At 45.6% G+C, this 142286-nt stretch overlaps 9 protein-coding genes and 2 pseudogenes across 12 annotated transcripts; 4 read left to right on the top strand and 7 right to left on the bottom strand.

The window, feature by feature from the left end:
- The first annotated feature begins 24486 nt into the window (after positions 1–24486).
- On the top strand, positions 24487–31062 carry LOC133913163 (probable phosphoribosylformylglycinamidine synthase, chloroplastic/mitochondrial). 2 transcript variants are annotated; one of them, XM_062356230.1, is made up of 4 exons: positions 24487–24738; positions 26031–26096; positions 26192–30387; positions 30836–31062. In XM_062356230.1, exons 2-3 carry the CDS (start codon positions 26031–26033, stop codon positions 30380–30382), a joined length of 4257 nt encoding a protein of 1418 aa, XP_062212214.1. In that variant the 5' UTR covers positions 24487–24738; the 3' UTR covers positions 30383–30387; positions 30836–31062. The 2 variants fall into 2 exon arrangements, with proteins under 2 accessions (XP_062212214.1, XP_062212213.1); XM_062356229.1 differs by having other exon boundaries at positions 25994–26096.
- An 818-nt stretch (positions 31063–31880) lies between these two features.
- LOC133913162 (GPN-loop GTPase 3-like) lies at positions 31881–36217 on the bottom strand. 3 transcript variants are annotated; one of them, XM_062356228.1, is made up of 10 exons: positions 35886–36217; positions 35337–35501; positions 35181–35262; positions 34631–34716; positions 34210–34313; positions 33999–34129; positions 33826–33919; positions 32834–32889; position 32785; positions 31881–32219 (listed from the first exon to the last, which is right to left on the bottom strand). In XM_062356228.1, exons 2-10 carry the CDS (start codon positions 35485–35487, stop codon positions 32094–32096), a joined length of 831 nt encoding a protein of 276 aa, XP_062212212.1. In that variant the 5' UTR covers positions 35488–35501; positions 35886–36217; the 3' UTR covers positions 31881–32093. The 3 variants fall into 3 exon arrangements, with proteins under 3 accessions (XP_062212212.1, XP_062212210.1, XP_062212211.1); XM_062356226.1 differs by lacking the exon at position 32785 and having other exon boundaries at positions 35886–36213; XM_062356227.1 differs by lacking the exon at position 32785 and having other exon boundaries at positions 35337–35428; positions 35886–36212.
- Positions 36218–38786: 2569 nt separating this feature from the next.
- Positions 38787–39303, bottom strand: LOC133911218 (uncharacterized). The gene has a single exon (XM_062353423.1). The coding sequence runs from the start codon at positions 39238–39240 to the stop codon at positions 38890–38892; it is 351 nt and encodes a 116-aa protein (XP_062209407.1). The 5' UTR covers positions 39241–39303; the 3' UTR covers positions 38787–38889.
- Positions 39304–47640: 8337 nt separating this feature from the next.
- On the bottom strand, positions 47641–51154 carry LOC133913161 (uncharacterized). The gene is made up of 7 exons (XM_062356225.1): positions 50973–51154; positions 50791–50847; positions 50031–50192; positions 49871–49942; positions 49592–49656; positions 48217–48310; positions 47641–47874 (listed from the first exon to the last, which is right to left on the bottom strand). Exons 1-7 carry the CDS (start codon positions 51099–51101, stop codon positions 47815–47817), a joined length of 639 nt encoding a protein of 212 aa, XP_062212209.1. The 5' UTR covers positions 51102–51154; the 3' UTR covers positions 47641–47814.
- A 12582-nt stretch (positions 51155–63736) lies between these two features.
- On the top strand, positions 63737–68122 carry LOC133913160 (binding partner of ACD11 1-like). The gene is made up of 5 exons (XM_062356223.1): positions 63737–63961; positions 66206–66309; positions 66396–66471; positions 66627–66710; positions 67342–68122. Exons 1-5 carry the CDS (start codon positions 63956–63958, stop codon positions 67921–67923), a joined length of 852 nt encoding a protein of 283 aa, XP_062212207.1. The 5' UTR covers positions 63737–63955; the 3' UTR covers positions 67924–68122.
- An 8319-nt stretch (positions 68123–76441) lies between these two features.
- On the top strand, positions 76442–82449 carry LOC133910737 (mitogen-activated protein kinase kinase 9-like; annotated as a pseudogene).
- A 5763-nt stretch (positions 82450–88212) lies between these two features.
- LOC133911217 (mitogen-activated protein kinase kinase 9-like) lies at positions 88213–89221 on the bottom strand. Its single transcript, XM_062353422.1, has one exon. It carries the CDS (start codon positions 89181–89183, stop codon positions 88215–88217), a length of 969 nt encoding a protein of 322 aa, XP_062209406.1. The 5' UTR covers positions 89184–89221; the 3' UTR covers positions 88213–88214.
- A 6326-nt stretch (positions 89222–95547) lies between these two features.
- Positions 95548–96535, bottom strand: LOC133911216 (mitogen-activated protein kinase kinase 9-like; annotated as a pseudogene).
- Positions 96536–103378: 6843 nt separating this feature from the next.
- Positions 103379–108708, top strand: LOC133913159 (NADH dehydrogenase [ubiquinone] iron-sulfur protein 1, mitochondrial-like). Its single transcript, XM_062356222.1, has 5 exons — positions 103379–103907; positions 104257–104503; positions 104817–105111; positions 105346–105720; positions 107563–108708. Exons 1-5 carry the CDS (start codon positions 103490–103492, stop codon positions 108460–108462), a joined length of 2235 nt encoding a protein of 744 aa, XP_062212206.1. The 5' UTR covers positions 103379–103489; the 3' UTR covers positions 108463–108708.
- Positions 108709–110086: 1378 nt separating this feature from the next.
- Positions 110087–117095, bottom strand: LOC133913158 (phragmoplastin DRP1C-like). Its single transcript, XM_062356221.1, has 16 exons — positions 116836–117095; positions 116663–116726; positions 116475–116579; positions 115601–115702; positions 114773–114823; positions 114618–114679; positions 114195–114285; positions 113975–114039; positions 113695–113889; positions 113485–113604; positions 113243–113313; positions 112852–113077; positions 111964–112014; positions 111606–111834; positions 110995–111134; positions 110087–110466 (listed from the first exon to the last, which is right to left on the bottom strand). Exons 1-16 carry the CDS (start codon positions 116968–116970, stop codon positions 110341–110343), a joined length of 1833 nt encoding a protein of 610 aa, XP_062212205.1. The 5' UTR covers positions 116971–117095; the 3' UTR covers positions 110087–110340.
- An 8965-nt stretch (positions 117096–126060) lies between these two features.
- Positions 126061–134621, bottom strand: LOC133913156 (threonine dehydratase 1 biosynthetic, chloroplastic-like). Its single transcript, XM_062356220.1, has 9 exons — positions 134128–134621; positions 132775–132954; positions 132410–132679; positions 131770–131976; positions 130992–131240; positions 130842–130915; positions 130536–130653; positions 130035–130169; positions 126061–126508 (listed from the first exon to the last, which is right to left on the bottom strand). Exons 1-9 carry the CDS (start codon positions 134560–134562, stop codon positions 126356–126358), a joined length of 1821 nt encoding a protein of 606 aa, XP_062212204.1. The 5' UTR covers positions 134563–134621; the 3' UTR covers positions 126061–126355.
- Between the last annotated feature and the right edge of the window lie 7665 nt (positions 134622–142286).

Below are 142286 nucleotides of genomic sequence, written 5' to 3'. Positions count from 1 at the left end.
GTCAAATAGTCCAGTGCCATTAGATGTTTATGGGATATTTTGGATACCTGAATTTAACAAAAACGAAAAGTTGAATACGGTGATTTTAATGGGAACTACGATATACACGGGCGTTGACATGTACGGTATACGATCATTATAACCTAAACAAGTATCACATCTAAACCTGATATGGCTTAGGGAATGTAAAGATTACAATATCTGATCTACTGAGTGCAATGTGGTTACTTTCCCTTCCTCGTCGCTTCTAGTCCTACGTCATGCGCCCTCTCGCGCTTCCTCTCCCTCTCTGCCTCACAGGCCTCTACCATTATGTGGTTTATGCTCCTCCATCATCTTCTGCTGCTCCTCCTGAATGCGCTTGCGCATAGCCTCCCTCTTTTCATCCGCTTCCATATCATGGAAGTGTCTCTAAGCGGTGTGGGGCTCAGTGTAAAGGAGGAACACATTTGCTTCTGACTGCTTAGTATCCAGCCATTATAAGAAGTCACATGGTAGTGGTGGCGACTGCAATGAAGATAAAAAAAGTTAAGTGATAAATCTTAGTTGTTTTTGGAGTAGTTTGGCCAGAAGTTATTCCTTGGGGCAGGAGCCAATATTGGTGCTTCCCTAAGATGGATCGTACTCGTAGTTGCGACATATGAAGAACCTCCTTCCGTAGGTGTAGGAGAACTCGAATGACTTCACCACCCTACAATGGTCTCCACACCAGCATATGGGCACTTTAACCCCATCAGGTGTAGTATCCGGCATGTATTTCTTGGGGAAAGGATCGGATGCCATTTTTGTCGGAGTTATCGAGGTTGAGGCCAGTGGTTTGGTTGTACATATGGCCAGGAGATCATTTATTTATACATCGGATTCGTGCTGGTGCATGGACTAAGTCCACATAAATTGGATGCTGAGTCCTGTTTCGAGGATACTGGCTATCGTGAGGTTTTCGTCATGGGGTACGACCTAGACGAGCCTGGTATGCTCCAAGCATAGGACACCGTGATGGAGTTTGAGGATTTGGAGACTGAACGTGAAGTCTGCACGATGGACCATGCAACGAGCGACAGTAGAGACGCTCGTGTCTTAGGAACCGGAGGTGAGCCCCAGGCCATTGGCCAAGAGGGAAACCAGCCTGGCACTAGGCATAGAGGTGGTCCTATACTGCCCTACGACTACAACGCCATCTGGAGGAGTTCCCGCTTCAGGTGGAGCCCTTGGCGGCGACATCTTCAAGGTCGTCATGCCACACCATGGACTCACGCAGAAAATGCAGACCGCGCGAGTACTTCTTAGCCACCCGCTGGTGGCGGTACCGGAGAGTTCACCGGTAGCGCCATGGCTGCAAGACCTCAGCCTCTTAGTAGAGACCGCTTGACGCTAGACCGTGGTAGCAGCCATCTCGTCCATCACAAGGAGTGATCGAGGTCGCGGTCGACAAGATTCGCAGTGGACCTCTTGGCGGGAGAGAACCCGTGCTCCCTCAGTAACAGGGAGTACACGGGGACCCCCACCATGCCAGGACAATCCACTCGCTAACCTGTGTGACTCTCTTCGCCACCGCAACCTCCGCGACGGAATCCAGGTCCAGAGGGCCACCCAAAAGCAGGAGTATCTCGCCCGGCGAGAGCAGAAAAAAGACAAGCGGGCCTGTCATTCGCCTTCCCCTCATAGAGAGACATCAGACTCCTCGATCCCATCACCAAGGCTGCGAGACTGTCAGCTCTCTCCTTGGATGCGCAAAGTTGTGCATCGATAAGAGGCTCCCCATTATAGGATGGAGTGCAATGCTTTCTCTTCTTGGCTGCGGGAGGGCGCTGGCCGAACAAGGTCCGACCAGAGGTCCAACCAGTTTTAGTCGAAAAGTACAATAGCTCGACCAACCCGGAGGAGTTCCTGTAGATCTACACCACCATGGTGCAAGCCACGAGCTGTGATGGGAAGGTCATGGTGAACTATTTCCCGACCGTCCTAACCGGTTCGCCTCGGTCCTGGCTCATGAACCTTCCCTGCGGGCCAGTCCATTCCTGAGAAGACTTGTGCAACCAGTTCATCACTGACTTCTAGGGAACGTATGCCCGATCAGGGGTCAAGGATGACATGTACTAGGTTAGGCACGGCATGGCGAGTCGCTGTGAGATTACATCTGGCATTTCACTGAATACCAAAATACCATTCCAAAGATCACAGGCGAGTCTATGGTCATAGCTTTCCGGAGGGGGGGGGTCAAAGACGAGAAGATGGTCAAAAAAACTAGTCACCGAAGAGGTTCGGAGCACCACCGAGCTCTTTGGGCGCACGGATAAGTGCCCAAGCCGCTGAGGCTCGAGAGCGCCAGATCGACATGAGGTAGTAGGCGACCTCCGACCAGGCCATCCCTTCCAAAGGGGCCGACTGGATGGAGAAAATGAAGAATAAGTGCAAGGCTGGACCACCCGATGTCGTGGTAGTCGAGTAGGCTGGCCAACCGCACCGATGCTACAAGAAGAAGGACCGAAAAAAGGGCTGAGGCTACTGCTCGATCCACTGTACCGACGCACATGACCTGACTGAATGCAAGGCCGTACGCGTTATAGATAAAGAGCTTGGGGGCCACAAACCTGGGCGCAACGACGCTGGTGAGGATGGGGCCAATCCCGACCAATCGGCTCTGGGTTTCTAGCAGCCCGAGCACATGTTCCACCATATCTTTGGGGGTGACGTGATGTATTCCTCAAATCAGGAGTACAAGTTGGTGGTCCGTGAGGTATGCACAACCATGCTGGGCCCAAGTTCGTGACTAAAGTGGTCGGAGGTACCCCTCAGATTTAGCCAGGAGGAACACTGCGCATGCATCCAGCACCCCAGATGTTACCCCGTCGTGGTCGAGCCCACCGTGCACAATATCCTAATGGGGCACGTGCTGGTACATGGAGGTAGTTCCATCAACCTCCCCTTCACTAAAGCATTAGATGCCCTGCAGATCCCGAGGAATGCATTGAAACCATCTCCTCCCTTCTTCGTGATCATCCCCAGCTATTCGCCCAAGCCTTTGGGCAAATCAAGCTGCCCGTCACTTTCAATTCGATGCAGCAAATTTCGGGACCACGTATAATGCTATCCTAGGGCGACTAGCAATGGCCCAGTTCATGGTCGTCTCCCACTATGCATACCAGTAGTCAAGATCTCTGGTCCCAAGTGAGCCATCACTATTTTGGGCAACCAAAAGATGGCCTTACACTGCAACAAGAGGAGCCTCGACATGGTCGAGATAACTCCCAGCTCATAGCCCAAGAACGCCGGGCTAAGCGGCTGTCTAGAGAAGGTTCACGTCATCGCCAATCCCGACGGCCGACTTTAGGCAATTTGCATAGACGACGCCGACCTATCCAGTACGGTCCAGATCGGGGCCGGCCTAGACCCAAAATAGGAACTTGCGCTCAACACTTTCCTCCGGGCAAACACGGAGGTCTTTTTTTAGAGTCCGTCTGATATGCCTGGGGTCCCTAGGGAGGTCATCGAGCACAAGTTGTCAGTGCGACACGACGCGCGACCTATAAAGCGAAAGGTGCGCTGGTTTGCACTTGACCGAAAGGAAGCACTTCGTGAGAAGATCGACAAGCTCTTGGAAGCAGGCTTCATCTGAGAGGTGCGGTACCCAGAGTGGTTGGTTAACCCGTCATGTTCCAAAAACCCAATGGTAAGTGGAGAATGTGCATCAACTTCACCGAACTCAACAAAGCGTGCCCAAAGGATCTCTTCCCTCTACCCCGGATCCACCAGCTTGTTGATTCGATTTTAGGAGGCGACTTGCTATGCTTCTTAGATGCCCATTCAGGGTACCATCAGATTAGGATGTATGGGGTAGATGAGGATAAAAGTGCTTTTGTAATGCCCTTCAGGGTCTTTTGCTATGTAATTATGCCTTTTGGCTTAGAAAGCACCGGTGCTACTTACCAACGATGCATTCAGCTCAACCTTCGACCACAGCTTAATAGAAATGTCAAGGCTTATGTTGATGACATAGTCATAAAAAGCATGACCGATGACATCGTGATCGCGAACCTCCAAGAGACGTTCGACAACCTTTGAAAGTACCGCACGAAGTTGAACCTGAAGAAGTGCACGTTCGGAGTCCTATTAGGGAAGTTGCTCGGTTTCCTCACGTCCATCTGGGGGATAGAAACAAACCCTGAAAAGATCAAAGCAATTGATCAGATGAGATCTCTGACTAGGTTGAAGGAACTCCAGAACTTGACGGGATGCATGGCAGCGCCGAGAAGGTTCATCTCGAGGAAGGGAGAGAAGGGGCTACTGCTTTTTAGGCTACTGAAGAAAAACAACAATTTCCTGTTGACGCCAGAAATGGAGGCGGCTTTTCAAGATCTCAAAAGGTACCTCTCTTCCCCTTCTATACTAATTGCTCCTCAGCCAGATGAGGAGCTCTTGCTCTATGTTGCAGCTATCCCACAAGTTGCAAGTGCGGTTCTGGTAGTTGAGCGTGAAGGTCTTCAATGACCAGTCTACTACATCAGTGAAGTTCTACACATACTGAAGGCTCGATACCCGCAAGCACAAAAGATGTTGTACGCCGTGCTAATGACCTTTTGTAAGCTCATGCACTATTACTTCTAGCCCCACAAAATCAAGCTAGCCTCCTCGCTCCCGATTAGGGAGATCCTCCACAACAAGGATGCAGCAAGGAGAACAACGAAGTGGGCAGTGGAGCTCGAGGAATTCAATATTCAGTTTGTCCCCCTGACAGCTATCAAGTCCCAGGCGTTGGTCGATTTTGTGGCTGAGTGGTCGTCCTTAGGGCCCTAGAAGGAATAACAATCAGAGGCAGAGGAGCACTGGACCACGCACTTCAATAGGTCATTCACACTAAAGGGAATAGGGGCTAGAGTGGCCTTAACCTCACCGACCGGTGACACCCTCAGTTACATAGTTCAATTATGTTTCCTGCCACTAACAATGTTGCAGAATATGATGGCATCTTGTCCGGAATGAGAGTAGCCTCTGCACTTAGTATAAAACGTCTGCTAGTGGAAGGGGACTCACTACTGGTCGTAAACCAAGTGCAAAAAGAGTTTCAATGCTCAGATCGGATAATTGTGGCGTACCTCACTTAAGTGAGAAAGCTGGAGCGACGTTTTATCAGTTTTGAGGTTAAACACATCTTGCGCAGGGACAACTTCCTCGCTGATGAGCTGGCCCGTGTCGCTTCTTCTTGCGTACTTGTCCCGGTCGGAGTCTTTGAAGAAAGACTCACACAACCATCCATCGCGGTCTCGGGCTAAGGTGAAGGGGATGCTCCGTTCAGAAACATAGCACCCGAGGTAATACCTTTGGAGGCAACGCCTCCTTTGGTGCAGTCCTCGGGTGTCCATAATGTGGTCGCCCAGCTTGATTCAGGCATGACCTGGATGGATCGGATCTTGGTATACCTTCATAATCAAGCGATCCCTGACGATGACGCGTCAGCAGAAAAGGTCACGCGACAAGCCTGCAGATACTCCGTAGTAGAAGGACACCTCTACCGTATGGGGAGCAATGGCCTTTTACTGGAATACATCACTAAGGAAGAGGGGAGTGCTTTGCTCTCTGATATCCACAGAGGCATATGTGGTATCCACACTTCATACCGCACTCTAGTCAGAAAAGCATTCTGACAAGGATTCTATTGGCCCACGACCCTCTAGGATGCTTGTGTGCTGGTGAAACGGTGTGATTCGTGTCAGAACCATGGCCGACAAACTAACCTACCAGCCCAAACACTGCAAACCATACCACTCTCTTAGTCTTTCACTGTTTGGGGGCTCGATATTGTGGGACCATTCTCTAAGGCTCCTCACAGTTTATAATTCCAGTTTGTGGTAGTCGACAAATTCACTAAGTGGATTGAGGCCGAGTCGGTCAGGAAGATCACCGCCACGACAGCAATTAAGTTCATACGGGGCTGGTAGTGCGGTTCAACCGCATAATTATAGACAACGGGGCACAGTTCATCAATAGCACTTTTAAAGACTACTGCGAAGAGATCGGGACCAAAGTATGCTACGCGTCAGTGGCACACGTCCAAAGCAATGGTCAGGTCGAAAGGGCAAATGGGATGATACTACAAGGGGTCAAAACTTGAGTCTTCGATCGGCTTCAGAGCTATTCGAGACGTTGGGTGGACGAACTCCCCATGGTACTTTGGTCGCTGCAAACGACGCCTATCAGAGCCACGGCCGAAACTCCATTCTTCTTGGTTTTTAGCAATGAAACAATGCTCACCTCCGAGATCGCCCTCCAATCTCCTAGAGTAATCCGCTACTCATATGAAGACAAGGTGGCTCCATGGGAAGATGACACGAACCTGATCCAAGAGTTCCACGATCGTGCTCTAATTCGAGTAGCTCGATACCAGCAAAGCCTCAGGCATTACCATGACCGCAGGGTGCAAGAGCGAACCCTGGTTGTAGGCGACCTCGTACTAAGGAAAAATTCATAATAAGGCAGGACGGAACAAGCTCTTCCCCAAGTGGGAAGGATCCTACACAGTGGTCGAGGTTACCTGACCTGGTGTGGTAAAACTAGCTATGGAGGACGACCGTGAATTACACAATTCATGGAACATAAATCAGTAGCGTAAGTTCAATGTGTAAGGCTGCTCAAGCATGAGCCCATTTTTTTCTATTTTGCAGGATCTCCCGGACAAGAGCGGATTGCACTCGGCTTGTAAGTTTTTCTGATTCAAAGGTTAAACTGCCTGATCAGCAACCCTCCCGCTGATCAGATGCTCTATTTTGCAAGATCTACCGGACAAGAGCGGACCGCCCTCGGCTTGTAAGTCTTTCTGATTCACCAGACGATCAGGGGCTAGAGTAATGTTAAATTTGTGTTCCTTTTATGCTCATAGATTATTTTACGCTCCTAGATTATGTTGCTTGTTCACACATATTGTGAGTACCAAGTCGCTTTGGGGGGAAAGAAAATTGTTGCTCGAGCACCGAAGGGCTTGTCATGCTAAAAGTTGTCCTAGGCAGCACAAACCTAACTATTGAGCGGTTCGAAAAACCTTGTCCCCAAAGCTACGAGTAACAAGCAATCAGAGCCTACTCACCACATGAGCGCAGGTAAAATCTATTTAGGAGCAAGTCCTTAGGTTACAAAATCATCTCCCGGGTAACGCCCGGGGGTTGGTTCTAACAATTCGTTTAGTGTCCTTAGGATCTAAAATGCTTCTCAGTGGTTCGAATCAAACGGTCCAAAGAAGAGAGTGAGACACGAATAGATATGAGTCAGCAAGTTTGTGAAGCTCCGCCGTGGTCTTCTGGGCACCGACGAAGCCTTTGGAGACTGTCAAAGCAAGGTCGAGGTTTGGGAAATGCACGCTGACGAAGGCAAGAGCAAGGCAGGTGCCATAGACTTTGACCTCAAAAAGGTGGTCGCCAACGGTGTCACAAAGCATCTACTCGAGTTCACCTGCCTCCTCGAATGCCGCCAAGAGCTAATCGATATGACCATTCACGGACCGAAGCAGCGAGTCGAAGGGAGAAAATATCCGACTAAGGCAATCGTAGAAATATGCCCGCGACTGGTTGTTTTCCCTCATCATCCGCTCTAGGTCCCTTTGCGCCTCCAACAGATCCTCCCGGTAATCTGGTCAAAGAAACATGTTGCAAAATACGCAGGAATCAATTGGTCGAGTCTTACTTAGCTAGCCTAAGACTACATGTGGCTTAGTCTGGGGCAAGGCTGGTGCACCTCGAAGATCGCTCTACAGGATCTCTTGTTCAACCACAAACCTAAGTTCACACTCGGCCACTGCTTCCTGACCGCGCTGGTCGATGGAGTTGTCGATGTAGCAGAGCGAGCAGGTGGGCTAGTCAACGCAAGAGCTCTTTGACCACAACAGTGACACAAGCTCATCAAAGAAATGGAAAAGTTCATTCAAATATGATACAAGCCTAAGTTATAGGGCGACATTTGCTCTTTGGTGGTCACCAACCAGAAGAGATACCCTACATACTCCACTGACCCTTGGCAGTCTGCCTACAGCCTCGCCTCGGCTTCAGGACCAGCGGTCACAACCTCCTCCCCAACAACCTCAAGGTTGAAGGTAGGGTCACAGCAGCAGTAGCACTGGAGAACGTACTCCGCCGTGGCTTTCACCGCCATCACCACATCCTTCGCCGTCCTCACCGCTAGGATGCTTGGGATATGGTTGAACTTCTCTGCCAAGACGTTGATGGCGTAGGACCAGACCTGTGCAGTTTCTTCCTTTGTACTGGTGACTTCCAGACTGACACTCCTCGCCCCCCCCCCCTCGCATTTCTAGGAAGGCATCCCTCATAAAGCTGCAGGTCATCCGCTCAGCCTCCAACTACTTGATGCTTCGGGCGACAAGCGTATCCTTCTCTTGCTGAAGCGCATGACCCGCTTCCTTCTTATCGGCCACCAACCTCTCCAGCTCATCACATCTATGGTCTGCTGCCTCTTTCTTAGCTATCAGTGTGCTGATGGAGGCAGAGAGGCTGGCGACCAGGGAGAGCAGGTCATAGGTAGGAGCAGGTGCCGTAGGAAATGCTACGGATGGCTCTATATCGGTGGAGGCCATGGAAAGTGATCCCAACGTCGGGGTTGCAGTTGTCCAGGGGCTAGAGCATCCTGTTCGAGTGGTGGAGGAGGAGTGTGTAACACCCCCAAACTTTCGATTTTTGCAATATTTTAAAATTTTACTAGAATTTAAATAGGAGTTGTAGATTTTGGTCAACATAGAAAGAAATTAATTTCTAAATTTAAATTTACCTTAGATTGTAGATAAGTTTGTTGCATTCATGCTGCAGTAGTTGCAATAGGTTTTTATACTTGAAAAATATTTTCAAAAGTTTGCTAGAAGTCACTCGTTTAAACCCCTTTTGAAAATATCTCAAAATCTTAAAAGAAAAGGAATTTCAAAATTGTAAAAGGATCTCAGGCCGATTCTTTCCCCTCCGGCCCAACTCCTCCCTCACCCTCTCTCCTTTTTTCCCCGTGTGGGGCACCTCCCTCTCCCGTGCTGGGCTTCGGGCCAGCTTTCCCCACGTCTGAGTCGGCCTGCCGTAGTCGCCCGAGCCGGCCCCCTTCCCCGCCTTCTCTCGCTGCCGCGTGGGCCCGGCTAGAGGCGTGGTTGAGTCACCGAGCCGCCAGCTCTGCTTCTTCCTCCTCCCGCCCGCCCTCACCACCCCCAAATCTCGCCGGTGCATTCAAATCCATGCCTCCCCGAGCCGCTTCGCGTCAATTAAACGCCACTACCACGATCCTCGCCCCTCAATCAAGCATCCCGCCATTTCCCCCTCCTTTACCCCTCTCTAATGTGGAAACCGCCGCATTTATCTCCATCAAGGCCGTCGGCCATTATCTTCGAATCCGGCCGATGCTCTTCCCCTCTCGCGCATATAAGCATCCCTCCTCTTTGCTTGCAATGTTCCACACCTTTTCCATTCACTCCCACCCATTTTCTTGCTTGGAAATCGTCCTTGGTGTCATTATCTTCTTCAACTCCGGTGAGCTCCGCCACCGCGTTGCTTCTCCACGCCCAAGCCACCATTGACCCCGATTCTTCCTTCGTTGGTGTCGAAGGGCCTCCGGTGGATCGTCCCGCCACTCCTCGGCTTCTCTCCACCGTCGGAACCCCACCCGTGCTGTGTCCGAGCTTCGCCTTCCGCTCCTCGCCATCGACGGTCTCCCACAGCCCCTCACCGGCGTTGAGAAGCCCGTGGTGAGAATCCTCATGCCCTCCTCCTTGTTTTGCTCCTTTTCCCGTCAAGTTTCATGGCCGGAAGCACGACTTTGCGCTTCCCCGGCGAGGTTGCGTCCATGCGCCGCTGTCAGTCGGCCGGCGGCCATGTCTGGCGCCGCCCAACCCGCCCCCTTCACCTCGAGCCATCCAGTCTTGATCGTGTGGCTCGGATCGCATACCCCTTCACTCTTTTGTAATCGGTCCACCGTGGACCATGGACCAGCCCTCAAGCCATGGTTCATGGGTCTATGGACCTTTTTCGTAGGTTTTTCTATGGAAAAATAATTCTTATTCCCTTTATGATGCCATATCAAGATTTCCAGTATAAAATATTTTCGGTTTATTCTATGAAATTAAGTAAAACTTGCAGAAAAGCCCCTAGAACTTCAAAGCTTATAATTTTTTGCTCGTAGCTCCGATTTGGGTGATTTTCACGCTCAAATATTTGTTGAGATGTGTAGAATTTTTTTATAGTATTTTTACCAAGTTTTAGTACTGTTTTGTGTACTGTTATTAGTAGTTTCCCTTGTGTGTGTTTTCCGGTTTGTTGATTAGGAGGTGATTAGTTTAGGAATCTGCAAGATCAAGTGTTTGAAGACTTCGAGCAACCCTTAGCTGAAGGCAAGTGTCATTGAACATCTTGCTCCCATTTTAGGATTCATGTGTAGCTATTTATTCCTTCATTGCATGCTTGTCTAAACTGGAATCCCATATTAGGATTTATTAGCTTTTGTATGCTTATTTCTTGTCGTCATTGATGAGTCATGGTTAATGAAGGGTAGATATGCTAGTGCTTTCGTAGTTGGTAAATATTAATCTTGACTAATAATTATGCAACAAGAATCGAGTATGGTAATTTTGTAGAAACATAGTATAGGGATCCCAACAGAATGTTTGTATGATGATGGTGCGGGAATGCACGTGTGCGGGTAATGCACAGTTGGTTTGTGATTGTGAAAGTGCATCTAGACCCCCTAAGTGGGTTTCGGCTTATTGATGACAAAACGATTAAGGGACTAATGAGTTTATTGAAGCTATGAATAGGTTTTTAGTCTCATTGGTGAAGATATACGACGTTGACGTCCCTCAAAAAGAAAAGAGAAGCGGTTTGTAGTACTCAATAGGATTTAATTTAATTTTATCTTTGAAATTGAGTCTAGGAAAGCCGTACTATCAAGATGGATGCAATTGTTAGTTTTGATGGTGTCTTAATGCTCAAAGTAACCTATTAGAACCAAATGTTGAGAGACACATTCACCCACGGACACCGGGAAATAGGCCAAGTGTTCTGAGTCCGGAGTCTCCAGTGTTCACCGGATACTCCGGTACTCAGTGTTTTAGGCCGGAGTCTCCGAGTGAGACTCCTCAGTTCCGAATTAATTTTAATTGTCCGGAGTCTCCGGTGTTTGGTGAATTTTGGCCGGTGTCTCCGAGAAAGTCTCCGGCAGAGAGCATCGGTTAGGATTTATTTTAAAAATGACCGGACTCTCCGGTGTTCACCGGATACTCCGGTAGTTGGAGTTTTCAACCGGAGTCTCCGAGTGAGACTCCGTCAGAGAGTCTCGGTTAGCATTTAATTTAAATGTCCGGAGTCTCTGATGCTCACCGGATACTCCGGTACCTTGAGAGGCCGGAGAGTCCGACAAGTCTCCGGGCTTTTTCTCTGTGGCGACTAAGTGTCACCCGGAGTCTCCGGTGTTCACCGGATACTCCGGATAGTTCAACAGAACCATAACGGCTAGTTCTGACACTTTTCTGAGCCCGTTTTGGATTTATGCCCGGAGACTCTGGTGTTCACCGGATACTCCGGGTTAGGTGAACCAAAACAGTAACGGCTAGTTTTTTAGGGTTAGCTATATATACCTTCACACCCCCTTGCATTGAATGCTTGCTGTTGCTGCTAAGCTACACTTTGAAAAAGCTTCCTGAGAGCATTCAAGAGCCCTCCAAACCACTCTAGTGCTTAGATTGCTCCAAAATTGAGAGTTTGAGTTTGGAAGAGTAATTTGAGTTGTTGAGCATTGAGTTCGTCATCAAGCATTCACTTGTGATTTTTCTCTTGGAGCCTCGTGCTCCTAGACAACAAGGCGTCGCCCATAGAGCACACAAGAATTGTGGAGTGTCACGGAAAGTTTGTAATCGTCATCGATTTGAGTAAGAAAATATAGCTTGATCTTTGTGGTTGCTAGGAGAGAATAGGGTTGAAAAAGACCTAGCTCTTTGTGAGCTCCTCAACGGAGACGTAGGCGCTTCTTTGTGAGGTGGCCGAACTTTGGGATAAAATCTTGTCTCCTTATTTTCGTGCAAGCTTTACTAATTGTTGTAGTTTTGGGATTTTTCCCAAATTCTATCATTCATGAGAATCTTACTGCATGGTATTGTTGTTTAAGTATTTTACTCATAGTAGAACCTGTGGTATCTCTTAGATTCTAGTAAACTGGCTTAGATTCATTTCGGTTTCGAAATCCTATATAACCCGGATAATCCGGACAAGGCCGGATAGTCTGTACTACCGGAGTATCCAACCTTCACTGGAGTATCCGGGCTCTGATTAATCTGTTGCTAAGTTTTAATTATCAGAAACGCCTATTCACCCTCCCTCTAGGCGACTTTAAGTACATTCAGGTTGTTCTTATGTGGGATCCTAAGGACCGGTTTTTGAAGCATGTAACCCGGCTAAACCGCACAACCACGAGGCTTAGATGGGTATGGCATGACCAACTAATTAGCCACCCCTCCAGTTCTGTGGGCACCAATGAACGATTGAGTGGCACAAGAGGGGGCTTCTACAGCGATGGAATCGTCTGTTGGCAATGAAACCTCAGTGGGTACCTACGGATCAGCGGGAGCTTTGTAAAGGCCATGTAGCGAGACACCGACTACACACCCCGGAAGTGTGAACAACACGGGAATCACAACTCATAGGGAAAGATGTGTAAACTCTGCGGGAGGATGAACTCATCAAGCAGGGATCCGGAGGGACCCCCTTTGAGATTCGGCCGGGGGGATGATTCTGAATCTACCTCGTACGTGAATTAAATGTGTGTATGAGGGATGCAGGCGGGACGAACGATCGGATGCTAGTGAGAGTAAATGCTCGAGGGATTTTAGACAAGTTCGGGCTGCACGGAGCGTAATACCCTAATCCTATATGTATGCTATAAATGCTCTAGGAATACCTTTGTCTGGATCTCTTGCGTTACAAGGATTTTTTTGTCTAAGTCTAGAGCTTCGGTCTTGCTTCAAGCTTCGTGTGTCCTGACTTTGTTAGCTTGTCTGCCGTCCGGGATCCTCCTTCTCCGGGGTGCGCTTCCCTTTTTATATCCCGTCAGGGCGGCTTGGCGTGCCCAAAAAAGAGGGCACGAGTCCCCATGAGCCATAAATGGAAAGTAACCATCATGGGGCTATAGTTTGATGTTACGGGGGTTGAAAATGCGTCCCCGACCGGTTCTGTTGTCATCATGCCACCTTTTAGCGGGTGCAGCAGGGGGGGCCCACCAGGCAGCCGCCGAACCACCCCGCATGCCCGCTCGGTTAGAGCGGGCCTGACACAGCAGGAGGGGCAGGCGATAAGCCTCGAGCCCAGCAACGATATCTCCAAGGCGCGCCAGATGACGCGCGATGGGACCCGCCTCATTAAATGTCCCCACGCCTCCCTGCCAGGCAGTGGCAGGGACTGACAGCAGGCGTGGGGGGAGTGGTTGGAAGTGACAGGCCATGCTCCCTCTTAAATGCAGCATCGGGCCTCTCACCAGTTGACACCTCACCGCTGAGCCTTTGTGGGGTCCACCGGTAAGGGGCTTCTCGGGTTCTCGGGGAACTCGGGTGCTCGGGGACCACTGTTAATGGCACCAAGCGCCTTCTCCCGGAACTGCCTTCTCAGGTCCTCGGGGAACTCGAGTACTCGGGGACCACTGTTCATGGCCCCGAGTCCTCTCCCGGAACTACCTTCTCGGGTCCTCGGGGAACTCGGATACTCGGGGCCACTATTCATGGCCCCGAGCACCCCTCCCAAAACTGCCTTCACGGGTCCTTGGGGAACTTGGGTACTCAAGGACCATTGTTCATGGCCCCGAGCACCCCTCCCGGAATTGGGTCTTCTCGGACCTCGGGGAGATAGTCCCCGAGGGAAAGCGCCATGTGGCATTCTGCTGTCCTCGCCTCGGGACTCGGGGACCCCTGGTTCCTATGTCACCGACAGCAGCCCCCGGGCCCATCGGCAGGTGATGACCCAAAGACTGCGGATGGGGCCCTACTTCTTATAGGCCGATCACAGCATTGGTGCCACGTGGCTTGTCGTCAGGCGCCAAAATCTTGCGGTCCTTTTGGCCCAGGCTCTTGTTACGGCCCAGGCGGGAAACCGAAAGGACGCACGTCCTTCCAACTTCTGAGGAGAGTGATAACGAGGCGGGAGGCGCGCGTGGCAACCACGCGGATCAAGGGTAGTGCGCCTGGCAACCGCGCTGATCGAGGGAGATGCGCCTGGCAACCGCGCAGATTGAGGGGAATGCGCCTCGCAGATTGCGCCGAGCAATTTGCCTTTTGAAATCCCAACGACATAAAAAGGGGAGGGGCAATGAACGGCTGCTCCCCACGCCATTCTTGTGATTGCTGTCTTCTGTCTTCTTCTTCCTTACGCACCGGGAGCTCTTTCTTTAGCCTGCAGCGCTCCTTTCTTCTCATCTCCTCCAGCACACTCCCCACCCTCAAAGAATGCCGAGGGCAGTCAACGGTCGTCGGGACGCATCGAGCTCCAACAGCGTCCTGTCGAAGTCCCACCTCAGGAACGAGGAGGGGGCTGAGAAGGTCCGCAGGTTGATGGTGCCCGCCGGCCAGCGGGAGGCGTCGGTGGTGACGCCGGCGAACTTTCCGCCTTTCACGCGCCGGTCGGAGCGGATCATGATCTTTGTGTCCTTCATCACCACCGGACTGGTGCCGCCATTCTCGACGTTCTTCCTCCAAGTGCTGGACACGTTCGACGTCCAGCTAGCCCACCTGAGTCCAAACTCGGTGGTGATCCTGGCGATCTTCGCCCACTTCCGTGAGATGTTCGTGGGAGTGCCGCCGTTGGTCACGCTATTCCAGCACTTCATCGTCCCCCGAGCTGGAGCGAGCTCAGACCGAGGCGGCTGCCCAACGCCAGGAGATCCCGACCGCGAGGAACCCCCTTTGAGATTCGGTCGGGGGGATGATTCTGAATCTACCTCGTACGTGAATTAAATGCGAGTATGAGGGATGCAGGCGAGACGGATGATCGGATGCTAGTGAGAGTAAATGCTCGAGGGATTTTAAATAGGTTCAGGCCGCACAGAGCGTAATACCCTACTCCTGTGTCTATGCTATAAATGCTCTGGGAATGACTTTGTCTAGATCTCTTGCGTTACAAGGATTTTTATCTAAGTCTAGAGCTTCGGTCTTGCTTCGAGCTTCGTGTGTCCTGACTTCGTTAGCTTGTCTGCCGTCCAGGGTCCTCCTTCTCCGGGGTGCGCTCCCCTTTTTATATCCCATCAGGGCGGCTTGGCGTGCCCAGAAAGGAGGGCACGAGTCCATATGAGCTATAAATGGAAAGCAACCATCATGGGGCTGCAGTTTGATGTTACAGGGGGTTGAAAATACGTCCTCTATCGGTCCTGTCGTCATCATGCCACCTTTTAGCGGGTACAACAGGGGAGCCATGGAGCAGCCGCCGAACCACCCCGCATGCCCGCTCGGTTATAGCGGGCCTGACACAGCACGGGGGCAGGCGATAAGCCTCGAGCCCAGCGACAATATTTCCAAGGCGCGCCGGATGACACGCGATGGGACCCACCGCATTAAATGTACCCACGCCTTCTCCTGCGCGACGACAGCCTCGTCGCATCTCTCCTCCAGCGCTTCCCGCTCCTCGGCCACCTCGCGCATTGACTTCTCGTAAGATGCGCGAGCCGAGGCGATACGGGACTCCAAGAGCTTCCGGGCCTCCTCCAGTCGGCCCCTCTCGGCAAGCAGGGTGACGCGCTGCTTCTTGAGTTCCACTTCGAGCCACCCGATGACCTCCCGGGCGCTTCCAAGCACCTCCAGGAGGGGTTCCGGGGCCTGACCAGAAGGCGGCCGGGGGCTGGGTCCCCTGCGAGCTCTCTCTGCAGAGGCGCTCGAGGTTCCCGATGGCTGCCACGCTGGCGCTGCCCTCCTCGCGACCACCTCTCCCGCGGGCACTCGCTCCGTCCTCGGAGGGCTCGGGGCATGTTCGGTCGGTGTTTGCTGCTCGGGACCGGCCGGGGCCCTCGGCTCTGGGCTGGCCGGTGCCCTCAGCTCTGGGTCTGCTGGCGCAGTTGGCTCTGGAACAAGCACGCTCGGCCCCAAAATAGGGGCTGGCCTCGGCTCCTCCGGTTGCCTTTGGCCTCCTGCGGGGTCCTTGGGCGGCCTGAAAACAAAAAAGGTTAGTGACAAGCCAACATCCAAGCAGATGTGCTCGAGACAGAAAGGGAGCTTACGTGGTCTTCGGCCCGCGATACTGCCATCGACACACCGGGATCCGGAAGTCAGGTCTCTGTGGCTTCGGTCCGGGCTCCGCCTTCCTCTTCTTCGGGGGAGGGCTCTGGCCCTCGGGCCGTTGTGGGCCGGCCCCAACAGCCGCCCCGGAGCCTGCCTCCGGCGGCTGGTCAGTCCGGCCGCCAGCCGGACCCTGGCCCTCGGGCTGCCGAGCCCTAGATCTGGCCTCCGTCCCGGACTCCACTCCCGAAGATTGGCCGCCTCGACCACCCTCCGTCGTGCCGCCAGCCGCCGGCCGTTGTCGCGGGGGTGACGGCGATGACGATGAAGACGGCTGAGGGACGTATGCCCGGGGACGCTTCCCCTTGTCTCATCGGGCCGTCGGCCTACTTCCTTCGGCGGCGGCGCCTCGCCCTCCGTTATCATCCACCCCGGGGATCTGTATGGTCCCGGGGTTCCGGCGCCCCGGACGATCCACCAGCCCTTGGGCGTCGAACTCCCGCATGGACGCTTGTAGTGCCGCCCGGCCCGGATCCATGCAGAGCGCCAGCTCCTCTCAGGGCAGGACCACCCGGGCGAGGTCGTCAACGCCGATCACCACCTTAAATAGGGTTGCCAGCGCCCCCTCGTCGAGGTCCCCGTCCGGGGCGATGTGGGTCCTCGTGATGTCGCCCGAGCCGTTGTACATCCGGGCAGCGCGAGCACGCTCCGGCAAGGGGGCCAGACGGGGGCGCAGGTAGTCGGTGACCACCATCAATGAAGTCAGCCCCGCCCGGCGTAGGTCATCGATGCGGTTCAGCACCGGGCGCAGGTGCTCATCCTTCGCGGGGGTTGCCTCCCAGGTCGGACTGTGGGGTTCCACCGGCGTTTGGGGCAGTGTGAGGCGGTCATGGGGGCTGACGTCGACGTAGACACAGTCCCGGCGCCAATCCTCCCATTTGCTGCGCAGCACTTGCGGGATGTAGAGTTCGCCGAGCCCCTCCCGCAGGCGGAAGTTGCAGCAGCCGACCACCTCCACCCCGTCGGATCCTTTCCTCTTCCCGGCCGCTCGGAGGACGAAGAAGTGCCGGAACAGAGCGACCGACGGTGACACTCCTACGAACATCTCGCAGAAATGCACGAAGATCACCAAAATCACCACCGAATTCGGACTCAGGTGGGTCAGCTGGATGCCGAATGTGTCCAGCACTTGGAGGAAGAAAGTCAAAAATGGCGGCACCAGTCCGGCGGTGACGAAGGACACGAAAATGATGATCCGCTCCGGCCGGCGCGTGGAGGGAGAAAAGTTCGCCGGCATCACCACCGACGCCTCCCGCTGGCCGACGGGCACCATCAGCTTGTGGACCTTCTCTGCCCCCTCCTCGTTCACAATGTGGGACTTCGGCAGAACGCTGTCGGAGCTCGACGTGTCCGCGCGGCTGCTTTCTGCACTCGGCATCTTTTGTGGGTGGGGAGTGTGCTGGAGGGGTTGAGAAGAAGGGTGCGCTACGGGTTGAAGAGGGCAAGAGCTCCCGGTGCGCAAGGAAGAAGAAGAAGACAGGAGGTGGCGATCGCAAGAATGGCGTGAGGGGCAACGGTTCGCTCCCCCTCTTATTTTTATATCCTAGGGATTTCAAACGGCACTTTCCACGGCGCATTCCCCTCTATCGGCGTGATTGCCAGGCGCACTACCCTCGATCAGCGCGGTTGCTACGCGCACCTCCCGTCTCGTTATCACCCTCCTCGGAAGTCGAAAGGACATGTGTCCTTTTGGTTCCCCGCCTGGGCCATACCAAAAGCCTGGGCCGAAAAGACTGTCAAGACCGCAAAATTCCAGCGCCCGAGAACAAGCCACGTGGCATCGATGCTGGGATCGGCCTCGAAGAAATAAGGGCCCCATTCGTAGTCTTTGGGTCATTGCCTGCTAATGGGCCCGAGGGCTGCTGTTGGTGACCTGGGAACCAGGGGTCCCCGAGTCCCGAGGCCAGGACAGCAGAGTGTCACGTGGCGCCTTCCCTCGGGGACTTTTCCCCGAGGTCCGAGAAGACTAAGTTCCGGGAGAGGGTGCTCGGGGCCATGAACAGTGGTCCCCGAGTACTCGAGTTCCCCGAGGACCCGAGAAGTACAAGTTCCAGGAGAGGGCGCTTGGGGCCATGAACAGTGGTCCCCGAGCACCTGAGTTCCCTGATGACCCTAGCAGACACAGTTCCGGGAGAGGGCGCTCGGGGCCATGAACAGTGGTTCCCGAGTGCCTGAGTTCCCCGAGGACAGAGAAATAGCATATCTGAGAGAGAGTGCTTGGGGCTATGAACAGTAGTCCTCGAGCACCTAGAGTTCCTCGACGACTTGAGAAGCCCCTTGTCGGTGGACCCTACAAAGGCTCAGCGGTGAGGTGTCAATTGGTGAGAGGCCCGATGTTGCATTTAAGAGGGAGTGTGGCCTGTCACTTCTAACCACTCCCCCCACGCCTGCTGTCAGTCCCTGCCACTGCTTGGCAGGGAGACGTGGGGACATTTAATGCGACGGGTCCCATCGCGCGTCATCCGGCGCGCCTCGAGATGTCGTCGCAGGGCTCGAGGCATATCGCTTGCCATTCTGCTGTGTCAGGCTCGCTCTGATCGGGCGGGCACGCGGGGTTGATCGGTGGCTACCCGTGGGCCCTCCCTGCTGCACCCGCTGAAAAGTGGGATGATGACGACAGGACCGGACGGGGGTGCGTTTTCAACCCCCCCCGGTAACGTCAAGCTACAGCCCATGATGGTTGCTTTTCATTTATGGCACCTTGAAACTCGCGTCCTCCTTTCTGGGCACGCTAGGTCGCCCCGATGGAGTATAAGAAGGAGCGGGCTCCCCGGAGGAGAGGAGGGCTGAGAGGTGCTTCAGGTCGACAGAGGTCGAACAGGTTCTCCAACACAGAAGTTCAAGAAGCTCAACATACGAAGAACAAGACACACAAAGCTTTAGACTTAGACAGAAACCCTTGTAACACAAGAGATCCTCAGAGAGGCATTTCCAGAGCATTTATAGCATACACACAGGAGTAGGGTATTATGCTCCGTATGGCCCGAACCTGTCTAAAATCCTCTAAGCATTTATTTCCACTAGTATCCGATCATCCATCCCACCTGCATCTCATTTACTCTATTTTAATTCACGTACGAGGTAGATTCAGAATCATCCCCTCGACCGAATCTCAAAGGGGGTCCCTCCGGATCCCCGCTTGTGGAGTTCATCCTCCGACAGCTTCCCATTAGCTTATTGGTAGGGATAAAAACGGATAGGAACAGTCGGAAAAACCCTCTAACCGTTTTCACTTTCATATTTTCTCAGCCGAACGGAAATAAAAATGGGATAGACAGGAACGAAAACAATCAGGACATAATCGGAGGGTTGAAAACGAACCAATCTGATAAGAAAAATACCGGTATCGATCGGGATTCGAAAAACACAACGAAAACAGGAACCCATAAAACCATCAAGACATGTCAACATGTATAAGTTTAACATGACTACAATAAATGCATCATCCATGCTTGGTGAGATAACATGTGATACAACATAACGACGACATGTATAAGTTTAACCACACAAGCAATAAGTCTCAAATAGATACATAAGTGAACGATAGTACAAATGTCCATACAACCACACAAAGTCTTAACATAATAACATTGAACCACTAGTCCACCACGACGTCAACATATGAAAATAATAGGATAAAAAAACATGAACATAAACATTCTTCAATCACTCTCGGTCTACAGCTGCTCATAATCATTCATCACATCTGGATCACTTGCTATTTCTTCTTCTTTCTCCTGCAATTTTGCAATGCATGAAAAGAGGACAGTTTAGATAGGATGTACATGAAGAAAAATAACTTGCAGCCTTGTACCATGAGAGGAGAGCGCCTGGCGGGCCGGCAGCTGGTGCGGACGTCGTGGAGCGCCTGGAGGGCCGGCGGCTGGAGCCTGTGCGCCGTGCGCTGCGGAGCAACTGGCGGGCGGCGACTGTGGAGCCTGGAGTGCGCCTGTGCACCATGCGCCGCGGAGCAACTGGCGGGCGGTGACTGCGGAGCGCCTGGCAGAGTGGCGGGCGGCGGCTGGAGACCTGGAGTGAGCCTGTGCGCCGTGCGCGGAGCTCTGGTGGCTGGGCGACACGGACAGGAAGCGGTCAAGCGGTAGCAAGCCAGCAGGCCGACGACACATGGGCCTTAGTGGGCTAGGGTTGCGGGAGATATATTTAGGCCTTATCCCGCGAAGGAAAAACGGGAGGAAAACGGAAATATCCCGCATAAAAACGGGAAAATGACAAAACGGACGAAAATAGCTCAAACCGTTTTTGGTACCGTTTTCGCCAGATCTATATCGTTTTCGTCTCGTTTCCGAATAAGATCCGAAAATACGAAAACGAACGAGAAAAAATGGGATACAGCACCAGGACAGGACGGGATTTTTCGTTCCATTTTCTTCCCTACTTATTGGATCAGCTTAGGAATGGTGGACAGCATACACTATCGCCCACGAGGATCCCCAAGAGATAACATGGGCAGAGTTTCGAATGAAGTTGACACCGACGAGAAGAAGCAGGACTGTTTCCTGGAGGGTCTTAACACAAGATTACAGTATGCCCTCTCGGCCATTGAGTACCCTAGTTTCCAGAAACTGGTGGATAAAGCCTTCATCATGGAGAAGAAATGACAAAATCTGGGAGAAGAATGCAAGCGCAGCCTGCAAGGTTAGTCTTCAGGCAGCAACACTCGTCCCCGTTTCAACTCCCCTACCACAGGTCCTATGTTCCGTCATGGAGGACAAAATCAGCAACAGAGGCTACCACAGAAGATGCCCAATCAGGTTACCGGTGCATATAAGCCGCCAATGCAGCAGCAGCAGCAACAGTCGTGCTCTAACTTCCAGCAGCAGTGACCCAACAACAACAACCAACCCTAGCAGCAGAATCACCCAGGTCAAGGATCAAGCAACATTGTCTCGTGTTTCAATTGTGGCAACTTCGGGCACCTCGCCAACAAGTGTCCCAAGAAGCAGCAAGACCAAGCACAGGCTCAGGGCAATAATCAACAGCAACAACCTAGGCAGAATGCTATGCATGGTTGAGTTAATTAAGTTGTGTGGATGAAGCCCATAATGCTCCTGACGTAGTGCTGGGTATGTTTTCTGTAAACTCTCACCCTACTACAGTTTTGTTCGATTATGGTGCTACGCATTCATTCATATCATTATAGTTTGTGAATACATATAAATTGCCAAGAGCATTAATGAAAAATCAGGTGCTAGTTAATTCTCTTGGAGGAGAAATGGAATCAAGGCATGTATGCCCTAAAATAAGTATATGCATAAGGGGGTAGACTTTCTTGCCAATCTTATCATTCTAGAATCCAAGTGAATTGATATCATATTGGGAATGGATTGGTTGACCAAGTACAATGGAATCATTGAATGTGCTACGAAGTCAGTACATTTGACACACACAGATGGTACTAAGGTGGAATTCCAAGCCACGATAGAGTCAGTTGTCAACGCCAGTCTCAACAAGGCCAGTGCAGTAGAAGATAGCAGAGTGGTTAGTGAATTTCCATAGGTCTTTCCAGAGGATTTGCCAGATATGCCATCCTGTCTGGATCTTTCCAGAGGATTTGCCAGATATGCCATCTTGTCTGGATCTTTTCAGAGGATTTGCCAGATATGACATCCTATCTGGATGCGTATGCTACCACATGATCTTCTTGCATGAGCACACAACCCAAACCTTGACGAGATGCATCACGATACACAGAAAACGGCTTATGAGTATCTAGCATGATCAATACTGGGGCTGAGGTTAATATTTTCTTTAACTCATTGAAACTAGCTTCTCGAGCGGCTGTCCACTTGAACTCTGCTCCTTTCTCTAGCAGTTCTGCCATTGGCTTTGCTATCTTGGAGAAACCTTTCATGAACCGGCAGTAATAACCCTCTAAACCCAAGAAATTGCGGATCTCCGAAATATTCTACGGTGGTTTTCAATTCAGAACATTCCTTACTTTGGATGGGTCCACAGACACACCTCCTACTAATATAATGTGACCAAGGAAGGGAACTTACTTCAACCAGAACACACATTTACTCAATTTAGTATACAACTAATTCTCTCTGAGCTTCTGTAATACCATCCTTAGATGTTCTTCATGCTTTTCTTTGTTCTTGGAGTAAACTAGGATGTCGTCAATAAATACCACGACAAACTTGTCCAAATACTTCATAAAAACCTTATTCATCAGATACATGAAGTAGGCTGGGGCATTGATCAACCCAAAAGACATTATTGTGTACTCGTATAGACCATATCGAGTAACAAATGTCGTCTTAGGAATATCCGAGGCGCGAATCTTCAGTTGATGATACCCAGACCGAAGATTGATCTTGGAGAACACGCATGCTCCTTTTAATTTGTCAAACAGATCTTCAATGAGGGGTAGATGATACTTGTTCTCGATTGTTACTTCATTTAGGGCTTGATAATCTATACACATCCTTTGGGTTCCATCCTTCTTCAGGACAAAGATAACTAAGGCTCCTTAGGATGAAGAACTAGGGCGGATAAACCTTTTGTCTATTAGCTCTTGGATTTGCTCCTTGAGCTCAGTCAACTGATTATGTGATTATGTGATGTGGTCTTGAATTCTCTTGCCTCTAAATAATCAACTTGGAGAGTTTCGTCGTTCAGTGTTCATCTTTTCTTGTTTCTTTGAAAGTTGTGATCTTTCGAGTGCTAAGACATATGGTTCATATACCATCCATGGAGTCGTGTTGCCTCGATTTTCTCTTGATAAAATTTCTCTCTATTTTTACTTCTGCTTAAGTTTTTAGGTACATTGGGTGATCCAAATAGTAGAAAGCCATCAATTTCGCAAGAAATTTGTTGAGGCGTCTATTCATCTCCTTCTAGTCGCTAATCTCGTTCCTATATCCAAAAATTATAAATATTCATGGGAGTTCGGATCCTAATACCATCTACAACTTCCTAGTTGTAACATTTTGCAAGAAAAGCTTCTAAGATAGCCTAACCCATGTTTGAACTCAACTGGACTTTTTGATAGATAAAATAAGATAGTCAAATTTGACAGATCATAACTGGAGTTTTACTCTACAAAAAATTGTGTTCTTTACCAATCTGGAAAGCTTGGAAAAACTCTACAACTTTCGTTACTATGGGTTTGGCAGATTTAGCCTATAAGTTGGTTGTAAACTGAATAGATGTATTACTATCCAGAACCTCAGCAGAATTCGACAGCCAAAATCAAAATTTCATATGGACTAAACTACTTGGCCAAAAATTATGAAATAGGACTTCGTGAAAAGGTTTTCAAGTCCTCTACAAGTTTCTCAGTTAGACCAAAAATTAATTTGGCTTCTAACTGGACGAAAATCTAAATCCTAGTCGAATTGCACAAACTACGTTAAACGGAACGGGCAGGAACGATCAATTTAATGATTCCTAACGAAACATTGCCACTAATCGACCATCACATGAACAATTAAACCATAGAACATAGCAAAACAGAGGAAAAACAAGGATTCAATACATAAAATATAGAAAAATAGAATTGAAATGGATCCTCCTCCCTCTACCTTATTTGTTTTCTCTTTTTCCCCTTCTTCTTCTCTTCCTCAGTCTCTTCATTTTCCCTTTGCAGTAGTAGCAACAGGAGGAAGGGGACACAGGGAGCAGAAGGAGGCGTGCACAGGGGGAGAGGTGGACGGGGTGGTGGCCAAGGGGAAAGTGAGCACAAGGGGGAGGAGATCCAAGGTGGAGTTGGGCAGGGGAGGTGATCGACTAGGATTTCAAAAATCATAACTCCGCGATCTGAACTCCAAACCGGGCATTTGAGTAGTTAAACAGATTCGTTTCGACGAGTCCTACACATACATGGTCTCCGATCATCCATCTAAGTGATGGATAAAAAATCAACTTTTTGCCCTCTTTCTCTTCCTGGTCAATTTTTTTTACGTATTCTTAAGTAGAAAGCACATTTTCTCCTTCGTACTGCTCCCGCAACTAGATCTTTTGTAAATTTTTATTATGAGAGGGTGGTAGACGTCTATTTTTATAAATCTTTATATCGGGAGTCTATTTATTTAATATTTTAAGTTAGAAAATATAAAAATAAAAAAACTCACGATTGGCGTGGCAGCAGCCGACGACGCTTTCGGCTCCACCCAACCGTGCGGCGGTGCGGCCATTCCGGTGAGGCCCGGCCCAACTGAGTGGCATTAGGGCGCGTGCACAAGGAAAGCCCCTCTCCTTTCCTTCCCTTTTATCCTCCCCCCTCCCCCTCGCGCTCGCGGCGGCGCGTGCGTCCTGTCCTCCCGGCTCCCCCGCACGTTTGTCTCAAAAGCATCGCGCCGTCAGCGAACACTCCCCGCCTCGGCCGGAGCGGAGCGCGCCGACCACCTCCAAGGAGTTCTCTCCTCGTGGCCGTCGTCTTTGTCTTCGTTCCCCGCTCGGCTTGGACTGTAGTGGGCGCGGGTTGGATTCTTCGTCTTTCGTTGGTAAGGAACCCTATCTTCCTTGGATGGGCTGTTCTTCCCAATACTTAGTTGTGGTCCGAGAGCAGTCAAATCTAAATCCAAAACTCCATTATCCGATCCATCCAATTCCTTTCGGATTCGTTTACTGCGTGATGGAGTGAGTTGTGAGTACTAGATTACCAGTAGCAGTAAGTCTATTTTGCAGTTTTTTCAAGGTTCAGCTACTGATCAAAGCTTCTTGGAGTGATAATTAGTGTCGACGTTAGTGTCCACTGGTTCCGACAGCTTGATATCTGAAACTGGGATATTTTGAGCCATGTGTCGCTGTCGTGAGGCCAACACTCCCGTCACTTGTGTGCAACTCGGCTGACCGATAATATATGTAGTATCTCTGGGAACATCTATTGATTGGCAACTTGCATGTGCACAGCTATACTAGTTGGTAAATTTTGTTCTTGGCTTTACAGGGCTGTTTACCATAGCAACTGCGTGTTACAAAAATTGCAAGATAAGTAGAAGCATCACATGAATAATCGCGAACATCACATGAATAATCGCGAACACCCCTGAAAATAATAACAATGGTGACCCACTTTCTTTTGATTGAATCAGCAGATTTTGTATCGCTGTTTTGAAGGAATAATCTGTGTTGGTAGCACTTTTTGTATTATAGTGCTCACATTTTCAAGAGAAGGGCATCTTAGTTTTTCAAGATCGAACTTACCTATAAAGCACAGTGAACTTGTAAAACGAGTTTATTCTTTATCATGTTTGTATTCTTTTTTTTATGCAAATGGCAGGAGCACTTCCTTTCATTAAGGAAAAACAAATTTAAGTTTACAGTCAGCTACGGTAGTAGCCAATTACAGAGAAAAACACTGTTACAAGCTGGTGCGTGAATGGAAACTACTAAAAAAAAAAATTTGAAAAACATGTTGTATAAGGCTTCGGTGCTGCAAATCGTGCAACTCCACTTGGTGCTACAGATGTAGTAATTTGTTTGTACATCTTACTTCACTTGAGAAACCAGTTTTGCATAAGTTTGTTGGCAGTACTACCTTCCTGACATTTGAAATAACAGCACCATAACCTTTGAGCTCACAAATAAAATTGATGAGCTGTAGATGAAACATTGAAAAAAATACTGTTATTTCACTATTTTTTTGTCTTCTTTGCTTCACCATGCTCAATTTCTGTGAACACATATATCTTTGCACTAATTTCTAAGTATACTATAGAATCAATGGAACACTGATTCCTGATCCATATGGTGCAGATTTTCCCTTTTATTGATATAAATACTCGGATTTCAGATGGCGTCACCTGGTGAAATGACGGCTAGCAATCTGTTACGCATCCAAGGTTTACCTGGGAATATGGTATGCAACCTATGAAATAGCGCAGCTGTGACTTGACTTTTCTATTTTTGCTGTCACTACTCACTATTGTGTTCTTATGTTTATTCTCTATATAGGGAAAAAGATATGGTTTCATTGCTGCCAGAAGTTTTAGATCGAGAAGGTTGCAAATGGCTCAACACTGCTTTCATCAACAGCATCTTTGTTGGCCAAGTATTCAAAGAGTTACAGTTCCTAATATCCCATTGCTGCCTGCTCCTTGTGCCATTGCATCCAAGGGGTTTGACAGTCCATTGGTTGAGAAATCTGATACTGAAATAGATGTTGGAATTATACACTTGTATCGTAAACCATTTCTTCAAGAAAGTGAGACCATGGAGTTGCTCAGGAAAGTGAAGGCAAAGGTTTCTGCTAATATTGTTGATATCATGACAGAGCAGTGCTTCAACATTCAATTGGACAATCTACTAACGCCTGAGAAGCTCACAACACTTCATTGGCTCTTAGCAGAAACTTATGAACCTGAGAAGTTACAAACAGGGAGCTTTTTGGAGGAGGAAGTCTCTAAAAGTTCTCATGCTGTCATTGTTGAGGTTGGTCCCCGGATGACGTTTTCAACAGCATTCTCGACCAATGCTGTCTCAATTTGCAAATCTCTCTCATTGGTGGAAGTGACTCGTCTGGAGAGGTCAAGAAGATACCTTTTGCGCCTTGAGCCTGGTAGCAACCCACTTGATGAAAGTCAACTCAGTGAGTTTGCTGCTTTGGTTCATGATAGAATGACGGAGTGTGTTTATCGCAACAAGCTCACATCATTTCAGTCAGATATAGTTCCTGAACCCGTCTGTGTTATACCGGTCATTGAAAGAGGGAAAGAAGCATTGGAGGAAATAAATGTGAAGATGGGGCTTGCTTTCGATGAACAAGATATTGACTACTATACCCACCTCTTCAGAGATGATATCAAACGCAACCCAACCACTGTGGAACTTTTTGATATTGCACAATCCAATAGTGAACATAGCAGGCATTGGTTTTTTAATGGAAAGCTTGTAGTAGGTGGAGAAGCCATGCCAAAAACTTTGTTCCAGTTAGTGAAGAGTCCCCTGAAGGCCAACCCCAATAACTCAGTCATTGGATTCAAGGATAACTCAAGTGCAATAAAAGGATTTCCAGTAAACCATCTACGTCCAACGATTCCGGGTTCCACTTCACCATTATCCATTATGATGCGTGAACTTGACATTTTATTCACAGCAGAAACCCATAATTTCCCATGTGCTGTGGCACCTTACCCAGGAGCCGAGACAGGTGCAGGTGGTCGTATAAGAGACACACATGCCACTGGAAAGGGTTCTTTTGTTGTTGCTTCCACTGCCGGTTATTGTGTTGGTAATCTTCGGATTGACCATTCCTATGCACCCTGGGAGGATCCATCCTTTTCATACCCTGTAAATTTGGCCCCTCCTTTGCAAATTCTTATTGATGCTAGTGACGGTGCGTCTGACTATGGGAACAAGTTTGGTGAGCCTCTAATTCAGGGATATACCAGAAATTTCGGCATGAGGTTGCTAAATGGGGAGCGGCGTGAATGGCTGAAACCAATAATGTTCAGTGGAGCAATTGGACAAATTGATCATGCACATATATCAAAGGGTGATCCAGAAATTGGCATGTTAGTAGTGAAGATTGGTGGTCCAGCATACAGAATCGGTATGGGTGGTGGTGCTGCTTCAAGTATGGTTAGTGGCCAGAATGATGCAGAGCTTGATTTCAATGCAGTGCAGCGTGGAGATGCTGAGATGGCACAGAAATTGTATCGCGTGGTTAGGGCATGTGCAGAAATGGGAGAGAGCAATCCCATAATCAGCATTCATGATCAGGGAGCAGGAGGAAATTGCAATGTTGTGAAAGAAATAATCTATCCTAAGGGTGCTGAAATTGATATCCGTTCGATTGTTGTTGGTGATCATACGCTGTCGGTCTTGGAGATATGGGGTGCTGAGTATCAGGAACAAGATGCTCTACTAGTGAAACCTGAGAGCAGAAGCCTGTTGGAGTCGCTTTGTGAAAGGGAAAGGGTTTCAATGGCTGTCATTGGGAAAATTGATGGCTGTGGAAAGATTGTTTTGATTGATAGTGCTGCTGTGGAGCATGCCAAGTTGAATGGCCTCCCTCCTCCAACCCCTGTTGAAGAACTTGAGCTTGAAAAAGTTCTAGGAGATATGCCTCAAAAGACCTTTGAATTCAAGCGAGTTTCTCAAGCCACCGAGCCTTTGGACATTGCACCTGGGGTAACACTAATGGATGCTCTAAAGCGAGTATTGAGGCTCCCCTCTGTATGTTCAAAGCGTTTCTTGACCACAAAGGTTGACAGGTGTGTGACAGGTCTTGTTGCACAACAGCAGACAGTTGGGCCTCTCCAACTTCCGCTTGCTGATGTGGCTGTGATTGCACAGACGTACACAGACCTAACAGGTGGTGCTTGCAGCATTGGAGAACAACCAATAAAGGGTTTGCTTAATCCTAAGGCCATGGCCAGACTTGCTGTTGGGGAGGCCCTGACTAATCTGGTTTGGGCTAAGGTTACATCGCTTGCTGATATCAAAGCAAGTGGGAATTGGATGTACGCAGCAAAGCTTGATGGAGAAGGTGCAGATATGTATGATGCAGCTGTTGCATTAGCTGATTGCATGATTGAACTTGGTATTGCAATAGATGGGGGAAAAGACAGTCTTTCCATGGCAGCTCAATGTGATGGTGAGGTTGTCAAGGCTCCCGGAAATCTGGTCATCAGTACTTACGTGACATGTCCTGATGTAACATTGACAGTAACCCCTGATTTGAAGCTCGGTAAGGATGGAGTTCTGCTGCACATTGACCTTGCTAAAGGAAAGCGCCGGCTTGGTGGTTCTGCTCTTGCTCAGGCATTTGATCAAATTGGAAATGACTGTCCGGACATTGATGATGTTTCCTACTTGAAGAAAATTTTTGAGGCCATTCAGGAATTGCTCAGCCAACGTCTTATTTCAGCAGGCCATGACATAAGTGATGGTGGTCTTATTGTGAGTGTTCTTGAGATGGCATTTGCTGGTAATTGTGGTATTAACCTGGACATAGACTTGGGAAATAGAAACCTTCTTGAAGCACTCTTTGCGGAGGAGCTTGGCCTTGTTATTGAAGTGCACTCGAAATATCTCAGTGTCGTGAAACAAAAGCTTGAAGCAGCTTGCATTTCCACTAATGTAATTGGAAAAGTTACTACATCACCAGAAATAGAAGTTCATGTTGATGGCAATCTGCATCTCAAGGAAAAAACCTCCGATCTCAGGGATCTCTGGGAGGAATTGAGCTTCCAGCTTGAGGAGCTACAACGTCTGAAGTCTTGTGTGAAACTTGAGAAAGAAGGACTGAAAAGCAGAACATCACCATCGTGGTCTCTGACTTTCACTCCAAAATTCACAGACGAGAAACTATTGATTGCATCCTCAAAACCGAAGGTTGCCATCATTCGTGAAGAAGGAAGCAATGGGGACAGGGAAATGGCTGCTGCATTCTATGCTGCTGGATTCGAACCATGGGATATCACAATGTCAGACCTCTTGGCAGGGAAGTCTTCTCTTGAGGAGTTCCGTGGGATTGCATTTGTTGGTGGTTTCAGCTATGCAGATGTGCTGGATTCAGCGAAAGGTTGGGCTGCATCAATCAGGTTCAACCAACCCCTCATACAACAATTCCAGGATTTCTACCATAGGCCAGACACATTCAGTCTTGGAGTATGCAATGGTTGTCAGCTCATGGCTCTTCTTGGATGGGTGCCAGGATCTGATGTTGGAGGTTCTCTTGGTACAGGTGGAGATATGTCCCAGCCGAGGTTTATTCACAATGAATCCGGCCGTTTCGAGTGCCGGTTTACCAGTGTGTCCATTGGGGATTCTCCTGCTATCATGTTCAATGGGATGGAAGGTTCTACCTTGGGTGTTTGGAGTGCTCATGGTGAGGGAAGAGCTTTCTTCCCAGATGAAAACGTTCTAGCTACTGTTGTGAAGTCTAATCTGGCTCCTGTGCGATATTGCGATGATGCTAATAACATTACTGAAACCTATCCCTTCAACCCCAATGGTTCTCCACTAGGCATTGCAGCCCTTTGCTCCCCTGATGGAAGGCACCTCGCTATGATGCCTCACCCTGAACGTTGCTTCATGATGTGGCAGTATCCATGGTATCCTAAGGAATGGCAGGTTGAGAAGAGTGGCCCCAGCCCTTGGCTACGGATGTTCCAGAATGCTCGAGAATGGTGCTCATAATACAGGTAGATCAAATTTATTTACTGCTTTCTGCTTCTGTTTGTGGCACTGTGAATTCAGTTTTCAACTTTACATATTTGTTTGCTGGTTAGTTTCATTTTAGTAGAACCGTGGCTTCCTAGAACACAGTACTCTGTTTGAACATTGGATTTATAAAGAAGCCGTGTGGTGGCAACTTTTCATCTAGATTTGCTGACTCAGTTGGTCTAGCTAACTGACAGCTACAAGTTAGCCAGACCATTAATTAGTTCAAAATGGATAACGCTGCTAGCTTTGTGTATGATCGGTAAAGTTTCTTGCACTTAGCACTTCAATTCTTGTTTATGATCTGCTATTTAACATTTTGTTCCAGCTGTTGGACTACAAACTTGCCTGTTTTGGTGCTCTATTTTTGCCTTTTGGCGCAGCGTGCCGGATCATGTTTACTAATTTCCAACTTTTATGATTGTGCAGGGCAGTTTCCGGCTGAGGGATTAGATAATCTCGGTGGGTACCAGCTCTTATTAATATGAATGTGGATGGTTTATGGCTGTATGACCCCATTCGGCAACTCGTGTGGCGGAATAATTGTATTCATCCTTCATATACATTGTCTAATAATCAAATGTTGAAAAGCTTAAATTTGAAGAATGGAAAACTGCCTGGTTTTCACAAGCCGGTCAAGGGCTGAGATTTGAATCCATGCCTTGCTGAGGGTTGCTGAATCCACAATGATTTTCATCGGTAGATTGAGTATCATACCATCATTTGTAGTCTTTGCATGCTAGAAGATTAAACGTATTTGTCTTGTGCCTTTTGAGTGATCACGCGCTAGATACCGCGCATGCGCTTCTAATCAAACGTATAGAATGCCTATTATGCTATCTGAATTCGTCGATGTTTATGCAATATAAGTCGTGATGCTGTCTGTCTGATGATGCATACATATGACCTCAAGTGCAACAAGTCATGATATGCATGTGACCTGGAAAATGTTGAATGCAGAAAGTATGTATGCATGAAATCTTGAGCAAAAATTATGTTGGTCGGTAGTTCGCTTATTTTCATGCTTTGCTAAGCTGCTTATCGTGAAAAAAGTGAACTATACTTTCTGGCTGGTTATTTCAGCTTTTTATATGACACGGCTGCAAGTATGAATAACATTCCAACAATTCAAGTGTGCGTGCCAGGTTATCAGAATCGCGAGTTCTAAACTACAGGTGCACGTCTGCTTACCTAGACCGATAAGCAAAGGGATCACTTCTTTGCGATTGTAGAACGGAATCGACTTGGGCACTTGGCATTAGACTCATCCCTTCTTAATCCTTTTAGACGAGACGCTTCCTAGTAATTGGTAGCAAATGAATCTAAGGCTTATTTGTGCAAGCCCAGTACGCAGCGTACGACTAAGGCTGTTCAGCAAATACTGCAACATTTAACTTGAATTTTGTTAACATTAGAGAAAGATATAGAATAAGACCATCAAGGCACACCTCATTCAGGTACTTCTCACATATGATGTCCCTCCCGGAAACTCCAGAATACGATATTCGAGTAGCAGCTAGTTGACAGCCACACAAGGAAAGCTAATTTACAGGAGCTTGAAGATAATAGTACTCTGCCTCGTTTGATCTACATATCAGGTAGGCATCATTGTCATCTCGCGATGCTTTTGCATGCGTGTACTTGAAAGCCTACCCCATAGACCAATGGGTTCGCTACAAGATACCAACTAGTTTGCACTTCCTATAGGATCAAATGACGAGTCGTCCTCCTCAGGATCTAAGTCCCTAACCTTCACATCCGCGTCTTCCCCATACTGGATGCAATTGTCGATGTATGATAGCACATATGTATACTGAAAAAAAAAGAACATGTGCTATTAGGAATACGGAAAGATAGTTCAAGAGACGTATGACATTTTGTATCTGAGGGTATCTTATATATCAAGCCATGCCATAGAAATGCACAAGAATCGGTAATACATTTCATTTCAAACGGGCCAAAAGCTTTTTTTAAATTTAATTAAAACCAGCCTATCCAACTTTCTGGCATTAGGATATGTTTAAGGCGTGGATGATAATCATAAGAGATTCCCACCATATCATAAGATTCGCGTTCTTGAAAATCGGCACTTCTCCAAATCCAGAAGACAGACAGGATTCTAGGATTATCCCTTTTTTTTAACTCATGCAGTGTCAAGTGTGCAACTACAACAGAAATTTTGAGGCGAGATGGAAATTTGTCTTCCACATAAATATGGTATATGAAATGTGCATCCATAGGCATGATCATAAAGTAGCATACCAAGGTGTCTCAGGAAAATTAAAGGGATAAAAGGTTCCATCAATCACTCAATTTATTAGAGTTTAATTGGCAATAAACTAAGAACCATAAAACTTAACCATGTAAATAGGCTTAACACTAAGATAATTACAAGGGCTAAGATTCTAGCAAAATAAACAGAATTACCTGCTCTCCTTTCTCAAGTCAAGTGGTATGAAATTCACCATGTTGTAATCATCAACCTACATGATGAAACTGAGGTTAACATTGCAGGCTGAGAACACCGAAAGAAAGTTGTAAAAAAAGCAAAGCAGAAAAGATTAAACATGGGATAAGTAGTATATTCATCTATAGTATAAGTAGCGCCACAAAATTTATTCAGACATGTACAAAGAAAACAAGAACTATAGTACATTCATCTATACAATATGTTGATGAGCATGCCAAGATGAATGTATCTGTCTCCTGTACCACTTTATATAAATGTTTCTGAGCCTTCTGCAAAGCCCCAAGAAACTGAACTACTTCGAATGGCTAATGCTATGCATTTTCTCAGATAATCATGAAGTTTCCATTGTAGTGCAGATGGACTTAATGAAAGCACTTAAAAATTCCACAGATAAAAAACTGAATTAGTATCGTTACTAGATAAAAAACCACAATCTGATTTTTTTCCCCCACACATCCCGATAATTCGTACAACGGTGTTTGCTGCCAGGTCTATCCACAAATTTGATCTACCTCAGCAGACCTCACAGCCAAACATCAATGTTGATAGAATGCTCCCCACTACCCTTTCATAAATTTAAATAAAACAAAGATGAGTAGCCCATGGTCCATTGCACCACAAATGAAATGCACCATATAACTAAAAGAAAAAGTTTAAGCATGTCAAAGCAGTTGTACAGTTGTAGTATGAAACGGCAAGATTCAAGCATAAACACCAAACAAGATTATCAGTGTCATGGCAATACATCATTAAACGAACATTAGAATCAAGCTGTACTACATCTGAGCAAATCTTAGCCTGGCAATCAATTCACATCAGGAGGATAAAATTCAATGAATGATTTAAATCGGGTTAATGACATCACTAAAGAACTCTAATTATATACCAACACATGCATGCTCCTACAGGATGGCATTTTACAGAATTTGTATGTTCATGGCGGGCATACCAGTTCAGCTAAACACTTGTTCAACTTGCCAAACTGAGGTGCCATCTGTCGATTCAGCTGTGACAGAAGAACCTGTGCATTTGGGTCCAGATACCTAGAAATATCAATATATTAATACAAAAAGCCAATTCAAGTTCTTGCAACTACGTAAAGAGGAAGGAAATAAAGCATACTCTTCTACATCTTTTTTGTTGGAGACCAGATCCATTTTTGAAAGAATGTTGATGTGAGGAAGTTCAAGCTGAATCATGGCAGAAAGAGAAGCCATGCAACCACTGGTATATTTTGTTACATCACTGACAAACTGGATCAAGAAAAACAACTCAAGTCAGGCTTGGGTTCAGTATCGTCTTTGTCAAGAAGAGTTCTATTAGTGATGCAAACCTGCGAATCAAGAAGGTATAAAGCGCAAACATTGAAATTTTTCCGTTTCAGATGTTCGACAAAGTTACGCAGAACTGGGACATGAGTGAAGAGTTCGATCTGGCCTGGAAAAACAGGAGACGGAACCTTGTTGACTTATTTCATGTGACGTTGACCACCTCTAAATATCTCAACTTTATCATGTATAGAATAGTATAAGAAAGAGGTAAAACTACACATTTGCATTGCTAAACACACTAGAGGTAACTCAAGGTGGTACTTTGTACACACTTAGTGAACAAGTATAATACACTAGCTATAATGATACTGATGATCGCTGGTTTTGTAAAGCCCATTTAAGTGGTAAGAATAGTATGTGAGATGAAACTGTGTAACTTGTAAAAAAACAATTAAAGCATGCAAACATGAATTGAGAATATACCAGGGCAATCGAAGACAAGATAGTCATCATCCAAATAGTTCTCTAACTGTTCATGCAACCAATCATCCAAACTGTCTTCAAGGTGTCTGAGCCTTTGTTAAGGAAACAACAACTGACAGTATAAGATCCTAACAAAATAAATTTCATGCCCATAAGAAATATTAATATCCTTCGCGAATTATATTGCCATGACTTAGGTAGTTTAATTCTTGGGCAATCCATCCCATAAAATTCATTGTCATATCAAGGAACATCCAATGATCACATGGCCACAATTTACATGCCTTTGAAGCCAGTATGTACTAAATCTTGAGCCTCAAGATAGTCATAGAACAATTTGCATTTGTAAAATGTACTACGAGACCAGTTTCTGCCCCCAACAGACAGATGTTGCATGCCCGACCTGGCGACCCACTAATCAGCAGTAATAAGGAATAAGATTGAACTGCAACAGCGACAAATTGCACATCATGTGCAGCAGGGGGTTAGTTCAGAACTACATAGCTTGGGAGACAACAATAAACAGATACAGTTTAAAACAACAGGATACTCCATACAATAGATAAGGCCACCATTTGGTCCCATCCCAAGCTCCTCCATAACATCATCCAATGATATGAGCTCCCTAATATCTACAAAGATGCCAAAAGGCCAATTAAGAACCATGTCTAAATTTGCACATGCAAAGCATAAAAAACATCGTTACCCGTATCTACAGGATAGTTGAAGCGCTCTGCAGCTGGATTGAGATTGACTAAATGAATTGTCCTGCCCATGGTCTCGCAATGGTCGTACAAACTGGAGCAGTATGTCGACGGCAGCATCAAGAACGGATTAGAACAAGCCACTCTCAGCATCTCCACAATGAAACCTTAACCAATGTGCAACAGGTATGAACACTTGCAGTAAACTTTTGCTAGTTCTCTTACATGTATATGTGTACCCATCCCACGAATCATGAAAAAAATTGAAAATGAACTAAACCACAGTAATAGAGCAGATGAAATCGCCCTACGTAGGAGATGACCCCCATTGGAGCAGCACTAAACTATATCCGATCAGAACATACAGAAATTAAAACGCAGTAGCACAAACAACACCGTCAGAGCCCCAATCGATCAGAGGAACGAACTAATTCGCACCGAACCCTAATCAGCGCCGACCGCCGGCGATCAAACCAAGCATCTCGCGACCACGGCAACCCCTCCGAGAAGTAGACGCAAAAGGAAGCAAGCGAGGAGTCGGGGACCCTCACCTTGCCGCTCCACGCGGGGCCGATAACGAGCTGCGCGTACCCCATGGCGGGGGAGCGAGCGACTCGGGGAGGGGTTTGGAGTAGGGTTTAGAGAGGGGGAGGCGGGGGTGCGGATCAGAGGAGGAGGGGATTGGGGGTGGTGGGGTTGGTTAGAAGGCGGAGGAGATGGCGGCGGCGAGGTAGGCGGCGCACCAGACGACGGCGGCGAGGATGGTGCTGATTAGGGCGGACAGAGCCATCGGCGTCTCGGCGGCTCGCTACATGAAATTACTAGGTTCGCGCGGTCGCTTTTGGTGGCTCTTGAGTCGGTTCTGATCGTTTAGTCGGGCTCGGCCCGTGTTGCTGGCTTGCGGCGTACGACTTTGCAAGTTGCTACGCGCCGCTTGTGTCAGTTTCTGGGTGCCCACTGCCCAGTGTACGAGGCAGGGATCACCCTTCTTTTCTTCTTCTCATCCATGGCCAAAGATTTCTCTTCAAAACTCAGATTTCTATCGTGAGAGATTTTTGTTTCTTTTAATATTTTAATAAATTTTTTTTTACGATTTCTGTTATGAAATGATTCTCAAAGTTACTATTTTTAGAACAGAAATATCTCTCCTTTCCTTTCGTAATTATGAGATTCTAAGTTTTTTTTTCTCACTCATTACGATACATATAAAATGTTCGTCTTTTTTATATTTTCTTCATATTTATAAGGGATACGTATCCTGACATTACCAGTGGAACCGGACACTCGAAAGAGGTCCTCCGATTGCCGGCCTACTGTTACTTCTATAAACAAATAAACATACGAAATAATTGTACAGGAACAACAGAAATATTTGAACCAAAGGGGGGTAACCAAAGGTCGAACGAGTCGAGTCGGACTATTCCCGCACCCAACCCGGTTATTAGCTGCGCTTCGGCGGCGGGGGGCAGACAGTGTGCGGGTTGTACGAGTGGCACGACGACCCGGCTCCGTCCGTGCCGGCCTCCTCCTTCGCAGCCAGAAACCGCCGCGCCAACTTTGAACGCAGCGGCGGCGCCCTCAACGCTCGCACCACCGCTCCGCTCCTCTGCCGCGACCGGGCGCCGTCCTCATCCCGTGAAGACGTCACTGCCGACGGCGGCGCCGCGCCATCTTCGGCGCTGCTTCTCGCGTCGTCCGCCATCTCCACGGATCGGTTTCCCGTCTCGGCGTCACTGCGGCGCGGCGCGGCCTCGTCGCGGTGAACCGTAGGCGGGGACGACGTCGGAACCCGCGGTTCCTCCGGCGATGGCCTCGAGCAGTCCGACACCTGAAAGAGGAGGTAGGCGGCGAGGAGCAACGGAAGGACCGCGTACGCGGGAAGTGCCATCTTTGCGTGCGCTGTTTGTCCTTGCGCGAAGTTTCAGCTGCCAACTCGAGCTGAGCTCTTGTCTGCAATGGCACCGTGTGAGCCCGCATCTAATAGAGCCGGGGAGCCGGCTGCATGGGAAGTTAAGAGAGCAACGCCATGGCAAGTGCGACGTAATTACGCCACGTGGAAATGTGCTCCATTGCAAAAACGGCGCAACTCGCGTGGACGGCGCCTTGGTACGGAAGTAAGTCCGAGTTAGCACTTACTAGCAGGTAACCTGGTGAGTGCCTGCCGATCCATGCAATTACGGCGGAAGGAAAAATTCCAATAGCTCTTACGGACGATGTGCTATTAGGACTATTTATTCGTGTTGAGATTTAGTTAAAGAGATAAATGAAAAAATTATGAGATAAATAAGAGAATCAATAAATTTATAAGTATTAGATAGAAAAGATAAACGAAATGAGATAATCCGTGTATCTACAGCTACATTGGAATTACCTTTCCCAATTTGGGTTCGGACTTTCAGGCATTCTTCCCCCCTTCTCGTCGCGTGACCAGCCTAAAGCTCCAGGCACCTCCGCTTCCTGGTAACTCCATGTGTCTGCTTTTTGTCGGTGGTTAATGCATGGATGGCTGCACGCCGTACATCATGTGCCAATCGCCAAACGTGTTGCCCAGCGTCAGTGCTGCATGAAAACTCCATGCAAAATCCGCTCGCGATATGGTAGTAATTGCCATGTACGTCTGCTCTTTAGAGAGCGATGTTTCCGTCTATCATCTGAGATGTGCACACATGGGGGTCCTTCAAACTGGTCAACCATGGCTGCAAATGTGGGTCCCTGATCAACTAGTGGATCAACCGGGGAGTGCTCTATAATTTGTCGTCGCTTGGTGCGGTCGTTTGTGGGCTTTGAGCCTTTGACACGCTCCCGGCCGTTTTCGTTGACATATGAGACGCTTTGCTGCGTGTGTGATGGTGCGAGTTCTGACTTGCGAGCTCCACAGCCAAAGCTACAATTTTTTTAAATCTCAGTACAACATGATACATGCATAAACTTATACCATAATACATATATACCTCACACAATACTTATGGAAAACCGGAGATGTAAAACTTGAAAATTGATAAAGGCATTACATGTGTCTCATTACCATCATCTATCAATGAAAGAAAATTTCGTTTTGGTAAAACACACCAGAAGCAAATAGGTAAGGGATAGATCATCTTCACTAACTGCACATACCAATGCTTGTTTCTCTCAGCCCACACTATTGACCAATGTACAAAGTTTGGTCCGATAGGATGAGGTGGTGTAATTTACATTTCTCTTTACGAATAAACGATTTTCAACACGGAAGCATTCAAGTTGCACGAAAACTTTTCATTCATCGTTCACTGTATATGATTTCATCATCTTTTTGCATAGTTTCTGATGCGATATCCTATAGATCCTAACAGGCGCAAACAGAACAGAACAGAACAGAAAGACTCGAACATGCCTATTCCAATCTGCCGCCTTACAGGTAGCTAGAGATAAATAGACAGATAAAACAATTGTACAGAAACTGGACCAGTAACGAAGGGAGTATCTGCATCAAACGATCACGAAAGAACCAATGAAACTGGACCAGAAAGAGACTACGACTGAGTATCAGACGTCCACATCCAGTCCGGTCAATCGTCAGTGCGGCGACGGCGGGGTGCAGTTGATGTGCACGTTGTTGGAGTGGCACGAGGGCCCGGCCGCCGAGTCCTCGCCGCCCTTGGTCCCCAGCAGAAGCCGCCGCGCAAGCTTCAACCGCGGCGCCGCTCCGCTCGCTGGCCCAACGCCATCGTTACCCACCGCCGCGCCATCGCCGTACGCTGCACGACCGGGAACCTCCTGCCCCCCCGTGATCGCCATGGTCTTCTTGTCGTGGCCGCGCGGTTCAGCGCCGTGCAGCGCCCAAGGCAACATCGCTGCGCGCTTGTAGACAAGGGCGACGCAGGCGAGAGCAAGCACGAGGAGCAACGCGTGCGTGCACCGTACCATCGGGTCAGGGTCGTTTCAGGTGAGGCGCCGCCCACGATAGATGATGTGAAGAATCTTATAATGCCAAAGAAAAAAAAAAGCTAGCTTAGCTTGTGATCGAGCTATACATGGACCTGTGAAAACGATGTAGGTGTCGCAGCTGGAACAGAACGAGGTGAGCTTTATAAGACGTAGACGTACACCAGTACACGTACGTACAAGGACGAAGTGACCGGGCAATGGCACGGAAAAGTGCTGCCATTTTCACCGAAGAGGCCCCCGGCGCCGATCGAGGCAGTGGAAAAAACTGAAATTCTCGCGCGAGGCAGTCCAAGCAAACTGCGACTTGGGCACCTGGAAATTGCGTACGTGCGTGTAGGCGTGTGGCATGTCTCACAGAGTAACATGTAACTTGTCGGTGGTTTGTTTATGTACGGCGCCTTCGATGGCATTCAGGCCGTCCATATATACGGATCTGTAGTGCCAATGTGCACTTTAGAGTGAAGATTCCCACGCGCCGAGTGAGTGGTTTGGTTGCTTCTATAGTTGGTGAACTGACTCGGATTGCCCTTGACTGCAGTACAGCCGCCGTATGAGTATGACTGCGACTTTCCGTGCTCATGCATGAAGCCAAACATGCAGTCCACCACTTCATGTACGGTAGTATTAGGGTATATTTAGTTCTTTTGTCCATTCTTGCCCACTAAATTTGCTTGGCAAGGTTAGCTAAGGTAAACCTTACTTAGAAGGAGAGTAAATTTAATTCTCTCGAAAGCAAAGAAAATCATTGTCAACCTTATCCAAATTCAAACCAAGTAAAATAACTAAATATAATCTGTTTCGTGCGAGCAACGATTGAAACGTCGAGAAATATGGGGAGAGCATCTGTGACTCTGTGTTAACCCATCTTCAGTCACTGACCTGGCAGAAAGAGGAGTGCGTTTTGATGGAGACAGAGAGCTTTTGTAGCCCAGCAACGCAGGCGTGGCAAAGGTCAGTTGGGAGCAGGCCTTACAAATTTGAATGTTTCCATGCTAGTAAGGCTTCGGAGTATGTAGATTTACCAACGTGTGAGTGGGTGTACACGTACACGTTGCGCGTGTGGTGGCGTGAGTATGGTGCAAAAGGGATTGTGCCCTCAAAATGTACTATCCCAAAAGAAAAACTTACAAGCAATTCGGAGAAAATTTCACAAATTGAGATCTGAAATTTCAATCAGAAATTCAAAGAGTTCTAGCATTAAAGAAAAACTTTCAACTCAACATTCTAGCCTTTCCCAACTTTCAAAAGTGAACCTTCACGTTATTTTTTTTATCGTGCTTGTACTGATGCATCTGCATGCTTATGGCTGCTTCCATTTGACACCTACTTTAAATCATTTTCCTCTTCAGGTTCGATCGTGTGGGCAAAACATCCTGCATTCCTGCCTGGACATATGTGACAAGATCGTTCAATTAATCATGAGGGCACATGAATAGTTAGGCACTGCCTAAAGTATGCGTGGAAGGTTAGCTTTGGCCTAGTTAAGCACTGATATGATGCTGTGAAATTAGTACCTAATATGTACTATATGTAAAGAAAAAGTAGTATTGTTTCGCTAAGCACCTGGATTGTACATGACTACATGCCCTAGGACGGTGACAATTAATTTAGAGCATATTTCATAAAATTACAACTATTTACATCTAACTATTACAAAACTATAATTTTTAGAACGAGATTCACAAAACTAAGTATCTATACCTCTAGTAACAAAAAACTATATTTTTTACACAAAATTATAACTATTTTACTCATTAATTTAACATTGATTTTTCAGATCTCTTAGGCCATAGATTCTTTTCTCTCTCTTTTTCAACTGAGCAGTTAAGAGATTCTAAAAGTACGAAACCACAACGCAGCCGTAGCATTTCGCCCTGCTCTTTATCACCAGCACCATTGCGTGCTTCAGTTTCACGGAATAGGCTAACACGGGAGAAAACAAATTTTATAGAATCTTACTATGAAATTTTTTTATAAGATCCTGATCTAATTATATATCTTTTGATTTAATAGTCAATTTGAAGAGGAGAAAGAGAAAAAATACATGTTATTATAGAGAAAGAGATATTTCGTAGAATCTAATCTTATAGTATTTACTCCCGGTGCAGGTGCCAAGCGATGCTGCCGCGTGGGGGTGCTTTCCGCGCTCGGGCTAGAAAAACCATAACGAACTCTGCATGGGTACGTGCAGAACACCAGCAGGACTGCTCCTGCAAAGCCTGACCCGACCAAGTGCCTGTCACCCCTCCTGCAGCGAAACCGCCCTGCCGGCCATGTGGCCAGACGTTTCACCGTTCAAATGTGCCGCGCTGCACCGTGTGCTCCGAACGTGTAAATGTGCTGCTTTGTTCTCAAAAGATGCATGTGAGTTCGGTGGATTTTTGTAAGCAGGCTCGGTGTGAAGAAAACAGATTCAAGGCTAAATGTACGTATAGCTTCGTGCCGAATCTTCCTGCGATTTGGAGCAAGATATAAATTGCAGTTTTCCTACTCTACAGACGGCTGAAATGTGCTCAACTTACCGTCGACGTCGGAGTCCAACTGCTTTAATAATGCCCGGTGCGGTTTAGGGTTTTAGGAGTAAGGGGTTAGGGATCTCGAGGTTCAAAAACAAGATGATGTAGAGGTGTATCATTACCAATCACTCGACTTGGCATTCTGTTAATAAGGTAGCAAGCTGAAGAATACTTAATCCCAAAACATGATTGGCATTTGGGATTGAACCAACAGGGTAATACCAGCCTCTACAACATGCCTATTTTTCCTGTAAGACCTCAAATCCGGAATCTTATATGCTTCATATATCAGTTTTTAGATCAAGTAGTTGATACATACAATATAACAGTTATAGTATTACTGTCAAACTTCGTACACAAATACTAAGATTTAGAGTATAAAAGGTTTATAAACTATACAGTATATTACAAACCTGGTCGAACGGTAAAAAAACACATTGTAAAGTAAGGACCCATAGCCTCAAGCAACTAGGGTACAATCGTGACTTCTACGACTACTCTTCATCCTCGCACCTCCGACGAAGTCGGCATCGGCTTCCTCATCCGAATGACAGCAAGAGTGAGTACGGAATGTACTCAGTAAGCCCTATACTACTTCAAAGTGTTGATATATGTATAAAAGGGTAATTTAAGGATGAGGCTTTATGATTTTAGTTAGAGTAAAGCAATTTTATGTAGGTATTTCATTGTATCATCTACTATTGATCTTAAAACAATTTGAATAGTTAAAAAACAAAGTAACAAGCTATATATGGGGTTTTTGGTCCTAGGAGGGGCTATACCTCGCTCCACGGTTCCTATTATCACATGGTGTACCTCTAGTACCACACAGCTCTTGGCAGATTGGGCCAGTAATCTTATCACATGGACATGTAATCCACACATTCACTCATCAAGGCACACACACCCAGTGTCTAGTCAAAACGGTTACTGCTGGCGCATATCCATGACTATGGATATGACTATTTGAATAGTTTTACACTCTATAAAGGTTGTATATTGTACCCACATGATATGCTTAGCCTCTAAACTATTGCGAGTGGAGGAGCGAATCATACTAAAACACTTCAATCACCTTTCATGCCGGGCTTTTCTACGAGATACCCTAAATGTGAGAGGCCTTGTACTGAATGCCAACCCCCATTTTAAGCCGTTGGCTGCTTCTCGAAACATTCACTCCTCGTTGCTCCCTAGCCTCCTAGTATGATGCCCAACCCAGTCCGGTGAAAGAAAAATCAAGTCCTGTCTATACAGAACAAAGGTTGAACGGGGGGTGGCTAAACATGACGACACAATGACTCGGTCCTTAAGCGGTTGGGCCAAACATCTTCATTGGTAATGAATACCACCAAGTAACTCAAGCCCCCAAGAGCATCCTCCTCGGAGGACCACTCAGCCTACCTGCACCAAAATAGTTTTCACCTTTTTTACACATCACCCTCCATATCCCACATGACATCAATGATTTCACAACCATCAAAGATTCATGGTATATGAGTTAACATTGATAATAGTAAATTGTTATCTCTGAAGAGATGTATTTTAAAAGCAACATCTCTAAGGAAACGTATTCAATCCTATGCATGCTAAATATCAAGACGTCATTCAATGTTAATATAGATAATGACAGATAAATCATATGGTGATATGTATTTTGAATGATGATATTTAATGCATGGCAAATATTTAATAGGAGTAACTACTATAAGTAGTTTGTAAAAGCGCAATACATAGTACATGTGATGATAAATTAAGTTTTAGTTGATCATCTAGATTATCTAAAAACATAGGTTCAATATGATCAAGGAAATAAGACTTGCCTTCTCCGAAGTGTTCTTCAAGATCTTGGTTGTAGTCAGAATTCTCCTTGCTGCTAATGATTCCTGCACATCACTCGCATAATTCTAGCGGTTATGCAATTGTGACTACAATCATTAACAGGCTATACCAGGGAAGAATTAATAACACCAAATGAAAAGCCAAATGTGCCATAATGAATATCACATTGTGATGGATAGATATATCTTGAATTTAGATGAATTTTGGTGAAAGAATCACCGAAATCAGAGTCAAACGGAGAAGTTATGACTCCCAGAAGATTTAATCTAAACTTAGACCGGAAAAATACAAAATTGCACTATTCATAAGTGGGACCCACTAAATAGTAACTAGGGTCCACGTGAACAGTACTCGATTGGGTCGAAATGGACTCAGATTGGACCTGATCCGGGCTTGGATGGGCTGGTCCGTGCTGTACAGTACCGGGCTGTACAGTGCCTAGCACGCTTGGGTTTGGGTCGGTTTATTTTGCGTGTTGTGGAGCTAGACCAACCCACTGAGGCGAGGCTCGTGGCGGCTGGGATGGCCTAGCAGGCCAGCGGCGTGTGGGCCGAGCCACGGCTTGCTCGGCATGGGCGTGTCCTCCGAGTCGGATTGCTCAACCTTCATCATGGCGGTCATCTCCTTCAACATTTTGATACATTGCTCAATCATCTCGACTCCGCCTTCTCTTCGTCGGACATGGCAGCCCACTCCTCCGAGCATGTGAACTTGGTGATGGTGGTGGCGGCGCCCGCGTTGGCTGCGGTGGTGGTGGGAGGCTCTAATGACCAATTGTTACAAACCTCCATCTCTATTCATCCACAAACTTAACCCCCGATGCACTATTGCTCACAAAAGAAGAGTATTCAATCCTGATACAAGACTAGAAAAAGTTAGAAGGTTCTAGAAGGAATGGAGAGGGCCCAGGAAGAAGAAGACCAGAGGAGTCGAGGTAGAAGAAGGGGACGATCCTATTCTGTTCTGTTCTCAATGCTTGTTTTTTCCCCCTCTTTGTTGCTGGCCTCTCATTCTTGTAATGCTCCCCACTAGAGGTTGAATTAGTCCAGTCCTCGGCATTTTCGTGCACTGGCTTCCATGCTACACGCTGGGTTATCACGGGATGGCACGGCACGAAGCAGCCCAGCATGCCTCTTGGTCATGCCGAGTTCGCGCGCGATACAACCGCCGGCTGTAGTCCAGATTGTCCGCGGGCACGCTGGGCTGCTTCCACAAGATATGCCGAGGGGCGCTTCGGGGCGATCAGAGCACGCGTACAGTGAACCTGCTCATCTGATATGCTCCTATCATGGGGAAAATTGATGAAATACAAATCAGTTAATTAGTGCTTCGATAAAATACCACATATCTTACTTGATATATAAGACCACTCGTGTCAATAACATGTAAGCTAGAATTGTATTCCATTGAAACACAATTTCTGCAATTCTCTCACTCTCACTACCATGAGCGGGCAAGTGTAACGTGTACGTGACTACGTCGGCCGTCGCAGCGTTAGAGGAGCACCAGCATGCTGCATGCAGGTAGCCTATAAACAGTAGCATAGCTACAGCTAAGTCGCGGATGTGGCTTAACATTGACTTCAGCACTCAGCAGCAGGAAACAAGGAGCGAGGAAGAAAAACAGAGCCATGTCAGAGCGAGGGAGAAAAACAGAGCAGCGTTGAGAAGCAAAAACTTAAATTTCCAATGGAGGATGATCACGATTGTGTAAATTTATTTTTATATTTGTTATGACGTTCTACCACTCCGCCGATCCGTTTAAGTCCAAAGAGACTGAACTTCGCTTGCCCGGTGCCGGGCTAGCAGCGGCTAGTCCCATGATGAATCGAGATAAGACTGTTTTTGTTTTTCAGAACACGCAAATATAGCAGCCAATTGGAAAGAGAAAAGAAGAGTCCTATCAAAAGGACTATGATGGTCAGGATGACTCAAGGATCATACAATCTATTATGAAAGAAAATTTTATAAAATCTAATCTTTCAAAAATCTACTTTATTCACGTGACACGTGTTCTTTACTATCTCCTGCACATATATTAGCTATGCAGATTAGAATCTCACGTAAGCCTTTCACACGAGAGTCTTATAAATTTTTTTCGCACCAGATGCGTCATGGCGTGCTGTGACCTGTGAGTAGTAGTCTAACATGGGCCACGGCTGATCACACACGTTGCGTAATATCCTTTTAACTAACACTCTGCTGATACACAATAAGTCCCACGAGAACAGCTTGACTAACTAAGCAACTGCCCCCTGTTTTGTAGAGATATCTCATTCAACCGGTTACCTTTGATGGAGAAACAAGTTCTGTTCTTACGACTGCATTTTAAAACTTCGATTCTTGATGTAGTTTTTAAAAAAAGCCAGTTTTCCTAGGTTCCTAATCCTCGTATTGTCCACTTTGATCCTTCGGCAACTAGTTTCGTTGACTTTTCTCCCCTACTTCAACCTGATGAATAGAAATTTGTGCACTGATACCGTTTTCATTATTACTCCCTCCTACGAAGAATACAAAGCGTATTTTATTGTGGCATGATCTTTAAAATATATTTGACCATTATTTCTTACACAATATATTATTTATAACTACAAAATAAATATAATGTGAACATATTTTGAAATATGAATCTAATTATATATTTTTATGCACTAGATATATTTATAAGTTGAGTGATTATTGACTAAAATATATGCATATTAACTTTTCTAAAATAAAACACGTGCAAGTGGACCGAAGGAGCAGAGCGTTGTACGCGGACAGGCAGTTGGCCCAGTAGCCTATATGGAGGAGTGAGTTGGTAGGGGTTTGATCCCCCACCTCGCACCTTAAAAGTACTTCAAAGAAGTTCGTGTAGTGAAGAAATGCTTGTAAAAAAATGTTGTATGGATATATTTTCTTTTTTCGAGAGCGTGCTGTGCACGTTTTTCATTTAGGGGAGAAAAGAGTTTACATTAATTAAGATATATACTTACAAAGTGCATACGAAGATTGAGAAACTTTTATTTTCTCTTAAGTTTTTGCACTTCTCACAAAGTGCATACAAAGATATATACTTGTGTGCACGTAATTAAGCAATGGGCGTGTGATGTGCCGGGTTGGCGGGCAGGGGACATTGTTGGACAGACAAAAAGGCCTGGACGACGTCACCGTCTCATCGACGCCCCGTCGCCCAGCAACGTACGCGCCGTCCTCACCCGCGCCGCCGACTCGAACGCCAGCGGCCGGCTGCCATCCTCCCTCCGCCGAGGGCCAACAGCAACACCAGCATCGCTTGGTGGAATCTCCCCGCTGTACCTGCCGGGAGGCATGCCATCTCCTGCGTCCGCGCGTGCATGCCTGCAGGGCCCCGGAACCGGAGCGCCTCGCCGTCGCCAAGCTGCTCGGCTGCTTCTTCACCTCGCACGTCCGGAGGAGGAAGCGCCCCTGTGCCTCCCGCAGAACAGTCGACCGGCCCATGCAGAAGGCGCGACGAAGCGACGATGAGAGCAGCAAACAGTAGCGCCTTGCAGCCGGAGACAGAGAACCCCATAGAGGACGGATTAACAAGAGCTGGAGCTTGAATGCTTGATGGAGCCGGTGGCCGGCGTTGTGTTGGTATTTATATGTTTGCCGCCACCCAGGTCTCTCTCACCCATGGGATTTACGCATGAAGTGTGCAGGAAATGTGGAGTGCAACTTCCATTGGAGCAGTAGGGAACTTCCAAGAAATCCTACACAAGTCAACACCGCCTCTGCATGTATTTCCACTCCTTTTCCTACTTGAATTCCACCACCTCTACATGTACTTCCACTCATTTTCCTACTTGAATTCCATAAGCGAGTGCTAGCTCAGTATCAGAACGTGCTGGCCTTATAATTTTTATTTTTTACGCATCAGAGTGTCGGCACACCTTCTTTTTCAGCAGTAGCATCTCCTTGCCTGATGCAGGTATATACTGTGCAATGCGCGTTTCTAAATTCAAACTGGATGCCGGAAATTGTCTGGAAGTAGCAATGGTACTTGTCGCAGAAGCTGAAGGGGCGTGTCAAAGAATATGCATTTCAACCAGCAAGAAGATGCATCAGAGACAGGTCGTGCTTTAGTATAGAGACCAAACAGCGTAAGTATACTGGTCACAGACAATTGTTATCACTGATGTTATAATCATAGGTCGTGTGCTTTGCAATCTACAATTAATCTTCTGAAGATGAGAACTTCATGGACTGGCTGGACTCACATCTGATTCGACTCTAACATCATCTGATCTCCGAGATCTCTACAAAATTGTAGATGAATGCATTAGAGGCAATAAAATAATCCATAAGTGAGAGCATAACAGACTGTTTTCCATTTCAACAAGCAAAACAGAAGGTGGAACCGAAGATCAGAGATTGAAGAACGTATAATTCTGCTGCCATATTTGGGCCAGGCGTTGCATAGGGGACTATTCTAAGTCAGGCATGCATTTTTTGCTTCCCTTTGCATACAACTCTAGGCTTGCCGTCAATACACACGTGTCCTTAGGCTTACTCCTTGTTAGGAACAGTAGGCCAGTAGTAATCAAGAGGCGCCACCACCCATATGGCTATCCAACGAGAATTCAATCTGGAGCTCTTACAAGGTGTTTTGGTAGTAGACTTGGTGGTGGAGGTGGCAGTTCCTCACTCTTCGTGTCATACTGAGACGCCAAATGGTTCCCCGAAGCTGGATGGCTATCAATAGAGAAAATAAGTTAGCCGACATACTTGTACAAGCTGGATGGCTATCAATAGAGAAAACAAGTTAGCTGACATACTTGTACCAGCAGAGCTACAATCTCTGATTAACCAAACATGCATGATATCAAAGCAAAACAAAAGTAATAAATTATCACGTCAACAGTATGTGGACCATGCATGCCAATTTGGAGCAGACGGTAACATTGCAAGTTAGATGGATCGCTTCAAGTCCCTTTTCAACCAGCAAATCAACGAAACTGAATTCTGGCAAACCTTATTGATTGTTTACAAAGATGTTAGAAATACAATTGTATGAGGCTACCTATGAGCAAGTAGAACCCCGTCAAGTCCTTTCTCAACCAACACCAGATCAATGAAAAGCAAATACCTCGATCCAGTATTATAGATTAGTTTCATAGATGTACTCATTAACTCCGGCTAACAAAACCAACGATATCCACAGTTGGCAATCTAAATGTTCCATACATCCTTATTCAGGTTACACATTTAACCCATGTCTGCCTTAATATTGGAGATTTAAGTATTTAACTATATTGGTTAATGGCCCCTTGCTAATTAATTTACAAAGGTACTGACCTAGAACTCATAACGTTAGCATAACAATCAGCTTATAGGCCAAAAATGGAAAGAATCCATGAATATCTGGACATATTTGTACATATTATCTAGACTTATGGTCTTATCGATAATCCACCTTGATGTATATGGTGCTTGGGAGCATGAAGCTTTTCTTTTAAAAAAAATCAGAAAGCGCCACCTTCAGTCTCTTTGTACCGTTATTACTTTATTATTTACTATTACTAGTACCTTTATTATCATTATTATTTTCTCATCATCTTTTTAGTTGGATCTTGTGGATTTCATCTCTAGCCTACCACAACTTGCTTGGGACAAAGGCTTTGTTTTTGTTGTTGTAGAAATTGCCACCTTTAACCCTATCATTTTACTATTTCATCTAGCAGAAAACTGAAATGTACATGCAAGATTTGTCACTTCAAATAGCAGGGGAGTAGTCCTGAAAATTTTCTCCTTGCATATCTGTCTATTTTAAATAGGACAATGTCCAAATAAAATCATATGGAATAACTTAAAAGACTATCAGCCTACTTGACCATATGGATCTTTAGGAGAAAACATACACAAGATTGTGGTCGTTGGTACAGTGTACACGCAACACAGTGTCTGTTTGTTAATAAGAACAATAAATATAAATGTTAGTCATGAGTTGATCAACACATGAGTTAAAAGTCTTACTTTGCTGCCTCCAAAAGATTCTCTAAATATGTGCTATCTTTTGTTTTGGGAAGTTTATCTGTAGCCTGCAGGGCCAACAACCCATAGTTAGAAATATAAATGCAGATACATGCACATAATAGGTGCAAGCTTAAATCATAATATGTTATATCAAGACTTTGCAATGAAACTTAACTACTGGATGTAACAAAAATAGTTAACAAAAATATGCTGATGACAAGAAGCATCTAGCTGGAATACTGTCAAAGAATAAAGTAGATAAGCTTTTAGACAACTAACTTTTGAAGGATAATCACAGTTCTCCTCAGAGAAAAACTGGAAGAGTTCAAGGGTGCCTTCTAGCCCATATTCCTGTCAAATAATGTTTCTATAAGCAGAGCTGAACGTATTAAGTCCAAAATCTGATGGCTCTAGAGTCAAGAGGTGTACTGATACTTACTCTGTTGAATTCTCCGTTTACAGTAATATTTGCTATCGGCAACCCACCATTGTCGTGAAACAGTGGTCTGAAGTCTTCTTGTTTAGTACAACATGAAGGATGCTGTGCTGGTGATACAATTGTGAGTGGTTCCTCTGACTGAGATAAAGCTTTGATCTTAGCCTAGAAGTACTCAACAAAACAAAAACAGTTCAAACTAGTCAGTCAAATGAAGTTCACACGAGACCAAATGATAAAAATAAAAACAATCCCATGCACAATCAATGAAAACAGCTCGGATTAGCTTCCTTCTTATTAAAGATTTAAAATCTCAATGCATTACTTATGGCACTTCACAGGAAGTGTCAAAGATGCATCTTAACTTACAGTACATGAAGCACTGAAGCAGCTCATGACAAAAAGGTACAATGCCAGAAGCCTAAATCACACGCAATAGAATCTCAGAATTGAAATGGGATACGACAGAGTACATGACAGACCTAACTATGTAGAAGTAATCCCCAATGGGTTATCCAGCCAAGTCGCACACATACATATATGCAACAAAATTCTTTTAATTATCAACTACGTAGCGATTACCCGAATATTACAACTTCCACATTGGAGCATTTTGATGTATTGTGCTGGCCAGTGATCAGTTTAAACCAGGCAGCGGAATTTACAGCCACGATACTAGTCTAGTACTAGTAGTTCAGAATCTCAGAGACTCGGAACGATTTGGTCCATTTGGATACTCGGGACGGGACAACTAGTAGCTTACTTTGGCATCTTTGATCCTCCTGGAAATGGCCGATAGCTTCTCACGCTCCTCGGCGGTCTGGGAGCAACAAAACCGCATAATCCAATGTCAGGAAAATCGAGAATCAGGGCGCACCGAAGGAGTACAGGCGGTCTGGGGTTTGAGCGACGGGGTAGGGGAGGGAGGGGCGTGGCGGCACGTACTCGCTTGGAGACGGCGTCGAAGACCTGGTCAGCGGCGGCCTGCAGGTCGAGGAGGGCGCGGCCGAGCTCGCCGTACCCGGCGGCGTGGGCCTCCCGGCGCCGGCCCCCGTCCTCCGACACCCGCAGCATCTGCCTCTCTTTCTCTAGTCTCTGCCGGTCTACCGTCTACGACGAGAAAGGGTTCCACGGAGAACCGGTGAAAAAACGGGCTCAAGTCCACACTCGAGCAGATACGTACGGCCCAGCATATGGCCCGATGAGCGAGCCGCGCCTAGCCGAAGCCTCGCGCGGCCCAATCTAGCAGGCGGGGCGGCCCAGTGCTAGGCCGGGCAGGCTGGCATGAACGTTGTTGCACGCATGACCATTGTTGCAAGACTTTTTTAAAATATTTTTAATATTTTTAAATTTTATAATTTTAGGCATCCGTTTGAAAAAAATGGCACTATAAATTCATTGTTGCACAAGGCCGACACGCGAAGGCTCCATCTGGTGGTTATAGACTGGACCGTTCGGTTTGCATGCTGGGAACGGATGTTACCGCGGTAACCAACGCACCGTTGGGTGGCCCTGGCCGGCTTGCTTTTGAATTTTTTTTAGTCTATTTAATATTAATATTTTAATAATAACCCGTCGGGATCTATATTTTCAGAAACTAGGCTCTTTTGTCACGATACAGGCTTTGGTGTGACTCACCACTTAGTCACACCAAGGAGCCTGGCATGACTGCGGTGCCACGTCGGCGGGCGGCCAGCCCCGTGCCACGTGGGCGTGCCGACGTGGCAGCCCTGAGTCGCGTCAGGGCGCACCATGCACTATGGCGCGACAGAGCACCATACAGGCGCGGCCGGCTGTCGCCTGTGTCACGCCAAGGGCGCTGGCGCGACTGGAGTCACGCCAACCCCTTTGGCGTGACACAGGCATATATAGGCCGGGCGCTGGCCCTTCTCTCCCGCACGCAGTCGTTTCTTCCTCAAGCAGCAAGGACTCCAAAACCCCGCTGGTGCCCCTTCTCTACATTCCCACCGATTTCGGGCCCGATTCGAAAGGGATTTGAGGGGAAAGAGTCGAAAGAAGGTATCTCGTCCAATCCCTCCAAGTATTTTTGGTTATTTCAGTTTGCATTGCTAGTTTTTGGGTTGTTATGGTTTAGAACTTGATTCGGTTGATCTACGAAATTTCAACGTTTCGATCTAGATCGGTGGTCATATATCGTGCTATGTACGTATACTAACGCATATGTATCGTGTGAAATTTGTTGCATGCAATCGGTTGAGCGTAAGAAATTGAAATACATATAGCTATACTAAATGTATATGAGTAATGCATGTTTTTGCATTGCATAGATGAATTTTAGTCGAATTGAAATGTATAATGAGTAGGTTCTGTATTCATGCAGTTTTTCGGTATGACTTCGAATTTATGGCGTAAGCAAAAGTGGGCATATATCGGTAAGAAGTATCCCGATGTTAGTTGCAAAGATGCCCCCGTTCCTCCCGCCCTCTCCGTCCTGACTTGTGACTGTGGTAAGCGAGCCGTGGTTCTTCAGTCGCTACACGAAGATACTGCTGGTTGGGCTTAGTACCTGTGCCCGGATTATCGTGTGAGTGTATTTTTGTTAAGGATTAGGGTAGAAGTAAATGGCATTACTTTTGCAGACGTGACGTTTTAATAATTTGCAGGAGTGAGAGATGTGCTACTTCTTCCAATGGATTGATGGGCCCGAAATGTATGATCAGAGGATTCTGAAGGTGAAACGGTTTAGTCAGTATCCGAAGCCATATGACAAGTTTGTTCGTTGGGTTCTCCCTCCACCAAATCCGCAAAAATTGACGGATAAAGAGAAGTGGCAATTGAGGAGTATACGTGTTGCGGATCCTCTGTTGTGCAATTGCGGAAAGCGAAACGTACTTTGTGAACCTTCTGGGGGGTCCCCTTACTTCCGCTGCGAAGGGATGACAAGGGTAAGAATTGGGCATGAGTGCTTGTTTACAATTTTAATGCGAAAGAGTTATGTATCATGTAACATGTATTACGAATTGTAATGCAGTGCCATGGTGTTACTTGTGGCTTTCGGGATCCATTGTACGGTCCTGATGGTCAATGGAAAGATGAGGAAAAAGATGAAGTGAAGGGAAAAAGGGTGATAGAACCATGTGCCCCAAGAAAGTGCCCTTGTGGTGTGAATGCGAAACACGGGATAGTGCCATCCGAACTTAGAGTGGGGTACTACTGCGGACATGTGGTCGGCAATGATATGGTTGGTTTATGCGTAGTATCTATATTCAATGTTGCGCTATCGTATTGTTAATTGTTGTGCATATGTATTTTCTTAAGCAGAGAACGCGAAAATGTTCATGGGAGGAGTACCTCGATAAAGGTGCGGTTGATCATGAGATTGCATGGTGGAGTAAGCGTCCTCCAAATGTGTTCTCAAGCTATTTGGAGCATCGGAAGAAGGAAACTCGTGATTACTACCGTGCTTTGTACCCCCCCCCCCCCACCATGAGAAGTACTACCATGGAGGGTCAAGATGTTTGGGCTACGAAGGTGGAAATAGAGACAATGAAGGCGCTTGTTGATAATTTGCCCGTGGTTATCCCGGACGACGATGATGACAAGGTGTTATATGATGGGCTAGACGATTAGACCTAGCAGTATAAAGGTAGATGAATGAATTGTCTTATGTGAACTATTTGTGAACGTGATATGTAATCATCGTCGATGAGCAATGAATATCTGTAATTTGGACCTAATTTTAATATGCCAACAAATTTGCTCCTTTTGGGGCCACATGTTTTAATGGATTTTGTAGCATTAGTATCCACGATATTGTCATAATGTTGCGATAATGTGTAGATTAATTCACAAATGGGAATACAAATTTTGTATCGTAGGAGTGGCATCCATTAAATATAGATGTTGCCCTGCGCCTTATTTCTCTCTGTAAGTCAGTCACGCTAAGGTCCCTGGCGTAACTAGGAGCCTTGTCATGCCGGGCCTTTACAATTTGCAGGACCCCCCCCCCCCCGGGATAGTAGGGGGGGAACGTGCCCGGCGTGACTTAGTACTATGTCACGCCAAGCCCTCTGGCGTGACAAACAGGGTGTCACGCCAAGCTCTCTGGCGCGACTAACTATGTTGTCACGCCATCGGTTTGGGAAATCCAGCATCACCACAGTCCTGACGAGTCACGCCAAGACCCCTAGCGTGACTCATCATGCAATCGCGCCAACACCATTGAAAATGCAGAACACGACCATCTCCGGGATGGGAGGGAGGACCTCGGCGTGACTCACTCTTCTGTCACGCCGAGGTACCTGGACGAAGCTGAGTCACGCCATTGTGCTTGGCATGACAAACTGTCAGGAGGTAGACAATGTTTCTGAAATATGTGATGATGCTATTGAAGAAATACTTAGTATATAACAGCTAAGCAGTAACTAATATGTGGAAATTAACTATCACCAAAACAAAAGAATTGCTATAACGGGTTCTCCCACCTATCTTGCCAAATTCATATGCTTTTGTCCGAGTTGAATTCAAGAAAGAGATATGCCACATGCCTTGACATTTCTCCATTCTCGTGATCGACCATGTACGAACCATTGTGTACAAACCACGGCACAAATACGAGGCATCTAGATAATTGCAAAATCAGAGACTAGTTATTGAATGCGAATTGATAAATTCGGAGGTTAACATTATGCGAAGTGGCAATGTCGGAACACTATATTTTCTCCTTACAAACCAACACACGCAACTCGCCGAGCCTACAATGTAATCGGTCACATCCCGGGGGTGTAGGGCTTCTTCTTCCTCCTTTCGTGGGCCGTGTTGGACGGAAGGACATTGCCACTCGCAATTTCTATCCTGTCTCAGCGACGTCGTGGGGGCTGTGTAGGCTGGGTCGTTGGAGGGGCGCCTGCGAGCTGTGAGGTCCCCATCACATCCGCGCCGTACGATGGGTCTCCATCGTCCGAGCTCTTTTCCTCGCTCTCTGAGGTTTGCTCCCGTGGGGCCTTGCCTCGTGCAGCCGTCCCAACGGAAGTAGAGGCGGGTCCAGTCATACTGCGTGACTGCGTCCGAGCCACACTAGTGCTGCGCGTGCGAGTCCGGGTACCGTAATGCACCGGCGTCTGCTGCTGGGTTGAAGAACCTGTGTGGCCAGCAGATGGCTCCGAAGAAGGCCCACCATGTGCAAGCTTCATATCTGGGGTCGTCATGCAGCTCATCTTGTAAGCAAGGCGGCGACAGCTCCTACGAACCCTCTGCAAACAATTAGGTCAAATTTTCTGAGTGCTTGAACAAGTAGAAGAAAATTTGCACAATTAAAAATTTGACAACTATTACCTCAACAAAAGCGCAAAGTTGGCCAACCTCTTCCGCTGAACCCGGAGGGACAAGCAAAGCTTGCCCAGCCTCATTAGCAAGGCGCCCGAGCTGCTTTTCCTGCAACGCCGATGCAATCCGTAAAGTACGGTAGAAACCATGAATGAATACAATGTTGGTATGGCAAATTACAAATACCATGTAGTTGTGAAGCGGAGCACGCTCGTGTTGACGGATGTGTCGAGTGATCTGGTCGTACTCATCGATGAGGTCGTCCTCATCATCGGAGTCCGGCAAATCCTCCGCTCCAACTGCAACTCGTGGTGGCTTGATTGCCAACCTGGAGGAGTCGTGCAGCCACCTCAAGTACTCGTGGTACGGACCCGAGTGGTGGGCGGCTCCACTGTGTACGATTGTCCTCGCCCGGTTGCTCCACTGCACCAAGTAGTTGTGGTGCACGTCCCGCCAATCTCGAGCGCCCTGTTGTTTCCTCCTGTCAATTCTGCAAGATGGCAAAATTAGAAACACATATAACCACATATAAAAGATCCATTGAACCATGCAAGATGTATTAGTACTCACTTGTGCAAAGCCACAGACGTGGGTGTCGTGTCTGGAGGCGTCCGTTGTAACCTCCCGAACTATCTCATCACACGGTTCGGACAGTGCATCTCAACAATGTAAAAGCAAATAAGCGGGAGAACGGACCGTCAATACTCCATGTCCCGTGTGCACAATGGGCTTAGACCCATGGAAAGGATCTCGTGCCAGCCATATGGCTCCCATGTCACCTGAAAATTAACGAAAATGTCAATTGACACATGCAAGTGTGTGAAATAAGTAATTCATAACTAATTGCACTCACGTGGCTTTGCATGATGTAGTCTAGCTCGTTGGTGTAGAAGAGGTACCGCCTGCCTGCGTTTCCAGTCACCGCCCGGACGTTCCTCCAAAGGAAAGCAACGGTCGGGAGCGAGCCCTCGTCCTCGAACTGCCAAACCTACAGTTCAAACGCATCATATGACATTTCAAAATATCCACAAACAATACGAATTGAAACAAAACTAAAAATACGTACCCCGGGGGAGAATCGATCGGGTCTACCAACCGGTAGGTGCTCCCACATCCACACCTGCAGGAGGTACGCGCATCCGCCAAGGTTGGCATGGTCCCCACTATGCCTGCAAGCATCACATAACTGCCGGTACAGCCATGCAAGCGTGGCTGATCCCTAACTGTAAAGGCCGACATTCTCCCATTCCTCTCCTAGTAGCGACAAGTACATCCATGATACTGTGTTCCCACTCCCGTCCGGGAACAAGTAGCCTCCAACAAGATGCCATAACCATGCGCGGGCGTACCTCTCGACGACGTGCTCCACTGCATCGTCAGGACATTCCGTGAAATTCTGAGCCAGCAGGCGAAGCTGACGCCAGAAGGTTTCTTGTCCTTTGCGTCCTGCGCAGGCTCTGGTGGCCTACTGCCAACAATCAGCTCCACCATGTCTCTCCACCCTGCGGGTTGCACATTCACACATACAGGCTGCCCGTCCACTTGAAGCCCGAGTATCATGGCCACATCCTGGAGAGTGACCGTGAGCTCCCCGCAAGGGAGGTGGAAGATGTGTGTCTAGGGCCTCCAGCGGTCGACTAGCGCAGTCAGAGTTGCGTTGTCGAACATTGGCAACCCCGTCGTGACCAACCGGGCCAAAGGTAGGAATCCTGCACGCCCAATGTATGGGGCGTACCTCTCATCCCACCTGAGAGGGCTGTGAGTGAGAATCCGAAGTGGTGATAGCACCTAAAAGGATCATTGTAATTTGAAAATGTTAGTGACACCTGCATCTTACGTAGCACTTAGATGTAACAAGTAAGGATAAATCGTACCTCACCGTCGTCGACCATCAGGTGCGCTCGGTGCTCCCTGTCGTAAAACGTCTCAAGGAGCGGGTAGTCGGGGTGCGCCATCGCCTTGCAATGTAAGTAGTGAGAGGGTTGTTAGAGAACGGGAAAAAAATTTAATTTATGGCAAGTATAAAACATTATAAATAGAACAACTAAACGATAGCGAGTAGTTCACCTCTACCTGTCTGCGATCTACTTCCCCGCTACTAGAATTCCCCCTTTTCCTACGATTTGGCTTATTCTTTGGGCCCGCCTTGTGTTGTTCCATCCTGTGCTCCAACCGGTGGCATATAGAGCAACGAATTTTAATAGGTGCCTCATCAAAGTCTCCTGCTCCATACATGTCTTCACCGTAACCTTTACTGCTATGATCCATCTCATTCTGAAGACGTTTCCTCTTCCTCCTCCCTGCCTTTTGTTTCAATAGACCACAATCGGGCACATATTCATCGCCATTGTACTCAGGCCATTGTGAAGCATCAAGTAAAGGCTCGAAGGTGGACTCCCAAGTCTTTAGAGCCATCCTTTTAGAGTACACTGGGGTCAAGTAGTCGGGACTTGTATGGTCAACTCTTCTCATCCGGCATGCTGTGATAACGTGAGAGCACGGGATATGCAGCAATTATGGGGTCCTGCACGTGCATTGCACTGTAGTTAAGTCGACTCTGTAGATTCTGCCGTCGGAGCCCTCACCCCCCACGCAGGTCCGGAAAGCGGATCTCACGCTGTAAACATAGCTCCTTGGATCAAAGAGCTGAGCCTCCTGTGTAGCTGATATCTCCCCCTGCGACGTGAGGTGCTTAGCAATGGCTTTTCCCCACACCTTACCAGCATCAATACCTGCGCGTGCTTTCTTCCACCGATCGATAAAGTAGTAGTTGCATTTGTGAAAGGTGACTCAACGATGGCAGAAACTGGCATTACACGGATGCCTTTAAGGACGTTGTCGAATACCTCTGAGATATTTGTTGTCATGATTCCGTACCTACAGCCACCCGCATCAAACGCCTGCGCCCATTTGGACTTATTAGCTATTTCGCTCTTCAACCACTCTGTCGTAGGCTCGTTCAATATCTTCTCCAATTCTACTAGCTTCTTTTCAAACTGTCTCTCCTCTTTAACCTTGCAAAGTACTTTCAGTTTGGTAAGTACCTCCTTGCTCTTCTGCCTTTTCCAAATGTTCGCAGCAAAATGACGCATGCACCACCGGTGCACGAGAGGAGGGTAACCTTCCATGTGTTCCCTTGCTGCATTAAGGAGACCCTGGTGCCGATCCGATATCATACAGACTTGGCGCCCCGCGCCAATGACGTGACGGCGAACCAGGCACAAAAACCAAGACTAGCTACAGTTCCACTCTCCCTCCGTCAGCGCAAATGCTAGGGGGATCAACTGATCCTCTGCATCGTTGCCAACAGCAATCATCAGTGCACCCTTATACTTTCCTGTCAAGAATGTGGCGTCGACACTTATCACGGGCCGGCAATGTTTGAAGGCCTCCACGCATTGATGAAAGCACCAAAACACACGCTGCATGACCGGTTTAATGACACCGCCATCGCTGGCCATCATGCCACTAGTTGAAATGAACCACTTCGTCCCGGGATTGACGTGTGAAATTGCATTCAAGATCCTAGGGACCCTCACGTATGCCTCCTTCCAATCTCCCCATAGTAATGCTATGGCATGTTGCTTCGCTCTCCATGCCTTACCGTACAATACCCGGTAATTTGTGAACCTAACTATAGACTCAATTAGAGAGGCCACAGTCGTGTCCGAGTCCGCCCTAACGATTGGGGTGACGCGTCAACCAAGATAAGTAGCCGTGCACTGGGAGTGCACTTGTTCCGGCCTCGCAGACCCGTAAGTGTGAGGCTGTTTTACATTTGTGACCTTCCATCGTTGGCCGTCACCTGGGATACGACGGACCCATACACCCCATCCATAACCTTTCTGGCATTTTAAAGTGTACCTCTCCTTCGCATTCGAACGAACCACGTCGTACGGCCGGTGGTGCCAAACTGAGTAGTCCCTGAACCAGAACTTCACTTCATCAAGACTATCAAATAACATCCCCTTCTTAACCAACTCCTTCTCACTGTCTTGTTCCTCCTCCGTCGACATTAAGCCATTATCACATAGAGCATTCTTCGTCAACGAAATGTCCTCGTAACTAGGCACCTCGGGCACGTCCACATGTACCGCCTTGAGTGTCCTTACCTCCTGCTCCGTGTAAATTCCGTCCCACCAAGCTGCCTCCTCATCCTCTCCCGCCTCTTCTCCCACCTCAACACCCCCGTGTCGTTGCCTAACATTGTCCACTTCTTCTGCCTCATCATCTTCGACATCATCCTCACTGTTCAAGGAAAATGTTTCAGTTTCTTCGACATTTCCCTAAGCCTCCTCATCCTGAAAATAACTATCGTCGAAATCATTACATACAACAGCTAGATCAAATTTATTTGCCTGAGTTAACTCTGCAACTGTACCATCCGCGAGTACGGTGGTACCGGCACCCTCTGCGATAATACATGGAATTTCCTGGGTCAAATGCTCAACAGACTCCACTTCCTGGCTACTATTGCCCGGTACATCTTGAACCGATGGCATCGAGCTTCCTCCGACACCGACATCAACTACCAACTCCGCGCAACAGACTTGAGAACCATTCAAATATTCCTTATACAGCTTCCAATCATTTTTTGACGCCAGTCGCGCCAGCGCCCTTTGCGTGACACAGGGGACAGCTGGCCGCGCCTTATGGCGCTCTGTCGCGCCATGCGCCCTGGCGCGACTTAGGGCTGCCACGTCGGCACGGGGCCGGCCGCCTGCCGATGTGACACCGCAGTCACGCCAGGCTCCTTGGCGTGACCAAATGGTGAGTCACGCCAAAGCATATGGCGTGACAAAAGAGACTAGTTTCTGAAAATATAGATCCCGACAAGCTATTATTAAAATATTAATATTAAATAGGCTAAAAAAAATCCTCGCTTTTGTATGGCCTCTGCAATTGCAAGCCTCAATTGAGCGCTCCAGCTTTCCATAGGCCTTCACGTGCACGTCATCGTGCTGCCGGAACGAACGTGCGTAAGAGATTTTTTCTAATAATGAAAAAAGAGTTGCTTGTGCATACAGCTTAGTTTCTTATTACAATCGTGTAAACATTTGAAATGAGAGAAAAAATAGATCATAAACTCTATGACATACAAATCAGTTAACAGTGAGTTTATTTCTAAAACGTCACATATTTTTGACAAAGATATCCATCGTCGCAACATCTAAAACATAGCACACATTGCGAATGACATCCCTATCCTCCTTCTTCTACAACAGACTCTAATATCTCAGTCAGTATGTGCTTAAAAAGTGTCTGCATGAAAACTTTAATTGATTTTTTTCTCAAAAGTAATATCATTTCGACATAGCCTAACAAATGGTTGCTACACCAATAAAGATCTTATTCTTATTAAGTTGCCCCACACCTATAACTCATCTGCCTATCATGTGGTTGATATTTCTAAGTGTATCAATCCCAAGGGTAATTGAGTGTTGATCTTCGATCTTCCATGTCACCAATAGGGGTGTTGATCTTCGATCTTCCACGGCTGTAACTTTTTTTGGTGAAAATACTCTGGTGTGTATCTTTCTCTGATCACCAGACTATCTGGTAGGTTGTTTCATTCTGTCTTCTGGATAGAAACACTCTGGTGTTACCGTGCTTTGATCACTAAACTATCTAGTGAGGCTTAACCTTCATTCTTCAGCACGACACCCTTCTCTAAAAGAATTGCTACGGTGACCATACTTGCTGATCATCGGAACTTCTGATGAAGTTTTCAAGCCTCTCTCTCCCTTTGTCAAATACGCTTCGGTGAGTTCAATACCCAGAGCACCGAATCATCTGGTAAGACAAATCTTCCTGAGACTTCTCTAATTCAGTCCAACTTTATCCCGACTACAGTGACTTCTTTATATCTTGCATCCATAAGATCTACTAACATATATTCTTGACAAATATGTTAATTTCATTAAATTGTTATCATTAATCACTAAAATCACTATTATAATCTAATAAGATTATTTTTGTTACATACGGGTTTATAGAAATCGGGAGCCGCTTGCATTAACTTTGACAGCAAAAACAATGAAATCAGTAGGACGACGTGTTCATGCAAGGGTCATGGATTTACTCGTTTTTAACTTGTGGATTGAAGACGATCTAGAATGTCTGAAAATCTGGACGAATTGGATGAAGGGAGAAGTCAGAGAGCTACACAGCATTAGGTGGAACAGGGAAACGCTACTGTTAGCTAGAATAACCATACAACGTTTCTGTAAGTGGACGATGACCATTTTTTACTCGTTGTTTGGGTCCAAATTGTATCATTGTAATATTCAACACGTCAAACTAGGAGTACACATATGCCACAAGAATTGAGATTCCGATACAAGAAATTGAAACTTTAAACTATGAATTCTTGAGCTCCCAGAAAGAAATGGCTTTCAACGAAAAGGCACTAAGCTCAAAAATATCAATCAGAATCGAATTGTCAATTTGTGATTTTAGAATCTTTCACATGTCGTGCATGGATCCAAAAGCGGTGGCGCGCGATAATTGTGGGGGTTGAGGCATGCTAGGGTTTGAGGCGTGCGGGATGACGAAGTTTGCATCAAGCGTTGCTTAAAAAAAAAAAAGGTTTGCATCAAGCGATGCATTGGCAATAGAGATGGTACTGCTAGTGCTAGGTTTCCTATAGCAAAAGTAATGAAAGCAGACTTCTCCGCTCCAACCATCGATCAGGAGACGACAATACAACGTATCCACCTATAAGGCTATAAAGTAACCATTAGGAAATTTTCACATGTCGAAACCTATATGATTTATCACAATGGCTTATTTTTATTGGGGTTTGTATTAAGGTTAGTGTTAATGGTTAGTTTCTTATAATAATTTCGGAGTATATCAATCGATGGACGTATAAATAACGCTTACGATATGCATGTTTTTATCATGAACTCAAGAACATAGTAGTTATTTAGGTTTAAGCCTCTCGAAGCATAACAACTATTATCCTGTATATTTTGTTATTAGCGTTTGTGAACTGGTTACATATAAGTCTTTTTTTGCTAGACTGGTCCTCCTCTTTATAAACAAAAGAAGGAGAACTTACAAGTGGATCTTTTTCTGCTGATCCATGCCTAGCTAGATGTACTTTTCTCAGACCATTATCACGCGGAGTATGCGGGCTGCACCTTGCGCTGGTGATACTGCGGGGCCCGTATCATGCTCTTGGACACCTCAACTCTTACCTTACCTCGGTAGTCCTGCCTATCCCCTCGTCGTGCGCCGTAAGCTCATCTGCCAAGCCGTTCCGTCACAGCCTTTCGTGAGTCTGCCTGCAAATTCGTCAACTTGCCTGATTGTTCTGCAGACCTTATCCCATCTATCATGTGGTGCTAAGTCGGTCCGTAACACCCCACTCTGTAGCAATTAATGCTACAGGACGGGGCATTGCCTATCTACGCTGGACACAACTTTGTTCGCTGTAGGAGAAGCCTCAGAAAAGAAAACACTTAACTAGATATCAATAAATGCAATTAGCTAGGTTAGGCATGAACGCCTCACAACCAGCGGATCACATTAAATTGTAATTAAATCATAAGGAGGCTAGTCGCGCAAGTCTCGCGCTGGTCGTGCGAGCTAAGGGCTAGTCGCGCGATAGACCAGCGTTTAGAAAATATCTCTCATCGGACGCTATATCCAATGTGGGGCCTATTAACCAGGATACCCCTTACTTAATACTCTGACAGGTAAGTGAAAAAACTATAGAGTAGATGAAAAAAAATCAATATATAAACAAATATCAAGTGTGATAAATAAACGGACAAGATTAGATATGTGTGCATAAACGCACGCGGAGTTGTATTTACCTAAAGGAACTTATGCATCAATCCATAGTTTGGCAGCGTGTAAAATCCAACAAAAGTATGCAAAAGATGTACTTAGGTTATAGATATTTGTCGCTTTGATTAAGATTTGATTAAATTTTAAAATTTTAATTATCAATAACTTTCAAAATATTTAGTTTAAAAATATAAAAATCACATGTGTAAAATTATCTTGATAAATATTTTTATAATATTATATTTTTTTAAATATTATAAGTATATTTTATAAAAAATAATAATCAAAGTTATATGTTAAATTTTTTAAAAAAATAAAAATAATAAGTATTTATGACCTAATAAGAAAGATAAAAGAAAAAGGGAAATAGGAGGCAGTGATATTTGAACTCCCAAGCCCACAGGAGGTAAATAGCAGTGAAAGAAAGTTTTTTAAGATTTTTTACTGAAAAATTTCTACTAGGCCTTAATCCATATCGCTGTTTTCTTATTCATTAACTGACACGTACAACTAAAAATAAAAAAAAGTATGATAAGAAAAAATATTTCTTTAAGATTAATTATTATAAAATTTCCAACCCGATGTCAGCTACCGGTCTGCAACCACCATCTGCCGGTCGTTACGTTACAGCTCACGCGACTCGCAAGCGAAAACAGGACACACGCGCCTGCGAGTCGTCCTGTTCCTCCGCTCGCCGACACGGCGCAAATCCCCCTCCAACCCCAAAGCGACGGACGCCCACGTCCTCCTGTAGTAGCCTGCGTCTACCTGGCTCGCGTCCCACCCCGCCTCGGAATCGCCGCCGCGCCTCGCCGCGAGCTACTCCCTCGAGATCCGTCCCCGCGATGGAGGTGAGTGCCGGCTCAGCTCGACACTCGCCGTTGCTGTTTTGGTGGAGGGTGTTTTGGGGGCCTAGTTGCTGAGTTTTGTTCGCGTGAGTTGATCGTGATTGAGCACCGAGAACCCTGAGTGGGGAGAGGGGATTGCAGCAGGATACGTTTCCGCGACGAATTTGCCTGATTTGGTTTGGGGTTGTTTCCGCGGCGCTGACCAGCGTCCGGCGAATTCCTCGGTCATTTGGATGGTGATTGCAGATTTCTGGAAGACCCGCCCTTCCGAAGTTACTCCGCTCCCCGGAAGACGGCTGCATTGCTGAAGATTCTGGATGCAAGCGAGGCCGGGCGCTCCGCCCAGCGATTTCGTCTGCTTGTTGAATTCTGGCTTTGTGATGGGTTATTTGGTTGATGGTCTTTAGATTGGTTAGCTGCAGGATGGACTTTTTCCTAGTTTTTTTTGGGTTCTTTAGGTCCCGAATCCAAGAATGCCTGATGTTCTGTACTAGTTACTCCACTGACTTCTAATTTCTGACCTCGCCGTGTTCACAAGAGGTTTCTAGATCTGATCTTCAAGTTTCGTTGTCTCTTGTTGGGGATGCTTCCCCTGAAATTTCGTCGAAGGGCTAGCAATTGATTACTGCATTTCATAGAGACCCCAATTAGATGCAAAAGATTGTTTCTTGGTGTGCTCTTACCTGTTACATTGCTCTTTTGTTTCGGTCCTTTCTTTGTGCCTTTTGCGGACTTAGGTGTCATGTCAATGAATGCTGCTGTTAAAATTTGCAATTATGAAAATTAATCCCTCCTTGATTCTGGTAGCGTGACAGCTGGTAGCCTGGTTCACATTACGTGGCTGGTAATTATTGAAAAATGTGGACATCTACCGTGTGTAAATGTATATGTGCCACAATATGAAATTCCTTTATGCTAACTTAATTTAATTGCCTCTTGATGGTGCGATAGATGATAGTACAATTGCAAATATTCCAATTGTTTAGCTATTTATACAACCAGGAATTTACCAAGTGCAACAGTAAGAATACTCTTGGACCTTTGTCATGTTCATGAGAACTAATTAAATAACTATGATTTGTGTTGCTAATTTATAAATTCCTGTGACCGTACAAATAGGTGAATAAAATAAATTTGATTGGAGTAAGGATGCTGGATTAGCCATGGTCCGTGTCACTCATCAACATTATCTCTCTTTTAAACCAAATCTTGGCACCATTCATTTCTGACATTTGTTTCACGAACTCTCCTAGTATTTATACCTACTTAACATATACAAAAGGTGCAAGAGTATCCTCCACTTCAATTTATAACTTCAGTTCCCAGAATCAACTTGATTTAGCTGAAGCATGTCATGTGAACTCGTATAACTGACATGACACTTGTGATTACATCACACTGTGCACTTTCATTTTCTGCACAGAGAGTTGCTCAGGTTAATCATGTCCATATTAGGCATCTAACATGTTACATATTTGGTGAAGAAGATAACTGTGTTATCAAGTACATGTTCCTTCCTGTAGCTTGCTTTGGTACATCGTTTGGTAAGAACCATATTCAGTATGTTTTCCGTAAAAAAAACTGTATTCAGTATGTTTTCCCATGTTAAAGTGTCAAGTATTTTAGAGGGCATTAGATCTTATTGGGAAATCTTTAGAAAATACCACCGGCGAACCCTCTCTAGCTAAATGGTACAAAAAAAAAGAAACTATATATTATCTTTTGTCTACTGTCTTTTCAATCTTCTACTCAAAATGACACTCTGGCAAGGTTGACAAAGCACATTTTCCCAAAACCCCCCAAATTGCCCCCTACTGTTCCTTCCCTCTCTCCCTATTCTCCCTTCCTCCTCCAGCTGCTACTATGCTGTATGCCACCTTCCTCTTCTCTCCAGCCGCTGTTGCCTCACTGCTTTCCCTGGCATTCTGCGCCACTGTCACCTTCAACTTCCCCAACCTTGGTGCATATGTTACAGTAGGCACCTTTCAGTAAACCAATCCATTCTGTTTGACAGCTGCCTGCAATTTGTACTTTGGTCAGTTTAATGCTTCATTCTCCAAAGGATCTAGATTTGGCTGTTAGAACCTTAGAATGTTTGGACTTTGGGCGGGCTGAAATGTGTTGATTCTAATGTCACCTAATGCATAATCACTACAGTCACCATAGCTTATCTCCTGCCATGTACTGAAGTCCTAATCACACCAGAGATCTTATCCCTTTCGCTCTTTTTTTGTATGTTTCTCGCAGGTAAGAACAGTACAAGTTAGCAACATTTCATTAAACGCTTTGAAAAGAGAGATCACAGAGTTCTTTAGTTTCTCCGGGGATATAGAATACGTTGAAATGCAAAGGTAATTTATCAATACTTAATGTTGGCTGTATATGCATCGGAAAACTGGAATAATATTTCCTAAAAATTTGCTTCTGTCTCCATCAGTGAATCTGAATGGTCACAGCTTGCTTATGTCACATTTAAAGACTCACAAGGAGCAGATACTGCTGTTCTTCTCTCGGTACGTTCAAGTCCCTGCAACTCATTTCTTACCTTAGCCATTTAAATTTTCTGTTGCACTAGGATGGTTTTACTTTTTGTTTCATGCTATTTCACCTTATGCCTTTTATTTTGATCCAATATGTGGCTTCCAATCATTTGATTGCTCATCTACAGGGGGCAACAATTGTTGACCGTTCTGTTGTCATAACTCCAGCTGAGAACTATCAGCTGCCTCCTGAAGCGCACAAACAATTATCAGTAAGAATATTTTACATTTCATGACATGCTCATCATTTCAAGTTACATCAAATTTTAAAGAAATTACCTGAGATATGGTGATTTTATTGGATTAAGATTACCTATTGTCTACCAAACTAAAGAGCTAGTTGATAGTAAATTGTTTACACAAAAAAATTATTCTTGCTAGGAAAGTATTTGGGGTTTAGGGCAATTGTTCCACATTCTACTTGTTATCAAGAAAGAATCCAGCATTACAAAAAATGACAAAAAAGTGTATCCTTTTAACAATCCTTGAAGATACTTCGATTGAAACTTGTTTTTTCTTGCTGCTTAGCTTATACTTATTTTAGATGCTGTTTCCTCAACAGAGTGGACTTGGCCAACTTCTAAATAACATAGGCTCTTAAACTGTGCATGATGGCAAGAGCACCTCTAAATTAGGCAGTTAATTTGATTAATTGAATCATCCTGTCACGCCAAAATGAAAATGCATGTGCTGTCTCTCAAATCAGTTATGCTGAAATTTACCTTACAGTCCATTTGATGATCACTTTGTCTATGATTCATTTTCAGATGAAGTACTACTTTCCTTAAATATGTATTGACATACTTCTTTGCATTTGTTTGCATCGTGTGTTGGTACGGAAAGAGAGAAAGTCCCTCTACTGAATCTGCAGTCAGGAAGGCAGAAGATGTTGTCAGCAGCATGTTGGCCAAGGGCTTTGTCCTCAGCAATAATGCTCTCAACCTAGCAAGATCCTTTGACGAGCGTCACAATATCCTGTCCAATGCTACTGCCACTGTCGCATCTCTAGACCGCCAGTATGGCCTGAGCGAAAAGATCAATCTGGGCCGGACCATTGTTGGCAGTAAGGTCAAGGAGGTGGATGAACGCTATCAGGTGTCAGAACTCACAAAGTCTGCTTTGGCCGCTGCTGAGCAGAAAGCCAGCATTGCGGGTTCAGCTATCATGAGCAACCAATATGTCTCAGCTGGTGCCTCCTGGCTAACCAGCGCATTTGGTATGGTAACTAAGGCAGCAGGTGACATGACCTCGATGGCCAAAGACAAGGTCGAGAGGGCTGAAGAGGAGAGGAAAGCTATCATGTGGGAAGAGAGGAATGGGCTGGTGAGCGAGTATGCAAAGATCCATCTTGATGAGCCCTCTTCGTGGGAACCTGCAGTTCTTCCTTTGGAATCAGTGGATGAGCAGAAGCTCCAGGCTGTGTGATCCACGCAACCGAATGGCGACCGCTTCTCCACATGCTGTTCTTTTACCGCTTGTCCTATATATAGATTATTCTTTTTTGCCGCTGCACTGGATCAAAACAAAGGGGCTTATCACCTATAGTGTCATGTAAATTTCAGAACGTTGTCCTTGTGTTCCTACCAGCTTTGTTATACTAGGCCACTGAATGTGAAATTGTGAATGGTCTACTTCTCTCTGCTACTACAGAATGCAACTTCATTCGTTAGATACAGCTTCTAATGCTGAGTTGAAATGTAGTAATTAACGTTGCTACTCCATCCTTCCTGGACTCCTCTTGTTACTCATTACTTGTGCTGCAGCATTTTGGATGAACCTGTCGAAGAATTGTGCCTTGTTTACAGCTTAATTCCGAAACAGCTATTATGGGACGTTACAGTCTATGCAGCCTTGCATGTGAAGAAAATAGCCAGAACTCTCGCTTGCAATTAAAAAAATTGAGCACCTCCTTAGGATTTCGTTAAGAGAATATCAAGCCTCGACCGTTAACACCGTGAGAGACTTAAGCTCTCAGCTTGTAATTTTGAACCTTGTGAGAATTTATCTACCTAGCAGACGCGGTTTCTTTCATCGTACTTGCAAAATTATATTTTCCACAACAATCTTTTCTGTAAAATATCTATATTTGCAGCGAGAAATTTCATGCACCAGGGAAAGAAAACTCCTAGGCGCATTGCAGCCTGACGCACGCGTACACCTGACACCTCCCCTCGTGCTTGACGAACACACCTCCCTAGCTCTTGTAGCAGCTGCTCGTTATTCGATGATCATTTACTAATTGGTTTATCTTGATGTTGCCAATGCTAGTAGGTAGCAAGCAGCCTCTGCTATTGGCGAGAGAAGACATTGGGTGCCGATGGCTTCATGCAATGCCAATGTGGATTGGCTCAAGTAAATATAACAAAATGCAACTTGCACACCACATATAAGCTTCCTTCGCGTCTGTACATTGACAGCCGATAAAGCTTGTAATTTACAAGATCCTAACACTTGTCATGGGCAACCAAGATCATAAAAATCAATTGCGAACCATGACCAATTTGGGTCAAAATTCATTATACCAAATTAGTTTTCGACCAAACGTGGTGTGCTAATGACAGTCGTGCCCGATGGCGTACGGCGACTTATGCACATTCGTTCAAGGTTACGCTGAACTCAAACTGTCAAACGCTTTCCACGTTAGAGAAATACTTTTGCTGACTCTTTGCTGGACGTAGCTATCAGCCCCTCCCTTTCTGTCTATCCATTTCTCTCTTTTCCTACCTTAGCAATCTCTGTCTTTGAAAATATCTACCAGGGCTTTACTGCTGGTTTAAAACTAAAAATCGTACGTCACCTCGAATTAAAAGATGCAAGTATTCGTCACTGACGGGGCTTCCAATCTCCAAGTGTCTTGGGTTAATAATCTATCACATTCTTCTGTTTGGTTAAGTAATCTCAGGGTGCGGCACTCCAAGATATTATCTTAGCAGAGAAGATAATCATATGGCCTATATCGACCTGATAATCGCCTCCACAAACAATGATTGGTCGGGCTTGTTTGGAGCATAGGAATTACAGATATAGATGATACGGGAAAAACACACATCGTGTAGAAGAAGTATATTTTGCCTTGCAGATTACATGCAGCATGAAACAATCTTCAGCACGCAGTCTCCAGCCTATGACCAACGAGTCTCCATCCAATTCTAAATTTCTCCTCGAATTTAGAAGGACAACATCGATGTACATCCATCGCGGCTGATATAGTTTTGGAATATTTCACATCGTTTTCGAAAGAAAGATTTAAAAAGAACAAGGCTAAACGTCAAATCTCAACACAGTCAGCCACTTTATGGTACTGCGCAGTCACACTGTTGTATAAGAAAATATTTTTTAGGATTTAAATAGATAAAGAAACTGATAGTGGAATCCAAGACACCTCATTAATAATTTAGTAAAAAAGAATTAGAAGGAAAAAAATCTAGAAAAAATCTCACTAATTTAGGGAAAAAGATGAAGATGCATCTACCACTTGTTTTGGTTGGGCTAGGTCATATGGAGTGTATGTATATCAATTAGATCTGTTATCTTTGTATAGCAAATGCACCTACATTTTCAATCACAAGTATTAAAATTGCATAGCATATACAATTGTGTATACTCATAGGCATTAGAGTCTGATAGCGAATGCAATACTCCCTTCAGTCCAAAATAAGCGTCATTTTAGATATCGACATGGTCCCTAAAATACAACTTTTACTACTACGTTTTGTTATAATATATTGGTAAAACATAGCAAAAATATACTATTATGAAAATATTTTTTGAGTTAGATCTATCTATGCCATTTTCAAATATCCACACTCAATACATAAAAAGTAGACTAAATTTCGTAAAACCCCAGGTTTTGTGGCCCTAGTGTCACAAAACCCTGGGTTTTACAGTCAGTGTAACATAACCCCGGATATCATGGTACTAATGTTTCCAAAAAAACCCACCCTTAACCAATTTGCTTCTAACCTACATGTGGGTCCCATATGCAGGATGACATGGCCTTTGCTCCTTCCACGCGAGCTGTTGACGTGTTGGACCAGCTTATCTGGTTGGGAGAGATCGAGTAAAGGTGCCCTCGATCCAGACCAGTACAACTTGCCACTGTCGCTGTCCTCTTCATCGTACCCCATCGTCACCCCCTTCGCCGCGGCTTGCAGCCACTGTCCCTGCTACTGTCGCCCTTGTTGTTACGCTAGCCATGGACCTGTTGCCGCTCCTGCCCCAGTTGTCGCCCTCATTTCCACTTCCCTCGCCACACCAGGCGTCGACGCGCTCACAACCCTCATTGCTATCGCATGCGGTAGCGCTTTCCCCGCTGCCCCTGCAGCCGCAGCCCTCACCATCAAGAAAAAGTGAGTAAATTTTTATTGTGTTCCTGGTTAGCAAATGTCTCGATGTGCATAGTTCATGCTAGCATTCAGATTCACATCGTGAAAACCATCCATGGCAGCTAGTGCTATTAAATTCATGTTATACCAGAGAAACAAACAGGTACTCATCTATCTAAATTCGAGCCCATGGTATTAGTGTTAAAATTGGAGAACTATGATTCAACAGTTACATAATCTTGATTTGCATTTTACACAGAAATTATTGTGGAAGCCATATTGTAGAAATTCTGGACGGTTTTAGTTTCTGAAAAAAAGAAATGGAATAGAGTTTTGACAAGCTGCAACACTATTATTTCAAGAAGCTGAATCTTTTGTTGATGTTTCAGGCTCTCTGGACTCTTTTATGCTCAACTGAAGTAATCACATCCTAAAGATTTCAGCTTCTTGTGTGATATCAGCTGGATGAAGCTACGTAAACAACAGAGTATTGGAAGAGCTGCAGCTGCCTGAGTGGCATTGGCCTAGTGATCTCTTGTTTAGGCGTGTTTGTACTTGCTAGGATCATGTATTGCCATTGTGTATGTGAGAACAATAGAATGCAAAGATCTTTGTTGTGTTTTGTTGGTGTCATCTTATTAGATGGCATCAATAAACTCAATTTGTTGCATTTTTCTAGAAACAAAGGTATTGTTTGGGATCACTCTTGTGGAAGTAAAGTCAATATCTGTTTGCCTTCAGTTTTCTGGAGTGGATGATGAATGTGCACTTGTGCTATGTGCATGAGTCACACTCTAAAACAGAAGTAACTGAAATACTAGACACATCCATTCAACATCATCAAAATAAATTGTTTCGCAATGTACTTGACAACTAACATATAAAAGAATGACATACCAATAAAATTCCAAAAGGGAAAGTATCACACCCGGTTTTAATGGACAAAACCAAGTGCGGTTTATGTGTACCCAGAAAGTTTAACACACATAAGGACGTCATAGGTGAAGTAACAAAAACAATACTTTAACTTATAATCGTTCACTTCTTACAATAAAGACTTTACCTAAACAACTTTAAAAGCTAAACGACAGCATCTAAACGACGGCAGCGGGACGAAAGCATCAGCGACCATTATTGCATATGTTCATTAGTCAAGATTATGACACTTCCCAGTATCCCCAAAAGCATGGCTAAGCAATCTACTCAACAAAAACACCTAACCATAAACCATCTAGGTTCTAAGGGATGATAAAGGAAAATCTAAAGAAAATCCTAACATATGTGACTGCCCATCATATTGATAGACACTTACCTTCGCCTTGCTGCTGCTCAGTGTATTAACCTAGTTGACTAATCGCACAATTACTGGCAAAGCACACAAACAAAATACACTAAGAACAAAATACAAAACAAAAGAACAACAAGATAAAACCTATCTAGAAAGATAAAGCTCTGAAAAACGAATCTAACAACGCGAGAATCACTTAAAACGAAGCTACGACAAAAAAGATATGCTAAAAACAAGATTAGAGTTTATCTTGAAAAAGAAAAAAACTTAATTGCAAATAACAGAAAGTCTAGGGACCTTTTATAAAAATAGAAGGACATATATGTAATTTTAGAAAAGTTTAGGGACCTAAGTGTAAAAAGATATGGCTCTTTTTGTAATACAGAGAAGTTCAGGGGCTAAATTGCAAAGTTACCAAATTTTGGGAATTATCATATTTATTTTTGTATTGAAAAACCTTGATTTAATGCGTAAGTGCTGATTTGACAGACACGTCAGCACTTTTCTCAATGTGGCACTGAGGTGGCTGATGACGGGGCAGATGATGTGGCCGAGGCTGACTGGGATTAAAAGACGACACGCGTCAGCTTCTGATTGGTCGACGAAGGGGTATTCTCCAATCTAATCTAGGCCACTGGTTTCGGATCTAATGGTGCACGGTGATCGGACGACCGGGGAAGAAGGGAAGCGGTGGCACCGAAGGTCTCACGGCGGCAGACGGCTGGAGATTTCATCGGAACCTCGTCGCCGGCCACATGGCGCGACGGCGAGTGGCGAAACATGACGACAAGCTCACGGGGAATCCGTTTTGGGGCTTACTGAGGACAGTGAAGCACCGGAAAGAGGTCGGCGATGATTGGGGCAGCGGAGGGCTCAGATCTTCATCGGCGAGGGTGCTCCAGTGGTCAATCGGCGACGGCGAAGCTCAAAGAAGCTTCAGCACATGCAGGCGGTTCCTTCGATGGCTTCGGGTGAGGCTTAGCGGCTTTGGAACGGTGAGGCGGCAAGATCGGCGAAGACGGTGGTGATGGCGGTGCCGGAGCTCGAAGATTTGGCGGATTGGCTCAGAATCTGGCGGGTTTGGCTTGGGGAAAACCCGAGGGGAGGTGGGCTTAATATAGGCGGCACGAAGGGGCTCGGGGAAGGCCAGGACTCCTTGCCGGCGTCATTTTCAACTCGGACTCGGCGACGGCGTGGCGGAGATTGACTCGTAGATGACGGATCTGACGCGGGGGTCCCACTGGCAGCGACTCGGGCGAAAGCGGCTTCGGCGTAGGCGTCTTCAACGGTGGAACGACGCTGGGCCGACTCAGCGCGCGGGCGCGGCCCAGGTGGGAAGAGGATGGGAGAAACGGGCCGGCGCGGGGGATGGGCCGAAAAGAGAAGAGGGCGGCCCGAAGGGGTTTTAATCTTTTTCTTTTTTTTAAAACCATTTTCTAAAGCTTTTGAATTCAAACCAAAGCAAACAAATTCAAACCAAAAGCCACAAATGAAAACCAAATAAAACAAAGGAAACCTAAATGTCTTAAAACAGCATGAATGCACTTAAACAAATATTTCCTATGTCAAAATTAGATTCTCTTTTTATGAAAATAGCATTTTCTCTTTTGAAATCATTTAAGCTGAAAAGTAAATTCTAGCAAATTTTATAAATTGGCAAAAATTAAAAATTAGGGTGTTACAGAAAGGTTGCAACCGAATTGAATGTCAAGAAATAGCCAAAATAATTGGTATCCGAAGTGAGGAGATAAACCGATTTTTACTAGCCATAACCTAGAACAATAACTAAAGTGTCAGCCTAAATATCTCCACAAAGGACATATGCACTATGGTATCCATCTGATGAGTGCAGTGCTCCCTCCACCTCTTCCACTACTGGTAGTTCCTCTAGCTCTCCTCCAAGTAGTGGTTCCTCGTGCTCTTCCTCTACTTGCCATAGTTTTAGTGTAGTTGAAATTTCCACTATGCATGGCTGCACCTCTTCCTCTCCTCGACGAAAGCTTTGCTGCCCTTCTTGTTCCTTCTTCGCTGCTTGGATGTTGTGAGGATTGAGATTGGCTTTGTGGTTGTTGTGAGCTTTCAAATTGGCTGATAGGTTCTTGTGAGCTTTCACCATTATTGATTCCATCCCTTCTAGTAGCTGCTAGAACTTGAGCACCATTAGAGAGCTTCCCAAAGCAACCATCAATGCCTGCAAAAGAAAAAAGGTAAGAAAAATAGGGCACTTACATATGACATGATGCTATGAATTGACAAAGCATGCTCGACAATTGAGAAACTTACTTATGAAAGTCCTACAACCATTAATAAAGCCTTGCCTTTGAGCATTTAGGCAAATGAAGAGACCATAGAACCTTGGATTCATCCCAAGATCTGTCATGTCCTCAGTCGATACCACTGTTGTGCTTCCAGGGTTCTTTTCTATGATAGTTTGTAGATAGTCCCTTATTCTCTTGTATTATTTCTTGTTGTCGCCAAGAACCTTCTCTCCAGCCTTTCGCCTTGCTTTGTAAGCCATCGTCTTAGAAACCTGAGCTTCAAATTCCCTCATACATTGATCTCGGAATGGTCCAATCTTCCAATCAGGTTCACTTCTGAAATTCTAAAGGTACCTATAACTCAACCAAGTGATGTCCACCCTTGATTTATCCCTGGTCGCACCACATGTGTGAGGTATCAACTCCCTCAACATGAAAGTGTGCTCACTTCCAACATGTGAACCTCACATGATGAATGGACAAAATGATGGTCCATTGCATTTTACATTCACCCTATCAGGATCATTCCTTGTATAGCCATAATTCCTTCCTTCCATAATGTGATACGATTTCAACACCCTTCTGTACTGGTGGACATCAGTGAAGCACATGCCCTCACATAACTGCGTCTGGTCCATCATGTTCTCCTCAGAAAAGTAAATCCTCCTATTAGCCCCCCTCTTCTCTCTTCTTCTCTTCTTTCGCTTAGTTTCTCTATCAAGGTTCTGCCCCTCATCACTGCTTTCACACTCAACAACACTAGCCCCACTATCGTCACTAGGAGGGTCAGAAAGTACCAACGGCTCAACTTGGGAAGACCCGGCACCATCTCCACTAGCCTTTCTTCTTGTGTTGGCACTCTTATTCTTCGTAACCCTTGATGATGGGGCCCCTACCCCTTTCTTCAAATCACCATCACCTACGACCTTAGGCTCCTCTACCACAACAGAAAGAGCGGTACAATCAATAGGAGCGACATTCAAATCTTTGATACTGGTGTCACCTGCATAATGGTTCTTAGGATCAACTCTGTGTCTCTTCATCTCCTGCAGATGCTGAATGTAATCTGGTTTCTCTTGTTGAAGGTCCACATCATCATCGTTGACATCTTCTTTATCACCATCCACTAAAAACACTGCATCGTCACCTTGTTCTCGCTAGGAGTTAGCATCGAAGGGGTCCAAATGCTCAGAAGCTTCCTCTACCCTATCTCAATTGGTATGTTTCTTTACTTCAATAGTGCTTGTACATGCCAAAGCACTAGCAGCGTCAACCACATTCTCTATTGCTACATTCTTGGATACTAACTTTTTCTCAAAGATATGTATGTCCAGCCTCTTTATGCTATCATTCTCCCTCAGCATGTCCTCGCAAGAACTATCACCCTCAATGCTTGTCATGGATGCACGAGAATAACATCCAGGCTTGGCAAAATACATCTCATCGCTCCTGTGTACCCGAGCTTCTCCATTAACTCTCTAAGGCTAAAAAAATCCAATGAGATCTTTGTCCACAGGCTCGTCGACAACCTTGGCTCTAGGAAACGATCATGTTTGAAGAACCGTGGATTCCACACCTCATAAATCATCCTACCAAAAGATATAAACATTGATAAATTAGATCAATACAGGCACGGTTACAAGCATTGGATCACCAAGTCATGATGCAGCAAGTGTGTTCAAGTCTATGTTAAGTACATGCATTGTTTTCAGGAATTCTGCATCAATTTCATTCAAATCCATTCAATTGGCTCAAAAGTGCATACTAAAAATCAAAACATGATCGTTATCCTAAAATTGCACCCTCAACAACTTAATATCCTAAAAATGAACCCTCAACAACACTGCAACACTACCCATTGTTAATATCAATCTGCATGTATTCTTTAACAGAATGTAATCATTGTACAGAGGAAACTACCCACCATTCACATGAACCTATCAAATTAAACAATTTTGCAACCGAGCGTGGGATAGAAGATGATCTGAATACCTGGCTATCAATGGGTGAAGAGGGGCAGCGAGTGGGGTGGAAAGAAAGGCGACACAGTTGGTGGATCGAAGATTGCAGCGATGTGGGCGAGGTTTGGGGCAGCGCTCGCTTCCGGCGATCACGGCAAGCCTTCTATGCTCGCGAATGGAGAAGGAAACTATCACCCTAGGAGTTCGTGACCTGATTTTTCGATCTGTTCCAACCAATCAATTCTAACGTGTATTAGCATGGACACGCCGACAGCTCGCGTGCAAGGAGCTCAAGGGCCATGTCATCCTGCATATGGGACCCACATGTAAGGATATAAGCAAATTGGTTATGGATGGGGTTTTTGGAAACATTAGTACCACGATACCCAGGGTTATGTGACATTGACCATAAAACCCGGGGTTTTGTGATACTAGGGCCAGAAAACCTAGTGTTTTGCGAAATTTACTCTAAAAAATAATGTGTAGACAATGTTTGAAACAGTTGACTGCACACAACTCAAAATAACACTTATTTTGGACTGTAGAGAGTATATTGTAAATCCATCTGCTCAGTTGCGTAGACTTTGGCTAGTTATATAAGCAACATTGTTTCGACTAAAACACCATTCGAATTATCTTCAAACCCTCAAAATGGCACTGACGATGACAAGAGACAAGAGACTGCCATAGCTCAATCTCACTCTCGACATGCCATCATGCGCCTTTTGACCCCGCCTTGGCGCCGGTTGCCGTGCCCACACCGTCCACGTTTGCCTCGATATCGGCGGCGGCTCAACATGACGAGTTTCGCCTGTCCGACTTTGACAGGCTCGCCGTCCTAGGACGTGGCAACGGCGGCACAATCTACAAGGTCTCCCACTGTCGGAAGTTGGTGCTTTAGATGCTAAAGATTCTTCACCGTGGTGAACCCGACCGCCGCAGCCACCGAGGCGGACATCGCATGCCGCGTCGACTCAACGTACATCGTCCGGTGCCACACAGTCCTCCCAACGGCATCCGGTGACATCATGTGTGACAACCCAAAGTCTGTAAACATATAATTAAGCATAGTAAGAATCATTAGCATTGTGCTAAATTGTTTTGAGAAAGTTTTGACGTGCAATTCAAATTAAACATAAATTGTTAAAGTCAATATTAAATGATGCTTTGTGAAGTATCTCACAAAGTTTCTGTATAACATAGAGTAGGAAACAATTTTAAAAATTATTCCATACCATAGGAAGAATATAAATGAATTTTTCCAAATTTTTGGAAATTATTTTGAAGGCATAAAAAATATAACAATAAGAAAAGCTTGCATCTTTGGAGAATTTTAGTTTGAAATTGGCTCAGGGTATTGGGGTCAAACAAGTTAAAATGGATTGCACGTGAATTATAATTTCACACAAAATTTGTTGCATGAATTTTGGACCATAGGAATATCCAAATGGTTTGGAAAAGGGATAGGGATATTTTTGGCCGGTTACTGTTCATGCCTAACTCTATCTCTCGCTTCCTCTGCTCTCTTTGGCTGCCACTTTCATTGACTTTGGAGGCCGGCAACAGTCACATCACCGAAAATCCAAGTCACAGTGTCGTGCTCCTTCCCGAGGTGCTAGACGCCGCCCTTATCTCCTCCCCTCGGCCTCCCTCTCTGCTCGCTCTCCTCTCTCTCGCTCGACCGAGCCAACAGAGCAGAGCGCCACAATGCACGTCATCGCCAAATCTGCCGCGCCACTGATGACCTCCCTCGAGCCTGAGCTGTGTGAAGCAAGGAAGAAGGCCTCCGAAGCACCCAAGCCGTTTCCCCTCCGAGACCCCACTCTTCCCTGGCCGGATTTCGCGTGCCTGTGTCTTCCTCGACGCCAGCGCCTTCCCTCCGCCTCTCACCACCGAGTAGCCGAGCCGTTGCTTCTCCAGTCCACACAAGCCCGCGGTGAGCTTCCCCATGCTCTCCTCTACTTTTTGTGCGCGCTATTTTTCTCTTAGCTCGTCGCTGGCGCGGTTGTCGACGGTGGCTGAGCCACTGCCGCCTCCCTGCACACGCCGCCAGTCGAGCCACTATTGGGCCCATCAACATCTAGTCGCGCCATTGTGTTCGCCGTCCCACGTGGAAGCTGTAGGTGCCCTCGGTCGGGCTGTTTGGGTTGCCGTTTGTCGCCGATACGCTCGTACCGAGCCACTGTTGTGTCACTACCACCGTGCACCATCACCGCGGCTCTTCAGCCATCGCCGTCAATGACATGTTCCCCAGTCGAGTTCACGCGCATCGGCTAGTGGCACTGCTACCCTCCTCGGTCGTCGGCATTGCGCCGGGTAGACCCTGCCAACGCCGCCCGCCATAGCCGGCCATTGGCGCGGGTTGGTTTTGACCCAAGTCAAATAAGTCGAGCTCACATTTCATCTCTGTGGCTAGAAACGACCGGGTGCAAAAAGGTTTCCGAGCCAATTTTTTTATTCGGTTATTTAGAAAATGGTGAAATCAATTTTTTGCTCAATGGTTAATCGGCTAAAATTGGTAAAATTCATATGAAAATGAATATAGCTCCAAAAACAATGAAATCAGTTTTGTTAGATTCATATGATCATAATCTACATGATAAAAATACTAGGGGCTATGAAATATGTACTAGAATTTCTATGACTAATGAAATATGTTTAAAGCTTCGTTAATTCATAAATAAATATTGGTACATTGATAAAATTAATTTTGTAAATCTTATTTGATTCCCTGCTCATTAAAAATAATCACCCTCATGTTAAGTATAAATTAATTTTCTAATTAGATCTAAGCTTTGTGTTAAGCTTACTTAATCCATGAAATGATTAAATGCTTAACATTAATCTAAATTAAGAAATCTTTGATGCCTTAAAACTCATAACCTGAAAACATTGCATCTTCACTATCGTCGTGCACTGTGAAGCATCTTTCATTGCATGTCATTCATGCTCATTATTGCATGCGTTCGTTTAGTGAACGAAGAACCGGAGCGTGACACGGGTGTTACCGAGGGCAACACCGAGGCACACCAATTCTGTGAATTCTGTGTAGGTAGTATCATACAGACCTCAGAGCAGCAAGGCAAGCATCTAAGCATATTGCACCATTTGTTCGAATTGAGTGGAGTCTCAATTGATAAATTATGCTTTATGTATGTTTGCATGTGTTGAGTCAAGTGTCGGGTTTATTCGGGTAGAACCTATGTTTATTTCATGATCTCTACCTGGTGTTGTTGTTTATCCATATCTTTGTAGCCTTGTTCACTAGGTTGATGTCTAACTTAAGAGTCGCTCAAAATTCTTAGCAATGCTTAGATCCTCAGTAGAAGATGAGCGACAGTGCCCCTGTTGTTCGCGAGCATAGGGCTCACTTCTGGTTTATAAATACATTTATGATGTTGAGATGGTTGGATGAGTGGTGAGTATGAGACGAGATTTGGGCGGTGTTAGGGGTGTTTTCTGCTCAATAGGAGTCCTCGGGGCAGTTTAGGAGAGGAACTCGGACACCGTAGACCACCTGCATCGTTTAAGGCCATCCGTCGGCATAGTTGTCTCTAGAACTTATCTTACTCACCACATGTCGATCTAATGGTAAGAAGAGCTGAATATATTTGTAGCTGTGGTCATTTGGGCTTGAACATCGACGGTGTGAGCGGACGGGCTTGTAGAGGTATCTAGTTTGCTCCAAGAGTAGTTCTAGATACCTCCGCACCGAGCGATGTATGATCCAAATGGTTAGGACTTATTGGGAAAGGTTGACACGAGTATCCTCTTGCATGGGCCTATGTGGACACATGAGCCATATGGTCCTCGAGTCATATGGGTCTAGGAGTATCCCCTGCAGGGTGTAAAAATATTTCGAAATGCCGTGCTCTCGGTCATGAGCATGCTTCTGTTATTTGCATCGGTCTTAGAGTTTCCAATTTTGGTTTGGTGGCTATGGTATGTTGGTATGAGGATGAGATGGTTCTTTACTGTTATTTTTATGGTGGTTCCATTTACATTTATGTTCATATGGAGGTTTGCAGGGTAGTTTTGTCCATGGTTGGTAAAGTATATGTGCTCACACATACATGTCTAGGTTGCTTATGCACGTTAATTTATTTAAGCTTGTGGCTTTTTTTCTTGCTAATGGTTCAATGCATAATCCTTGGAGTCGAGATATTTATATGTGCCATGTATGGATTAAGTCTTACGATTACCTTCGTACTCATGCTACTCTTTCAGATTCTGCTAGTGAGGAAGATACGGTGTTTGGCTACTTTATGGCCACAAATGATGGAGAAAGGCATGAGTAGTGCATCCTTCTCTGTCGGCGTAGCTTTTAGGAGTGGTGCCTAAGGGCATATGGCGCCGCTCTCCTTTTGTTGTTTTTTCGCTGCTTAGTTATCTCTTTGTGTAAATTATTGTAAATAGTTGTATGTTTAAGAACTTTTAATATAACTTTAACTACTCGCTTTTTCTTAAGCTATGTTGTGATGCATATGTTGGAAAGACATGTGTTCCGATCTTAGGCACAAAACACATGCTAAGACTATCGGGGCGATATTCTGATTAATTATCGAAGTTATGATTAAGCAAATGATTGACTTAATGATTAATTAGAATACTATTTGAACGGTTCCTCACATCACGCTCCTCCTTAAGCTGATGGATCGAGGCTCGCTCGACTCGCTCGCTGGTCACAGAGCGTTCCAAGAGGTGGCAGTCGTGGAGGTGGCGGCGCAGGTGCTGTCTGACCTCGGGTACCTCATCCACCATGACATTTAGCCAGTGAACCTCCTCGTCAGAAGAGCCGGGTAGGTCAAGCTCGCAGACTTTGGCATCACCAGGGTCGTCTCCGGTGCCGGGGACCAATGCACGTCCTACGAGGGTACCGCCTATTGGGGACCGAGAAACATTCCGGCGTGCAGGCTGAGTGCGACACGGGACGTTCTGGCAAGCTAAGAACGCGCGCGCAGAGACGAACGAGCTTAACGAAAACAAATGAACTGGGAGATATTTCTTTCGGGGGTCAAAACTGATCCCCTTCTTTTTTGTTTTTTTTTTTCATTTATTAGCCCGTAGGCACTCACGCATGCTCCGCACAATCACATGATTAAAACTTCCTGACTGATTCCATCGCTCATGAGCTGAACATGCGCCACACCTCCGCCTTGCTCACTCAGTAGCTCAACAAACTCTGAACTCGCGCGTGCGCGCACACACACACGCTTGAACTACAGACTGATAACACGGTCAGTGCGGATCCTGGCTGGAGGGGTCTTGGGGGAGACGGTGCCGTCACCATCGCCGAACATCAGAAGTAGTTACCGTGGCTCTGATACCACTTGTTGGCACCGAGAAATGTTCCGGCGTGCATACTGAGTGCGACACCAGACGTTCCGGCAAGCTGAGAACGCGTGTGCGTAAAGATGAATGAACTTAATGAAAACGAACGAACTGGGAGATAGTTCTTTCGAGGGTCAAAATTGATCCCCTTCTTTTTATTTTCATTTATTAGCCCGTAAGCACTCACGCATGCTCCTCACAATCACACGATTAAAACTTCCTGACCGATTCAAACGCTTTTGAGATGAACATGCGCCACACCTCCACCTTGCTCGCTTAGGAGCTCAACAAACTCTAAACTCATGCGCGCACACACGCTTGAACTGCAGACTGACAACACGGTCGATCAGTTCAGCTTGACTCACACACACCTGCGTAAACACACACTCAAACAGACATGATTACACAACAGCACCGCGTACATGAGCCCCGAGCTCTTTGACACAGAGCGGCTGCACGACGAGGACTCGAACCGCGTCGACCCCTTCGCCGTTGACGTGTGGAGCCTGGGCGTGACCGTCCTGGAGCTCATCATGGGGCACTACCTGCTGCTCCCGCCGGGCAGAGACCGAGCTGGGCGGCGCTCGCGTGCACCATATGCTTCGGCGAGCCGCCCACGCTGCCGGATGGCGTGGTGTGGCCGGAGTTTCGTGGCCGCGTGCATGCAGAAGGACCATCGTAAGAGGGTGACCGTTGCGGAGCTTCTCGTGCACCCGTTCATCGCCGGGAGGGATGTGGCGGTGTCGAGACGTGCTCTCCGCGAGGTGATTGAGCTGCGGTGTTCATAAACACATTGCAAAGAACTGGTAGAAATGTAAATAGTGGACTCAATTGTAGAGTTTCCTTCATGTATCTAGACATTTGCACATAAGATAGAGGAAAGTAGTTGATCTAGCTTGAGAAAGGTAATAAATTGGTAATAGATTTGCACAAAAATCCTTTAACGTCTCTGCAAATGAACATTTACATATATCATCTATGAAATTATTTAGCTTACATGTATGTCGTTGGTGAATTTCTGGTAAGCTAGGAACTATATATGCTAGCATAAAGCGAACTTGATCGATCAAGATCATGGTATCCATATGAGGAAGAAGGTCGACTTGTGTTGATGCCATCGATCAGGCTGTAATGTTTATATTTCACGCAAAAGAGCTACTATTCCTTTCATTAGGAGAACTCGTTGTAACACTGTAGCTCATCCGACAATACGCTTATTGCGGAGATTTACAAGACTGCAAACCAATCCAGCTACCAATTACACAACAAGAAAACAGATTAGTCACTTAGAACAATAATCTATTAACCATTGCAACACCTGCCTCTATTCGCTTCAAAGAACATTCTTATTTGAGTAATGTTTCCGTCCTCTTGCTTCAAACAAGCTAATCCCTTAGAATAATAAGTATCGAATTTACCACCTAAATAGACGTGCTTCTATATTTCACACCTGAAAAACAGAGTCCTACAACAAAGATAAATAGAAGTGAGACAAAACAAAATAACAAAATGGTCAATCAGTAACGTCTTTACGTACGTTGAAGAGAGCCAATTGTAAAGCTTTCCTACCAATTTCATCTAGCATGTATAGTTTTATCAATGTGCACAAGAGCGTAAGGTAATTTACACTGCACAAACAAGCGTCGATCTACTACATATATCAATTTTGTGTAAAAAAAACCACAGTGCTGCCGTTGATATTTATCCATGCATGTTGAGTCTCTTGTAGCAATACCTGTGTCACCTTGTACAAATGGAAATGACGCGGTGGAGTAAGCAGGGTGAAAGTATATGGAGAGCAGGGGTGCGGATACACTCGTACAAAAACCGAAAATCAATGCTAACCCTCATAATTTTACCTTTATCGCACCCTTACGACTCAAACTTCTGCACCCACAAACATATTGATGTCGAGCATAAAGCTATACGTGTGTAAGATCCTGCACTCCCTCTATTTTGCCCTAACTTTGCCGCTGAGAGTAAGCTAGCTTACGATGGATATCATCATCAAATAAATCTATAGCCCTTGTTCGAAACTAAAGTATACTTAGTAACATGAGAATGATCTATATATATGTTATGTTTATGCCAAATATATCCTCATCCTTATCTCCGTATATCTCTTTTCTGTCCCCATCGTCTCAGTCATCACAGAAAAGATGGCTAACAGAACCGACAGTAACATCAGCACCTGTCGTCAGAGCAAATGGCGGCTGCCCTTTAATTACCGGTAGTAAAGATTATGTGGTCATGACGGCCAGATATTAAGCTAAGCATATGCTCAATCACTCGTAGTCAAAGAAGATTCAGGTGACGTGGCAGTTGAGTGATACAGTGGCCGCCAAATACCCCTTTGGCGAATCACGTGAGATCGAGCGCTGTAAGAAAATCTTCACAGCATTGTGTGCATCGTTTTGCAAGTGATAGGTTGTGAGTGCAACTCTAGTATGATTTTCTTGCAAGTTAAGTATCGTGGGACGATGCATCTTGATTGGTTACTTACGATTTTATTAGTATATGGGGTGGAATATATATTTAAACACACTTTATAAATTTCAAACGTCTAAAATTTAGAAATTTCGATCAGGCGACAACGTCGCTGTGTCGATGAGGGTTAGGATTCGGGAAGGGGGGTTTTGTAGCTGCCGGTGTGTTTTTTGAGCTTAGAGAGATGTCCAGAAAAGCAGGCCGGCCCGGCGGAGGAGGGGGCGCTGGTCACGGGCAATGGAGGATGACCGGTGGACGGGGGCGAGCGGAGACGAGAATTTAGCGAGGGAGGGGCGGCAGGGTCGTCACCGGGGAGGGCAGAGGCAGGGGAGCGAGTCAGCGTCGGTTGAAGAAGCGAGCGTAGCGGGCGTTTGGCGGTGTCAGGCAGGCGGAGGTTGAAGAAAGGCTATGAGCCGTTAGATGCTGTCACCTAAAAAATAAAAAAAATCAAGCGCCTAAGAAAAACAACTCCCGTATTTAAAATGTACCGTGAAAAATATAGGTAAAATACACGCTAGTAATATGTTTACTGGTCGCAGTGGCACTTAGCTACACTAATATCGCCTTGAAAGCGGATAGTCTTCACTACTGCCCAATCTTCTTCGAACGAACTCATGTGAAACGTCAACTGTTGTAGGCTTATGGTATGGATTAAGGAGCTATGCAAGATGTTTACTAGTTTTACTATTTTAATTGTAAAAGGGCTGTGCAAGAATATCTTCTAATGATAATCTGGTGTGTACTGAAACGATTTCACCCTCAGCTGGCTAAGGGAGGTGGCAATTCGTGATGGTAATCCTGACTTACATGAATAAAACTCCTGCGATCTGCCCGTAAAAAAAAAAAAACTTGCTTGCCAATACTTGATGCTGAAGAACAACCAGTCCAAGGTAGATCTTGTGCTTAATTTCTCTCCTCTACTGTTCATTAAAAACCGGTCCTAACTCATGCTTCCGGAAGCCCCAAGTTTTTTGGACTGCAACTTGTTGGGATTAAAAGCCCCAACATTGAATTAACGGGGCTCCATTTGCACGGCCTTGCAGGTCAGCTTTCAGTACCACGGCTGCCGGCGGCGTCGCCGATACGCCATGCCGTGCGTGGCGTGCCTAGGCGGGCGACTCGTGTCACGAACACGCACACGGCGAAACCCATGCATGCATGGCTGGACGGTGACAGTTTATCGACGACGTCGCCGTCGTCGGAGAAGACAGAACGATGACTGCGAGTGACAGGACAGCGACAGTGCACGAGCGCTCCTGTCAGAAGGTGAATTCATGTAGCCGTCAGGCGTACGTATCCAATGGCTGCTTTGTTCTTTGCGTCTCTTGGCTGACACGATCAGCCGGACAAAATAGAATAGTCAGCTGCTACTCAAGCACTGTTCCGATTGTGCAGAAATTTTGTTTCGAGATGACATATCTGCTAACGCTTTAGCCTGACCTGTTTGTCTGGGTACTTGATTAGGCTGATCCGATGCCCATTTGCAAGCGCGAAAATTTTCCAATATTCCGGCCGGCATGCAAGGGTTGCGAATTTTCTACGATCCAAACAGAGTAAAGAAGGCATCTCTTTCTCGGTATACCATATGGTTAAAATTACAAACAAGCAAATGCAATATGTTGCTTGGTATCATTTTTATGAAATAAGAGAATTGCCTTGTATCACGTAAGGAGGAGGTGGGTGCCGGGTTCAAGCCCGGGCAGGCGTGGTGCTCCATGGCACCCTCTACCAATCGAGCAAGCACTCGTCTAACTTTGATCTGCTCAGAGTAGAGCTGGAACTTGCATCGGACTATTTTTGAACAGTCCATAGCCCGTCGGCATAGCATGACACAAGAAATATTAGACTGGGTCAGCACAACACGAGCGGGGCTTCGAAACCCAAAACTCCTTCCCATCCAGTCCTTCCTTTAATGAAGTCCTTTCTCCCATCTCTCTGCCACGGGTGTTTTTTAATTTTTATATTTTGAAAATCAAAAAATTACAAAATTAGATGTTTGTTTGAAAAATTGTAAAAATAGGCTATTGTCACTGTTGGAAAGGTGACACCTTTAAAAAATAAAGATGTCACCTTTTCAACGGGTGACAAGTTAAAAAATAAAAAAATATTATGTTCTATTGCTTAAAAAAATCAAAACACTATCAAAATAGTTATAAAAAATTCTAAAAAAATATATGGTGTAGAGGATACTATGATTTAGCTCTAAAAAAATTCAAACAATAATATGATATGTACATTAAGAAACAAAAAAAGATAAATTTTGTTGTACACAGTTTATCAGACTACAAAAAATATCTTTTTTTTTTCTTATTGTAAAAGTTAAATTTTTTATGAGATAGATTATAATATCCTCTACAACAAACTTTTTTTTAAATTTTGTATGACTATTTCGATAGTGTTTTGAATTTTGAGAGCAACGAAATACAATGTTTTTTCATTTTTTTTTAAACGGTAACATCTTGTTATCGTCCTTACAACAGGCGACAATAGACTATTTTTTATAATTTTTTCAAATGAAAACTTAGTTTTACAATTTTTATTTTTAAAATATAAAAATAAAAAAGTCCTCTGCCACACTGCTGCACGGCTGCACCCCACCCGTCCGCCGCCACGCCCATCCGCACCACATCCTCTGATTTGCGAAGACAGCTGATTCCCATCCAATCGCAAAGCTCCATCCTGCGACCACTACGACGAGTCGACGACTACACGATTAGGACGGTGACGCGGCTCCAGAACGAAGACGACGCGCCGTGCCTGGATTGGCACGACACGACGGCGACACGGTGTGCCGCTGGCCGTGCTTGTGCACATGCAGGGCTGCACTTCCCAGTAAAATAGCTCCCGTGGGTAACTAGCTAGGTGACGGAATTGGATCATACGTACGAGGACGTAACAAACGACGGTGTTCATGAAACTGACAACCGGGAGAGAAATTTTATGAGGCTGGGTCTTTTATAAGACTCATGTAGTATTTTGGTATGTGTCTTCGTGTGTGTAGGTATATACACACGTGCGTCGTGCGATTGCACGTGTACAAGATGGATGAGAGTCTCTTCAAGGTCTTACGCGCGCGGGCCTCGTAAAATTTGTCTCCAACAACCTGTGTGTACTCAGTTTGCTGATGTCTTTATGTTACGTCATTTTGGTTCACTTTCTTTCCATTTACTTTTAGATAATTTTCTTTTCATTATTTTTTGCCGCCATCAATTCCATCCGTAATTGTCTGTTCTCTTCCTTGCCAATCTTCCTCCAATCAGACTGGGATCATTACAACAAAGCATGCGTGTGCTGACTAACCAATACTGACAGCAATCTTCGGTTCAGGATGCCTACGTTGTTGAGCCATCTTTTCATCTCTAAATATTGGGGGGGAAATTCTCACACTCATAATATATGCCAATTATCCGAATCGACATGAAATAAGAAATCTTATATGTATTGACCTCAGAAGAGTGTCACCCAATCATGATCCATGGAGCTGTGGGATAATTTGGGCGTTAGAATTCGTGCCGGATCTTTGTAATGTGAGGCAGTAGGAGAAAATTCCATCCTTAGTTTGAATCTTAAGCAATTTTAGCGGTAAGGATAGTACAAGTGGTCACTTGTACAAGTGATTCCACATTTCTAAAAGTGACCTATAGTCCTCAAATTTAATTGCACAATATTGTTAATATTGTTACCCGATGTTTAATCAGTCACTATTCCCATTATTTTTGTACCAGTGTTGTTGAAGATTCTTGTTCTCATTTCTATTTCTGGATTTCATGTTAGTCTCTAGTTAGTAAATTATGTGTAAGAAAGAGCTATACTCATGTGGGAAGGAAAAAATTTACTAAGTCATGCATATGTATGTTTTATTAAGACCATTCATTTATATTGAGATTGATGCTAAAAGGGTGAGTAAGTGAAAAAAATTATAAGATAATTGAGATAAATTAACGGATCGATTAAGTATCAAGTAAAAGAAATAGACGGCAATATATGTCCACAACCCTATATTAAGTTGCATTTCCCTACACATGTGTACAAATGTACAATCCTAACTCTAAGGGGCACTGCCCGTTCACGCTCCGGCGACAAGCCGTCGGAGAACGTCTTTAGAGGCCACCACGTCTCGTCCGGCGATGAACGGGTGCGCAAGCAGCTGTGCTACAGACGCCCGCTTGGTGTAGTCCTTCTGCAGGCATGCGGCCACGAACCCCTGGAGCTCCGGCGACGCCGGGCCCTCGGGCACCACGGGCAGCTCGCCGAAGCAGATTGCGCACATGAGCACCGCCCAGCTCGGCTTCTGCCCGGCGGGGAGCAGCGGGAACCGCCCCATGAGGAGCTCGAGGATGGTGACGCCGAGGCCCCAAACGTCGGCGGCGCAGGGATCGGCGTCGCGGTGGCGTTCGGTGTCGAAGCGCTCGGGGCTCATGTACGCGGCGGTGCCTTCGTAGGCGTCGCAGTGGTCGCCGGCGCGTGAGAGGACCTTGGCGATGCCGAAGTCGGCGATCTTGACGTCCCCAGCGGCGCTGACGAGGAGGTTTGCCGGCTTGACGTCGCGGTGGACGACGCGGATGGCGTGGAGGTGCGCCAGGCCGGACAGCGCCTGCGCCGCCACCTCCGCGATCGCCGCCTCCGGGAACGCCCCCTGCCGCCCCACGACGGCATCGAGCGACCCACCGTCCACGAGCTCCAGCAGGAGCGCAACGTCGCCGGAGGCCGCCGGGATGACACCGTGGCACCTGACGACGTGCGGCGAGTCGGTGCGCCGCAGGGTGTCCACCTCCGACGCGGCGCCGGGGTCGCCGCAGTGCAGGACCTTGAGCGCGTACAGCGCCGACGTCCGGCGGTGAGCGACCTTGTACACCGTGCCGCCGTTCCCACGGCCGAGCACGGCGAGCCTGTCGAAGTCTGAGAGCCGGAACTCGCCGCCCCACGACGCAGACGTGGAGGCCGCCGGCGGGTTGGGGGCTCGGAAGGCGCACGAGGGGGCGTCGAGCGAGATGTGCAGCTGCGGGAGCCTCCTCTCTCTAATGGTCAGAGCCATTTGTGTTAAGACTAATCACTGAGGTTATCACACTAACTAGGGATATCTTGCTATGGAAATGGAGGATGATTGCCATAGCTATGGGCTGCTTATATATACCCAACTCTACTTAATTTACCATTTGAGCTGATTGTGCCAGAGAGTGATGTGCAGGTGCAACCACCAGTAATCTTCCAACTTAATTTCTTTTCCATTATCTACTCCCGTATTTTTACTTGGAAAATGATAGGGGGCATTATGACCGGTGCAAGTTCTTGGTAGACTAGAGAGGCAGAAGCCATGGGCAAAAAAGTGTGGTCCATGGAGGAGTCTATGAGACATACTGTGGAGGAAAGTTGTTGGAATGTTCGAATTGGGATATCTCCAGCACCTTGGGCTGTTTCTTTAGCCAGTGAGATGGAGACGCTGTGGTGTGACCTACGTTTAACAAGCTCGGTGTGTCCGCCGTCATCATAGAATAATCGTGTCATTTTAAAATGGTGTCAGCAGAGAAGATTCCCGGATAATGATTAGAGACTACGTAGTAACTAACTAACAATTCAGCATGTTACCATTTTACTATGAAAGATTAGTAGGATCACATGAGGGTACTACTTGGGCAGGTTGATCCGTGGAAGTGGGGGCCGCGAAGCTAGTTGTCAGGATATCTCCAACGATAATAGCTATAACATTACTGTCGGAGGGTGAACTTCTAAAACGGAGATCCGGAGGGATCCCTTTGAGATTCGGTCGGGACGATTTTGAATCTGCTTGCGGGTGAAATAAATGGATATAAATGCGATGACAGGTGGGATGGAATGATCGGATACAGAATGCAGTAAATGCATTGAGGGTTTTAGACAGGTTCAGGCCACACTGAGCGTAACACCCTACTCAAGTGTGGATGCTATAAATACACTAAGAATGTCTCTCAGAGATGTTGCTGGTTACAAGAATGTTTGTCTATCCTAGAGCGTCGAGCTCCTTGTTCTTCGGTGGTCTCAGCTTCTGTGCTTTGTACGGGAGTATTCTTCCTTGGCTCTGAGTGTTCGAATCCGGTGTCTTCGATCTTCGTCCGGACTTCGGATCTCTCTCTCGTCCACCGGCTCCTCTTAAATACCTGCCGGCGGTAGCGTGCCCCGAAAGGGAGGGCACAAGTTCCAAGGCGCCATAAATGGAGAAGCAACCGTCATGGGCTGCTGCGCGAAGTGACGGCGGGGTTGAAAACGCGCCCCCCGCTCGGTCTCGGTCGTCATGATGGCGTTCTGCAACGGGCGCCGTGAAGAGGGCCCACCGGGCAGCCACCGAGCGGCCCGGCGCGCCCGTTCGATCTTGTACGCCTTCCACAGCAGGGCGGCAGGCGGTGCGCCTCGGGCTTCGCGATATTATCCCGAGGCGCGCCGGATGACGCGGGATGGGACCCGTGCATTAAATGTCCCCACGCCTCCCTGCCAAGCCGTGGTAGGGGCTGACACCGAGCGTGACAGGAGCAGTTGGAAGTGACAGGCCACGCGCCCTCTTAAATGCGTCATTAGGCCTGTCACTGGTTGACACCTCACCGCTGGGCCTCTGTGGGGGCCACCGGCGTAGGACTTCTAAGGTCCTCGGGGAACCGAGTGCTCGGGGGCCACTGTTCACAGCCCCAAGCACTCTCTCTCCCGGATATGCCCCTTCTTGGTCCTCGGGGAACCGAGTGCTCGGGGTCCACAGCTCGCGACCCCGAGCACTCTCTCCCGAAACTTAGCTTCATTTGGGTCTTCGGGGTACTCAGGCGCTCGGGGGCCGCTGCTCGCAGCCCTGAGCACTCCCTTCCCGGGACTCAGCTTTCCTCGGTCGTCGGGGGACTCGAGTGCTCGAGGGCCACTGCTCGCAGCCCCGAGCACTCTCTTCCCGGCACTTGGTCTTCTCGGGTCATCGGGGAACTCGGGTACCCGGGAGCCACTTTTCGTGGCCCCGAGCACCCTCTCCCGGGACTTAGTCTTCTCGCACTTCGGGGAGATCATCCCCGCAGGAGGTCGCTACGTGGTAACCTGCTGATCTGACATCAGGACTCGGGGACCCCTGGTTCCTGTGTCACTGACAAGTACATATCAGCATTTCTCTTATATGAGAAAGATAAGAGATAAAATCTAGCTACTAACTAACCGTTAGTCTATAGCGGATTTCAAAATTGATGCAATATGTATAACTCTATTATGTGTGGATTCATACTAGATAATTAGAAGAATATGTTATAGCTAGTTTATTAAAAATATTGTCTATTATGTTATCTGTTGATGATATGAACAATATTATGATTAGAAAGTTAACTATATTATTAGAGACGCACGAAAAAGAGTCAACAAAGCCACTCAATTTGGGATTGAGCTCAGATGGATTTGTTAATTAATGACGTTGTGTGCGCCGTGGGCCATCAGTCGTGACCTAGACCCTCGCCTAATTTTCAATGCAAAAAAGACACAAATAGAGATGCGATTTGTGGAATTAATAATCAATCTGGGTAATGCTGTTAAAAAGGACCCAGTTGGAGAAATTAATTACAGCTTGGAATGGCAACGGAATTCCTCCAAGTTTGAGTGGCAACGGGATTCTTCCAAGTTTGAATGGCAACAATGTATTCACAGGTATCTAAAATACATCTTCTATCATCAGTTTGCACTGTAATCTTCTACCTATCTATCTAGTATCTTAATAATTAGCCAAAAAAAAGCCTTCTTCTTCGATCTCAAGACTTAGAAATTACCATGTTAATAAAAAAAAAGATAGCAAAGTATCCATATATACCTATGTATAAATTACCACCACTGTCATTATGGGAATATTAACCCAAAATATCCCAATATCTGCTTATCTATTACCCACCTAGGACATAATTAAAAAATAAATCCCTAAGTGCTGACATAAAAATAATATAATTTAATTAATGCATAAGCTTGTTACACCCTACATGTATTTAAGAGATCAAAGTTACAATTCAAATGATCTTTTGATGTAAAATGTAATAGAAAAAAAAAAAAAAACATAGCTCAACTCAAGAGGTGTAAAAAAAGAGATAAGACCCAATACAAGAGGACGGTCGATCTATTCAGCCCGATATAAGAGGATGATTGATCTATTCAGATCATTAAAAAAACAAGCATGCGCTCACATAAAAAAAACCTTATTCTCTTCCTCCTGATGACATAGACAGAATGGAGGTTGGATTGTCCAATGTTGTTGTCCGCTCTACAACAACGGAAGAGGATTGGTTTGGTGTTGATCAAAAGGATGTTGACTCTAATGATATCATAAAGCGTAGTGGTGTTAAAGTGGGAGATGAGCTCGAACCTTGTATCCAATAGCGAATGACTTGGGCGGATGCACACAAAAAAGAGAGAAGCCCATCGACCAATATGACCACCGACATCATCGGTAGAGGAGGATATCGGGTTTGGACCCTGTAGCTCGAGGTCGCGATGTCAGCTAGATGGCAGAGTAAGACATAGCCCGCAGATCACTAAAGGTAGAACCACAACATCTGACAACAAAAAGGAACACTGATGAAACCATTGATCTGTAGAGCAGGACATTGGAATGAAACGATAGGGGTACATGATACACTGCACTGGCTTGGACCATGTAGCTAGATGTTGTGGCATTAGGAAGGTGACAGGGAAATGCATAGTTTTGCAGACCGCATAGATGATGGAGTGTGACCTCTCAATTCAAACAAAAGTTATTCGATTGGAATAGCAAAGAAAAAAGAGAATAAGTACATGTGGAGCAGAATCTATATGAATTAGAGCACGAGATGATGATAGTACTCGAACAAATGAATTTATTGTTATGGATGCTCAGATTCGAATTGTGTATATCAAGGAGCAAGCATAATAGCGGCATAATAAAGAGCAATGATAAGGTAAATCATAAATTTATGATAAAAATAGGATTGTATCACGAATCATATACAAATGGATACTAGCCGTGCAGGCCAACCCCGCTAGTATAGTTATAAATGGGATAAGATCGTTATGCAATAAAAATAGTTCTCTCTTTTTTCCCTGGAACAAACATATTTATATATTTTCCATGTAACTTATCTTAAATATGCTATTGGGCAAAATTAGACTAACTCATTTCAGTCATTCAAAAGGGATGATTGTTTTTCACGGAGTAAAATAGTCTAATAGGCGAAGAATTGAGCCAAGCTCAATTGGTAAGGGTGTGAGGTGTGCATGTACAGTCTCACTATGCATATTGGAGTCTTCTCCAACTTGAATTTCGATGACACTACAACAGAGCTAATCATCCGTATCAGGTCATTAGTGCCGGCTAGGCCAAAACCGACATTGATGAAGTATCAGTGTCAGTTCGTAATATCTCGTGCTTGATCGATGATTGAGCCGGGTTGAACCGACACTGATACCCAGTATTAGTGCTGCCTCTTAGAACAAACCGGCACTGACACTTCAGTGCCGACTGATAATTGCGAACCGGCAATGATACTCAGTATTAGTGTTGTTTCGTGTTACCGGTCGACACTGATAATTTGAACAGACCCGAAATTTTGTAGAGGCAAAGTGAATAAACATCCATGTCCGCTCGACCTTATCTCCTCACCTCTCACACACCCTCGATCTCCTCTTCTCCCTACCCTATCTCACTCTATCCTCGATCTGGTCTCTCTCTCTCTCTCTCTCTCTCTCTCTCTCTCTCTCTCTCTCTCTCTCTCTCTCTCTCTCTCTCTCTCATTCATCTCCTCCCTCGTGGTTATGGTGGTGGCCTCCTTCGACCGCACCTCCTCCAAACAACAGCCTCTTCATCGCCCGCACCCCTCTACTACTCTGCCATGGCAACCTCCTCTACAGCCATGGTGTTGCCGCTTGCGTGGATCTAGTCGGGCGAAGCGAGTGGTGGCCCACGGTGGCGGAGGACCTGTGGCGCGGTGACGGTGGAGGAAAGGAGCACGATGACAGTGGAGGCGAGGTTGGTCTCCCCAACGCTGGTAGCCGCGTGTGGTGTGGCAACAATGGAGGCGAGGTTGGTCTCCCTAATGCTGGCGGCTGTGTGTCCACAACAACGGCTATGTGTCCACAACAACGGTTGCGTGTGGCACGACGACAGTGGGGGCGAGCGTGCAAAAATGACGATAATGGACTATGGCTTGTCCACAACAGGTCCAGGGCGTGGGTGAGGTGCCCACGATAGCAGCCCTCCCCCACGCGAGCTACAGTCGAGGGGGACGTCGGGCTGCCCCATGCACCGATCATACCCTTTGCCACTGACACTATAGTCGATGGAGCTCAAGGCGTCGTCACCGGCGAGGTACCTGGTGGGTGCGGTGATCATGATGACCGGTGTGGTGCTCCCACTAGCCTATATGATCTTCCACAGCAAGCGCTCCCCGTCTTCCCCGTTGTAGCTGGTCCCTCTTCCTTCTCCAAGCAGATGTAGGTGTGCTCTGCCTCTCTTACTCCACTTATTGTGATGTATGAACCGCTATCTGATTATAATTTGCGCGTTTTAATCTAGGATGGATGTTGTCACTTATTTTGAAGAAAAAGAAGATAGAGATCATTTCTTCTTAATTTGGTCGTGTAGTACCTTCTCAGCTTTGAAACCTGAAGCACCTTAAACTGTAAGCTTAATGATGTAGATCTGTCTCAAGTTGGCGAGTGAATAATTGTAAATATTGTATCATGTAAATACATGTATCGAATAATGTAAATGTTGTGAGCAAGATGCATATATGCTGAAATCATTTTTATTTCCAAAATACGAGTTTTTTTGCCCTTGTAATATGTATAAGTGCCGGTTGGTATCAATGTCGGTTCCTAACAGAGAACCGACACTGATAGTGATTATTAGTGCAGAGTAATCAGTGCTGGTTCAAAAACCTTCACTATTGACGTTTTTGAGCTGGTACTGATGACTATTTCTGTAGTAGTGTGACAAACATATAGCTTATAAAAAGCATGTGTAAACTCCAGTTACGTTTGTCACTGTAAAAGTGTTGACGTCAGTTAGTAAAGTATTAAACCGACACTGATGACGTTTTGAACCAGCAATAATAATTATTTTTGTAGTAGTGTGATAAGCATATAGTTTATAAAGAGGATATGTAAACTCCAGTTACTTTTGTCACTGTAAAAGTGTTGGCGACAGTCAGTAAAGTATCGATGTCCCTCATTTACATTTCTACTTTTCTAGGTGATCTCCAATCTAAATCCTAACATATGTGCAACGTTGAGAACTAAGCTCTAGCTAGAGTTTTGTACAAGAGTGTACATGTCTAACTAGCTAGCAAAAATGATCGCATATATGTGCATGGCTCCGGCGACCAGCTAGATCATGGCGCGCTCCGCGCTAGATAGATGAGCTAGGCTACGTGATCGACGAGGACGAGCTAGGCCTCGGCGGCCATCTCACGGAGCGCGCATCTCGACGCCGCCACGTCCCTCTCGGCGACGAACGGATGGGCAAGAAGCTCCGCCACGGACGCCCTCTTGTGGTAGTCCTGCAGGCACGCGGCGATGAAACTCAGGAGCTCCGGTGACGCCGCACCGTCCGGCAGCTCGGGCGGCTCGCCGAAGCAGATGGAGCACATGAGCGCCGCCCAGTTCGGCTGCTGCCCGGCAGGGAGCAGCGGGTAGCGGCCCATGAGGAGCTCCAGAACGGTGACCCTGAGGCTCCACACGTCGGCGGTGCTGGGGTCGAAGTGCCCGCCGTGCGCCTCTGGGTCGAAGCACTCCGGGCTCATGTACCCGGCGGCGCCCATGTACGACGTGCAGTGATCACCGGCGCGGGAGAGGGCTATGGCGATGCCGATGTCGGCGATCTTGACCTCCTAGGCGCTGCTGTCAAGGAGGTTCGCCGGCTCAATGTTGAGGTGAACGATGCGGCGGGCGTGGAGGTACGCCAGCCCAGATAGCGCCTGCGCCGCCACCTCCGTGAGCGCCGCCTCCGGGAACGCCCCGCGACGGCTCCTGACCGAGTCGAGCGATCCGCCGTCCGCTCGAGAAGCAGAGCGACGTCGCCGGAGCTGGCCGGCAGGACAGAGTGGCACCGGACGACGAACGGCGAGGCGGTGCGGCTGAGGTTGTCCGCCTCGGCCGCGGCGTCGCCCTGGTGCAGGACCTTGAGCGCGCAGGTCTCGCGGTGGCGAACCTTGTACACGGTGCTGCCGTTGCCGCGGCCCAGGACGGCGAACTTGTCGAAGTCGGCGAGGCGGAACTGGCTCGACCGTGGTAACGGAGTCGTGGCGGACACGGAGTCACGGAATGCGGCGCGGCCGCGGCGACCACCGGAGGGTTTGCGTGCCGGGAGGACGGCTCCTGGACGGCGGGGCGGGCGGGGATGTTCAGCGAGAGCCTCTTCTCTCTTGCTAGAGCCATGGATGATACGCTAGCTTAACCAGGCGTGATGGCTAACTACTACCGGATCTGCATCTGCCGAGCGTTCACTTGGAACTTGGAGGCTAGACTTGAGCTGAGTGATCTAATCACTAGCTGATTGCTTATTTATACCTGTGCATTTGTGTCACACCTGGTTTAAAAAAACAAACTAGATAAATTTTACATATATGTCAGAATTAATTTTATTATACATGTAGTGACATCATTAGTGATAAATAGTATTATATCTCATAAAAATAGCTTTATTGAAATAAATACTATAATTTTAAACAGTAACAGAAAAACAAGAGGAAACTACAACGAAAGCTTCAGGGCACACCACAATTAATCAAGTGGAGGCCACACGACCTAGGATGCTTCATCTTTATTGTAGTCTTCAGCTTCCTTAATCTCCGCGTAGTCTTCTCCAACTGAGCAGTATTTATTATCAAAAATAACAAATATGAGTACATATTGTACTCCGCAAGTGTGGGAAAGCATGACATGAGTGCTTGAGATAAAAAAAGGCTTGATTCAGATTGACTGTATTTATGTCATCCTAACTTAGGACTAAAAATATATAGTAGTCCTATTTATTATGTGAGACGATAATTGTCGGAGGGTGAACTCCTGTCGCAGGGATCCCGAGAGACCCCTTTTTAGAGATTCGGTCGGGGGATGATCCTGGAAAAGCTTGTTTGGGAAATAAGCGGGAACGGAAACAAATGCGATGGCTGGTGGGAGATGATCGCCCTAATGCGAGAAAAATGGGTGCACCGGGGTTTAGATAGGATCGGGCCGCACGGAGGCGTAACACCCTACTCCTGTGCGAGCGCTATATTTATCCTTGAAGGGAATTCTTCAAGGATGTATCTGGTTCCAAGGGGAGAGCCGTTTACAAAGAGCTTGAGGCTCTCGTGTTCTAGCTTGGCTTGAGCTGGTTCGAGCGTCTGCGTCCTCTTCTTCACACACTTTCGGTCTCTCTTTTACGTGTTCTCTATCCTTTCCTTTTATAGGCGCGCCGACCTCAACATATCCTGAATGGGAAAGAGGGGATGCGAATGCCAAGGTGCCACGGAGAAAGGCGTAATCATTTCGTCTTGGCGAAGTGACAGGGGCGGTGGAGAAAAGCGGCGCGCATTCGACCACCCGCCACTGTGGAAGCCCTCGGGCGCCATAAAGGGGGCCCGCCGGGCAGCCTCAGAGGTGTCCGGTGCGCCCACCCTGTCTTGTTCTTCTGCCATGGCAGGGTGGCAGACGGAGCGCTTCGATCTTGGCAACGTTATCCCGAGGCACCCGGATGAAACGGGACGGGACCCGTGCATTTAATAGACCCACGCGCCCCCTGCCAGTGCATGGCAGGGTCTGACACTGGGGCGTGGGCAGCTGAGAATGTCAGGATGTCGGGATGTCAGGCCGCGCGTGCCTATTAAATGCGGCATTGGGCCTTTGACTGGATGACACCCTGACGACGGGACCCTTTGGGTCGTCGAATGATCTTGCGCGAACCTTCGGGGAACCGAGTCCTCGGGGGCTGCCACGTGCAGCCCCGAGCACTCTCTCCCGAGCACCTCGGTGGGACCTTCGGGGCACCGAGTCCTCGGGGGCTGCCACGTGCAGCCCCGAGCACTCTCTCCCGAGCACCTCGGTGGGACCTTCGGGGCACCGAGTCCTCGGGGGCTGCCACGTGCAGCCCCGAGCACTCTCTCCCGAGCACCTCGGTGGGACCTTCGGGGCACCGAGTCCTCGGGGGCTGCCACGTGCAGCCCCGAGCACTCTCTCCCGAGCACCTCGGTGGGACCTTCGGGGCACCGAGTCCTCGGGGGCTGCCACGTGCAGCCCCGAGCACTCTCTCCCGAGCACTTCCTTCTTGGTATTTGGGCTCTGCGGATCATTGGGGAACTAGGGTGCTCGGGAACCAGAGGCGGCGGCCCCGAGCACCTTCTCCCGGGACTTAGCTTCTTCTTACCTTTCAGGGTGGTGACATGTGGCGGATGGCCGGCCTGGTCTCGGGACTTAGGGACCCCTGGTTCTGAATACACCGACAATAATACTTTAAAAGACATATTTCATCGGATCACATACCCAGTTACCAACTCATTGAGTCACCACCACACGACTACCGAAACCAACCATCTAAGATTTTTCACTAATCATGAAGAAATTCAAGCCCGCTTTTAACCGTGAACACGATTGATATATCAGTTTTACACTCTGCAGAGGTTTCACACTTTACTCACGAGTCGTGATTCCCATGTTGCTTCACACTTCGGGGTGTAGAGTCAGTGTCTCACTACAAGATCTTTACAAAACGCCTCTAAATCTGTATACACTCACTAAGGTTTCACCGCTAATAGGGATTTCATCCACTGCAAAGCCCCTATTGTGTCACTTAACAACTAACTAGTGTGTACAGAAAAGCCTTGTGATTACGCTATTGTGCCGGGTTACATATCTATGATTCGGTTCTTAGGATCTAAAGCAGGCACTCGCACATTACCCAATGTGCACACAGCAGTCATACAAACCAAACCCACCTACCTAGATCCCTATGATCCATATTGCTACAAAAAGATTGCCCAAATTAATTCATGTTGTATAGACCACTAAACAGATTAACATTTAAAACACTCGACTCGACAGCATTGCTAAGCATTTCGACCCTCGACACCCAAACTACAACACATGCGACAAGAATAATATGGAAAATACTAGTAAACCTTAATCACGGGATTCATATTGATAAGCATGCAAAAAGAAATAAAAGGTACTTTCCTACAATTGGGTCAATATGATCAAGGAAATTTGCCTTCTTTGAAGTGCTGCTCAATGTTGTCAAAATTTTGATCTTGAAGTCACTCGAACTATTCCGAAATATTATCAACTAATCGCGAGAACTATTGACAAATAACATAAAGAAAATACTAAGAACATCATACGAAATAACAGAAAGAGGCTATAAAAAACCTACTAACAGAAAGTACTCGTCACTATGATCATGTGAGCGTAAAAATCGTCTAAAACGGAGCTATAACGAAAAAGTTATAAGAGTTTTAAGCTATAGGGGCATTTCTGTAAGAACATGGACTATTTGGTAAAATATAAAAGTATAAGGGCTTATTTGTAAGTAAGTAAAACTATAAGGGGTTAAATGTAAAATAATAGTAACTACCAGGGGTGTTTTTGTGAAAATCAAAAAGTTCAGGGACCTAATTGCAAAGTTACCTAATTAAAAGAATTAGCATATTAATTTTTAATTAGAAAACCTTATCTATCGCGTCAGTAAGCTGACTGGGCTCAGACGGCTAACGTGGATTGCCACATCGGACAAAACTCTAGCGTGGCGTGCTAACGTGGCTCTCAAAGCTGACTGGGATTATGGTGATACGTGGCATCTTCTGATTGGCTAGCGAAAGGGTACAGGTTGGGTCTAATCTCAGCCGTTAAAATCAAATCGAGTCACCTTAGCTTTTCTTCCTCTGGGCAATGTGAACAACGGCGTGAGGCTCTAGTGCGGCGGTGAAGTTGTAGGAAAGGGGCGGAGACGTCGCTGTTGTGTCCGAGGAGCTTCGACGAGTGGCAGAACAACATCCTGAGGCCTCGGCGGTTCCATTTTGCACACAAGTCGACGTCAGGGAGGCCCGTAGTAGTGCAATGGCGGCGAGGTGCTTTGACGGCTGTAGGAGCTCAGTGGAGGGGCTTAGATCGATGCGGACGTCGACGGCGAGCGGCAGAGGAGTATCCTTGGGTCAAGACGAACCCGGTTGGGGACCATGTTGGCTTCAGGGTGTGGTGGAGTGACTCGGCGATGGTTCGTGGCGCCTCGGGAGCTCTCAGGTGAAAGGAACTCGACGAGATTTAAGGGTACGAGTGCGATGAAGCGCAAAGAGGCTTGGCCGAAGGTCAATCGCGAGTTTTATAGCCACGGGGAGGAGTGGCAGTTGCGGAGAGGTGGGCGTCGTGAAGATCGTGCGGTGGCGGAGCGGTTGGGGCGAGCGGGAGGTTGAGGATGCTGGGTGGGATCCATGCGATAGAGAGAGGGGAGAAATCGGCATTACAATTTGTGACCCAGATTGTGATGTGTAATTTCCCTTTTATTTCTTTTTTCCCTTTTACCTTGAACGATATATAGAATGTGATTATTCCATCAAAGTTCGCCTGCACTTTGTTCTTGGGGGGCTATATGTGAGGAGAGCCTGATTCCTGAATCTTAATGGACTCCGATTCATACCGGACGGCCACGGTGTAGGTTTGCTTGTTAAGGCTCCTTTCAGGAATATTTCACAGAATAAATTAAAACCGTCACTTGCTTAATTAATGAGTATAGGTAGGTGCCGCCCGTCAGGGATTAACAAAGCATTTCTAACGGGATGACGTGTAAGAACGTGACCCCAAATACTTGCAATTAGGGCGAAAAATAATGAGGTGTACCGGCGCCTATTGGCATGTTAGGAGTTACTTAGAGAGGATTTTTTACAGTGCACTATACTAGTAGTAGGGTGCACTAGTATGGATCTATTCTGACCCTAGATCTGTTAGGGTATCTTTGTAATTGACCAATAAGTTGAGAATTTTACACAGTCTGGTAGGGAGCTTTTATATATTTTTAAATAAAAAATTATAAAAATATATTTCTATTTTGAAAAATTACAGATCTATCCACTTGTGGTATGTCGCCCTTCCAATAGACAATGGGAGGCTAAAGCATCCTAGGTCTGGACGATGATGCCACAGTGGCTGCCACCTCGACATGTTGCCCGCTGTGGGGCTCGCAGAAAAGTTAATGCCCATCCAAAGGATGACATCTTTTCCTATATAAAGGGACGTGTTGGTCGTCCCAAGGAGCACAATGTTCATTTGTGCCTTAGCAAATTGAGTGATAAGAGAGAAGAGGGGATGGAACAAAATAGAACTGCGTTGCTGCTATAAGATTGTGTTATTGTAAGCTTACGTTAGGATGTAAACTTGTTATTGATTTATTGTAAATTTTTGTTTTGTTTAATTATTTACTAATGTTTAAATTACGATGTTAAATTTTATCAGGTTGTTATGGATTTCTAAAGGAACCACCCACTCAGAGCACTACACTAGCATAAGCGTCTATTGTGCTCATGTGGTGAACGAGCCTAGATGTCAATGTCCTTCGATATGAAGATATTTGGTAGGAGGTTCTTCATGTGTCACGAAAATTGACCCTGATTTCATGATATGTTCTTTTTCCCCACTATTTCACACATGTCCTATATTACAAACTCACTCATAACGCCACCTTTAATTGTTAAATAGCCTTGCCGTTTCGAGGAATAGATCGACGTAGTTAGGCCACCGTCCAATGATGAATGGATAAAGAGACTGAAAATGAATGGGGTACTAACAAAGCACGTCGTGCGTACCAACAAGAACACCAGCGGTGAGAACATGAACGTAAGTGATAGACTCAGGACTTGCAAAGGCGAGAGGAAGAACACCGCCTCCGAGAGGATATTGTAAAGAGGTAGGAGACCGAACTTCAGAGATGTGAAAAACTACTTTAGATGCGTCAAGCTCTCATTCGTTGTCAGGAAGAAGTGGAGCGCGAAGCGGAACGTAAGAGAAGAGAGAAATATCCCCAGTCCACACAGTAGGATCCATGTTTTATTCCCCACATTGTAATATTTGTGACCATTTACCGCGAACTTTGTATTAATCATGGACTTTTAGTTTTGCGAATCAAATTACCAGCTTCTACTCTTCTTGTCCTATTAATCCACAACAATTCTATTTTAAAATCAATCATTATTTCATTAAAAAAATTATAGGCACCGATCACCTATTGGAAATGCGATATATACTATTGGAATGGTGATAGGTACATATCGCCCATTGGAAGGGTGACATGTAGCCCTTCCCACGCTAGCAGGCCACGTCCCTGTCATCCTTACAACGGGTGTCATGAATTTTTCAAAATAAATGATTATATTTGCATTTTTATTTAAAATATATAAAAATAAAATCGGGCATCTACTGAAGCCCTGTTGGGCCGGGCTAATTCCAAGTTGGGCTAGCACGTGTAAGCAGCACATCCACATGTGTTGGGTTTTCTTCTAGTTCCGAGTCCGGCCCAGTTCCAGCATTGACACAGCTCTATACACTACTACACCTCTAGACCATACACACAACTCTTCCCTCGCCGCCTCGTGCTGGGCTGCCCCACCGCTGCAGCCATTTCGTATCCATCCTCTGTTCACCGTGTCCTCTAAGTATCCACCCAACATCTCGCCGAACTACAACGCACACGTGCCCTTTCCACCACCTCAAAACTATTGTCTCACTGCAGCCCGGTCCGATAGATCGGACCCCACCGTCATCGATTACCTATATTAAAAGGTCAAAATTCACAGCGATTCTAGCTACCGTTTATATAAGTCTCTCGTGTATATATATACATATATATATATATGTATACGAAATATATATACATAATTTTTTGGAAAATTTTAGAAAAAATAGTGAAAGAAATAATAGTTACATTGATCAATCTGTTGAAATAATTTAAAATGCACAGAAAAATTTCTAAAACTTAAAAAATATAAAACAAATTTAGTTAATTTCATATTACTGTCGTCTACGTGTTAAATTATGTGTATATATATAAAAGGATCACTATTTTTTCTATAATTAAATAAATATGTTAGATATTAATAAATTTATAAATAAATATTAAGATATCTAAAATTAATAAACCTAATTTTTAATCTTCTTTTTTTATATACTTTGTACAATTAAAATCGGGCGCGGCTTAGGCCCCCAGTCCGCTGGTTGGAACAAATGCTCAAAATCTCGCGTACGCGTAGCAGGGGACACGTCTCTCTCTCGACTCGAGACAACCCCCATCTGTCACCACACGCCCCAGGCCAAGGCGCGCTCTCTCTCTTCCTCTACCGCCTCCGTGCGATCCCATCACCTCGCCGCCGCATGGCGTTCCTCGCGCGGGCGCTCCGCCACTCCAGCTCGCGCCTGTCGTCTCGCTGCCCCGCGGTGGCCGCATCCTGCCGCTGGATCTCCCCGACCGCCGCCGCTGGGTCCCCGGAGGCCGGCGCGGCGGTGGCGCCCGCGGACCCGGAGCTGCCGCGGCCGCGGGAGCCTGTGGGCGGCGCGCGCGTGGAGCTTCCGAGCAACCCGGAGGACGCGCTCGAGGTCTTCGTGGACGGGCACGCGGTGCGGATCCCCAAGGGCTTCACCGTGCTCCAGGCCTGCGAGGTCGCCGGCGTCGACATCCCACGCTTCTGCTACCACAGCCGCCTCTCCATCGCCGGGAACTGCCGCATGTGCCTTGTCGAGGTCGAGAAGTCACCCAAACCCGTCGCCTCCTGCGCCATGCCCGCGCTCCCAGGTAAGACACAGCCACTGATGTGCGCCGTCGCGTTTCTGACGCGGCGGTTTCTTTTTCCTGCGTGTTGTTTCTGTGGTTCAAATTGCGTCATGTTGGTCCGCTGCTCTTGTTCACTAGCTAGTGTCGTGTGCCTCAGACGCTCAGATCCATTCAGTTCCTTGGCGTCTCAGCAATTTAGGATTCTGGGTAGATTTGTTTGTAGATTCCAATTCGTATTGATGTGAGAAATTAGAGACCTTAACTTCGTGGGCTTGTTAGTTGAAGTTGGATTATTTAATGATCTGTCGAGCGTGTGTAGTTTTTAGTAAGATTTCCAAGAGGGTTTTAACCCTAGAGCTTCTTGGATTAGGGATGAAGATTAAGACAAATACCCCAGTAGCAAAGAAGGCGAGAGAGGGTGTCATGGAGTTCCTGCTGATGAACCATCCGTTGGACTGCCCAATCTGCGATCAGGGTGGGGAGTGCGACCTCCAGGATCAGTCTATGGCGTTTGGGGCTGACCGTGGTCGATTCACCGAGATGAAGCGGTCAGTTGTGGACAAGAATTTGGGCCCCTTGGTGAAGACAGTGATGACCCGTTGCATCCAATGCACAAGGTGATGTTTTATGTTTTTATTGGTAAATATCTTTCAGTATCCACTTTAAATGATTTCATGGCTATTCTGTTTCTGAACGTTTTGACTCCTTACGTACTTCATTCCTCAAGCTTTACAATATTTAAAAGTTAGTTAGTAACTGTTCGAGCTAAACCTTCTTTGTGATTGAATCTGAACATCATGCTGGTTCTTAGTTTGTGCTGTCACCATTTGGTGATGTATTTTTTTTTTCTTATTGCAGTAACGCATCATCCTTTGTATAAACTCTTTACCCTTGCTGGTATGTAATGTTCAAATTGCTCCAATACTGCAGATGTGTCAGGTTTGCGACTGAGGTTGCCGGTGTTCAGGACCTGGGTATCTTAGGGCGTGGCAGTGGTGAAGAAATTGGAACGTATGTTGAGAAGCTTATGACAAGTGAACTATCTGGAAATGTTATTGATATCTGCCCAGTTGGAGCTCTTACATCCAAGCCATTTGCATTTAAAGCTAGGAACTGGGAGCTGAAGAGCACTGAGACTATCGATGTTACTGATGCAGTAGGCTCCAACATAAGAGTTGACAGCAGAGGTCCTGAAGTTATGCGTATAGTTCCGCGTCTCAATGAGGTTTGCTTATTCTGCACTTCTCTCTATTTTGACTGGTACTGTGGTTTTTCTTGTCTACAGTCACACAATTTCATGCTGACTTCTCTCTATTTTGACTGGTACTGTGGTTTTTCTTGTCTACGGTCACACAATTTCATGCTTCTTGTTGTCTTATCTTCTTTGCTAAGTCTGCTACTTTAAATCTGCATGGAAACAAAGAGTTTGTTTACTAAGCTGTTTTCCTGTTCCTTGCAGGACATCAATGAGGAATGGATATCTGACAAAACACGGTTTTGTTATGATGGTCTGAAGAGGCAAAGACTAAATGATCCTATGATTCGTGGTCCTGATGGCAGGTTTAAGGCCGTGACATGGCGTGATGCTCTTGCAGTTGTCGCTGAGGTTTTGCATCAAGTTAAACCAGAAGAAATTACTGGAGTTGCTGGCATGCTTTCTGATGCTGAATCTATGATGTCACTGAAAGATTTTGTTAACAGAATGGGTTCAGATAAGGTTCTCTGCGAGGGAAATGGTCCAAATCCTCCAGCAGATCTGCGATCTAACTACCTAATGAATACGAGCATTGCTGGGCTTGAGAAGGCTGATGTCTTCCTTTTGGTTGGCACTCAGGTAGAATTCTCCTCATTGTGCTAATGTCTAATACTTAATGCCATTTTCTTGGTTACTTCCCTTCACTAGAAACATGCTATAATGCTGTATAGTCACTTAATCAACTGTTGTTGGCATGCTTTTGCAGTAGCTGTGCGGTGCATACAAATTAAATTGCGGCCAATGTTTCTTGAAAGTCATGTTAATTTTGTTGATTTCAATTTTTAAGCATATGGAGACACCATTATTACACTCATTTGTGATATGGGCGCAGAAAAGTAATTAGGGAATAATTAGTTTCCTTTTAGGTTTTGGAATAGTTAGATTTCAGGATTGATTAGTTTGGTAATTTAGGATTTGATTTGTTTAGAGATATCAACTAGGAGATAGAGTTGGATTTGGTTTAAGTAACAGTTGGATTAGGATCGGGACACTTTAGTTGGCCGACTATATATAGTTGGCAATAGCAGTGTATTAGGATCAAGCAAAGAAATAATCAAAGTAAAGATTAGAGCCTGCAAGGCGGGACGATCTAGTTAGTTCAATTACCGTCCTCAATATTTGTTATCACGAGTCCTTGTTCCAGCGCCTGTCTTCCACGCCGCCGCTGCTACACTAGCCATTGTTTTTGCACCTGCTCCTGCGCCAACACCTTGCTGCTGCTGCTGTTTTCCACGTCGCTGCTTCCTTGTTCCATGCTGCCGCTGATCCTGCTCCCACCACTGTTGTCCTACCACACCAGCCGCCGCCACCACCACCATTGTCCAGCGCCGCACACTCCTGCTGCCCTGCCAAGCCGCAGCCGCCAACGCCGCCTACTCGCCAGCCGCTGCTATATCATCAACAGCTGGCTGCGCCCCTCATCATGAGTGACGATGCCTACACCATAGAGCTTCTCGGTAAGATGATGAAGAAAGTTTTGGTGAAGGTTGAAGCAATTGAGGCGCGTCAACTTAGATGGGCAAAAAAATTCAGCACCAATGTAGTGCACATGCCACCACCACCTGCCCCAATGATCACATTAGCACAAGTTGCTTTGCCTCAACCAGTGCTGGCTAAAGGACTACCATCTTCTCTCGTGGCCACACATCCAGAACCTACCATAGTGCTACCAATTCCTGCCGTCACACGCATGGAGGTAGAGGCAAAGCAGGAGGCAACACTGCTCCCATCTATGGCGTCATTGATCATCAAACCACCACTTGCTACTTCTGCTCCAGTGTCAATTGCATTGCCGGTGGCAAATGTCTCACTCACAATCCAGTTGTCCTAAGTTGCTATAATGGTACCTATGCCGAGAAACAAGGATGATATCGTCTCCATCCTTCACAATGTAGGCATGTTCAAGAACTACAAGGAACCTTCCGAGAATATCAGACTTTCATCAGCATGGGGCTTCTATGGGTTGCAACCATATGCGCATAAAAGTAATTAGGGAATAATTAGTTTCCTTTTAGGTTTTGGAATAGTTAGATTTCAGGATTGATAAGTTTGGTAATTTAGGATTTAATTTGTTTAGAGATAGAATCAGCTAGGAGATAGAGTTGGATTCGGTTTAAGTAGTAGTTGGATTAAGATTTTGACTCTTTAGTTGGCCAACTATATATAGTTGGCAATAGTTGTGTATTAGGATGAAGCAAAGAAATAATCAAAGTAAAGATCAGAGCCTGCAGGGCGGGGCGATCTAGTTATCCCAATTACCGTCCTCAATATTTGTCAGTACAAGTTTGAAATTGATCTGGTTAGACCGAAAAATCCATTCTTGTACCCTCCTTATGCTGCCTTTCAGTCACGTCCTGCTGATCTGCAGTTCTGTTGATATAATATTGTAATGACACTTGTTTCTTCTGTGCCATGGAACAGCCAAGAGTGGAAGCTGCTATGGTTAATGCTAGGATTCGGAAGACTGTTAGAGCGACACAAGCAAAGGTGGGCTACATTGGTCCTCCAGCTGATTTCAACTATGAACATGAGCATCTTGGCACAGGACCACATACCCTTGTTGAGATTGCAGAGGGTCGACATCCTTTCTGTTCAGTACTGCAATCTGCAAAGAACCCTGTCATCATTGCTGGAGCTGGGTTATTTGAACGGGAGGACCAAAATGCCCTATTCTCAACGATTGAGACTGTAGCCACGAAGTTCAATGTGACAAGACCAGACTGGAATGGCCTTAATGTCCTATTGCTCAATGCTGCACAGGCTGCAGCTCTTGATCTTGGCCTTGTTGCCAATCCTACTGAGAGCATCAAGTCAGCAAAGTTCTTGTACCTGATGGGAGCTGATGATATAAACTTGGACAATCTTCCAGAAGATGCATTTGTTGTTTATCAGGGACACCATGGTGACAAGGCTGTATATCGGGCCAACGTTATTCTACCATCCTCAGCATTTAGCGAGAAAGAAGGCACCTACGAGAACACTGAAGGATGCACCCAGTGGACCATCCCAGCTGTTCCTACAGTCGGTGATGCTAGGGATGACTGGAAGATCATCCGTGCTCTTTCTGAGGTTGCTGGGGCTCAACTGCCTTACGATAGCCTCTCAGCTGTGAGAGACCGGATTAATACGGTTGCTCCAAATCTCGTACATGTAGATGAGAGGGAGCCGTGCACAATTTCTGCTGAGGTGAAGCCGCCAGTAAAGCAACAAGTGAGCTCGACCCCATTTAAAACTGTTGTGGAGAACTTCTATATGACTGATGCAATTACACGAGCTTCAAAGATAATGGCCCAATGCAGTGCAACCTTGCTGAAGAAGTGAGATCTACTCCCCTTCAAGCTAATCGTCGGCAAACAACATCTTGTTCTCTTTTTTCCTTGCTACGAGTTTCACCACCTGTTGTTACTTGCGTGCTTGGGAGGTTGGAGTATAATTTGGACTGTCTCTAGTTTTGCAGAGCAGCAAAACTTGTCAGTGCATTTCTGTGTTGTGTATGAGAAGCAGAGCTTACTCAATAAGCTTGCCCTTTTGAATTATACCGGAGCCACAAACAATAATTTTGTTGCATTTCCAGTTTCCATTCCTCTGCTTGGACGTGAGTGCAAACTTATCTGAAACGGGCAAAAAAGTTGTTGCTTAGATAGATAATAGGTTGTTAAAAATGGATTAGGATAAACTGATCAACTCAGCCGGATTTTATCGGTGCGCTGAAAGACTAAAGGCTTGCATTGAACCTGTCATCTGCTATGTTTAACTGACCACCTTATTGGTGATAATTTGACACTTGATAAAGCACGATTTGTGTTTCCTCACCACAATGAACAGTTGTTATACTGGTTAAAGCTGATTTCGTCATCAGGTAACAGCCACTGCATCTTGAACTTACTAAATGTCAATAAAGGTGTCACGATGGCTTTCCCTAAAAAAAATCTTACTAGAAATTCTGGAGACATCATCGTGGCAGTGTGCCACTGTAATTAGCCACTACTCGCGTCATCGCAGCAATCCTTCACAAACGACGAGTAGTGACAGGGCTGAAACCGTGCCTTACCCAACCGACACCTCACTTATCGAGCAACACTCCCCAGCATGTCACTAGGCAGCGCCACTGCCACCGTTTCGCCGCCTGCCCGTCCATGCCTCCCGCCGTGCCACCGCCACCACGGTGCGCTCCCGCACCCGGCAGCAGCCCCAATGCGCGCTCTCCGGCGCCTACCACGCCTCGTCATGGTTGGCGCCGGGCGCGCGGATAGAGGCGGCCGGTGCGGTACGACGACGAGGATGGTGAAGAGGCCGAGTGGGGGCACAACGAGGACGTCGCGAGGCTGGAGCGGTACAGCGAGGGCGCGCCCGACCAGGTGAAGGCCCGCGTGGACGACGAGGTGGAGGTCGTGCTCGTCTTCAAGGTACGTACCCACGCGCAGCGCACACCTCACACTCGCACTTGCACGCGCACCATGCATTTTGCCGCGCCCGCACAGCGTGACCGGTGGCATTGGCGCCCGGCTCGTGGCATTGGCGCCGGCCGCGGATATTTCCGCTGCGGCGCACGTCGCGTTACCGAGGGCGGACGGTGGGAGCAACGCCGCCGGGGCCGCTCGGTCCTTCGTCTTCGTTGCTCACGAAGTGAATTCTCTACTTCACAGGGCTTCTCGTCGAGCTTGAGCGGGGGAACGGCCGCGGATCCGGCGAGGAGCGTGCTCCCGGAGAGGGCCTTTTGACCCCCCAACAACATCGAGTACCCGGAGAAGGGGGTGGAGTGGGACGACTTCAAGAACCGCCTGCAATAATGTACACACTGCTGTGTTCCTAACTCGAGAGATTGCTATCGTTAGCTAGCAGCCTGCATGTTCTGTCGTTCTTACGATTTCATCTTCAGTTCATCTACTGATCGAGGCGTGCAATGCTCGTCCAAAGTCGCAAATGATCAAGAGATACGAATGGAGGCAGTAAAAACCAACAAATGAATACATCTGCACTCGTATCACTGCGATCCTGGAGAACAGACCATCGTAATCATAGGAAAGGCCAAGGCGGCCAAAGAAGTACAAAAGCAAAAGAACATTCGCGTCTGAAAAATCGTGTACAAAGCCTCCAATATAGACTCAGATGTAAACAAGAATGGAGCATCCTACTGCAATCATCCGTGTGCTGCGGTTGTACATTCTATGTGTTCGAGCTGTGGCTGTTACCATCCGATCATTTCCATGCGACCGAGTCGATCTCATTCCTTGCAGATTTGTACAGCTCTAGCTTCTTGACCAAGGCATCCCTCTTCTCCATCAGAGCAGGATCCTCATCCAACATGGCGCTGAGCTGTTTCTTCTGCATTATGAAAGCAAAAGCAAAAGAGGGAAAGATAAGCTCAATACATTTTCCAAGTAATTGGAAAAACTTGCAGTGCATAAAATTTTGAGTAATGGGAAGTAGATAAAATCAGCAAAGAATCTGTAAAAAATCGTACTACATTAGCATGAACACTGAACTAGAACACATAAAAAGATCCGGACCGGTTTAACCAAAAATCAGCAGGAAAAGTTCCCTCAGGTTTTCTAAACTCTTGAGAGCAACTGGTTGCAAAACGAGAGCATCAGTAAGTTCACAGACTACACAAGAAACCAGGGGTGTCTAGTTATCAAAATCAAGAAAATTGAAGTTTGACAAAAATTCAACATGCATGCGAGCCCTTTGGAAACTTACATATCAACATCGCGGGCAAGCATGCACAATTAGAAGGGGAAACCTTTTAATTGAAACAGTAGAAGGTAAAATATTACGATGAATGATGATTAATACACAGTACACCTGCCTTCTCATTGTGTGCAAAACAGTATACTTAATTAATAAACATACCTCCTTGCCTCCCACATGAGCATAAAAACGGTTAAGCAAATTTCTTTTTGCCTCTTTCACTTGACAATGTACAACAGCTTTCGGAATTGTGTTCCTTAACGTCTCACAGACCATGTTAATATAAGATGATACATTCGATCCTGACAAAGAAAAAGAAAATAATGATTCCATTAATATTGGTACATCATAATAGACTCTGTTTATAACATGATATTTGCAGCTGATGCAGGTGTCAGCATAAACTATTTGGTACTGAAGTTTCAGTGCCATAAGGTACTACAGCATGAGCTGATCATGTGTTTTACAGTTTATACAAAGGGGGGAAAATACAAAAACACATATTGCTCACTAGCTAATAATCCATGATTTTATATTCTGCAATGCACTGGAGATATAGAGGTGAAACTACCACCAGCTGTTGGGGAACCCAACTGGTTCGCTGAGGTTATTTGGATAGAGGACACATATTCCATTCCCATCAACTATAATTATGTCAATGTTTTAAGGTCTTTCTATAATTTAATCTTGTGCCTCTTGTGTTGGGTAAGTCTCAAAGTAGTTGTGCTAACCAACTGAAGCTATCCAATAAGAGAGAAGGAAGGTGAATTTACCAATTCTTCTGAGATGGTTGTCCTGGTATCTATCGCTCACTGGAGTGTTTTTATCAGCGACTTTATCTGGTTCAGTAGGAAGTTTACGGAAGAATTCTACTGTTAGGTAGCTGGCTTCCATCTCAACTAGACGAAGAACAGTCTTTCGGCCATCCTCACGGAACCTTTCCAGGCTCTCATTTGCAGCAGCAGCTATATCTGTTTGAAGTGTTGGGAACCGCTTCAACTCCTGGGGTATCCAAGGTAATCAGGACAAATTAGTAAGAAGAAACAGTGCAGGACAGAAGCATGAGAACATCTCGGTAATTAAAGCCCCAGCCACCAACCCCCAACCCACCAAAGATCAAATGAGACTAACCTCTGTTGCTGCAATCGATCTCCGAACAAGCTCCTTCAAGACCAAATGGACCTGCAAATGTGAGAACATCATTGGCCGCATACAATGAACAAAAACGTATCCGGCACAATATGGTTTTTCAATGCAATGAGGAACTGAGCCTAGCTTAGTTGGTTAAGGCTTAAGGGTGTGGACATGCGCCTAGACCACCCAGGTTCAAGTCTTCTTTGACGCGAATTTGGGTGCTAATTTCTTCTTATATACAATGCCACCTAGTTCCTCCTAGGTTGGTCGATTTTTTTTTTTTTTTTGGTTTTCAATGGAATTCAAATGCTCAGCAAAACACAGGTATTGGATATCTTTCTTCATCAAATAACAACAGTGTGAAGAATTCAATTTTAGCTTCAAGTATAAATGCCCCCCCCCCCCCAACACACACACACACACTTCAGTGTCACTGTCACACACTACAGCACTCCTATATTTAGCACTTCACAAGGTAAAAGCTTTCCTGCTACAAATAACATATAAGGATGTGACTTTTGTCATTCAACTGAGATATCTGCGTAGACTAGTGCCAACGCAACAGTGTGCACAACTGCACATCATATGATTTTGGGAGCAAGGACAGTGGGCCTTCAGTTTCAGCTGTATCTTGACAAGAGGCTTATAGTAGTTCCCTAATACTCCCATTGCTTTTCAAGTAACAGTAACACTGCACAAGTTTTCAGCAATACAAACAGACCTACATAAGTTATGGACTTGCCAATGGGTGGATAGAGTATAAGAATATAGATTGGATATGAAAATAATAGTTGCATTGACATCGATTATTGAACAGGGGCTGCTTGCTTAAACAGTGAGCTAAAAGAGACTAAAAGAAACCAGGGGTCAACAGAAAAGCCATACCGCATCAACAGAAGCTTCAGCCGGACCCTTGAAGTAGCTTAGAGAACTATCTATAAGCCTTCTGTATCCTTGCTCAGGGGCAATCAAGTGGGGCTGGTAACCATCAGCCTCTGAAATAACTTTCCGAACATTTTGCGATGAAAGATGTTTGTCAAATGGAAGCTTTTTCAGTGCTGCTGGTAATTGGTGGTCAAAGACACCATAAATCCGGTCTCCACCTGGCCGACTGAAAAACAGGAAATAATGATTAGGTGTAAATTATCAAAAGAAATCCTTAAAAAATGCTTGTCTTGTTTTAACAACACATCTGAGTACAGTAATTTATCAACACATATGGCATAGTTATGGAAGGTGCAAGCACATTAGGGAAAAGGCCAGTTGAATATCTTACCCGCCATCTAAGTGCTCTTTAAAAACACGGTCAAATGCACGACACATATCCAATATTGTGTACAGTTGTGCCTACATATTATGCAACTTTGTGAGATAAATAAAATATAAACGAGGTTGATAAATATGTAATGAACTACAGTACCATCCCAGTGAATGAATAATACAGGTTATCTCACAAACCACTTTAAGGACAATAGACATGCATAACACATCATAAAAACAAAGTACAGTAACTCTTACCCCAGCATCACCTCCAATTGGCCTACCAAGTCGATCCAACTCAGCTTCTATTTCATCTATTGTTTTGTTAATCATGGCTATAATACTTGGAATTTTTGCTCTGATCACAGCCTCTAAATGCTGGATGAATAAATGGAAATACATCAGATGTCAGTTTATGCAATTAAAATGTTTTGGGCAAAGTATACCACAGCACAAAAATGCCCTCACCTGCGACAGAAGTTTAGCAAGATATTCTGCACCCATTTTATGTGCCAAGTGACCATAATCAGGACTACTCTCAAAGTATTCCTTTTCTTTGTGTCTTGCTGCGAGCATATCAACATTCTTGTTGATATCAGCTTGTGAGCGGTTGACAATTCCTACCCAGGGGTGCTGTAAGCGATACTGTCTCCCTTCGAGAACCTAGGATTACATGGAGAAAGGAAACTGAGTGGTGTGTCCATAGGGGATTAGTTCAGAACAAACGAACTACTGAAAAGCAGCATACATCAACAGCATTGGTACCCTTATCCATCAAATCAAGCTTTGTTAATACTCCAAAAGTCCTGTCACCTGTAAATATTAAGAAAAGCAAATGTCAATAGAAATGACTGGAACTGGATAGATTAATTCAGTGTGATAACAAAAATGATTTGTCAGTAATACTTGTCTAATGGGACTTGTGATTTCAAATGCTCCAGTGAATAAAAATAAAATGCAAACTGCACCTGAAGGATCAACATCCCTAGCAATCTTGATAGCATCCGACGTTGCTATATCTTGGTTAGCTGGGGAGATGGCCAGTATGATGCTATTTGGCTGAAATTTCGAGATGAAAAGAACAGATATAAAAAAATAGTAAATTTAAAACAAGAAGATGATCAAGCATCTTTAGCCACAAACAAAACAGGCCTCGCCATTTATTGATCTAATCATATGACAATAGTGGGAAATACAACAAGTCTATTGTAAATTCATAATACCCAAACCAGAAGAAAAAAACACCCACAAGTCACTATAAAGCTGAAACAATAATAATAAAACTGAGAATGGCAACGTATACCACAGAAGATACAATGAAGTACATGCTAACTCAAAGAAATATGGCACTACAATAAGTAGCAAGAAACAGAGATCATCTTTTCTTTTACCTTATCAATATAAGACCGAACCATGTTTTCAATATCTTGGACAATAGATTCCGCTTGCCCCTCTATAGTAAAAAGTAGCAATTACCAAAAGTTACATATAGGAAAGGTATGGTAACCAAAAACGGAAGCAGCTAGGGAAACAAATGTGGCATTACCTACAGCGACCTTTGTCAGTCCAGGAAGATCAATAAGTGTCAAGTTAACAACTGCAATCAGAAGTTTGCCAAATTAATCTAGTTCAGATAGTTCAAGTGATAAGGAACAAAGATGTACTCATAATTTAACATAAAGATTGTGTACTGATAATGAACCAAGCAACAAATTTTTTTTACGTGTGCTTCAAGAATCAGAAAGAGACCTCATGTCAGAACAATTGCATGCAGCTTTTTCTTTGATTTTATAGTTACACCTTGAATAGGAAACAGGACACACTACTCTTCATAATACTGATCCATAACAAACAAGCATCACTTAATCTTAAAATCTGAATACCCCGTGATTGAAGTGCTTCTATCATTTGGTTCTCAAAAAGAAAATTTTGCACAGATACCTCGTACTGTGTCTCACACCATTGTCCTGAAGGTACTCCAGTCCACAGGTGTACCCAAAAGCAGAATTGACAGGCACTAAACAAACTTTTTTCAAAGAAGACTATTGCCTACATTATATTCACATAAAAATCTGCCATATTTACAAGTTTTAAAATGAAGGGACAAAATAAACAAAATATTAAAGAAGGGACCAATTGTTGGTTCTAAAACTAATGTCGGAAATTCTAGGTTCACCACTCCTACCATAACCCAAAGCACAACAGTTGTTTCAAGTCATCATGCATTTGTTGATTTCATCTTTGGTCACATTACATAAGGTGCCATGTAATCTATATTTACGAACGCTTGAAAAAAATTAGCAATGTGCTTTAAACTTGAACAATTAACAACGCAAGTACAACTCAGAAAATCAGAACAAGCATCAGCACTTACCATGTGGTGAATATATACTCAAATGGATTGGAACATTTGATATAGCTTTAGTTTTCCCAGTTATGCGATCAGTTTCATCAGCAATTTCTTTCCTAACAGCAGCTGCAATTATAGGGAAATTTTAACAATAATTTAACTAAACATGTCCAGCAAATATATAAAAACAGAAAGGAGTTCAATAACAAATGCTCTTCGAATTCTCATTAACAAAATATAGATGACAAAAATAACCATCGAAATACCATGCTAGATAATAGAAAACAGCCCAGAAGTTGATAGATTAAATCAATTCAACTGCATATCAGTGCTCTATTAATGAACTGGTTCACAATTAATTCCTTTCACAAATGACATTTCTCACCTTTTATGCAAAACAAATCAACTAAGTTTAAAGCAAGGTGAAACTAAAAATATGTTATAATATACATAAGCTGGCACTGCACCTATTTCTTACAGGTGTTGTACAGAGTATACATTCCATAGGATGTCCTTGTCAAGTGACCGGTATAGTTTCCAAAAGGCAACTCCTGAGACACACAAACTCAGTTTCGCACAAATATTATACCATACTAGTGACTAGTGAACCATTGTTCGACAAAAATAAACTAGTGACTAGTGAAAGCATGTTCCTAGTGGCAGCATTCCTTAAGTCACACTGCACTTGGTTGTTTAACGTAGCCATATATATTATTTGTTCAATTTTGTAGATTCAACTAGGGATGCACAATGTTCCATTTATCTCTCTTATTTGAGTGTTATAATGAACCTTCCCAACAAGCAGACAGGCATCTCAGTACACCGCTAACACTAATAATTGGAATTGAAGAAAACAAGCAAATTGTTGAGATAAATAAACGCATAACGATCGTCTTACCAAAGTCGTTGAACCGCTTCCGCGGGGCGTGGAGGAACTCAGCGTACTCTTGCCCACCATCCGTCTTGTGCAGCTGCAGCACTAGAGGCCTCCTCGTCACAATACCTAATCAAACCCAAATTGAATCCTCAAACTCCCAACCCGATCCAAATCAAAAGAGTACGCGCGTGACCTAGCGACTGCATTACCAGATCCACGAGGCAGGAAGTCCCTCCCCACAATGCTCTCGAGCACCGACGACTTTCCGGAACTCTGGAGGCATCAGGAAAAAAAAAGCAACCAAACGTAAGTGCGCCGACCAGATCTGGCGCGGGGGCGGACGGATCTCGGAGCGAGGCAGGCAGGTGGTGGCGGTGCGTACCTGGCCGCCGACGACTGCGACGGAGGGGAGCGCCTCCCAGAGGGAACCCCCGCCACCGCCGCCGTGGTCGCCGAGGACGGTGCACGCGCGCTGGATCCGGTTCACCAGCCCGATCAGGCTCTCCATGGTCGCCATCTCGGGAGATGCCGCACGCACCTGTTCGACGGCGGCTCTAACAATTGTGGCTTCGGTGGTCGCCGGCGGCGAGCGGCGGGTGGGATCTAAACGAGTGAGAACTGAGAAGAGATGATAAAATTGCAGCGATAGATTTAAATGCGAGAGCTATGTAGTTTTGCGAGGTGGCGGTGGGGAGGATGGGTTCCGTGGACCGGGCGTTCGAGCGCCGGTGCGGGTGAGCTGAGTCTCTGCAAGTGGGGACACTAAAACTGTGGGGTCAGCACGGCAGTGAGCTGGTCCCAAATTTTTTAGGGTGGGGCCGTCCGTCCAGTTGTTGTTGACATTTGAACGCGGAGAGGACGTGCGGGATGGATGGTCTTGAATGGACCGGGGCTATGGAACGGAAGCCGTTGGATCTCAGCAGACAAGGGAGAACTTGGCTAGAGCTGGACACCTTCCCACGGCTTTGGATTCGCAGTCTACGGTAGGGATGGGATCATGGGAACTAGCGTAGCAGAGGCTTTTGAAATCGAAAAATCCGCAATCTAAACTCTTTTTAAGGAACATATGTATTCCATTAAACCATAGATGCAGCGATATCATTGGCCACCAAATTCTCGTGCCAACAGACGAACCATCCTATATAAGTTGGCAAAAGTTATTTACAGATATGAATACATTTCTCGGTAAAAAGCAGAGAATGATACCAAGATTAACACTTGTGCACGGTATGATCGCATATTATAAGTGTTGTTTACATGATAATTAAGTTATAATTCTTCATCGAGTCTCACAACTCAGCATATATGGGTAATATTACTGAATATCATTTTGCCAACGGCATAACTAAGGAATTCTCATGGGTTTTTAAGTGAGCCCCTAAAGATTAGGTACAAGCTAATATACATGGATAGTAATTTTTCTCATCTTATACTTGAAAACCGTCATAAAATTCCTAGCTCTGCTATTATATTTTGTTGTGACATCCGTTTCTCTGTTGCCTCAGTCACCACAAGTGAAACAGTATACGTGACAAAAGAGTTCACCGTCAATAGCGCTAGTGCTAAAAAAATAATCAATTTAGAAAATAGATCCTTTATTAATAAAAAAGATGTTTTCTGCAAATCAAAGAATATTTCAGGGGACCCATTTGAAATAGTTAAGCATGTTGTAAGCATTTTTTTCAAATTTTCTTCAAATTTGAAGCCCCAGCACGCGTGGTGTCTTTTTAACTATATGACAATATATGTAAAGACAAAAGAAAGCAACTAAATAGACAAAAGTGAAACTAACAATAAGTTCTCAACGTTGTGGATACATTCCAGGGATTTGTTGGAAATGTCAGGAAGTGTTATTGTACGGGTCACCCATATCGCGCTATGGAAGTGACTCCAGCAGTATTTAGTTCCCCACCAATTGACCATCCAACTACCTCTCGCTCCACCGTTTTAGTGGACCGCTCCAAGCCTCCAACTCTTGAGTAATCGCACCGTCAATCGACTATACAACTGCTACAGCATCACTCGTTACCATACAAGCGATACAACAGAACAGTACACCACACATTATCAAATTCGCATCACATGATTCACATCCTCATCCTCGCAAATAAGGCTTGACACGTCTAGTAATAGGCTCCCCCAGACACATTTTAATTTACTTGAGAATAAAAATGTAAGACACGGTCAAGGGTTAGACTTCGTGTAGGAAGTAATAGCACTTTCAGATTTATTTCAAATTAATTTTTATATAAAATGAACAACAATAGATACAAATAATTAATAATGATTGTGTTCTGACTAGTCTCGATTAAATTTGACTAGTCTCGAGTAGGATTCGACAAATCTCAACAAGTCTTAACTAGTGTATTTCCTCGACAAGATATTCGATTAGGTACTTGACCAACGATGTACTCAACTAGGTACTCTGTGAGGAACCATCCAAATAATATTCTAATTAATCATCAGGAGGATCATTATTCATAATCACAACCTCGATAATTAACTAGAATATCATCCCGATAGTCCCGGCACGTGTTTTGTGTCCAAAATCGGAACACATGCCTTCCCAACATGTACATCACAACAAAACTTAAGAAAAAACGGGTAATTAACATTATATTGCAAGTTTTTAAGCAAGCAACAAGTTATCACAATTTACAGTAAAAAAGAGCTACGAGTAGACTAAAACCTGCTCAACTCCTAACCAGCAAAAAAACTAAGCAGTGGAAGACTAAAAACTATACAACAAAAAGATATGGAGCCGCATGTCCTTAGGCTCCATACCAGAACACTGAGTTCGGACTAGAGTGTGCTACTCCTGCTCGCCACCCTAATCAGCAGGCACAAAGTAGCCAAACACCGCCCCCTCCTCGCTGACATGTGAACCTGCATCAACTTAAGAGCAGCACCCTGAGTACGAACGTACTCGCAAGTCTTACATAATATGGATATATAATATCCTGACTCCAAGGATTATGCATTGAGCTGTTAGTAAGAGTAGATCACAAGGTTAAGTAAAACATACGCGGTAAGCAACCTAGACATATGTGTGAGCAACTAACTTAACCAACATATATGAAATTACCTTGCAACTACCAACTGATCATATGAAACTGAAGCCACATTAGTATCAATGTATAACAAGTGTCATCTCGATCATCTCCCACATATCCGAACCACAAACCACATATCCAAACCATACAACCAACCACGAGAACTCTACGACCGAGTGCAAATGAAATAATAGCATGCTCATGACCGAGAGCGTGACAGTTTGAATTGTTTATACACCTTGCAGGGGCATACTCCTAGACCCACACGACACGAGGACCATACGGCTTGTGTCACCGGCCAAAATGCACACAAAGGGGTACTCGTGACAACCTTTCCCAACCAGCCCCAACCGTGTGGGGCATGCATCGCTCGACGCTGCGATCCTAGAACTACTCCCAGAACAAACTAGTCATGTGATGAGTAAGGTAAGTGCTAAAGTCAACTACCCCAATGATTGGCCTTAAACGATGCAAGCAGTCTATGGTGCTCGGGTTTCCTCTCCCGACCTGCCCCCTGAACTTTCCACCGAGGCAGACGACACCCCTAACACCGCCCACATCTCGTCTCATACTCACCACTCACCAACCAACACCAACAACCCAACACGGTAACCATTGTGAAAGTAATTTAACTATAGCTCGCGAACGATGGGACGTTCCACCGCTCGACTTCTACCAAGGACCTATGCATTGCTAATCATCTCGCATCACTTTTAAGTTAGACCTTATCAGGAATAAACCCAGGCTACAAGAATATAGATCAACAATAATTCAAAGTAGAGACAATGCGATCAACATAGGTTCTACCCATAAAAGCCTGGCATCGACTTTCTATACATGCAAACCTATACATAAGCATAATTTATCAATATTTAGACTCTATTCAATTCAACTGATAGGGTTCAATATGATAGATGCTTTCCTTACTGTTCATGTGGTTGTCCAAAATTTCCCTCGTTCTCCTGGATCACCGGCTCGACGTTCTCTAAAAAGAATAACGCGTGCAATGCCATGAGTATGGATGAAATATAACAATATGTCACAATATGCATATAATGGATAAATCATTTTTTCTAGATATAACAAGTCATAAGAAAACTAGCAAAATTAGATTCATCAATTTTAGACTTATGATGAATTAACGGTGAATTAATGAAGCTTTAACCTAATTAATTAATCTCAGAAATTTAATTCATTATTTCATAGCTGGGGATATTTTTAATATGTAGAGTAGGTTATTATGAAACTAACAAAATTTGTTTCATAATTTTTAGAGCTATAGAGAATTTATTATGAATTTTACAAGTTTCAGCAAGCAGTAACTGTGCTGTGTGGTTATACAGCGATCAGACCGCAGGTATACTGGCAGTCAGACCGCCAAGAGTCGCGGTCAGACCGCCGGAAACACGGTCAGACCACCCAGTGTAGAGGGTTTTGGCCCCTGGCAGTCTGACCGACCTTGGGTGGCGGTCAGATCGCTGGAAGTCTTTGGGGGCACTTTGGGAGCTCACCGGCGACGATTTCGGTGACATTTGGAGTGGAGACTTAGACCTAGAGAATCACATTGACTTACTCTACCGTGTAGGATAACATGTATACGCTGAAATCGACCAAAACTCGGCTATTGCTTCTAATTCATCAAGAACTCATGAACTTCAAACCCCTAGCTCAAAATTCAAAATCCAACCATCCAAAAGGCGGATTCTTGTCATGGGAGTTTAGGGGACTCACCCAATGGCCTTTACCGAGATTGTGGACCGCCGATTGAAGGAGGAAACAGAGGAAAAAGCTCGAGAGGCGATGGAACGTCCAGTGTTTCAATGGAGACTGTTAAATTGAAATCCATCTAGAACATCAAGCTACGCTCATTCACAACTTGGACAATGGACTAAATCTTAAATTGCAAGTCTTGTGCAAATAAGTTTCACTTAAAGTCATAACGATACTAGGCTGCCAATAGGCTACCCAGCGGATGGAGCATATAACTCATACTCCATGATCTCTTCATTAGTTTATTAGAGATTACCCAAGTCTCATAGACTGCAACCAATAGTCAGACTCATATAGGTGTGCTCTTTCAAGAATACCCTGTAGGTTAGCATCTTTGCTAATTAAAGCCAATAGAACACATTAAGCCAATAACCAACATACCTTACAGATTTCGAGAGTCTTGTATCTTTACACGAGTGGGTTGTCTGGTACTCTCCTTCAGTTTACCAATAGCTTGTTCTTTCCATGTTCTATTCACAGGATCTCTGATCACATAGGCTGGGTTACCACTACCGTATAACTCACATGGGTCTCATACTCATCTCCTTTGATGCATTATCTATCATATTTCATGATAGTCCTTTTGTAAATTGATCTGTCAGATTTTTAGCCACTTGAATATAATCCAACGCTATCACTTTGGAGTTTCTTAATTTTCTAACATATTTCAATCTTCTCTTTACATGTCTTGAGGATTTCATATTGTCCTTAAAACTGTTCACTTTGACAATAACTGTTTAATTATCACAGTTCATAAAGATAGCGGTATCAATTCTTTGACCACTGGCAAATCCATCAAGAGCTCATGCAACCATTCTACCTCAACAGTAGCTATGTAACACTGTGAGTTCTGCTTCATGGTTGACCTCGTCAATATGGTTTGTTTACAAGACCTTTATGAAATAACAACACCGTCAAGAGTGAATATATATGCACTTGTGGTCTTTATCTCATCAATATCGAATATCCAATTTGAATTACTATAACCCTCCAGTACTGATAGGTACCTAGTACAGTGAAGTCCAAAATTTGTATTACATAGCAAGTAGCGCATGACTCGATCAAGCGCATGCCAATGATCATCACCCGGATTAGAAGTAAACCAGCTTAATTTGCTCACAACAAATGAGATACTAGACCTTATAGCACTAGCTAGGTACATGAGTGATCCGATTATTTGAAAGTATCTCAGTTGATCCCTAGCAAAATTTTTTATTCTTTCGAAGTATTAAGCTAGGATCATAAGGTGTTGGAGCGATCTTGCTATCCATATAGCCAAAGCGTTTCAAAATCTTTTCCACATAATGAGATCATGAAAGTGTAATTCCATTCTCACATATAATTAACTTAATGTTTAAGATCACATCAGCCTCTCCCAGATCTTTTATATCGAAATTTCTAGATAGATATGATTTGACCTCATTAATCTCATCCATATTTGTTCCAAAAATCAAGATGTCATCAACATACAGGCACATAATAACTCCCTCACCCCCACCATGATGATAATACACACATATATAAGCTTTATTAACAACAAATCCCGCATATATTAACATTGTATCAAACTTCTTATGTCATTGCTTAGGAACTTGTTTGAAGCCATACAAAGATTTTAGCAATTTACATACCTTATCCTCCTAACCTTCTATTATAAACCCATCAAACTGATCCATATAGATTTCCTCATCCAACTCTTCATTAAGAAAAGTTAACCCATCAGGCTAATCTATATAGATTTCCTCATCAAACTCTTCATTAAGTAAAATTGTCTTAATGTCTATTTGATGAACGATAAGATTATGTGAGACAGCTAAGGAAAATAATAGTCTTATCGTGGTCAATCGAGCGACAGGTGAATAAGTATTAAGAAATATTCATCTTCTTTTTTGTATAACCTTTGACTACAAGCTAAGCCTTACACTTTTTGATAGTACTATCAGGCCTAAGCTTATTCTTGAACGCCCACTTACAACCTACAATCATAAAGTCGATCTGAGACTTTCCAAGTGCCGTTGACGAGAATAGAATTCATCTCGCTATGAGCAGCCTCCTTCCAGTAGTCTACATCTGGAGATGCATAAGCTTCTGAAATCGACTTAAGAGTGTCATCCACAAGGTACATAACGAAATAATCACCAAAGGATTTTATTATTATTTGTCTCTTACTCCTTCTCGGAGCCTAACTGTCATACTTCTCAGGAACTAGCTCGAGTGGTTGCTTAGAATACTCGAGTGGTGTGATAGGTCCAAGAATTATCTCAGAAGTTTAACTAGAAATGCTATATATATATATATATATATATATATATATATATATATATATCATAGGAAATATGTTCTTAAAAAAGGTGGCATTTCTAGACTTTATAATTATATCAACATGTTAGATACTTCAGATTTAACTATTAAAAACATATAGGCAATGCTCCGATGAACATATCATAGAAAGATATAATCCATTGTCTTAGGTTTCAACTTACGTTTTTTTTTAGTTATTGGTACATTAACTTTTGTTAAGCATATCCAAGTGCGTAAATAAGAAAGTAATGATTTTCTCCCTTTTCATTCTTCATATAAGGTTTTCTTCTTATTCTTAATAGGAACTCTATTTAAAATATGACACGAAGCCAACAAAACCTCTTCCACCATACCTTAGATAAATTCATAGTGTGTAACATGGTATTAACCAGATCAGTCAGGGTGAGATTCTTCCTCTCAGCTACCTCGTTTGATTAGGGGAATGGGGGAGTATTCTCTCATGAATAATTCTATGTTTCTATCAGAATAAGTCAAAATCACTCGAGAAGTATTTTCTATCATGATCCAATCTAAGTCTTTTGATTTTCCTTTCTAATTAATTTTCAACTTCTATCTTATAGATCTTAAAGTACTCTAGAGTCTCATCTTTTGATTTCAACAAATACACATTACAATATCTAGATGCATCATCGATTAAAGTCATGAAATATTTTTTTCCACCATTCGTCAATACACTATTCATATCACAAAGATTTGAATGTACGAGGTCTAACGTTACCAAATTTCTCTTCTCGTCTGCCTTGTAAGGCTTACGATGTTAGTTACATTGCACACAACTTTGGCACTTAGAATCTTTAACAATAGAAAAAATCGAAATTAAATTTAAGTTGGAAAACCGAGTCATACAATTAAATTATAGGTGATAGAATGTCAAACACAAGCCTCATCTCCGTTAATATTGCCACAAATATGGTTCACAAATTTATTGTAGAAATCAGAAAGAGAAAAGCAGAACAAGTCTCCACACGTATAGTATTTACCAATAAAAAGTTCATGTTTTGATAGAACCATTTTATTGAACTCGAGTACCACTTAAATTCGTAAATACAGAGAAAGTAACCACTAACTAGATTCTTATTTATTGAAGAGACATATTGCACGTTCCTCAGTTGCACAATCTTTCTCAAAGTAAACTTCAGATCTACCATACCAACACCATAAATAAGAGTATGAGACCCATTTCACATTAAGACAGAAGAATCTCTAGCGATCTGATAAGAAGAGAACATTAAACTATCAACCAGATATCGTTAAATCAAAGTTGCTACAATAAGTTTTTTTTATTGTTGGAAATAATAATACTTTTAGATTTAATTTAATTTAATTCCTAATATACAATGAACAAGAACAGATGCAAATAATCAATAACGACTATATTCCGACTAGCCTCGGCTAAATTCAACTAGAGTTGAGTAGGATTCAACAAGTCTCAACACGCCTCCACTAGTGCATATCCTCGACAAAATATTCGATTAGATACTCAGGTCGAGTAGGATTCAGCAAGTCTCAACATGCCTTGACTAGTGCATATCCTCGACAAAATATTCGATTAGATACTCAATCAGCAGATGTACTCGATTAGATACTTGAGTAGAATTTACATATATACCCGATGACGACGTGAGATGCAGACACCCACATGGTGTCGTTGCTCGATGCAGTAGATGATGAAGATGAAGAAGTCAATGGAGAGACCACCATGATGTCAATCCAATAGACGATGACAAAGACGAAGTAGATTACAATGATGTAGAGAAAGTAGATCGTGAGCAGTTGCGACAAGCATTTCCTAAAAACCTTATTCGCCATTCCCGATGCAGGATACCAAGGGCGACAGATTTTGAAGACCTGCTCTCCCGTTCGTTGGTGCACACTAGTGCAGCAAGATAGAGTAGACTACGTACAACAACGCAACAGAGAGAAATTAACAAAACCCGACAAGACGAGCGAACATGTTCTTCTAATCTTCTCATCCACACATGCTAAATAGATAAAGGAGAGAAACTCTTTTAAATTAATCTTCATCCACTTCCATTAGCAAGATAAGATATAAAAAATATACACCACCTTCACATAGTTAGACTTTTAAGATTTATTTAAAATTATACAAATATAATAAGCTAAACCCATATATTTTAACACTTTGGACAACTGCCAACAATATATGAGAGGCTTAATGTCTGCATCTATTTTTCAATTACAAATCTCGCTATTAAAAAACTTCGCAAATCTTACTCAAATTTGTTTAAAACTTGATATTGCAAAGAGATAGAATGGTTTAGTCAAAATTAGATAGATACATCAAAAAATGTTCATATTAAAAAATACCATCGACTATTAAAAAAAAAATACCATCGACGGTAAAGATAACATGAGTCCTAAACTGTCATCCTCGTAGAGATGGTATTTTCTAACTTTTATGATAGTACACAGCAAATTACCCCAATGATTTACAATAATGATGCAGCCCAAAGCCCAATTACATTATTATTATCAGATATTATGTTTATTATCATTATTTGAGAAATTCTAGTGACTCACCGATAAATTGAGACAAAGAAGCACACCACTGATACACTATGATCTAACAAGCTAACAAATGGCACAACAGAGCTATAAATAGATATGGCGATGCCTTCATTCCAACAGAAGAAGCAAGGTGCGCCTTCTACCTTGGGAGTGTAATCTTCCTTGGAAAGTATCACCAATTTATGGGAGCAAAGGAAACCATCGGTTCATCGATGTGACTCGATGACATTAGATCTTTGGATCACGCAACAGCAGCCGGTATATCTCATTGTTTTGCTCCGACATGTACTCGTACCCAAGATTCTCAGCACGACTCATGAATTCGTCGATATCTTCCAGTGGCACTTGTATACCAACTAATACATTTGCTCCAGTTGCACCCTGCACAAGAGAATTACATGATGAAATGTATACAATTGCAGCTCATTTTAGTGGCCTGCATTGTTTAGCAACATTAATTAAGCAATATGCACGTTCCAGCACACTTCAGCATGGCATATACTTTTCTGTCAAGTTTAAAATGGGAAGGGGCACATGATCACTTGAAGAACAGTTTTTTCATTCATGTTCCAGCGTTCAAGGAAGTGGCTAAAAGATCATAGTTATGAGGTTGCATAAAAAACTCGATCAAACTAAGAGGAACTAGGTGACATTATAAATAAGAAGAAATAGATACCCAAATTCGCGTCAAAAAAGACTCGAACTTAGGTGGTCTAGACGTACATCAACACCCTCAACCAACTGAGCTAGCCACAGGTTCTCTTATGAGGTTGTCAACTTGTACGTCACATTCGTTTACCCTTTGATAATTCTTCGTCTCGTGCTCTCAAGAATTTTGACTTGATTCACTGCGATCTGTGGACCTCTCCCGTTGCGAGTGTGTCCGGATATAAGTATTATCTAGTCATTCTTGATGATTGCTCTCACTTCCTTTGGACGTTTACTTTGCGTCTTAAATCTGATACTTTTTCAACCTTGGCTAATTTTTTCTCTTATGTGACGACCCAGTTCGGCTGCCCCATCAAGAGCATTCAGTGTGACAACGGCCGCGAATTTGACAACTCGTTTTCCCGGTCCTTCTTCCTCACCCATGGCGTTCTGCTGCGGATGTCTTGTCTTTACACGTCCACGCAGAATGGTAAGGCTGAGCGCATCATTCGTTCCATCAATAATATTGTGCGCTCGATGCTTTTCCAGGCCTCCCTTCCTGCCTCCTATTGGGTCGAGGGTCTCCACACTGCCACGTACTTGCTCAACCGTCTCCCCACTAAAACCTTGGCCTTCGCCACACCTCATTTTGCCCTTTTTGGCACCCACCCCTCCTATGCCCACCTCCGTGTCTTCGGGTGCGCCTGCTATCCGAACCTGTCGGCAACCGCTCCGCACAAACTTTCCCCCCGCTCTACCCTGTGTGTCCTCCTTGGCTACTCCTCAACTCACAAAGGTTACCAGTGTCTCAATCTTTCATCAAATCGTGTGCTCATCTCTCGCCACGTCACATTTGATGAAACGTCGTTCCCTTTTTCCAAAACGGTGTCACCGTCATCTACTGACCTTGATAATCTGTCTGAGTTTGAGATACAGGTCCTCCCCATTGGGCACCGCCCTCTCCCTGCAGGTTCATCAAGTGCCACGGCGGCTACTCCCCACCACACGGCGGCCCTCGCGCCCGTGTCTGCTGGGAGTCCAGCAGCCTCGCCTCCCGCGCCTACAGCGGCTACGCCCCACGCGCCGCGGGTGGCCACGACGTCTCCTCCGCCAGCGCCACGCGCGGCCCCGATGACTCCACCAGCGCCACGTGCGGCCACGGTCGGCACGCCTGGCCCCCTGGCCTGCTCGTCACCTGCGCCCGCGCCGTGTGCAGCCTCGGCCGCGTCCCCTGCTGCAACCCGCACGGTCGCGTCCTCGCCCATACTGCCCGTTCGGGAGTTCCGCCGGGTCTACACTCGTCGCCCGCGCATCCCTGCGCCTCCGTCGGCTGACCCTACCCGTCTTCCGCCACGTGCTGTACCCATTCCTCCAGTGGTGAATCAGCATTCGATGGCCACTCGTGGGAAGCTTGGCTTCGGCCAGCCCGCGGTCCTCCAGGCTTCATCGCTGTCTCCCATTCCGACGACATACCGCGCCGCTCTCGCGGACCCCTCCTGGCGTGCTGCCATGGAGGAAGAGTATGCTGCACTGCTCTCCAACAACACATGGGACCTCGTTCCGCACCCGCCTGGTGCGAACGTGGTCACTGGGAAGTGGATCTTTCGCCACAAGTTTCACGTCGACGGTTCTTTGGATCGATACAAGGCTCGCTGGGTCCTTCACGGATTTACACAGCGTCCTGGTGTCGATTATTATGAGACTTTCAGCCCCGTCGTCAAGCCTGCCACTGTTCGTACAGTTCTGTCCTTAGCCCTCTCTCAGGACTGGCCTATTCATCAGCTTGACGTGAAGAACGCCTTCCTCCATGGTACGTTGACAGAGACAGTTTACTGCAGTCAACCCACTGGTTTTGTCGACGCTGCCCATCCGGATCATGTTTGCCGCCTCAACAGGTCTCTCTACGGACTGAAACAAGCTCCCCGAGCATGGTACAGTCGCTTTGCCTCTTACTTGCTCACTATTGGATTTGTCGAGGCCAAGTCCGACACTTCCCTTTTTGTTTATCGCTGGGGATCTGAGACAGTCTACCTGCTACTGTACGTGGATGATATTGTGCTCACAGCTTCCAATGACGCACTTCTTCGCCAGACCATCTCTGCCTTGCAGCGTGAGTTCTCCATGAAGGACCTGGGCACCCTCCACCATTTTCTGGGTATTTCTGTGCAGCGGTGTTCTGGTGGCTTGTTCCTATCTCAGCACCAGTACACCCTCGACGTTCTTGAGCGGGCTGGCATGGCTGGTTGCAAGCCAGTACTCCAGTCGACACTCATGCTAAGCTTTCAGCGACGGCCGGTGTTCCAGTCAGTGACCCTACTCAGTATCACAGTCTTGTTGGTGCTCTGCAGTATTTGACCTTCACTCGACCGGACATCTCCTATGCCGTTTAGCAGGTGTGTCTCCACATGCATGATCCCCGAGAGCCTCACTTGTCTGCTGTCAAGCGCATCCTGCGCTATCTCCATGGCACTCTTGATTATGGTTTGCTACTTCGCCAGTCTGCGCCCTCCGACCTTGTGGTTTATTCCGACGCCGACTAGGCTGGCTGTCCCGATACGCGCAAGTCCCCCTCGGGCTATACCGTGTTCCTTGGTGACAATCTGGTCTCCTGGTCGTCAAAGCGGCAAAACACAGTCTCTCGTTCCAATGCCGAGGCCGAGTACAGGGCTGTTGCTAATGGCGTTGCCGAGGCTTCCTGGATTCGTCAGCTTTTGCAGGAGCTTCATAGTCCACTTCCGAAGAGCACCCTAGTCTATTGCGACAACGTCAGTGCTGTCTACCTATCGACGAACCCCGTCCAGCATCAACGCACGAAGCATATTGAGATTGATCTCCACTTCGTCCGTGAGCGTGTTGCAATTGGTGCAGTCCGGGTCCTCCACGTCCCAACGACCTCTCAGTTTGCCGATATCTTCACCAAGGGTTTGCCCACCTCGGTGTTTCAGGAGTTTCGGTCTAGTCTAAATGTCTGTTCCACCGAAGCTTAGACTACGGGGGGGGGGGGGGTGTTAGAACGATCCCTGAGTACACGCCCGGCCTGCCCCTGTACGCACGCCTGGGCTGTGCACATGCATGCGCTAAATCTCCAGCGCCACCAACCACCGTATCTCCCTCTCGATTCTGTTTCCATAAATCCTGAGGTAGATTGATTCGGTTGGTTGCCTATATATGTAACCCGTGTTATCTCCAAGATTAACAACGATTACACGAGATTATCTACGCTATCAATAAGATGGCCACAGACAAAACCATCACATACCTGTGCACGGTAATGGAAAAGGCTGATATTCCAACGAGGGCTCAATGCATCCAAAAATTTCATAAGGGCACCTGGTCTTTCTGGGAAAATGAACCTGTAAACAAGTTCGTCTTTTATTTCTGATCTGCCTCCAATCTGAAAAATTCATAGTATGGAACCGTGAATAAGGTAGCATAAAAAATAGCCGGAAGGGAACTAGACCAAAACATTTTTGATAATTCAAATCTTTAGAGTACAAAATTAACCTACAAAATATGTCAACCTCGATCTACATTTTGAAGGTAATTATCCATATTTGCAAACTAGACAAGCTACAATTTGAAAAATCATCCTAGCCTAATAGACCTCTTAAAGACGTGCAATGCATATCCAATTTATCATACTACGTGTAAATCTCACTACTGCAATAATAACGCTAACAATCAACTAAGATTAATAATTGATCTCTTTGCCAAAATAATGTGCCAATGGCTATGATTGTGACAGAAAAATGCAACTTACAAAGTATCTAAGGTGGTCCTTTGCCAAATCATTATCAGTAAGGTTAACCGTCTTCAGTTTCGCAGATTCCATGCGATCCACCATTGCTCCAAGCTCATTGTCAGTGTAGATGCCAACACTGTAATAAATAACAACCAATGTATACATATGCCAGGAGACTGTTAGAAGGCGACAATTGTTATATGTCTCAATGTATAAAAGGTTCAGAAAATAAACTAAACAAAGTACATGTCAGTCAAGAAAAAGAGCATCGATAATTTGGTATTGATACATAATAATAAAAAAAGTGTCCATCTTTATGTGTACCTGTAAAGAACAAGGGCATCTTTTGCATTAGAATCGTATCTGTATTTAAATTCAGTAATATTCATCCGGCCAACCTGCAGGATGAGAAGTCATAAGAAAGGAAATGGATTTTCAACTATTACGTATTGGCTGAAATATCACAAGGCATACCAATTCTGCAAACTTTTTGAAGCTTCCCTGCTCCTCTGGCAGAAATGTAGCTAACACTGCTTCCCGTTTTCGACCAACATCAGCAAGTTCAGTCACTAGTCTAAGTCGATCAAAGTTCATATTTGCTCCACTAGTTATTGCAACCACACTTTCTCCTTTCAAACCATAGTATTTGCAGTAGGCTTCAGCCCCTGCCAGAGCAAGGGCACCAGCAGGTTCAAGGATACTTCTTTTCTCCTCAAACATATCCTGCACACATGAAAAAAAGATACTTTCAGCACCAGTGATATACTACGGATAGAATGCATGCACGCATCATATATATGATGCAGAAGGGTGATGGAAGTACGAATGTAAGATTGGAAACAATAGACGGTTGATGCATAAATATTTATGCAATCTATTTCTGTATTCATATCAGCAAAAACTTATGTACAGTAAATTTACAAAACTACCTTAGATAAACACCCTACCACTACAGGAGCTGATGACTAGATAACAAGCCATCGAAGCACAACATTATAGCACATGCCCATTAGATAGTGTTTTGACTTTTGAACATTTAACTTTAAAAAGTTCTTCAACTGGTGGTTTACATCGATAGGCCACTACAGTAGAGAATATTGATGCAACAAATTAGCAATCATCCTTTATTCTTTTTCTTGAGCATTGTATCCTGAGCTTCAAGTGAGTTGAGACGATGAGGATATAACAATGTTCAGTTATCGGCTATTTAAAATATTAAGGAATAGGAAACAAATAAATGTGTAGTTCGCACCTTTATTGAAGCACAAATAGCATCTCGACTGACCATAACAATGCCATCTACAAGTTCTCTGCACAAGCGAAATGTCTCCTCTCCTACAGCTTTGACAGCTACACCATCAGCAAACCCTCCAACATGCTCTAACATGACCCTCTTACCATGGCACAAGGACAATGCCATTGCATTTGCATCTGAAGGTTCTACTCCAATTATTTTCACCTGTACAAAAAAAGCATATTGTTAAACATAAGAAAATTTATCACCCTGACTAAAGACCAATGTAGAAAAGATGTGACGGCCTGACAGGTTCAATCCTGGAAAGGAATCCTGGAAAGGATTACAGTTACAAGATTGATTTGATGATAAACAATTCAACTTTCAAAATGTACATAAAAAATCAGGGCCAAGTCAATATTGTAAAACATATAAAAAATGATCATCCTACTAGAGACCAATGTAAGAAAAGATGTACTGGGTTCAATCCTGTAAAGGATTGCATTTACGAGATTGATTCAATGAGAAAGAATTCAACTTTCAAAATGTACTTAAAAATCAGGGCTATGTCTCCTTGATGGCATGTAAAGAAACTTGTTGTCTTTGAGCACAAGATTGTGTTTTTTTTTTTTAAAAAAAGCTACAGTAGAAGCCTGACCTCTGGGCGAACCCGTTTTACATAGGCAGCAATTCCAGCGATTAAACCACCACCTCCCACAGGTACAAATATTGCATGTAGTGGGCCTTGCAGCTGCCGAACAATTTCCATGCCGACAGTTCCTTGTCCAGAGATAACATCGGGATGGTCAAAGGGAGGTATGAATGTGCGGCCTTCCTGCTCACATCGTAACATTGCATAAGACTGAGCTTCGTCGTATGAGTCCCCCTCAAGGACTACTGTTGCACCCAACCTCTCCACTGATTTCCACTGGAATTAAGATAATACGTTTATTATTTGGTGAGCATTAAGTAAAATGAATGGTGTAAAGGGGAGTCTTAGTTTGGCATCTAAAGATCAGAAACCTTGATTTCTGGTGTTGTCACTGGCATGATGATAACAGCATCACATCCCAGTCTCTGAGCGGAAAGAGCGACTCCCTGGGCATGGTTTCCAGCAGAGGAGCAGATGACGCCCCTTGCCAACTGCTCGCGGGAGAGTTTCGCCATCATATTGTATGCTCCTCTCAATTTGAATGAGAATACCTATACATCAGGTAAACAAATTGAAGTAAAGAAAAGGAAGCAAAAAGGTGGAAAAGAGTTTTACTCTTCAGTCAACTTGAAATTTAGCATGTAGCAACACTAAAAACAATCCACCAAAAATAAATTTCGAACTGCACAAGAAGATCAAATATAGCAGACCGCGTAAAAAGAGAAAGCTTCCTAGGCAACGAATCATGTTCCCTACCAAAGCTTAGCATATTGGGCTCAAAACAAGAGAAATTCTTTGTAGGATCACGTTTCTCATACATATGTTCACGGACATGCTGACAAGGGATAAATCTCAATCTCATATGAATTGCCTCTAGTCCATCCTAAAAATGGTGGCCAGTGCTAAGAGTACCCTAGCCGGCGGTGACCATGGTTGTGTCTTCCATCACCAAAATACCAAGAAAATCAACTAGAGAAATCAAACCCACTGTAAATCAACAAAAAAAAAACAGCCATCTCAAAATTTCAGCACTCTAAAAATCGAACCTTGTAAACAATACCCAGAGATATTTAACAAGAGTCAAAAGTGCAAAATATCTTGAAACGTATATTCTCCTCGGAGAAAGCGTGACAATAACGTATCAGAGTTAAGTGGAAAAATAAGTAAATGTCTAAGAAAGACCATCCCAACCGATCCCTGTCAAGGTCCAGAATTCCTTTACGAAGGGATTTTCGTTCCCTTCAGCGCTCTAAAGATTTTCTTTCATGTTCTGAATTTTCTCTTCTTTCCCTCCACTTCACAAATACATTCAAAAGTAAGCTGTTATGAGAGAAAATAAATGGAATAACAACAGGAGAGTAATCGAGAAGAGAACGAAAGAAAGGGAATATGGTTGGAGATGATCTAACTATCCAAGAATCAAGAGAATCCCTGTGAATCCAAAGATCCTATCCAAGCCTGCTCAACAACATAACACGACAGCCCCAAGGTAAAACCCCGTAAGCCCCGCCCTTATCAAAATACTCTCTCGAACTAGGTCATTGTAGAGTGCAAAATCTTTCGATGAAAACAAGTAGCAGCTAAAACTTCTAATCCCAGCATTCTCGTCAAAAGATGCGATTTTTTCGGGGGGAAATGACTAAAAAAACGCGTCCATGAACGCAAATCAACCAAAAAAAGGGTGGCGAAATAAATAACAGAGGGCTGCGCGTCGCCGTCGATACCGGCTGCAGGTCTTCGCGCTTGATCCAGAGGTTGACCCCGAGGCGATCGGAGAGCTTGGTGGCGAGCTGCAGCGGCGACTCGATGGCCACGTCGTACACCTTGGACGACAGCACGCTGGTCAGGTACTCCATCGCGCCGGGCCCTCCTCCCGCCGCGTCCCCGAACCCCTCCCCCACCTCCGCCGCCCCGCGCTCCCGCAAGCCCGCTACGAGGCACCCGCTCTCCCGCTGCAGCGACTCCGGAGCCACCCGCAACATAGGCGCCGGCGGAGCCGCCGGGACGGCCGCGAGCGCCGCCTCCGCGGACGACGACGCTGCCGTCGTCGCCGCCACCGCCACGGTGGCCACGCGGGAGGACCCGTGTACGCGCGGCCCGTTGCGGCGGAGGGACGCGGCGGAAAAGGAGGCCGAGGCGGCGGTGGCGGCGGCCGCCATGGTGCCCTCGTCCGATTTCCGATTTGAATTTTTTTTCTCTCTTGAGGGGGGTAAGCGGAACGCGTCGTCACGAGCCACAAAGGGCAGGATGATATATGATGTGGCGCCGGAGACGTGGGCCGTGGGGTGGAGTGGAGGCGGGGCCCCGCGCGGGGGATCGGGGCGTCAGGATCCGTCCGCGCGCGCCCGGATGTTTCGTTGGCATTTCTCCCTCCCGTTGTTTTCCGCGTGCGCGCGCCGGGCTTAACACGAGCTCGCCGAGGTCGGAACAGGGATTGTTTCCGTCAAAATTTCGCGAATTTTGAAAATTTCGGAGACGAACCAAAAATTTAATTTCGAATTTTTTCACTAATATGTGGATCAACATAGTAGAGACTAAAAACCGAAATTTTGATGAAGTTTTATGAATTTGTTCTTTTCACGAGTAAAAATTAAATAAATAAATAAAATTGAAATTCCTGTCGGAACTCAGCGGCTCCGCGAGCAGGTCTCGGAGAGCAGAACTGCTACTGTGCCATGGCCGAACCGGCTACATGGCCATCCGGCCATGCTGGGATGGATAGTTTCAGCGTGGACGGGTTTTACTTTACCCGTTGAGAGAGCGCATGGCTTTAGAGATCGATGCAAACCAAACTAAGAAAGGAGAGAACGTGTGGCTTTAGGGTTCGGAAATATATCACACTGTGGTGTACAGCGTTTATAATATAATATATAGTTTATTTTATGATGTCTCGTTTTATCTTGAACGAGATCCGTTCAACCGTAATAGATTGTAAAATTCTATTTGAATTTCTTTTCTCTTCCTTTTAAAGTGATGGGCAAAGCTCCTGCTATTTACCATTCAGACAAAAAAGGAAATGAGAGAACATACTGCATAGCATAATTTGCACTGTACTAATGTTCTACGGTCCTTAGGAGGTACTTTAAATTATACTGCAAAGATATTAAATTTGGTTTATAATTTAAAAACGTCTCTTGATATCTTCCAACAATAATAAAATGGTTTGTAGAACAATCATAGGCTTTGAGAAGTAATCAGCAGCAATGGTAACCGCAAAGCCACAAGAGCTCATACAATAGAGCGTGTGAATTTTGTTACTAAATTACAGTTGTCTTTCTACCGAGATCTATCTCACTATATCATCTATTCCTAATTTCCCATGCATCGGCCCTCCTTTTCTATTGGACACTGAAACTAGTCTGTTAGGTTTTCCAACCAAGTTATTTTATTGTATCATCTATAGTTACATCTTGCAATCTAGACAAGCTTACACTAATATTCCAATAAATTGTTCTTTGAAAGGGTGCCAAATTTGATGGAGCGAATCAGGTGCATGTGACTATGCACGTTTGCGGATTGCACCTGCTATTTTGGATTATAATGTAATGTTATTAATATCAGATTCGGATGGTTGTTGCCTCTACCAACAGAAAAATGCAACCGCTAAATGAAAAGAATGACGAAAGTAGGACTGCGGACCAGACACGTGAAACCACTGCTAGTGCTCTAAAAAAAGCTCATTGTTACAAAAGAGAGCGCAGAAAATGAAACGCCAAACTCCATAGAACGCCGGGTAAAAGGACCCTCGTCTAAAAAATAAAATAAAATGAAACGCTAGATTAGCACTTTGCTCGTTTTTGAATGGTTGCTTGGCGACGATTGTCGACCCCACTTGTAACTCTGGCACCACCCAGCATGTATTATTAGCTTCGAGCCCATTCCGACCATATCCTCGGCTCAGCATGATACACTTAGATAATTTGCTGCTTCTGTGGGTCATCAGTTTCGTATTTAAAATTATGTTGGTATGTTCCACTATTCGGTTCGAGCTGTTGGAGTATGTGTAATTTTATATATGCTGCTACCTACACGTAATCAGGGAATTTATCCCTGACCATTGCACTGTCCAATGTTAGGGAGCCGTCGAGCTCCCCGCATGCTGTGGCTTCAACTCGGACACTCACCTACTTAAGTGAACGTTCTGAAAACATTTTCAATAAAATTCTTATCATCAATCGTCATTTTTTTTCAATTTGCAAAAAGAAATCACAAACGTGGTGTGATATTTAGGTCAAAGAACAAGTTCAATGTGAGGCAACCTGTTTAATGCAGTGCATTTGCATGGCAAGCATCCACCATGATTTCTGAGCATATTGCAAAAATTTCAGTTGTTACCCAACTAGTAAATGATAATGCACAGAGCACAACTAAGAGAATCATGTAGATTTGAACTCACTGAAGTCTTAGTAGCATTTAATAAGAAATCCTACGAGAGCTTCTCATGTTACACTTGTTTGACCTCTTTACATGAAGAGTACAGATAGCACGACACAAGGCTAGTTGCATGAGATATAGAGAGATAGTTGCTTTATTTTTCCATGAGAAGATTGAAGAGCCCATCCAACATGGCCTCTATCGAAAGGTAAGGTGAGATGAGGAGGCCCCCGAAGAGTTCTCTTCCTGATTCCGGGGCGGTTCACGGCAAGTTGGAGTAGCAGGAAGCACTGAGACAGCCTTTCTGAGCTGATTCACTGAACGTGCTACGGCCACTGCCCGAGGCGTGCACGTGAAAACAAGACACACATGCCACGCAGTGCAACAGAGAAGAGGACCACATTCTGACTCTAGGTCTTAAAATTCAATCTGGATGGAACAAAATTGGCTCGGAACTCAAGTCTTGCCAGCATTTAAATTTGATACAAAACCGGAAGTGTTCTGTAGAGATAGTATACTAATCCTGATCCGGTGTGATTGTCTGCCCTATCTACAGATAATAATCACCAAACCATGCAGCAAACCTCTGCCATGAGGTATCTCTATACTCTAACCTCGAAAGGTGCACAAATTCAAAAGCACAAATCACAGGTGTATTCCTGTTACACCTAAGAAGCTTAATACTAATATTGGCAAGAAACCTAGTAACAACTTTTTAGTGCTAAATATGTATGAAGAGGAGGAAGATACGGATGGGACTGATAAGCACCTTAATCATATATGTCATGATCTAACTGAGGACCTCGATAATGAGGGTTTAGATCAAATACGTTATAATCTAAAAGCTGTTCCAAGGAGGAAAAAGTTCAACTCTGAAAAAAAAAGGACAAGATAAGCCGTTCTTTCAAAAAACCAAACACTCCATCAAAATTTGTTCTTTAATAAAAAGTATCTTTTAGAATATAAGAGGTTTTGAGGACTTGACTAAACATTCCTTTCGGATACTGTTAATATGGGAAAATCGTTCAAATAATATTCTAGTTAATCATCAAGTCGATTATTTACATAATCACGACTTTAACGATTAACCAGAATATCATTCCGGTAATTCCGACACGTGTTTGTGCCCTGAAACACATGCATTTCCAACTTAAACAATAATAACCAAGCTTAATAAAGAGCGAGTAATTAAATTATATTACAAATTCTTAAGCATTTGCAAGTTTAACAATTTACAGCAAAAGAGATCTAGGAGGATACTAAAACTGATCAACTTTTAGCCATAAGAGAACCTACGCAGAGAAAATAAAAGCTAAAGACAATAAAAAATGGGTGAAGCCATATGCCCTTAGACTTCACCCCAAAAGCGTGACCTCCGAGTAGTTGGCTACTCATTCATGCCACTAGCATCAATGGACGTAAAGTAGCTAAACACCGTCTCTTTCTCACCTGCAAAACCTGTAGAGTAGCTGAGTACGAAGGTACTCGCAAGACTTAATCCATATAGGTACATATAAATAACACGACTCCAAAGATTATGCATTGGGCCATTAGCAAGAAAAAATACCACAAGATTGATTAAAACATATGCTCTGGCAACATAGACACATATCTGTGAGCATATAAACATAACTAACATACCCTTCCAAATCTATAAATACCAACTTGCACATAAATGTAAATAGAACTATAGTAATATATCAATATCCAGCTGTTGGAGGATGAACTCCACAAGCGGGGATTCGAATGGACCCCTTTTGAGATTCGGTCGGGGAATGATTCTGAATCTACCTCGTACATGAATTAAATGAGAGTATATGGGAGATGCAGGCGGGATGGATGATCGGATGCTAGAGGAAATAAATGCTCAGGGGATGTTAGACAAGTTCGGGCCGCACGGAGTGTAATACCCTACTCCTGTGTGTATGCTATAAATGCTCTGGGAATGCCTCTCTGAGGATTTCTTGTGTTACAAGGATTTCTATCTAAGTCTAGAGCTTCGATCTTCGTGAGCCTCTGCTCAGCTTCGTTAGCTTGTTTGTTGAACTTCTTGAGCTTGTCTTCTATCACTTCACTCCAGCCTTCAAAGCTTCCGTGTCCCTGTAAGGCTTGTCCTCATCATCGGGGTGCACCCCCTTCTTTTATATCGTTGGGGGAGGGGGGCCTTGGCGAGCCAAAAAAGGAGGGCACGAGTCCCCAGGCAACATAAATGAAAAGCAACCATCATAGGCTGCAGCTTGACGTTACGGGGGGTTGAAAATGCGCCCCCGTCCGGTCTTATCGTCATCATCCCACTTTTTAGCGGGTGCGGTAGGGAGGGCCCACCGGGCAGCCACCGAGCAACCCTTCATGCCCACCCGGTCAGAGCAGGCCTGACACAGCAGGGCGGCAGGCAATATGCCTCGAGCCTAGCGACGATATCCCAAGGCACGCCGGATGATGCGCGACGGGATCCGCCGCATTAAATGTCCCCACGCCTCCCTATCAGGCAGTGGCAGGGACTGACAGCAGGCGTGGGGGAAGTGGCTGGAAGTGACAGGCCACACTCCCTCTTAAATGCAACATCGGGCCTCTCACCAATTGACACTTCACTGCTAAGCCCTTGTGGGGTCCACCGACAAGGGACTTCTCAGGTCCTCGGGGACTACTGTTCATAGCCCCGAGTGCCCTCTCCCAGATATGCCTTTTCTCGGTCCTCGGGGAACTCGGGTACTCAAGGACCACTGTTCATGGCCCCGAGCGCCTTCTCCCGGAACTGTGTCTGCTTGGGTCCTCGGGGAACTCGGGTACTCGGGGACAACTGTTCATGACCCGAGCGCCCTCTCCCGGAACTTGCACTTCTCGAATCCTCGGGGAACTCGGGTACTCAGGGCCACTGTTCATGGCCCCGAGCGCCCTCTCCCGAAACTTGGACTTCTCGAACCTCGGGGAGACAGTCCCCGAGGGATGGCGCCACGTGGCACTTTGTTGTACTGGCCTCAGGACTCGGGGACCCCTGGTTCCCATGTCACCGACAGCAGCCCCCAGGCCCATTGGCAGTCGATGACCCAGTGACTGTGGATGGGGCCCTTATTTCTTCGAGGCCGATCCCAGCATTGATGTCATGTGGCTTGTTCTCAGGCGCTAGAATCTTGCTGTCTTTGCAATCTTCCCAGCCCAGGTTTTTGGTTCGGCCCAGGCGGGAAACCAAGAGGACGCGTGTCCTTCCGACTTCCGAGGAGAGTGATAACGAGGCGGGAGGCGCGCGTGGAAGCCACACGGATCGAGGGTAGTGCGCCTGGCAACCGCACGAATCGAGGGAGATGCGCCTGGCAACCACGCCGATCGAGGGGAATGCGCTTCGCAGAATACGCCACGGAAAGTGCCGTTTGAAATCCCAAGGATATATGAAAAGGAGAGGGGGGACAAACCGTTGCCCCCCACGCCACTCTTGCGATCGCCACCTCCTGTCTTCTTCTTCTTCCTAGCGCACCGGGAGCTCTGTCTTCAGCCCGCAGCACACCCTTCTTCTCAACTCCTCCAGCACACTCCCCACCCCCAAAAGATGCCGAGGGCAGGAAGCAGTCGTCAGGACACGTCGAGCTCCGACAGCGTCCTGTCGAAGTCCCGCATTATGAATGAGGAGGGGGCTGAGAAGGTCCACAAGCTGATGGTGCCCGCCGGCCAGCGAGAGGCGTCGGTGGTGACACCGGCGAACTTTTGGCCCTCCACGCGCCGGCCAGAGCGATCGTGATCTTCGTGTCCTTTGTCACCGCCGGACTGGCGCCACCATTTTCGACGTTCTTCCTCCAAATGCTGGACATATTTGGCATCCAGCTGGCCCACTTGAGTCCGAACTCGGTGGTTATCCTGGCGATCTTCGCGCATTTCTGCGAGATGTTCGTGGGAGTGCCGCCGTCAGTCGCTCTGTTCCGGCACTTCTTCATCCTCAGAGCAGCCGGGAAGAGGAAAGGATCCGACGAGGTGGAGGTGGTCGGGTGCTGCAATTTCCGCCTGTGGAAGGGGCTCGGCGAACTCTACATCCCGCAAGTGCTGCGCAGCAAATGGGAGGACTGACGCCGAGATTGGGTCTACATCAACGTCAGCCCCCATGACCGCCTCACGCTGCCCCAAACGCCGGCGGAACCCCTTTGCCCCATGACCTGCGCCGTCGTCTGGCCCCTTTGCGGGAGCGTGCCCGCTTTGCCTGGATCTACACCGACTCGGGTGACCTGACGAGGACCCACATCGGCTTGGACGGGGACCTTGAAAAGGGGGCGCTGGCAACCCTGCTGAAGGTGGTGACCGGCATCGACGACCTCGCCCGGGTGGTCCTGCCCCGAGAGGACCTAGCGCTCTGCGCAGACCTAGGACGGGCGGCGCTGTAGGCGTCCATGCCGGAGTTCGACACCCAAGGCCTGGTGGATCGTCCGGGGCGCCGAAACCTCAGGACCATACAAATCCCCGGGGTGGATGATAACGGAGGGCGGGGCTCTGCCGCCGAAGGCAACAAGCCGGCGGCCCGAGGAGGCAAGAGGAAGCGTCCCCGGGCGTACAGCCGTCTTCATCATCGTCACCGTCACCTCCGCGACAATGGCCGGCGGCGGGCGATGCGACGGGTGGTGGCCGAGGCGGCCAATCTTCGAGAGCAGAGTCCGGAACGGAGGCCGGATCTAGGGCGTGGCAGCCCGAGGGCCAGGGCCCGGCTGGCGGTGCAACGGCTGGCGGCCGGATCGACTAGCCGCCGGAGACAGGCTCCGGGGCAGCCGCTGGGGCCGGCCCACAATGGCCCGAGGGCCAGAGCCCTCCCCCGAAAAAGAAGAAGGCGGAGCCCGGACCAAAGCCGCAGAGCCCCAACTTCCGGATCTCGGAGTCTCGGTGGCGCTACCGCGGGCCAAAAACCACGTAAGCTCCCTTTCTGTCTCGAGCACATCTGCCTGAATTTTGGCTTGTTACTAACCTTTTTTGTTTTCAGGCCGCCCAAGGACCCCGCAGGAGGCTAGAGGCAACCGGAGGAGCCGAGGCCAGCCCCTGTTCCTAGGCCGAGTGCGCCAGTGGACCCCGAGTCGAGGGCACCAGCCAGCCCTGAGCCGATGGCCCCGGCCGGTTCCGAGCAGCAAGCGCTGACTGAACCTGCCCCGAGCCCTTCGAGGAAGGAGCAAGTGGCCGCAGGGGAGGTGGTCACAATGAGGGCGGCGCCGGCGCGGCAGCCGTCGGGGACCCCGAGCGCCTCTGCAGAGAGGGCTCGCAGGGGACCCAGCCCCCGGCCACCTTTTAGCCAGGCCCCGAAACCCCTCCCGGAGGTGCTGGGAAGTGCCCGGGAGGTTATCGGGCGGCTTGAAGTGGTCATGGAGGCAGAGCGGGCCAAGCTCGACAAAGAGCGCCACCCTGGTCGATGAGAGGGGCCAGCTGGAGAAGGCCCAAAAACTCTTGGAGACCCATATCACCTTGGCCAGCGCGTCTTACGAGAAGTCCATGCGCGAGATGGCCGAGGAGCGGGAGGCGCTGGAGGAGACACGCGAAGAGGCCG

The sequence above is a fragment of the Phragmites australis genome, chromosome 3, assembly GCF_958298935.1.
Source record: "Phragmites australis chromosome 3, lpPhrAust1.1, whole genome shotgun sequence".
Taxonomy (NCBI): Eukaryota; Viridiplantae; Streptophyta; class Magnoliopsida; order Poales; family Poaceae; genus Phragmites; species Phragmites australis.
Note: the sequence above shows the minus strand (reverse complement) of the source record. Positions and strands in the feature narration are given on the sequence as shown.

Bases quoted from the DNA above. Each gene is read 5' to 3' on its own strand.
- LOC133913161 (XM_062356225.1), bottom strand. From the start codon at position 51,101: ATGCTGCGGGTGTCGGAGGACGGGGGCCGGCGCCGGGAGGCCCACGCC. The intron at 48,311-49,591 runs GTAAGACTTTTA...CTCTATTGATAG, and splicing joins AATCTTTTGGAGGCAGCAAA to CCATCCAGCTTCGGGGAACC. The intron at 47,875-48,216 runs GTAAGAGCTCCA...ACAATTTTGTAG, and splicing joins GTCTACTACCAAAACACCTT to AGATCTCGGAGATCAGATGA.
- LOC133911218 (XM_062353423.1), bottom strand. From the start codon at position 39,240: ATGGTACGGTGCACGCACGCGTTGCTCCTCGTGCTTGCTCTCGCCTGC.
- LOC133913162 (XM_062356228.1), bottom strand. From the start codon at position 35,487: ATGCTGAGAGTGGCTTGTTCTAATCCGTTCTTGATGCTGCCGTCGACA. The intron at 34,717-35,180 runs GTATCCTGTTGT...ACAAAGGCTCAG, and splicing joins GGCCTTATCTATTGTATGGA to ACACCTTGAAGACAGTTTGG. The intron at 34,314-34,630 runs GTATATTCTCAA...CTGTTTTTCCAG, and splicing joins TCTTGTCTTCGATTGCCCTG to GCCAGATCGAACTCTTCACT.
- LOC133913156 (XM_062356220.1), bottom strand. From the start codon at position 134,562: ATGGCGGCCGCCGCCACCGCCGCCTCGGCCTCCTTTTCCGCCGCGTCC. The intron at 131,241-131,769 runs GTGCGAACTACA...TCATGTGTGCAG, and splicing joins CTATTTGTGCTTCAATAAAG to GATATGTTTGAGGAGAAAAG. The intron at 130,170-130,535 runs GTAAGTTGCATT...TGAATTTTTCAG, and splicing joins AGGACCACCTTAGATACTTT to ATTGGAGGCAGATCAGAAAT.
- LOC133913159 (XM_062356222.1), top strand. From the start codon at position 103,490: ATGGCGTTCCTCGCGCGGGCGCTCCGCCACTCCAGCTCGCGCCTGTCG. The intron at 103,908-104,256 runs GTAAGACACAGC...TTCTTGGATTAG, and splicing joins CGCCATGCCCGCGCTCCCAG to GGATGAAGATTAAGACAAAT. The intron at 105,721-107,562 runs GTAGAATTCTCC...GCCATGGAACAG, and splicing joins TCCTTTTGGTTGGCACTCAG to CCAAGAGTGGAAGCTGCTAT.
- LOC133911217 (XM_062353422.1), bottom strand. From the start codon at position 89,183: ATGGCTCTGACCATTAGAGAGAGGAGGCTCCCGCAGCTGCACATCTCG.
- LOC133913160 (XM_062356223.1), top strand. The intron at 66,310-66,395 runs GTAATTTATCAA...TGTCTCCATCAG, and splicing joins GAATACGTTGAAATGCAAAG to TGAATCTGAATGGTCACAGC. The intron at 66,711-67,341 runs GTAAGAATATTT...TGGTACGGAAAG, and splicing joins AAGCGCACAAACAATTATCA to AGAGAAAGTCCCTCTACTGA.
- LOC133913158 (XM_062356221.1), bottom strand. From the start codon at position 116,970: ATGGCGACCATGGAGAGCCTGATCGGGCTGGTGAACCGGATCCAGCGC. The intron at 114,040-114,194 runs GTGCAGTTTGCA...TAATATTTACAG, and splicing joins TAGGGATGTTGATCCTTCAG to GTGACAGGACTTTTGGAGTA. The intron at 112,015-112,851 runs GTATGGCTTTTC...TCACATTTGCAG, and splicing joins CTGAAGCTTCTGTTGATGCG to GTCCATTTGGTCTTGAAGGA.
- LOC133913163 (XM_062356230.1), top strand. From the start codon at position 26,031: ATGGCGTCACCTGGTGAAATGACGGCTAGCAATCTGTTACGCATCCAA. The intron at 26,097-26,191 runs GTATGCAACCTA...TTCTCTATATAG, and splicing joins AAGGTTTACCTGGGAATATG to GGAAAAAGATATGGTTTCAT.